This window comes from Alligator mississippiensis, chromosome 2 (genome assembly GCF_030867095.1).
Source record: "Alligator mississippiensis isolate rAllMis1 chromosome 2, rAllMis1, whole genome shotgun sequence".
NCBI lineage: Eukaryota > Metazoa > Chordata > Crocodylia > Alligatoridae > Alligator > Alligator mississippiensis.
The window spans coordinates 51,143,944-51,288,122 of record NC_081825.1 but is presented as its reverse complement, the minus strand read 5'-3'; the positions used below and the strand labels follow the sequence as shown (position 1 = coordinate 51,288,122).

Genomic DNA, 144,179 nt, shown 5'->3' with positions numbered 1-144,179 from the left:
ATAGATAGCAGGTTAATGTTTAGCAAGAGTAAAACTTATGACTCAACTTGTTAGTCTGTCCAAAATGTCATATGCCTAAAGCAGTAATTCTAAATCAGGACACCACAGCAAGTGTGAGGAAATAAGTAGATAAAGGCAGGCTCAAGCTCTCCCTGCACAACTGTTTCCCTACTCTCGCTGCTCAGCCCCCCTGCAAAAAGGCAAGCACTGCAATACGTGCATTTCTGAAATGGGGTGCTGCTCAATATGCAAGTTATGTTGGGGTGCCTTGAGTCTAAAAATGTTGACCGCCACTGCTTAAAAAAAAAAAGTCAGTCCCCTCCGGCACAGGAACTGCTTGCAAAAAAATAAATTCTTAAATCACTGGATCCAGTTACATGCAGCCAAACATTCCTTTCAAGACTACATCTTGTCGTTGTCATTTCCACGCATGCAGGGTGGCATGTAGGGTAAGTCCCAGGTGGACACCAGAAAAACAGCTTAAGCAGCGCAAAGGCTAAAACTGACCGCACCCAGCGACTAAACCCAGGAAACTCCGGGCCAACCCATTCTCTAGAAAGGGAGTGTTATATACAACCCACTAGCTCATGCAAGCTTAGGTCCCAGAACAAAAGCCAACTGACCAATAGGACAACAGTGCCGTTTAGTATACTAAATCACAACAACCCTTAAGTTGCAGGGTTTTGAAGCCCACCTGCAGGTAGAGCTACAGGCTGGAAGAGGGAGGGGGTCTGGGAACTATCTGAGGGACCAGAGCCTGCAGGCAAGGCCAACCCCGGAGGTCAAGTCTGGGGCTGGCTGTCAGAGCCTTAAACTTTTAAGCCCATTTTAAACTTCGGGAATGAAAGAAAGTACCGAGTTCCTTCCGTAAAGGGCGCCTGCCTCATCGGCAGAGAAGCAGGGCTGGGCCCTGGCGAGGGCAGCCCGTCCAGACCCTGCCTGCGGCGGCTCAGCCCTATCCCAACCACCCCGTACAAAGCCGGGCTGCAGACACACCGCAAGGCTGCCCCGGCCTCCCGCCCCTTCCCCAGGGACGCCGGGGGGCGACACGCGAGGCCGGACCTGACTCCTCCCGCCCGCCCCGCTCTAGCGGGGCCCGCACTCACCGACAGCAGCCGACGACGCGGCGGCGTCTCCGGCCCCAGGCCCAACCGGGCCGCCCTCGCTCGAGGCGCCGGGCCCGTCCGAGCCGCTCCCGCCGGGCTCTGCCCGGGCCCGGCCGCCCTCGGCCGCTCCCCGCCCGGCCAGCACGGCGCGGAGCCAGCCCATGCCGGGCTCCCGGGACAGCAGCCTCAGCAGCTCCCAGAAGGGCGCTCCGGGGCCGGGGCCGGGGCCGAGCTCGGACTCGGGCCGGGTCTGAGTCGCGACGCTCCTGCAGCGCGACATGGCGGCCAAGATAGCGACACGTACCACGTTCCTGATGCGAGGAAGCAAGCAACCTGCACCAATAGGCATCCGGCCGCCGCTTCCGCCCCTTTTTATAGCCCGCCAAGCCGGAAGGAACCAATCAGGGCGAGCTATCTCATCCCGCGCTTTCTACTGGTGGGATCGTCTCATCCAGCCCCCAGGGCATTGCTATTGGGTGGTCTGTTAAGGCTGAGCCAATCACCTGGCAGCTCCCGCCCCTCCCCCTTCCCCCCTCCCCGTGCGGGGTCTCTGCCCCGCTGAAAGCTGGGGCTGGCTGGGGCCTGGAGACAGCATCCTGGGAAGTAATAGAGCAGATGCTGTTAACGTGGTGCACGCGGTGGCTGGTAGTGCCAATGATCCCGTGAGCTATGCTGATGGGAGTGCAAAGCCTCAGAACCAGGCAGCCCGAAGAGCAGTAACCAGGTGGAAGATGGTCCACTGATCTGCCAGGCTCGCAGCGGGCCCCAAGCCTGGCCTCGACAGCACAAGTTGGAGATGCAACAAGGGAGGCATCTTGGTAGAGCCTTCTTCCTGCCCCCAGTGCTGCCTGCGGGCGTTGGAAGGATTCAGACTGCAGCAGGCACCTAGGGCTGGACTGTTGGGGTTTGCCAGCCAGACCTACAGCCATATGTTCCCATCTGAACCAATGAACTTTGTTTCTGTAATTGAGCTTAGCAACAGCTATGCACGAGCTTTGGTTGTAAGCAGGACTAATACCGGGGGTGCAACCTCATGCTGTGACTTGTCACCAGTTCTGTTCTCCTGCAGTGAATTTGCCAAGATCTTATCATTTGAGAGAGGAACAAAATCAATATGGAAGTACACTAGCAGTGCACGGTGACTTCTGGAAAAAATACAATACACAAACATTTCTTCAGCGTTTAATTGTTTGCCATGTTCGTGGCAACAAAGGACAGTTAAGTAGTTTTAGTTTAAATCTACTTACCAAATGCACACTAGCACTTTCTAACTATTCTACAGATGGGAGTTTAGCACTGAGCCTTTCTCTATGCAGCTTGAGGGCATGTTTTTGGCAGGTGTTTCCGGTGGAGAAAGAAAACATATCTCTGTGGTTAAGCTGCTGAGTTTACTGTACTTCAACGTATTCACCAATCAGCTTGGAGTGCATGAAGCTTAACCACGTTATTTGGGGCCTATGTGAAAAACCCCAGAGCATGTAAAATATAGTAACGCTGAGCTATAATTCTTTTATACAAACACAGAATTTTTTTAAGTTACTTAAGATAGTAGTAGATTTAAAATGCAAATCACTCTCAGTTTTCCTACTATAATACACGCAGATTTGAGGCAAATGAAAATGTGTTAGCACCGCTCCAGTGAACCTAACAAACACCAGAAAAACAACAAATTTACTTTGCCCTTTTGTGGTGCCCTCCAGTTAAACTCATCACCATACAGAATGGGTGTCAACACCCAGTCAGGCAGGCAGGTATTGCTGCCCCCATTTTAAGCTGAGAAAATTGAGGCACATTGAAAATAAGTGATTTGCTAAATGCCGCACAGGAATTCTGCAATTGAGACATGACTAGAATGTGGTTCTGATCCTGGTCTCAGTTATGCCAGTTTTCTTTCAGTGTAGCTCTACTGGCCTCCATTGGCTAGAAAAGTTATGTCTAATATATTCCAAATTAAATTAACTAGTCTAAACTAACTAACTAGATTCCAATTAGATTAACTAAGGGATTTATTTTAAAGACCCCTGCTCACCTTTCTTGTCTCATCCTGCTATTTCCTAGCTTAGTAAAATTCTGAGTGAAACATAATGGTGGCCTTTGCCAAAGGGAATATGACACATTTTTCCCAGTAACATGGGGGTGTCGATCTGATGTGAACACACCTTGCTCTCCCATATCTGACTCCAGAAAAGAACAAGTAGAGGATGGGAACATGTTCTGTCCACAGGTGGTCTCAGACCAGCCATTGGGTCCCTGACTCTGTTGTTCCTGATGTCCCTGCTCCCAATATCATTGTAGTCCTTATATCACCTGCCTCAGGAGGTGATATCAAAATGAAGGGACAGAGATTGGAAATCAGAAAAAATCTTTTAAAAATAAACAAGCATTATTATTAAAAATAACCTCAAAGAGATGGAGGCAACTTTGAGTACCACTAAAATGCTTAAATATATCGAAAGTGTTGTATTGACACTTTAGTCAATCCCACACATCCCATGTACCCCACACATTAAAATGAACTAAAACAGTGGTGGCCAACCTTTTTTGCCCCCTCAGCCAGATGGGCAGTACCAGGTCCAGCTGCGGCCCAAATCTGGATGGTGGGCTTGATCAAGCTGGCATGTGAGGCTAGCAGAGGAGCCTCATCCTGCCATGGGTAAGTACACAGCCCAACCCTGATCCATCTGCTGGGGAGGGGCACAGGGGCAGGGAGCAGCCCAATCTCTATCTGGATGCATGTGGGAGTGGAGGAATGACAGGGTGCTGCAGCCCAGATCTGGACCCTTAGGGGAGTCAGGGTAGTGGGCCAGAGTGGCCTCAATCCAGATGTACCAGGGTGTGAAGTGAGGGGAGTAACCCAGCCCTGATCCAAATGCTGGGGGGTGGATAGGGTGGAGTGGCCCCTATCCACATGCATGGCAGGAGTGGAGAGCAGTCTGGCCTAATCTGGACAAGCAGGGGGCCAGGCCAGACTTGATGCCATTGCGGCAATGGTCCAGGCAAAGCTAGACAGTGCCGCACAGAGCTTCCCCACTCCCCTAGTGCCAGTTTTTTCTGACCTGTGGGGATCCCTGTGGGCTGGATGTCATGGCTCCGTAGGCTATATTTGGCCTTCAGGCTGGAGGTTGAGCACTCTTGCTCTTAAATGATTATGTACTAATGCTGAAGTAAAAATCCAATGAATGCCCTTGGTCTCTAGCTATAGGGAAAGTACAGTCTGATATAAGATGTCCAAAGTATCCCATGGGTATGTTTTTTATTTGTGCCAGTGCTACAGACTTGGGGACAAAAATGACTTCAATATACTTTTATTGAAGTATAGTTTGAAAAATGGCTTCAAACTATACCAAATCAATGGTACTTGTTTTCCACAAAGACCAACGTTCGTTTATAATCTCTGAACAGAGGGCAGGGAAGTACAGTAATAACTGTAGTTTTATCTTCCTCTTCCCCCTCAGTGGAAGCAAATAGTAGCTTGTTTATCTTCCTATTTTTCTTGTTTAAGGATGAGGGGCTAAGTCCAAAAGAGGAATGTAGGTCCTTAAAGTATGAACTTAGGTGCCCATATTCAAAACCGCAGTCCTGAAAAACTGCACTCAGCTGCTACCCAAACCCGAAGGAGTCTCAGACTCATAGGTTTGTGACCTTAAAGTTCCAAGGCATTTGTGATTTCTGTTTCTGCATGGGCACAGAAACACTTCAGCAGCTCAGCATGTAGCTCATGCCTCAGTCTTGGTCAGGATCTGAAACCAGGTGTTCCCCTGCCTTGGTTCTCTGATGGGCATTATGCAGGGGTATTTTCAGAACACCCTTAACAAACACTAAGACAAATGGCACCTTGAAATGTGCTATTGATTCTCCTGCCCCCCATATGTTAAAATATGAGGAGAGAAGGAGTCAGCAACACCTACCTTCTTCTATATAATAACCTAATCAATGTAGCATTTGCCTAGGGAGCAAGGGAGGGCAGGGTTCAGGTTTTTCATCTACTTGGGTGAATTCAAACCCATATCATCCACCTCTTTGGAGGGTGCCCTAACCACAAGAACAATGCCCTAACTGTTCTGAATTGGGAATGAGGCACTCCATTCATCCTGTTGAAATTAGGCAGAAAATAATTCAAGGTTCATTGAGTTAAAGAGAAATAGAGAAAGGGACATGACTCTGTAGACCAGTAATTAGTGCACTTCTTTTCCAGGGAGAGTTTTCAGCTTTGAGCCCTGCTGTCAAGGTATATTACTGTTTTGTTTTGTTTTGTTTTGTGTTGTGTTGTTTGGTTTTGCTTTGTTTGGGGGCGGGGGTGTAAATTATGACGGTCTAATATGAATGTGCAAACAGTCCTGGGAACAGTCCCACATCTTCCCTTTCAGATGAGTACTCTAACCTCTAGGCTGCAGTCACACTCTCCTAGTCTTATGAATCATGAATTCTGCCCACACAATGTTACAGCAATCTGGAGGGATGAATAGTGCGTTCTACCCCGGAACGTGGTGGTTATAAAACTCACCAAGGAAGTGGGAGATGTAGTTTGAATCCCATCCATCTGAGGAGGATATTGAACTTAGGTCTCCTGCTTCCCGAGTTTTTTAATCACTAGACAATTGTATAAAAGGGCAGAAGCAACCTCTCCTGAAAAAGGAGCTACACCTGTTTAGTATTTTGAAGAAAAAGTATACGCAAGTACCTGTGGTACAGGTTCAGGGCTACAAAGGTGCCTTTCTGCAGCCCTGAGTAAGGTACCGGAAGCAAAAAAAAAAAAAGGATTTAAGGTTCTTGAAGTTTATCTGTTACCTAGTTCTAAGAAGTTGCACAGTGTGCACTTTTGAAGTCTCCCTGCTCAATGTGATACCTGTGCTGAATTGTCTTCTGAGGTACTTGCCTCTCCCCATATATCACATAAAGAGTATAAGCACTGAAGTCAGGGCTCTAGGTTTTATCCCAGGGTCCAGATGCCTAAAAGTTAGGCATTGTAATATTTAACTCTTAGTTACCCAAGTCCTTTACTGCATCTGGCTTTAAGTGGACCTGGATGTCGTGGAGTGTAAGGACCTTTAGCCCTGCCCCTTACCCTCTATTTGCTGCAGCATACCACAATACTGATCAGCACTCGGGGCCTAATTCTGCTCCCACTTCATTTTGAACTGGTGTAATTACTCCAGAGAGCTGGAAAGATGTCTGTCTTCCCTGGAAATTGCTCTTAATTTATATGAGTGTGAGTAGAAGAGAACTCAGGCTCATCAACTGGATGAATAGTCTGTTAAAATAATCCTAGTTCAGGCTAGGATTTTCAAAGAGGTCTAAAATAGTGACTCACCTGAATCCCATTGAAAAGCAAGGGCAGTTGGACACTTCACCTCCTTGAAAAAGAGGTGCCATAATTTGAGATGAATGGAGCAATCCACACGTAATTTATGGCCCTACTCAGTGCCTATTCAAGTCAACAAAACTCTTTGTATTCACTTCATTGAGTATTGGCTCAAGGTTTTAAGGTGTTTTTAATTTGAAGATTTCAGGATTCAGTCCTACTTGAAGCAAAGCTCTCACTGCTGGTGCTCGACAGCCGTATTTTCAGCACCATCTCTGAAAGGGTTTCGTCTTTCCAATGGGAGATAGAAACTTACTGTTCAGTTCAGAAATTTAATGTGTTTCAGGGGTTGGATCAAAATGTCAAGCAAATCACATCTCACCTTCAGGTCAGAAGATTTATACTTATGTTTGGTTAGAGATCCCTATTCATTAAAAAGTGAAGTAATTGATGCAAAGTTGCAGAGTTTAGGAATATCTGAATTTTCTTTCTTCACTGCCAAAAAAATATTTTCTTCAAAGCAAACAAAACAATTTGGGTTAGATCTTTTTCTCTAAAATCATAGTGGAGACAGGAGATAGAATCCTTCTACCCTTGCCTCTGTAACATGGTCATTAATTGTGCCACATAATTAATACCCTCTATTTGGCAACATAGAACCCCTACAACAATAACCATGGGGGTCTGTTTTTTCTGAAATTCTCTTCCCTAGAAATTCTAAATCCTAGGAAAAACTACAAACATGTAATCTGAACTATTCAGCAAAGACTCTGAAACTATCAACTGTCTCATGCTGGCTGACAACAAATTTACTATTTTTAATTTAATACTACTTTGGATGTTTATGTTTTCCAGCTTGTGTGCTATCTTCAATCAGGCCTTTATTTCTGGGTACATATGATGCAAACCATGACATACTGGGGGAAAGTGGAAGGAAAGAAGACATTTCTAACTTCAAAACCTCCTGCTCCATTTGTGTAAAAGTTTCCACAGACCTTTTACCTTGGCCCCAAAGTAATCCAACCTTTTTGGCCTTTATTTGTACATCCTAGGAGTGACAAACATTGGGAATTGGATTGCAATTTTAACCATAAAGGTCTGTTGTCATTCCCTAATAAACAGTGCAATACCCTTGGGATAAAGACAGGGGGATGATGATTGATTGATTGATTGATTGATTATGTTACATCTTTATGTCCTTATTCCAGGAACATTCAAACCCATGCAAGAAGTTAATGAGAGTTTTCTTTGAGTAAGCACTGAATGATCCCATAATAAGCTCTAATGCTTGTAGAAAAGAAAAAGCTATAGTTTACTTACGTTTAAATGAGGATTGCATCGTTGATGGCCCTGGAGATTACTTCCCTGCAAGAAGTCATTGGTCATGGCATATTTAAAAACATTGTTCTGCAGAGGAGTTCAGTGGCTGTTAGTATTCATTTCCTGGATGATTCTGTTAGTATTCAGCTCCTGGATGATGAACCATTATCCTAATGAGAATGCCAATTAATGCTGTTGGTGGAGCTAAGTAGTAAGTATATTGACAATTGTGCCCTAGAAACTGGACTGAGGCCACTAATGCTCATTATTTTACAAGCATTTTTGTAGCATCCATCTCCTAAAATTTATATGCAAAAGGACTACAAGATTCCGTGGGACTTCTCTGAGCTCTCTAATCTTTCTTGGATGTGTCTCAAAGCATAAATCCTTCATACATTTTCCTTCTCTCCTAGGTGACAAGCAGACGGAGGACTTTGTTTCTTTCTTGTTTGTGTTAAGGATTATATTCTTTCTTGAACTGTGTCTATAAAACACAGCTTGGCATGTTGGCCTCTCCCCACCACCATATACCAAAGAAAAATTACAGAGTTTTGCCAAATGGAAGGAATTTCATTTCATCATAATAATTTAATCAGCCTAAACTTCTGTAATGAAACCACATCAAAAAGTGAAACTGCAGTCTCATGAGGCTGTTTGCACAGTAGATGAGTCAGAACACTTCTCTATTTCCATGTCACAGCCCATTAGGTCTGTGCATAGTTTAATAATTTCCATTCTGTATAGGAGAGAGTGCCATATTTACTTTAGAGGATTAAATATATAGTCTCCAGTGGCAAACCTACATAAAAGATTTTGAGTTCTTAACCCATTATGAACTGAAATTTCTTAAATTAAATTGTTTAAATTCACAAGTTTAGCACTTGTATACAGAAGGATTGAAAGAACTGGGTACGTATAGTTTGGGGGGCCAGGGAAAGAGATTAAGGTATATGGGGAGGGAGAGGACATGAGAGCAGTTTTCAAATATTTGATAGGCTGCTGCCATAAAGGAGATGGAGAACAACCATTCTCCCTTGCAGCAGAGGTTAAAACACAAAGCAGTGGGTTTAAAGTGCAGCAAATATTTAGATTAAATCTCAGAAAAAAAACATCTTTACTGTCAGAACAGTAGGACAGTGGAACAAGCTGCCCAGGAAAGTTATAAAATCTCCTTCCTTGGAAATTTTCAAGAAGAATTTAGATAGGCATTTGTCTGGGATAGCACAGGATAGTGCATCCTTCCTTTGAACTAGATGACCTTTGAGATCCCTTCCTACCTTGTGATCTTATGTCTCCACTAGAAACATGATATATTTCATGTTAACTGGGGCTAGGTACAGACATTGCACCTATTGCACTTTAAGCATACAGAGAGTGCTTTAAAGCCATAATTGAACAGATGTTCATGGCTCATAGAGCACTTAAAAATGTTAACCCACAACAGACGTGGTACTAGACTAAAGCACTTTCTCTTAGAGTGCTTTTTAAAATGTCTGTGCCTCATCCATCACAAATTAAGCTAGCTCACGTTCTGCCACCATCACAGGTGGCATAGCAGAGTGCTATAATCTAGCCTCAGGGAGAGCTGTTTTGCTCTGCCTGAGTTCTGGGCTGGCTCCAACCCCTTGGCTGTCACTGACCTGAGTCAATGACCACCTCTGATCCCAGCCCCGCCTCCTCCCTCAGGCCAGCTGTAAGCCTCACCCTAGTCGGGTTGGGTGGGGGAGAGGGGAGACTGCTCTCCCTATAACCATCTCAGCCCTACAGTGTGCAGCACCCCATCCAGAAGGGGTCCAGGGTCTCTCTCCCTGCAGCAGCCCTGGTCCTGCAGCATGCTGCTGCCTGGCTGGGGGACTGCAGGGGAAGGAAGTCCAGTGTCTCTACCCTGCAGCTACTGATGATAGTTGCCACTGGAAGTGGGGGGAACGGGGCTGGGGAGAGAGGTCACTGTGGCAGCCTCCTGGGAGTGCCCCCAGTGAACAATGCAGGCAGCCTCTGAGCCCCACCTCCTCCAGTGAACAGCGAGCATCTGTTCAGTTTGCTTGCATTCTGACTTACAGCAGTTTAAGTAAAGTGCAACAGAGCACTTCCTCCAGGGGCTTTTTGAATATCTGTACATAGCCTAGCATGTTAAAGTCTCAGTTTCTACATTTGTCTGCTGGTCAATGTGAAGTCTAGGCTTCCCTTAGATTTAACTCAATCAGATGTCACAAGTTTTCACAACATTAATTCATTATAGCTTATTTGTAGGAACAGTGTATAGACAGCATTTCAGCTGATGATTTATAGAAGGGGTATCCTTTGATGGATCTTCAATGGTCGTCAAATGCCTGAAATCCTGAAAAGGCCTAAATCCTACTTTATATGCATTTAATCCAGGGACTGGCAACATTTTCGGGCAGAGTGCCAAAAACACCCATAAACTTGACTTGTAGGTTGTTGGGATGCAAGTGGCGAATGGCAGGGGAGCCACAAGGGGCCTGATCCTTGTTGTGGCAGCACAGCCCTGGCCCCTTTCCCTCCGTCCACCCCAAGGCTCACATGCCAAGCAAAATGCACGTGCCACTCTGGCAGCCATGCTAGGGGTTGCCTACCCTGATTTAATCTTAATGATAGATTTAAATTAACTATGGTTTTAAATTACTTTAAACTTTATTTGAGCCTACATCAAGTGTAAACTGCTCTGTCTCAGTGGGCATGTCTACACATGCATTTATGCCAGCTTAAATTTACTGCGCAGTAAGCAGAAGTAGGCCAGCATCTACATGTGCAGGGGCATTAAAGCGCATGAATGCTGTGTGTGGACTGATTTGGTACTAAAGTTAGTCCTAACTAACTTTAGTACCAAATCAGTCCACACACACAGTGTTACTGTGCAGTAAGGTATCTACATGTGCGTTACTGCGCAGTAGCTAATCGGGTGTAAATTTGATACTGGCATGATGCAGGCATCAAATTTACACTTATAAGTCAGTGTAAGCCACCATATTTACTGGGAATGAACCATACTGTGGCCACCATATTTACTGGAAATGAACATGTAGACATGTATCTGTACAACAGAGTAGTTTTGGTTACTCCGTAGTAAATGCTCATGTGAGGACATGCCCAGTGATTCACAGGCATTTCTCCCGTGGCAGGTTACAATTAGTTAACAGTGTAATTAGGTTTGGGAAGACTGAAACAATAGCTCTGACAAGTGTGAACCTCCAGTCATCTCAATGAGGATTTAATTTGAAAGATTTACAAGGAAACTTTAAATTTTAGTTTTGTTATTTCCTTGCTTCCAGAGCAACCAGCTCTTTTGCTTATCTAGTTGGATGCACTATTCATCTGAAAAGATGAGCCCTTGGAATACGATGAGCAGGTGAATAAGATTATTTACTTACTTGCAGTCTCTAGCACTACTTTTTAATTTCAGGAATTAGCTAAAAGTATTGTGATGGAGAAGGACTCAGAGCAACATTGAGAAACATATAGTCAAGGTCCCAGCTCTTGAATTAAAATATTTGAGTGCACCCTTTCATTAAAAACCACAGAGTTTAGCTTAAAAAAAACAGAAACAATAAGCTCAGTCAAAGCTTTTTTTTGGTCAGACTGTCTCTCTTCTCTCCATTTTCTTTGAATCTCAGTAACCTTTTTCACTTGTTTCAGCTTCAACCATTTCCTTTTGCTCTTGCTACATTAGAAGTGCCCTTTACTACCTTGTCATGTGCATTTACCCCACCTTTCTCCCTCCCCCCATGTCCTTCTATAGAACAAACCACATCCGTATGTTTTAGTTCGTTGTAAGAGCCACTGGCACTATTGTAGACTGTCCTGCTTCTTGGTCTAGTGGTCTAGCATTGTTCTGAATGCTCACAGTATTTCAGCTTACAGTTAATATCTGTAGATGCTTAGATTATGGGTTGTTAGTTGCAATGCACCTTAAAAAGAGTATCCATATTGATTTAAAAAAAGTTTGTGCTGCTATAGAAAAAGCATGTTTCATGTTTGAGCCAAGCAATATATGTTGGTTCTCTATCCTAAGCTAATTCCTCGATACAAAAAAGTTTAGTGTATTACATGTATTAGTGTATTCCTAGATACAGAACAGTTTAGTGTATTAGATCCTGCCAACAATTATTTCTACACATATCTTTATTCATCACACCGTTGAAGCTGGCACACGGTTTCAGTGAAGTTAATAAGTCTTCACTCAGCATAAAACACATGCACCAGTCACTCCTACTAGGTCTTGTCCTGATCTCAGCAGCAAAGCTCTTCAAACCCATAGCAATATATAATTTTCTCATGATACATACCTCAGTGTCTTCAGCTCTCCCCTTAAACCTAACAATAGTTTTATGTTTCTATGTTTTGTGACATTTGCTCAAGGAAAACTTGTGTAATTATGTTGTTTAATACTGAGTATGATAGATCTTTACAGATACACAGAACATTTGACAATCCTAATAGCAGCTTTGTAATGTTACATGTATCTTTGTGACCATTAAACCAATTTATAAGAGTTGTATATATCTGTATGAACAATGACATTTATTCTAGCTCTATGGGGAATTACAAACATTTCCTGCAGGGGCTAAAACCTCTGGCATAAGGGTAATTAATGCAAACCCAGAGAAAAGCGTGAAGAAGCCTCACATCCTGGGGGAGGAACAGTATATTCTAGCTTGAAGTAATTGAAAAATCTCTTCAATCTATATTATTCAGTATTAATTCACAGCCAAGAAGTCTGACAAATGTCTGCTTCATTTAGTATCTGAGTTCTCACTAAGGGCTATTGATAACTGTACGAGTTCTCTGCAGGATAAAATAAATGTTTCCAGCTGGTATTTGCAAGAGGCTCTTAAAGGTATAATCCACCATATTATTCTTAAATCAAATGTAGCAATAGCAGCAATTAATAATCAATAGTAACATAATACAAAATTTCCAACACTTAAAAGCAACATACCATATATTTCTGAGGCACTCTGTGTTTTTGTGTGTGACTATGTTCCCTGAAATTTAAGTACCACAGTTATCTTCAGTTCTGGTTATGTCATGTTCTGGTGCTCTGATGATACAGTAGAATGAGATGCCTGAGATACAGTCAAATAGAATTGCACTGTCAGGAACTTAGGCTAGGAACAGATGGTGCATTTGTCCCTGGATAAATTATGCTTGTGTTTATCCTGAAACAAAAAAACCCAGAGATTAGCATGTACATATGTTGCCCTTCTGATTAGGGTTAGTGAGCTGCTAAATGCAGCAACACTTTTCTGCCATTGATTCAATGATGCAATCTCGGGATAACTGTACAGATATGCTTTGCAATATACTGGAATAAACTGTTACTATTTCTTACTTGCGAAGCTCTTTTAGGATTTATGCTGAGACAACAGCCATGGCTATCTGTACGACTGCACTTTGCCCTGGGATTGCACTTTGTCCTGGTTTATCCTGGGATAAATATAAAATCCTTATGCAGCCAAAAAGTGGTAACAATCCTGGGTGCAATAGTCACATGTTATTTATACAGATCACCCTGGAGCAGAGCTGATAAAACTCTTCTACCACCCCACATCATCATGTGTTCTGTATCGGCCCTTAGTTTTTTTAATTCTTCATGGCAGGGTTCCTGCCTTATTTTTCTTTCAGAAAGGGCCCAGTACATCTCTGGGTACCCATAATAATAAGAGAGTTCGCCTGTTCCTTATTTGCCATGTCTCTCTTGAACATATCCTTCCCTTCCCAAAATATAAAAATTAAACTAGAGTGTTAAAATTAATTAGAATAGACTAAAAACTGATGATATACAAGAATGTCAAGAAGGCCTCCCCATGCTCACCATTCAGTTTTTAGGATTCTGCTCTTTACCTATGTGTGTCTCCTTTTTTTCTTTAAGAAAGAGCATAAATAAGAAGTTGATCTAACTTGTGAATGGCTATGTTAAAATTCATAGCTATTACACTGCAGCCCCTTAAGGCCCAGATCTGTGCAAGTCTCTCCTAGTCTGTGCAGAAATGAGTGACTCAGCCTGTTCATTTAAGCCATCTACGGCACAGGTAAGAAACATGAAGGTAAGAAATAAGGAGTTCCTTGGGACTCGGAGCGGGGGGGCAGCAAAGGCACCTGTCACAGGGCTCAAGTGCCTATATACTTATGCTAGGAGCATGGGGAACAAGCAGGATGAACTAGCGCTCCTGCTTGCACAAAACACCTACGACTTAGTAGGGCTAACGGAAACCTGGTGGGATTCGTCCCACGACTGGGCAGTACATATTGAGGGTTATAGATTGTACAAAAAGGACAGGGTGGGGAAAAAAGGAGGAGGGGTTGCGCTCTATGTCAATGAGCAATATGCGTCAACCCTCATCAAGACGGAATCCAAGGATGAGGAAGTAGAAGGATTGTGGGTTAGGCTACATGGGGGGCAAGGAGAAAGGGATTTGGTGGTAGGGGTCTGCTACAGACCCCCACACCAAGGGGAAGAAATAGATGCGAGGCTCCTGAGGCAACTCTCGGAGACCATAAAAGCTAAAGAGGCGGTAGTCATGGAGGACCTAAACTACCCAGACATCTGCTGGGAGACACAGACGGCAGACACAGGAGGTACATGGTCCCACTAGGGGGAATGCCATACTGGATCTGGTATTGGCAATGGGGGATGACATAGTAGGGGACCTACAGATTGGTAGCCATCTGGGGGACAGTGATCACCTAATAATAGAATTCACCATAAGACATCGAGTGGATAAGGTAACTAGCAGGGTGAAAGTACTAGACTTTAGGAAAGCTGATTTCAATGAACTCAGGTAATTAGTCAAAGATGCACTGCAGAGTAGGAGTTTTGAAATGATGGGAGCCCAAGAAGGGTGGCTGTACCTTAAGGAAACGATCCTTCAGGCACAAAGCGAGACAATCCCCGTGCAGGGTAAAAGAGGGAAAGGGGCCAGGAGGCTTCCCTGGCTGACCGCAGAAATCCAGGGCAGCCTAAGGGCCAAAAGGGGAGCACACAAAAAGTGGAAACAAGGAGAGATCACCAAAGACGAATATACCTCCTCTGCTCGTGCTTGTAGGGAGGCAGTTAGATGGGCCAAAGCTACCATGGAGCTGAGGATGGCATCCCAAGTAAAGGACAACAAGAAATTGTTTTTTAGATATATAGGGAGTAAAAGGAAGGCCCAGGGAGGAATAGGACCCCTGCTAAATGGGCAGAAACAATTGGTGACGGGCAGGGGGGACAAGGCTGAACTCCTCAACGAGTTCTTTGCCTCAGTTTTCCTAAGTGAGGGGCAGGACAAGGCTCTCACTGGGATTGTAGAGAGGCAGCAGCAAGACGCCAGACTTCCATGCGTAGACCCTGAGATGGTGCAGAGTCACTTGGAAGAACTGGATGCCTTTAAGTCGGCAGGCCCGGATGAGCTCCATCTGAGGGTACTGAAGGCACTGGCCGACATCATTGCAGAGCCACTGGCGGGAATATTCGAACGCTCGTGGTGCACGGGCCAAGTCCCAGAGGACTGGAAAAGGGCCAATGTGGTTCCCATTTTCAAGACGGGGAGGAAGGAGGTCCCGGGCAACTATAGGCCAGTCAGTCTCACCTCCATCCTTGGCAAAGTCTTTGAAAAAATTATCAAGGCTCACATATGCAAGAGCCCGGCAGGACAAATTATGCTGAGGGGAAACCAGCACGGGTTCGTGGCAGGCAGATCGTGCCTGACCAATCTAGTCTCTTTTTATGACCAGGTTACAAAATGCCTGGACACAGGAGGAGGGGTGGATGTCGTATACTTAGACTTCAGGAAGGCGTTCGATACGGTATCCCACCCCATACTGGTGGACAAGTTAAGAGGGTGTGACTTGGATGACTACACAGTCCGGTGGGTGGCAAATTGGCTGGAGGGTCGCACCCAGAGAGTCGTGGTGGATGGGTCGGCTTCAACCTGGAAGGGTGGGGGCAGTGGGGTCCCGCAGGGCTCGGTCCTTGGACCGATACTCTTTAATGTCTTCATCAGCAACTTGGACGAGGGAGTGAAATGTACTCTGTCCAAGTTTGCAGATGACACAATGCTATGGGGAAAAGTGGACACGCCGGAGGGCAGGGAACAGCTGCAAGCAGACCTGGACAGGTTAGACAAGTGGACAGAAAACAACAGAATGCAATTCAACAAGGAGAAATGCAAAGTGCTGCACCTAGGGAGGAAAAATGTCCAGCACACCTACAGCCTAGGGAATGACCTAGGGTGGCACGGAAGTAGAAAGGGATCTTGGAGTCCTAGTGGACTCTAAGATGAACATGAGTCGGCAGTGTGACAAAGCCATCAGAAAAGCCAAAGGCACTTTATCGTGCATCAGCAGATGCATGACGAATAGGTCCAAGGAGGTGATGCTTCCCCTCTATCGGGCGCTGGTCAGACCGCAGTTGGAATACTGCGTGCAATTCTGGGCGCTGCACTTCAAGAAGGATGCGGATAACCTGGAGAGGGTCCACAGAAGGGCCACTCGTATGGTTAAGGGCTTGCAGGCCAAGCCCTACGAGGAGAGACTAGAGAAACTGGACCTTTTCAGCCTCCGCAAGAGAAGGTTGAGTGGCGACCTTGTGGCTGCCTATAAGTTCATCATGGGGGCACAGAAGGGAATTGGTGAGGATTTATTCACCAAGGCGCCCCCCAGGGGTTACAAGAAATAATGGCCACAAGCTAGCAGAGAGCAGATTTAGATTGGACATTAGGAGGAACTTCTTCACAATTCGAGTGGCCAAGGTCTGGAACGGGCTCCCAAGGGAGGTGGTGCTCTCCCCTACCCTGGGGGTCTTCAAGAGGAGGTTAGATAACCATCTAGCTGGGGTCATCTAGACCCAGCACTCTTTCCTGCCTATGCAGGGGGTCGGACTTGATGATCGATGATTCATCTATGAATCTATGAATCTATTGAGGTCCCTTCCGACCCTAACATCTATGAATCTATGAATCTATGAAAGTCATGTCCCTCAGCACCATTTTTGTTGCCCTTCACTGGACTGTCTCCAATTGGTCCACATCCTTTCTGTAGTGGGGTGTCCAAAACTGAACACAGTACTCCAGATGTGGCCTCACCAGGGCTAACTAGAGGGGAATAATTACTTTTCTTGACCTACTGACAACACACCTACCAATGCAGCCCAGTATGCCGTTAGCCTGCTTGGCAACAAGGGCACACTGTTGGCTCATATTCAGCTTATTGTCCATTGTAACCCCCAGCTCCTTTTCTTCAGAGTTGCTGCCCAGCGAGTCAGTCCCCAGCCTGTACCAGTACATGGGATTGTTCCGTCCTAAGTGCAGGACTTCATAGTTTCATAGTAGCTAGGGTCAGGAGGAACCTGAACAGATCATCTAGCCTGACCCCTTGCCACCGGCAGGAATGAATGGTGGGTTCACAACACCCCAGACAGGTGATCATCCAATCTCCTCGTGAATTTGCCCAAGGTAGGGGCAAGAACCACTTCCCTGGGAAGTCGGTTCCAGATTTTGGCCACCCTAACTGTAAAATATTGATCTCTAACCTAAACCTATTCTCCATCAGCTTATTACCAATGTTCCTTGTCACCCCAGGTGGTGCTGGGGAGAAAAGGGCTCTGCCTATTTGCTGTTGATCTCCCCTGATGAGCTTGTAGGCAGCCAAAAGGTCCCCCCTCAGCCTCCTCTTGCTGAGGCTGAACAGGTTCAGGTCCTTCAGTCTCTCCTCGTAGGGCCTGTCCTGCTGCCCTCTCACCAAGCGGGTGGCCCTCCTCTGAACCCTCTCCAGGCTGGCCACATCCCTTTTGAAGTGCGGTGCTCAGTACTGGATGCAGTACTCCAACTGCGGCCTGACCAAAGTCACATAGAGGGGGCGTATCACTTTTCTGGACTGGCTTGAGATGCACCTTTGGATGCATGACAAGGTATGGCTGGCCTTGCTGGCTACGGTCTGGCATTGGCGGCTCATGTTCATGTTGGAGTCACTAATGACTCCAAGATCCCTTTCCGCCTCTGTGCTTTCAAGAAGGGAACTCCCCAGCCTGTATGTATGCTGTGGATTCCTTCTCCCAAGATACAGCACCCTGCATTTGTCTCTGTTGAACCCCATCCTATTCTCATCTGCCCATTTTTGTAGTCTGTCTAAATCTAGTTGCAGCCTCTCTCTCCTTTCAAGTGTGTCCACCTCGCCCCACATCTTAGTGTCATCAGTAAATTTGGACAGCATGCTTTCCACCCCCTCGTCCAAGTCGCTGATGAAGATGTTAAACAGTGCGGGCCCGAGGACCAAGCCCTGGGGTACCCCACTGCTCACATCTCGCCAGGTTGGGTACTTTGCACTTTACCTTGTTGAACCTCCTTTTGGCCCAATCCTCCAATTTGTCTAGGTCACTCTGAATCCTAGCCCTACCCTCCAGCGCAGTATCTACTACTCCTTCCAGGTTGGTGTCATCTGCAAATTTGCTGAGGATACATTCTATGCCATCCTACAGGTTGTTGATGAAGACATGAACAAAACCGGCCCCAGGACCAACCCCTGGGGCACTCGGACTGACCCCTGGGGCACTGAGGCCAACCCCTGGGGGTTGAACCATATAAGCCCAGTGCCTGAGTTGTTCAGGAAGTTTAGCCCTGAGAGCCAAAGGAAGAGGAGTTTCTGGCAGCAGGACTGTATTAGGGCCCCTGGGATAACATTGGAGCTGGGGTAAGCAACTCTGTGAGACATAGGTGTAGTGTAAAGGGAAGTCGGAGACATATAATTAGCCCTCAAGGCAGGGTTCAAATTACACTCCTAGTCTAGGAAGGGTCTGTGGCAGTGGCAGCCGGAAGGAGCTACCACCACCACTGCCTGAGCTGCTTAGAAAGGTGCAGGGCTAGCCAGGGGCTCTCATCTCTTATGGGGGGCGATTATGGGGGCTCTCGTTTCTTATGGGGGGGCTCAGCCCCCCACCTCCCCATATTTCAAACCCTGGTCAAGGCAATGACCACGGATGCCTGTGGTCATGAGAGTAAGATTATGCTTGGGAAGCCCTGGGACAGCCTCCCTTTCCATAAAAGTTAATAACATCAAGGTGTAGCAGGTGAGTGAAGAGGAAAGTACCCAAAGGGAGCCACATTGGCAAGTGCTGAGTGGCCACCAGGGAGCACTGCAATCACCCCTGGGATGAAAACTTGTTACAGCCATGACAATCCACACAAGAGCTCATTGCTGAACAGATGACATGAACTTTTCTTCGGGCTGGCTCAGGTCTCCCCATTTCCCAAACTACTGCTTGCTGCCTTAGGCCGGCTAAGGTCCATTCTGAAGGAAACAGGTATAAGGCCTCCTCCTACTTACAAGGCCTGCGTGTACTGACGCTATTCCAGCAGAGCCTCATGGGGTTGCAGTAATGAGAGCCTCCCATCTCTTCAGGGACTCCTCTGCTCTCATGGAGTTTGTGGCTTTTGCAGTTAACCTCTTAAGATACATGAACAATATTATCATAAAGCTATTGTTTCAGGCTATCTGCCCACTCCAGTAGATATCCGTACATTGGTTGGAAGTCTGAGGATCTCCTTCCTAGTCATAGATTTTAAAAAATTGAAAGCTATCATTTTGATATAATTACCTGGCTCCAGGAGAGCCCATGCCTTAAACTAGCTTTAGAAGGAGGAAGAGAAAGAGGAGAGGAAGTTATTGCAAAGCTGATGGAAAGTACATTCTTTTCCCAAAATGTCTCAAGGAACCAAAAGCTGGGGGAGTTATAGAAGTAAGAATATAGATTTCCCTGGCAGTGATCTAGTAGGGGGTTGTGAAATACCTGTCACAGAAGCTTAGAGATTTTCCTCTGCCTCTCAGAGATCCTTGAGATGAATTTAGATCTCAGAAGATCTGTGGAATTTGAAAACCAAATTCCCTGGTTTGTTTTTTTCCCCCAGAGGCACAAACCTTTGTGATGCCAATGGAACAAACTGGGAAAAAATTATATAAGGCAAACTTAACAATCTTTCTTTCCTGGTTTTAACAACAGAAAAGTGAACTCTTAACAATTTTACACCAATAATTTCCATCAAGGATGCATCTTTAATGGGTCCTAAGCAAGGAAATGCCATATTCCTTCTAATTGTAACTATTCTTTAGTCTGGTAGAACCTAGTTTTCTTAAGACACGTTAAACCCCATCTATTTCCTCTGGCTTTTGGATGGCTTGGAGAAGACTGGAGATGGGGGGAGTAGCAGATACTCTGGAGAAGAGGGCTAAAATTCAGAGTGACCTAGAAAAATTGGAGGATTGGCCCAAAATAAATCGCATGTGTTTCAACAAGGTAAAGTGCAAAGTCCTGCATTTAGGACAAAACAATCCCATGCACCGGTACAGGCTCGGGACCAATTGGCTAAGCAGCAGCTGTGCAGAAAAGGACCCAGAAGCTACAGTGGACAATAAGCTGAATATGAGTCAACAGTGTTGCGAAGAAGGCTAACAGTGTACCGGGCTGTATTGGTAGGAGTGTTGTCAGCAGATTGAGCGAAGTAATTATTCTCCTCTATATTCTGCACTGGTAAGGCTACATCTGGAGTACTGTGTCTAGTTTCAGGCCACCCGCTATAGAAAGGAAGTGGACAAATTGGAGAGAGTCCAGTGGAAGACAACAAAAATGGTGAGGGGTCTGAGGAATATGACTTCTGAGGAGAAGCTCAGGGAACTGGTCTTATTTAGTCCGCAGAACAGAAGACTTAGCGGGGATTTTATAGCATCTTTAACTATCTGAAAGGTGGTTCCAAAGAGATTGGAGTTAAATTATTTTCAGTGGTGGCAGATGACAGAACAAGGAATAATGGTCTCAAGTTGCAGCAACAGAAGTTTGGGTTGGATATTAGGAAAAACTCTCACTAGGAGGGTGGTGAAGCACTGGAACAGGTAACCTAGAGATGATAGAATCTCCATCCTTGGAGGCTTTTAAGACCCAGCTTGACAAAGCCCTGGCTAGAATGCTGTAGTTGGGGATGGTCCCTTTTTGAGCATAGGGTTGAATTAAATGACCTCCTGAGGTCTCTTCCAACCCTAATTTCTATGATTTATGATTTTCAAGTGTGCAAATCATAAAATCTGTCCCACTGTGGCACTTCTGGTTTCACCGCCGCGAGCCAAGTCCCCACTTCTTCCTCATGGACAATGGCTCAAGGCCCCTCCTCCCTGTCCCCCAGCACACTGACGCCAGGGAGTGAAAGCCCTGGCTCACTGGACATGGTGGGAGGGGCGGCAGCCTGAACCAGCAAAGACATCTCCAACCTGCTGGGCTGGAGATAAGTATAACTCTCAGGTAACTGGCTTATTTGATTAACCAGCACCTCCCATTCCCCATGGATGCTGGATAGCAGAGCTTTTACTATAATATAATTTCCATATATATATATGGAAATTATCATGAATATAATTAAACTTTTAAATTCAGTTTTAGGTCCAGATATCGACTCATTTTTGCTTAACATAAAGTATATTGCACATGTGTGGACAGATGCAGGACAAAAATGTATTAACAGAATAAAAATAAATAAATACATCTCTTTCCTCTGCTTCAGTTGGCTCTTCTTCAAGTGTTTTTGAACCTGCTTTCCTTACTGAATCACTGAAATATGGGAGAACAGATATTTCTGTAGTCAGTTATAGAAGCTATCCTTCAAAAGCAAATACAATGAGCCAATACCAGTAATAATCTCTGAAAGCCAGAAGAGTTAACTAAAGATATTAGCTGGACCCATTTTAGTTACATGATCACATAATTATTTTGCCTCGTTCCTTATAGTTCTACAGCATACATCCTTATTTTAAATGTAAATATCCAGATAAATAAAATGCCCAGCCTTCTCTAGCATTTTCCATTAGCAGATCTCAAAGTACTTTTCAAAGGAAGTTAGTAGCATTAGTCCAATAGTATAGATGTGGAAACTGACGCAATGTCCCCCAATACCTTAATGACATAGAGGGAAACAACTTAGGTCACTATGCAGCTTTGCATCTTCAAAACATCCTGCAACCATTTGTCAGTGAATCATGGAACTCCTATAAAACAAGTATCCAAGTACTATTCATTCTATTTTGCAAGGAGAGAAAAATAATTTATTTGGGCCGAATTCATCCCTAATGTAACCCTACTGACTTCAGTGGAATTATGCCAACCATTGATTTGGTGTCTGTAAGTGACTTCCTCAGCATTACTGAAGGCGTGACCCAACACCCACTAAAGTCAATAGATTTCAATGAACATACATCAGACCCACAGCTAGTCAAGGGTAGAGGTAAGGTTAGGTTTAAGGAGTTCCTAGTCTGCCTATGTTATTTCATCATGGGTTATTACTTTATTAACTGTCTAATGATTCAGATGGCCAGGGTTCAAATTACACTTTGACTCTTGGGGGGTCTGCAAAAAACATTGCACCGCCCATCATGATGCCCTAATAAAATTGGAAATCCCCCCAGATTATGATTTTCAAATCTTACAGGGGGGCTCTCATCTCTTATGGGGGGGGCTCAGCCCCCCAAACTCCTCTGTAATTTGAAACCTCCAGATAGCAGTACAAAAATCCAGGTACTATAAAATAATTTAAAAAATAGAAAATAGAAACTTTAATGGCACCTAGGAAGTTTCCACTTGAAAGCAAGAACTCAATTTCCTACCAAACCTAATCGGTGTTGGAAAATACCAGGCCTGTATGCCCTGACTCAAAAGCATACTTTCTTTATCAATGTGTCATTCACCGTGGGATGGGCTAAGATGCTGGGATATAAGAATGCAATCTTGTTTCGTGTTGTTAGAAGAACTAATGTGGTTATGTGAAATACTAAACTAAAATTCACTTATACTTTATACATAAAAAGAAACCAGGATTTCTAAGAATGAGGAAAAAAAGAAGGTTTTGCAGTTAAAGCATGTCTCTTAAAAATTATTTCCATTTAACTCATCTGACTGATCAGAAATCTGTAAACAATGGGCCTAAGTTTCCTTCACTACATCAGTTTTATATCAGTCTGATCCCACTGAAATCAGTGGGTTACCCTAGTGTAAATAATGTCAGGATCAAGCCAAATATACGCATACAAAAACACATTAATTTACAGTCTGTGAAATCCTTTGTTGTCTAGGACTAAATTATAACCCCAGGCAAGCAACTTGTGTGTTATGATGAACATCCGTGATGTTCACATTCTACTCTCAAACAGTAGAGCACCAACAGATATGTTCCACTCCCGTTACTCCAGCAACATGACTCAAGCAATTCCCTCAGCACTTGTCTACCTTCCATGGAGATAAATAGCTGGTGGACACAAATTTACAGGTACATAGAACCTACTGTTGTGCCAAAGTTTTCAAAAGAGCTCACTTCCCATTTGGACAACTAATTAAGGGCCATATATTTTAAAATGTCCATTACCCAAAGGGTGCTTTTGAAAATCTCATCATATACCCAGATGTCTGAATGTAAGCAAGATTCTTATGAGAGCCATCCAGATTGGGCACAGCTACACGAGACACTAAGACACTAACTATGCAGTAGCCAAATAATATTCTGCAGCAGTGCATATTATTAGGATACTGTGCAGTAGTGTCACTAAAAAGACGTTCACCTGTGCTACTTTACAGTAACTCTGGCTACTACGCATTTATTTAGTACTTGGTTTTACAAGTACTAAATCAATGTGCAGTAACCATTGCGCAGTAGCGTCTTGTATAGTCACTTCCACTGTGGATGAAAAGATTGGTCTGCAGAGTCACAGATCCATTATGCCCACCCACAAAAATCATCCTTCATAGACTCGCAGAGGGAGCTCACACATATACACATGAAGCTGTGTTTCACCATGCTCAGGATTTTCAAACCCACTGCTGATCAAAAGCCATCAGTAACATTCTGGTCAGGGCCTTCTGAAGCTGTGGGAAAGAGGGCAGGATTCACCTGTTGGTCCTGCTACTTTAGGGTATATGAAAGGCTTCTTGGAAATGCTGCATACCACAGCACACAAACACCTCAGTGCAGCCTCTCTTAGTGCAAAGACATTCATCCCCATTTCCTTCCTCTTTTCCAGAGTTAGAAGCAATGTATATACCTGACCCTGCCATCCTATGAATCACACTGACCTCTGCCTGAAGTGAGAAAACTAAAAAAAATCCCTACTCCCTACAGAACTAAGTAGGTCATTTGTGAAAGAGCCATAGATCTCACTCACCAAACTTTTCCTTACTCCAGGTTAGGTAAATAAGCAGCAACACTTAATAGCTGATAAACCTGACATTTTTTTAAATGACTCAAACCGAGCCAATAAATATGAGACAAGAAGCGAATTTCATTGCATGCAGAAGAGTTGTGCAGAATGTTACCGCAGTAGTTTGTGAAACAAGTAGAAAGGTGATAAATGGAACATATTAATGTCAACCTCCAACAAAACCAAAAGTACAGGTGTCTTTCAGAGAAATCATGCTTGATTAATGAATATGTCAAGTACTACATGAGGTATCTGTTTCATTTTCTATATATCATTCCTACAAGGAATTATATGTAACATTTTTAAAGAGAATGACTTAACATAGGTGTGGAAGGGCTAGTTTACCCTAGAATTATAAGTAGAATTATAGCAGTACAATCCTTCAGCGGGGTACCCTGCTTCTGGTATAAACACGCCTTTTTCAGTTTATATTAGGCCCCTTCTTACATAACAAGACGTACTGAAACAGGCCATTGTACCAGAATTAGAACATGGGCACATGAAGAAGTTACTGGGCAGCAAAGGTGGCAAGGGTTTTACATTGCACCAGCTGCTCCTCATTATTAATGCTTTTGTATATGTTTGCAGTAGATGAAAGTTAAACCACAGTATCTCAGCCCTCAGTGAAAGAGGTTACTATAGAGGCACTTATTATGTTGTGAATTTAAACCACTGTAGTTATGTCAATGTAATCCCCACTATCTACATTCTCATTCCAGTATAAAAGAGTATTACAGGATTAGTCTATATTGTTTGGGAAGGGATACTAGCTAAACTGGCAAAATACATTCTTATTCAAGATGAAATGTGTCCAGGGAGTTATACTAATATGACTATAGTGCTATAATTATACCATTATAATTAGACTGATAAATTTGCCTGTGTAAATAAACCCTTAGTCCTGTAATGGAAGAGAATAAATTATACCAGCATAAATGCATCTATAATAAGGTTATACTGGTATAACTGTTTACAGAAAATCAGGTCCTTAAACAAACTAGCACCAAAGGATAAGTAGCCTCTGACCAAGAAAATCTGTCCAATATGACAGCGTTGGTTGGTGGGATATTGGTGGTGTCCTAATTGGTGGGATTTTTGGCAAAGTTTCTGCACCAGAAAACACACTGTCACAGATGCAGTTCTACATGTCAGCATGTGCTTAGGAAACTATCTTGAATCAGAGACTGTATTTGCACATGTAACTATGATTAATTTAAAAGGTCTCATATTGTGTGGGTTTTTTCCTCCATTTCCTTCAAACCAAATGACTGCCTCCTTCAGGGTTCTAACACCTTCCTCTCAACAAAATGACTGACTGACATACTTGACTATGAAATAAAAAAAATTCAAAATGCTTGCCATTGTGTTAATATTACAAATTCAACAAGAAAACAACCAATTGTGACAAAGTACACAAAATGAGAAAAAACAGGTAGTTAAAAAGTAATGCAATTAATTTAAAAGTATTAGATAAAATTAACAGATGAAACAATGTAAGTAACACGTATCAGGCCTATTCATTTCTGATTTACTTACAAATACTTATTTAGATAAAAAAATTATTTATTGTCTATTTTTACAAAGCAACTTAGATTAATGTATATTATTGTTATAGTAAGCAAAAAAAAGCTGTTTGTATCTCTATATAAAATTTTCCTATGTGTTATGATAATATGCATGGCACAGAAAGGGAAAAATTAAATGTTCTACTTTAATAAAAGGGCATATTAAGATTTTCAGTTAAAACTGGGCAAATAATTTATTTTTTGGTTTGCTTGCTGAACTAAATAATTAGCTAGGGAAATTGTTTTGAGTTGAAAAATTGTTTTTGAAATTAAATTGAGGACCATTTAGTAGCAAAACATCATTTCAAAATGAACCATCAAAATGTTTGCTCTGAAAATACAAAAATTAAAACTTGACCTTCACTTTTTTTTCAGGTTGTTGCTTTTTGGCATTTTATTTTTGCTCAGCTGAAACTATTCAACACATTTTAACATGAATTTGAAAAATTCTATTGCCAATTCAAAAATGCATTTTTGAAAAGAAACTAAAAACTAAAATAATTGTCCAGCTGTAGTTTTAACGTAATGCAATCAAAGGGAAGGAGCGTAGATCAGGACCTGTGATCCCAGCAGTCTTTTCCTGCCCAAGTGCAGGGGGACTGGACCAGATGATCTATAATGTCCCTTCCAGCCCCCAACCACTGTGCAACTATGAAACTATAGGAAATAAGAAACCTCAGAAAGAATCCCACCACATTCAAGACTGTTAGATACGAGCTACACATGTGATAAGTGTGAAAGGGATTGCCATTCAAGAATAGGTCTCTACAGCCACACTAGCAGATGTGCAATTAAATGATGCTTCACTCACTCAGCACAAATCTACTGTGTCACATGACAGACAGGCACAGTTTTAAGTAACTGGAATATTAAAGCCAGCTACTTTTAAAGGGGATTATACTTGCAGAACTCCTTATCCAAATAATTGCAGTAAAGCAACACACAAGAAAATGACACGATTACAAATTCAAAACTTTTAAAAGGAAACACTTTTCACACAACAGCATAGTTAGATACAGGAAGTGGTTAAGCCTAAAAACTTAGCAAGATTCAAGAAAAGGATTAGATGTTTATATGATTAAAAGAATATCCAGCATCCTCCCAATTGCCCATAACAACATTTTTGCAAGCCACATGAAACCTTTTGCTTTAGGGCCTATGAAAATCCTTATGAGAAATCAGGATAACCCTACTGCTAAGGCAGATTACCTCACATCTTGTACCTTCCTTTTAAGTGTCAGGTGGTGACCACTGGAAAGTGTGGCTCTGGATCAGATGGATCTTGAGCAGATCCAGCGTAACAATTGCTCTGTTCTTGTGTTTAAGCATGTGTGAAATCCTGGCCCCACAGAAATCAGTGGGAGATTTGTTTACCAATTTCAACAAAACCATAATATTACCCTCTGTAGTTGGGATCTTACACTTCCATATCACTGTTTCAGCCCCAGGCTGAGAGAAGGCTATGGAACTGAAAACCAAAAAGTGAATAGGTTGCAAAATTTGTTCATGGGGACTAATGCTACTGAGCTTTGAGAACTTCTGAACCATTGGGCTGAGAAAAATGCAATCTGTTTTCCTTCATTCTGTCATAGTTCTTCACCCAAATTGATTTTTAAAATCAATATTCTATTCATCAGTTAGCTCATTTTCATGATGAACTGGGATGGGATCAGAGGGGACGATTAATGCATATTTATGCATATGTGTAGACACACACATACATACACATATACAACTGCAAAGCCTGAATCTTCCCTGGGTACACAGATCAGGCTCCATTCCGTGTGTCTGTGGAGGCCACAGGTTCGGAGAGAGTCAATTTTCTCCCCTCCAAGATAGTAAGACATACACTGCTTTACAGAGGCTTTGGGACCCATTAATCTCCACTGTCACTGAAATCCCCTTTAACTTTCATGTACTATAGCCAGATCCAGGATGTGATTTCTTTTGAATCCTACCTGCTGCTTAGCTGAATTGCATGCAAACCATTTCATGGCCTTTACTTCATTGTAATGCAGCACGCTATAGAAGCCTTTTGGGGGACATAGATAGACAAATAGTATATCCATCTAATGGTGTCTTGCAGAAGCACATTTTCATTTGACTTTGTCCAATAAAAATAATGACTTAGGACAATTTTGTCATAAGAATCATGGCATCACACAGTTGATAATGACAACATGAGATCTTGGCATAACATTTATTATTTAACAACCCAGAAAAGCTGCACTGTGTGGTACTGTTAACAAAAGTGAGCCCATGGAGGAAAGATAATTTGTTAGAGCCTGTCAAAAAGTCATGCCTGATTGCTTTCTATGATGAGATGACTGGCTCTGTGGATGTGAGGAGAGCAGTGGATGTGATATACCTTGACTTTAGCAAGACTTTTAATATGCTATCTCACAACATTCTTGCAAGCAAGCTAAGGGAGTCCTAGTTGGATGAATGGACTGTAAGGTGGTTACAAAACTGGCTGGATATTCAGGCTCTAAGGGTAGTCATCGATGGCTTGATGTCTAGCTCATGAGCAACGCGTGTCCCTGGGGGCTGGGGGGGCACAGCGACAACCTGCAGGAGGCAGCAACTGTGGTGGTGGCGATGGCAAGTGGGGAGCTCCTGCAGACGACTGCAGCAGTGTCGGCAGCGAGGGAGGCGGTGGCGAGCACCGACTGGTGACCACCCATAGATGCTGCTGGCTGCATTGGCAATGGCCACTGGCGATCAGCGATCGCCTGCAGATGCTGTCGGCAGTTGCGGGGGATGGCGAGCAGTGACCACCCACAGGCACCACCAGCAGAGTCAGCAGTGCTTTTCTCAGGGGGTGCAACGCCAACTTCAGGGGGTACATGTGCATGGGCAACTGGTGTCTCTTGACTCGGGGGGGGGGCACCAGATCGCTGATGGGGGTGGGGGTCCCCCAGCTGCTGATCGCCAGGGGTGCATATGTACCCCCTACGTCTCACCATTGTGCACGTGCACGCACGTGCACCCCCTATGCATTGCCAATGGTCTAGCTGGTAGTCAATAACAAGTGGAGTGCCCCAGAGGTAGTTTTGGGCCAGTTTTTTTTCAATAACTTTATCAACAACCTGGAAGATGGGAATGCACCCTCAGCAAGTTTGCAGATGACACCAAGCTTGGGGGGAATAGCAAATGCTGTGTTAACTGGCACCTTACAAGCCAGCATGCTCTGTTAACCGGCATGCTGGCTTGTAAGGGAAAAGTAAAACTGGAAGTGCCCACTGTGGCACTTCCGGTTTCACAGAGCCCCCATGGCCCAGGGGAAAGCAGCCTGTGCTGCCAAGCCCCCACAGCCCAGGGCCATAGCAGGCTGTGTGGGTCCCCACTCCTGTCCCTCAGGGCCCGCAGGAGGAGCAGCGATGTGGCAGGAGGGGCGGCAACACCCCAGACACGGCAGGACAGGCAGCAGCTTGAACAGGCAAAGGTAACTGTTCAGGCTGCTCTGTTACCTGGCATATTTTGTTATCCGGCACCCTCCATTCCCCATGGGTGCCGGATAACAAAGCTTTTACTGTAGATACACTGGAGGGCAGGGCTAGGATTCAGAGAGACCTAGGTGGTTTGGAGCTAGACTGATCTCAGTGGTGGCAGATGATGAAACAAAAAGCAATGGTCTGAAGTTGCAGCAACTTCATATTTAGGTTAGATATTAGAAGAAGCTTTCTCACTAGGAGGGCGGTAAAGCACTGGAGCAGAGTACACAGAAAGTTTGTTGAATCTCTATCCTTAGAGGTTTTTAGGACCCAGCTAGCCAGGATGGTCCTGCTTTGAGCAGAGGGATGGACCTCTGCTTTGAGCAAAGGATGGTCCTCCTGAGGTCTCTTTCAACCCTGATTTTTGATAATTCTATGATTTCCAGAAAATGATTATGGTGACAAATCAGTTACTATGGAGATAACCCCAGAGAAATGTCTGAAATTAAAACAAGAGTCCAAAGATTTACTGCATGACTCTTCATACCTGTCTTTTAATGTTTGTAACACTAACAGTAGCTTATCTTTAGCTAGGGTTACAGAAAACACAATGTTAATAATGAAGGACTGTAAGATTTGGAATACAGAAAAAAATCATGATTATTTCCCAAGGGATTTTAAGTCAGGGCCATATACTGCAAACATTTGTGACCTTGAGGTAAGCTTACTCCTTTGAAATCCTACTGAGTTTAAATCCATTTCTGAGCATTCTAGTCTTTAGCATTTCTGTTGGCAAAGGGCTTGCATGCATTGCCTTATGTCTGACAAAAATTCAAGGGCATTACCGAGGGAGGAATATCAAAAGGCTGAGGAATGATTGGCATTCATTTGCTGTGGCCCTAGCTACAGGAGTCTGCAAGATTTTAAAGCCAGTATGAAAATTTCTAATGGGAATGATGCATTGTTTTCATAATGAAAGGTCTCCAATTGGAAAAAGGTCAATACTGGTAACTTTTTTAGCCTGGGAATTGTGCTTTTGCACAGTTGCTAGAGATCCTACCAGGTTATGAATACCTTTATTCATGGGAACACTCCTGCTGAACTCAGGTTAGGTCTACATTACAAAAAAATGCCAGTACAACTGTGTCAGGAGTGGCACAAAAAACCCCCTTAATAACAGAGCTACATCAACAGTCTTTTGGGGAGGTGGTTTAAACATCCTGACAAAAGAAGTCCTTCTGCTGATATAAGTGGTGTTTCCACCAGAAGACTTTGCTAATATAGCTGCACTGTAAAGCAACTGTAGCACAGATCCCAAGTCAAACATAGTGTTTTTACTCTACCCATTCTTCCTGCTAAGTTCCCAGTCCAAGACAGAAGTATGACAGAAGGAACTGGTATGTACCAAAATTAAATTACCTTGGGTCTTATTATTGTCCTCCTTCAGCTTCAGTTCTACTCTTCTGTATGCTGCTCTTACTCACTGTCATGACTATATGATCTGTGAGGCTTCTCATATCCTTTCGATCACCATACAAATAATGATCATCATCCTTTTGTTACAAACTAATTCATTTCTTGAATTCAGAGGGAGAGAATAGTTTAATTTTCCAGGTTATCTTTGCTTACCAACAATTGGAATGGTACTTTGAGAGCAGTTCACTTCCCAGGTAAAAACCAAAGCTAGAAGTTAAGTAGGATTTACCTGTGATGATAAAGAGCCCTTCTCAATATTGGAGGGGTCTGAAAATGCAAAACTTGAGGTCCATACTCAATTTTGAAGTAGACAACATTTATTACACACATTTCCATTCAAAAACTAGCAGGAGTTTGCCTGAGTAAGGGCCCTATGAAAGCAGGATTAAAGCATACCCTGATACAGAGAGGATCGCTCCCTTCCCTGTGTAGAAGGTAGAAGTACCACCTTCCATGGTGCTATGCCTTTGGGCCCCACAGAGTGCACTGCTGCACAATAGAATGGATGAAAGCAAAGGTTGAAAGAAAAGGGCCAGGGACCCCTGATGTGTGATTTAGCCAGCTCCCCCCAGTAAAGCCACCCTACACAACAGGAACAAATCCTACTACACAAATCCTGTGGGGAGGGACAGAAAGAGGAGACGGATTGCTATGGGCAGGGAAAGCCTTGAAGTCTTCAAGAGGAGCATTGAGATGGCACGTGGCCTCTGCATAGGTAGCCCTGAACACAATGAGGGAGATCTCAGGGGATGCACAAAATATCTGGGTTACCCCACTGTAATTAAGAGGGTTAAAACCCACCTTCAGCCCTCTGTAAACCTAATGGAGTTTCCCAGCCCAGAAGAGGGTTTTCTATGCAGTTAAAAAATCTGGTAAGAAGCTCAGGATTTGACCAGTACCATAGCAAGAGCAGCAGCAGCAGTGCACTGGCACTGGTCCCCTTTGCACATGGGTGTCAAATCAAATGGAAGTAATGTTACATAATAGCTGGGGGAAGGGGCGGCTCTGCACATGACCTGTACTGGGTACCAAAATGTCTGGCTATGGCTCTGGTTTTCACCCCAACTATTGCTAGTTCCCTCCTGTAGGTAATGGGTATTTAATTAATCATTCAAAAGCATACAAAATGATGTTTGGCATACAAGCTCCAAAGATAATTTCTTAATTATTGAAATGATATAAATCCAACAACATATATTTAATTATTTTTATTAAAGTAAATTACTGTTTTTAGCAAAAATACTTTTGAGAAAAAATATCTATTTAAAAAATTGTGCGCGAGAATTTTAGTGCTCATAAAAATAGCTCATCTCTGAAGACCAAAATCTTCTGCCAACAGAACAAGGGCAGTACATGTAAAGACAGTATGAATGTCCTTATACCAGGCCTGAAACCAGTGCCCTTTTGGGGATGAGAGAGCAGGTCAGTTTCCTCAGGCCCATCTAGTCCTTGTCCTTCTTGTTGAAACAGTTGCTAGTCTTCTGGGAGTTAGACTGAGACCACAAAATAAATTTGACATAAGACAGCTATCAAATGCCAATAGCTTTTGGTCACTCCTGGGCTGGGCAGGCTAGATTTGAACTAGCAAAGGTGAAAGGTTCTGTTCCATTAATGATCCCCTGAGCATTCCAGTTCCCAGCTATTACTATATCCCAGTTTTGCCTGAGTGACAACTGTAGAGTTTGGCCCTAGAACATTATTTTACAGATATGCCCAGTTGTATTTGTGGCTAGCTAGAAGAAGAAAATATGCCAACACTCTGTATTAGAAAGGTTTAAAACAAAATGTACAAGTCTTTTTAAATAAACTATACAATGGTTAGACTTTATATACAACATTTTTAGAATCAAAGACTCCATATGGAAAATCTGTCAGCAGGATTTTCAGTCCAAACAAAAAGTCTTCTATTGTTAAATAAATGGGGACAAATAAACCAACAACTACAATTAAAAAAATAAAGATGATGGACGTGATCCCAGCTTCTCCATTTCAGGCTCATTCCAGTACTTTTTGACCAAACAGCCTATGGTAACAAGAGTTCTGTTGCAGTTTGGTGCAGAAAGGAAATTTAGCTGCACTTTTCAGTTTTGAAGGTATCATCCATGGAAAGGGATGATAAAAAAGTAGGTCAGATTGAAAGTATAAGTGGCTCATCAAAAACACCAGCATTGTGGTTCTCTCTCAGAGGCCATCTCACCTTCCATTTTCTGAGCTGGTATACCTCTGTGTAAGGAAAGAAGTGATGTGGCCAAAAGGCAACTGAAAGTACTTAAAAGATCTTGCACTCATTAATAGAAAAGAGCTTCCTCCTATTCTGTTTCTTGGCTTGATTCACTGCAGTCCGGACTGCATGCTCAAATACCTGCTGCACTCCTCTGTTGCTGAGGGCAGAGCATTCCAAGTAGCCTTTGGCTTTGACCTCCCGGGCCAGCCGCTTCCCATCTAGTGGGCTGATGCAGGATGAACGATAGGGTCCTGTTTCTCGCTGGTCAGTCTGAGTGGCCACCACTAAAACAGGGATTCGGGGCAAATGGTTCCTGATCTCGGACATCCACTTACTCCTCAGGTTTAAAAAGGAATTGTGGTTCGCCACTGAATAGCACATTAGTACTACATCAGCTTGTTGATAGGAGAGGGGACGGATACCTTTGAAGGCTTCACTGCCTGATGTATCCCAAAGGCCAAGACTAATTTGCACACCATCCATGAAGACATCCACCCCTGTGTTTTCATACACTGTGGGCCGGTAAGCATCTGGAAAAGTCTCAGAGGTGAAACGTACCAAGAGTGATGTTTTCCCCACTGCAGAGTCTCCAACCAGGACACACTTGATTGAATCCAACATTTTCTCAGAGTCCGCCTCAAATTGTCCTGTTTCAACGCACCAAGAGTAGACCTTCAGAAATAATTTCTATTCAGCAAGAAGTCATCCAGATTTCTTAGCATTTCAAAACTTGGGTGTTTCATTGGAGTATAAAATCCCCTTCTCTCCCACACAAGTGTATGATCCTGTCAACTGTTCAATGAGTCAAATGACCTTCCTGAAAGAGGAAAATTAAAATTTAACATTTACAACCCAATGAAAACATAAACCAGTAATTCATCATCAAAATAAGCCTCTCAGGGCATCTTTTTTGGTGGTTGCAAGTTATGTTCTTGAAGCAGGGATTAAAGGCCCCATTATTCCACCTCGTAGCATAAAAAAATCACTCTAGAGTAAAAATTCAATAATATTGTTTCTTTATTATAACCATTTATATTACACACAAGTCAGCTCTCTCTAAGCAAATGGGGTAAGTTTTCAAAAGCATGCAAGTCATTAGGAGGTCAAGTCCCTCCAGGTTTCACTGAGCATTAGGCTCCAAATCCCATAGTTCACTAGTGAAAATGTAATCTAGGCTCCTCAGGCACTTCTGAAAATGTATCCAAGCTTCCAGGTGTAATACATAAAAACACTGCACACTAACTAATTTGATTATTTAAGCAGTTCTGTAATTCAAGATAACATGGAACTTCTGTGATGACAACAAAGAAAAAACTGACTTTAGATATAGATCTCATATGACAGGAATCTTTTTTGGTCTTAGAAGTGATGCGGTATCTACTGCAATAAAAAATATGTTTAACATGTCTTTGTTACCTGTCTTTCAACAAAGAATTAAGACTATAAGTCAAAGGAATAGACCCTCCACCCCAACTGTTAGACTGATGAGGATACAATGATTTTGAAACTTAGTTTTAACAAGTTAATTAAAAGTAACTTCATAGTGCTCCTCTGGACCCTACAAAGACTTAATCACATTTTCCAATAGTTGGAAATATTTTTCTCTTCTCCAATAGCTATATGCAATATTCATATACGCATGAGAGAGACTTGATGACCGATTGTGCAAGAGAAATGAAAACTAAAAAAATCCCACAATTGAATTTCTAAATTGAATGTCCCTCTAATGAGCATTACTGCATGAAATCATTACTATGTTTCCTTCACATGTTAAGAGTAGAGACAATTCTGGAGTTTATTTGTACAAAAAGGAATGATCACCTCACAGTGACGTGTAGACAAATGAACTGCAATAACCTACTTCAGTTTACAGCCCTAATATTTGGCTTTTCTAGCTATAAATTTATAGTACATTAAATGCTTAAGCTGATTTCCCAGAGGATAAAAAACAAAACATGAGGTAGACTTACATTGTTTTCAGTTGGCAGCCATGGTACAATTTATTCTGCTTCTATTTTATATTCAAGCATTGTCCTACCTCCTCTGGCATCTCCAACTGCATGGACAATCAAAACAGAGAATCTCACAAGCAACTGCCTTGTAGTCAAGTGAACGTTTATTTTATAAACTGCTTCAAGTCCTGCCTGGTAGTTCGCATGCTAACTTCTGGTTATGGGTATTTAAAACAGTTATTGCAACAGAGGGTATTTCCTGGTTTGCAAGCTCAATACGCGTCTCTTCACTGTTAAATTTGATTCTGAGAATACTGATAAGGTCCAATCACATCTATGTACCAGGAAATGAACAGTCCCATGAAGGGACACTTGATGCTGGAAAGGGTTTAGTGTATAAGTTATTTTAAAACTGCCAATTTAAAATCTATAACCATTTTTTCTCCTGAGAATCAAGCATCTTCTGCAAGCAAAACTGTAAATAGAAATATAGAAGACTTGACAAATATACAAAGAATACACAGTCTGATTATTTGTACATGATAGTATATTTATTGTATTACTGCTATAGTTTAGAAGTGTTATTGTTACTGTTTTAACACTTAATATTCCAGTGGTTTATACCTCAGACATTACCATTCTCTCCCAGATGAAATTTGACATACAAAGTCTCTTCTTTAAAGCACAAATTTCTTTAAATTCTTTTCAGTCATTCTGGTTCTTTTGTAACATATTAGAATGAGAATAATAGAAATTACTAATTCAAATTACTTCTTTCTCATTTTAAAATGTCTAAAATGCAAAGGCAGATAGATGTATAGTTGTAGCAAACAATGTGCCCATAAAATGATTTTATTGCTTGGATATTTTAAAATTTAAATTTAAACGTGATTAAGAGTGAAAAAGATATTAATGGACTGATTTTATTACACATAAGTCTTGACATGTACTGACATGTACTGAAAAGTGAAGACATGTCCCATCACAAGAATGTCTGCCTATTTTCAAACTAAAGTATATCAAACTACAGTTCACAGATTTAGGAAATTGAAAAACAGACGATAGGGGCTGTTCCCTGATCTAGATCTGCTATAAGTCTGCTATCAGCTGCAGTGCCCAGTTTATCATATATGTTCTACACAAGCACATATTTGCTTTGAGATTGTATTTACACCAAAGACTGACATTTTAGAGGTAAAACTCCCTTATCAACTTTAACACACCCTGTATAATAAGTGAAGTCTTCTCTGACACGATTGTACAGCACATGCAGTAACACGAAAGACGTGCTACCCATGATAATTTATAAAGAAAGACACAATATAAGCAGAAAACAAGTTTTTACAGTCTTATTATAGGAGGACTAAAATTCAACTTGTACGCATTACAGAAAACACTGCAGAAGCTCATTTAAAGATGAAAAAAATATTTAGCTAAAACAGAAATGGACAATATGTGCATGATGTCCTATAAAAATCCTGGTGGAGGGCAGTAATAAATATGAGCTTAAAAACATAGTAGCAATACAGCACTTTGTATAAACACCCACAGGGCTAGAAAAAAACAAAGTTATAGTTCCTTTCCACTGCAATATGTGGCAGAATTTGACACATTGCATATCACATTGCCCAACTGTGTGTGATCACCTAAAAAGACTGCTTTAGAAACTGCTAGTCATGGAGACGTGAATTTAGGTTGCAAAGGGAATCTTAACTAAATTTCTTAATACCTGTACAATCAAATGTAATGCTGACTTAAGAGATGTATGCGTATAATGTTATAGAAAAAGACAAAAAGCAAGTAAACATTTAAAATATTGTGAGAGATTTTCAAAGGCACAACTAGTAGGGAGTTGCCGCACTTGTATTTCAGCCCAAATTAACTTTATGATTTTGAAAGTCTCCTCCAAAAAGGGTGAAAAAAGGGGAAAAAACTATGAATGAAAGAAATGTTAAAAACAAGAATGCAGAGCATGGATTGCAGCAGGATATAATGGAAATCTACAGTCAAATCCTGGTCCCATTAAAGTCAGTGATAAAATCCCCATTGATTTAAACAGAACTAGTTTTCAATTCCATCACAGCTGTAGTACTGATTCCACAACTGAATCATAAAATCTACAGAGTGAAGGACCAACTATGTCCAGCACCTACATGTGTGCATAAGGGAAAAAAAGGGCACAAGTAGCCTCCTCACTCTTTGCATTTCCTGTGCACAGATTAATCACGTGAGAATCATGAAGCTCGGGGATTACCAGGATTGTACAACCAGTACACTTGGCAGTAGTAGCTTCTCCAAAGGAGGGCAGACTGCTGCCTCACTCCTTCCCACTGAGCAGTGGTGCTAGCCAGTCCATGAGAGGAGTTGATACCACTTGCTACCTAGAGCAGTGGCCCTCAAGCATCAGAAGGCTGCTTGCTTTAGGCACAATACCTTTCAAGAGTTCTCATCAGACCCCTGTGCTCCCAAAATGCTCAATATGAGACTGAGGCCACTGCCACAGCACAGCTCTTACTATCTCTGTGCAGCAACAGCACAGAGCCCAACCTGCAAACATGCATTTAAGTACCTTTGTTCACAGAACCAATCCAATTGTTGGTCCACTCAATGCAATAAAGGCACAATACTTGTTTGTGTAAGCATTTGCAGGACTGGGCTCACTAATTATACTATCTACTCAACAGTTTAATGTTACATTATAAAGAAGCATAAAGTGTTAGTGACCAACTGACTTCTGGGGAACTATTTTAAAACTGCAAAACCCAACATGGCTTTCCTGCCATACAGAAAAGTAACCAGGGTCCTAGTCCTCAGCAAGAAAACCTGGGAACAACAGCACAGCAACACAAAGCTCATTACCAGGCCTGGATTAATGCATAGGCAAACTAGTTACATACCTAGGGTCCTGAGCTGTGGGGGGCCTGAGTGCTTCTCTCCGCAGCGGTGGTACAAATGGCCCTGTCCACCTCCTTCCCTTCCCCTCCAGCGGCTTCACTGCTGCAGCAGCTGCTTCCTAGCCACAACTTTGAGACCCACTGCCTGCGGGCAGTGGCGCCAAGGTGGGGAGGGGCGTTTCGAGCAGCCCAAGGCCCAGGAGTTTGTTTGCCTAGGGCCCACTAAAGGGGTAATCCAGCCCTGCTCATTACAGAATAAGGGCCCAATTAAATATTTAGCCAAAAGAATGTGTATTGTTTGTGGCCGACAATTCCAGCAGTTAATTGACTCAGGAACATGAAGATCAGGAATTATGTAGGTATGAACTGCAGAACTAAATGAGACTATATTTTTCAATTTTAGCACTAAGAATAAAGGCTTCTTTAAGGCCTAGTGTATGGTCTGTTGTGGTCAGATATCCAGAGAAAAGAGACAGGATCCCATTATCTGAACCAGCTACATTCTAATCCTACATTTGATATAGATTCAGGCTTTTTCTAGAGTAAGAATTAAAAGGAGTTAGGTAATATGTGATAGAAGAGTGTAAGCAAGGCACTCCACCTTTTACATATGTAAAACTTTACTGAATATTAAAGTAAGGTACATTCTAGTTTCATCATTGGCCTACCCCTACTGCAACTGCATCTGATTGTAATTCTTGTAACTATCAGTATTCAAGTTATGAGAAGCAAGGTCTTTTATTCAGTCAGTTATATAAGATCCATAGTATCCAAGTCAGTTATATCATGAGATTTAATGTTGCATGGACGTGATATTGAAAAGTGGAACCTCACTCCCATCAGAGGTTCCAAATCTTTAAAAGATTTAAATTTGCTGTATAATACTCAGATACATGCACTGCCTTTTACCAGGCATGGAGCTCCCCTTCATCACAAACTGGGAGGAGGGTACCTTACAGTATGGTCGGTAGGCCTTTATCCATGACATCCTCTTTTCTGCATTCTTTATAATCATTATACTTTCAAATTGTAATAATTAAATGTTGCCCCTTTTGTTTTCTGTAAATATAGGGTTCTTAAGAGGGCTAGGGAAGACAGGTGGGTGGAAAAGCCTTCAGTTTGTTGAGTAGCCAATAACTTTATACAGCATCTTCATTTCGGCTAATATAATCTAAAACGTGGACTACAGTGCTCAGTGTCTGGGGAGATTGATTTGTGACTAAAAGCTAACTAGTGGAGTCCCAGACCTGACACCACAGAGCTGATGCTGAATGGTTGAGAAAAAGCAACTGAAAGATAAGGCAAGAATAAAATTGGCCCTTTTGGCCAATAATATTGGCCCCGAGGCTTTGAGCCTAACAGCTGTGGATTGAGTTTACAGCTGGGGGAGCAGTTAGAAGGTCAGGTAGCACCTGCAGGGTTAAATATCTTTTATATTTAGGTACTATTGAGGTAATAGTTTTAGGGGGTAATTGCCAGACTCTTTTTATGATTAACTGTATTTTTAAGAACTTGTCCAAAAGGCACTCTTTATATAGTTTTTATGCATTCAAATAAAAAGGAAGGGGGAAGTCTCCTACATTACAGTAATGTTAGGATAACAATTCATACATGTTAAACATTTTTTACCATTTTTGCCTCAAAACCAACTTTTTTTAACAACAAGATAAAATGAAAGGTTCTGATCATAACAACCCTGAAGGAAAAAAAAAGTATTTGTTTTCAATTTTCTGAATCAGAAAATGCAAGTTAAGACTTATCTTACTTTTTACTGTTCTTTAAAAACAGACATTTATTTATTAAATCTGCAGTTCAAAATGGCCAAACTTTTGTGTTTAAATATTGTAAAATATCAATTTTGGGGCCGACATGAGCAGAGTCTAAAAACCCATGAAAATTTTAACCCCCAAATTTTTTTCTTCAGAAGGTTAAATGTTTGAAATTGAAAATAAGTGACAAATAGTCAGACATTTTGTGTATGTTGTTATTAGTAAATTATGTTGTCCTATCAATGTTGAAGCATAAAGCTTCTTTACTTTGAACAGAGTTTTTGCTTTAGACTGATGGCATAATATAGCCCAATATTATTTAGAAATTAAAATATTGCATGAAGTTCAGATTATTCATATAATGGAATAAGAAACGGTACTCATACTCATGTATATACAAATATGCACATGTCCCTATGTATGTGTTTTTAAGTATATATATAATATACACTGAGCTATTTCTACTACTGATGGCCTTTGGTGGCTAAGTAGGTAATAAAAACATGCATTTAAATACAGACAAAAATGGGTCATAATATTACTAAAGATCTGTCCAGATCTGTCATAGACTTCAAGGAGAGACTGATTTGTCTATAATACTAAATTATTAATAAAAATATAAAATCAAGGAAATGTTAAATTTCCCCAAACTTTTATTTTTATATTTGGATTTGAATATGTTGTTAATGCAGCCACACACAAATTAAACATGTGCCTATTAATTAGAACAACATGAAAAAGGAAAAAGAAAAAGTCTGAGCAGTCTAATGGGCTGATTTTTAGATCTCTGAAGCTATTCGAGTCAATGAGAAATATGGACTAGGGTTGCCAACCTTCCCAAATTAGCTGGGAGTCTACCGGAATTGGCTTCGATCTCCCGGTGACTATTCAAAATAATCTGGGAGACTGATATTGTGAACAGGTTTAACAATATGATTAATGACATTACGTCATGCTGGAAAAAAAATCTCCCGGAATAGCTTCAGTCAGAGTTGGCAACCCTAATATGGGCATATCTACACCAGACACTTGCCACACCAGAGTGCCATGTTGAAACACAGTGCACTATTCTGCCTGCACTGCCTTCTAACCTGGAAGCTATGTAGCCCTCTTCATGTGATACAGCATTTGGACTAATTAGCTAATTCCTCTGGGTGAACTTCACCCCTTGCCAGAGTTCTCTGAACAGGCCTGAACCAATCCAATGCCCATGGAAATCAAAAGAAATCAAAGCACCACTGCTTCACGCCTCAAAAGAATGATGTATTTCATGCACTGTGGGTGTGTCTACATGTATATATTAATGTGAAGCAATAAACCTTGGAGGTGGTTCTGGATACTGTGCTTACATGTGCGCCCAGGACCACAGCATGTTGGGCTGGGTCAGAGAAGCCTCCGCTGGCAGGAGACCCAGGGGGTCAACCTGTCAACCCAGGGCTGCTCCAACCTGGCTCAATGTGCTGCGGAAGGGCTGCCTAGGTCATGAGGGCACTTCAGTGCAGGGCTAGCCAGCAGGCAGCCCCAACACTGAGGCACCCTCATGCCCCAGCCAACAAGGTCAGCATCTACATGTGCATTCCTGTGAAAAAACTCCATAGCAGGATATTACTTGTATTTACAAGTGCTAACCTACTGCAGAGTTTATTAGTTTCCTGCAGCCTAATAAGGCCACACCTATAGATGCCAAGATGTTTACAGCAAAACTAATTAGGCACCTCCACAGTAAATGTCTCATGTAGACGTACCCTGGGTCTATCTAAAATTGTTCTTACATGATCTATCAGCCTTTGTTTGAAAACAGCTTTAGTTTTTCATCCTCAACTTTAACACCTTTATTTCTGTGTTCTTAACTGTTTCTTGAATTGAATCTAAGCTATAACTGCATTTTAGTGATGGATACACATATCCACAAGGCCAGATTCTATTCCACCTAGTAGGCATCTAGGTCAACTTAGGCACTTAAGTGTAATTCTACTCCATCCTGTTCAAGTCCTTGTAAATCCATAATACATCTACTTCTGTACCACACTGTCTGCCCCGTAAGAGTTGGACACAAAAATCAGAAAAGACCCATTTACTGTTTGACTTAACAGTTTTTCAGGGATTCAGATAGAGTAAAACAGTAGCCTAATGAAGGCAGGACATGCCAGACACCAGGCCTGGGTGTCAATTTTGAGAGGGTGCCAGCAGTGTCCCAAAGCACTCTGAACCCCTGCTGTCCAATGGTTGGGACCCTTCTACCCACTTTAGAACGCGCAGCAGCATCTACACTCAGGGTACCAAAATTGCTTAGATGTGCCCCAGGGGTGGAATAGAACTGCACTCAGGCACCTAAGTCCATTTAAACCCCCAAGAGGTGGAGCAGAATCTGGCCCCATAGTGTGTATGTGTATTAAGCAACCTTCATATATATCCATCTAAGGTATATGGTCTTCATTACTCATGTGCAGGGACCTATCTAAATTGCACCGGAAGTACGCTATGCAGTGGCTTCTTTAATCTTGCTCTTTTTGCCGTGAGCCCTCCAACCCCTACTGCGGATTAGTGGAGGGGCCCTGTCAGCCACACCACTTGCTACGTGCTGCTGATCACCTGAAAGGCAAAAACCACAGATTTAAATATGTTACAGTTTTGGCCTCCTGGCTGGTCAGCTTCAACTGGCAGGGCCACCAGGGCCCTTCCACCAATCAGCAGTAGGGTGGGTGCACAGTGAAAAGAGCAAGATTAAAGGAGCCACTGCCCAGTGCACTTCCACCGTGATTTAGGTAGGTCCTTAGTCATATGTGCATTGCTACTGAAATACAGCTACTTTTCGATCAAGACAGGCACACATTCAGACATAAGCATTCACATACACACTTTATCACTATTATTTTTACACATTACACATCTTTTCATAGTTAAAACTGAAGATGTGTTGAATCTGTACCTGTTCTGCGTAGCAAATAATATATTTCATTACATAGTAAAATATTTAGCAAAATATATTAATGCTATATTATGTTGAATATTAGCACAAATTTGAGAGACAGTGTTCTCATATTTAATTTTTGCAGTTACTTCAGGTGTGTTACTTTTCTAAGTTTTCAGAGAGCAAATCCAAAATTGAGCGAGCAGTAGAATCTTGTTCGGAGTGCTAGCGACTGATAAGTTTTTTCATGACAACAAGGAACTCACTGAATATCTTTAATGCTGTAGTCCCAAAAGTCCTAATTCTCACAGCTTTTTTTCCTGTTTGTTCAGTAGGAAGCTTTGAAAATCTTTGGTTCAATATAAGCCATAGTAACTGTTATCATCCTTCAGAAGACAACTATTTGTCAGAGATAGCTTTAGTGTGGAAATATAGCTATAGCTTGTTTGTTAATCATTTTGTAAAGCACATTGCAGGTGGAAACTGTACTATAAAATATACTATTTTTCCAGCATTTGATGCTTTAAGCTTTTTAACTTTTTAATTGTTGTTTACATTGCATACAAGGTAATTTATATGTGACTTACTTGCAAGGTCTAATTCACAATCCAGCCTAAAAATACTTTACATCATGTGGCTGTAAAGACAATGTAAATGTGTACCTTACAGGTCACTCAGCTAAAGCTTTTTCTCATGTATGCAATTCCCTTAGGGATCCTTTTTTTTTTAAACAAAATTAATTAATTATAAAATATAAACGTATCCACAACTTTAAAGCCCCTTACCCTAAAAAAAGGAATCTGACTTTCACATATTTTAGAACCCACAGTTGTAAAATCAGCGTAAATGAGTATTTACAGGATATGTAGGTAAAGCTCCTGTCACCCATTTATAGTCTCCCTAGTATTTTTTGTTTTAGCACAGTTTCATTAAATACAAAAAAATGTGCAGAGATAGCACTAAAACCCAATACCCTGTCCATATGGAATCCGATTGAAGTGAAAGGGTTTCTACTTGAGTAAAAGCCCAAGTGAGCAAATCCTATTTTGAAATCAAGGCTGTTACTATTATAAAAGTGACTGCGCTGTTGTCTTGGGGGGGGGAGGGGTTACCTTGCTTTGTTTTGTTTTCTTTTTTGATCTTTTTTGGTTTTAAAGTGACACAAATTATACACAGAGGTTCAGAGCTAACACTAATGTGTCCCCCACACCATCCCTACACAAGTCAGTATGGAATTTGGCCTGGGGTGTCTACTTTACTTCAGCTTGGATGCCATGTAACCTTCACATCTTGTCACTTTTATATAAATTGTGTAAAATGGCAGGTGGCTTTGGGCCGTGTGGGAGATTTTAAGAGGAAAAAATATATCAAAGAGTGGATTTTCAGATTCCTTCCACTACCAGAAACAAATCATTTATACAGAGACCTTCCATGGTACAATTTTTCAAGAAGCCATTTTAGTTTCTTATAGCTGGCCTACATTTGCCTTTCATTTAATGAATGGAAAGTGCATGTTATAATGTTGGGCTAAATTTTAGCACTGTGTTTTTGTGCGGAAAGGGTAGACAGGAATATTTTTTAAATGCTCTTGTTTTATAAGGTAGCCTTAGTACATTTTGCAGGAAATGGGCATTTACATGACAAAAGTAAACATTTTGAGAGAGGGGCCTGAATGACACATTTTGAAGCTGTACATGAAAAATTCCAATGTTAGATTGAATTGATGAAAGATTAAATTGTTTCAAATTCAGTGGAAATTCATGTGCAATTAAAACGTGAATTTTAAAAGTGAATTTTGGATGTATAACAATAAAATGTTCCATATTTTATAGCCCTCATTTATTTTATTGTATAACTTGACTTCGTATTGAGGAAATCAAAAGTAAAAAGATAATTAAAGGAAGAAAGTACAGATTATTCAATATGTAATTGGTTTGATACAATGACTAAAGTTTAAAAATCTGTAAAAAGCTGAAAGTTAAAAAATATCTTATATACTCTATATATGATCAATACTCCTCGCAAACAGACTTTCATCAAAATAAACAAAAATAACATTTGGCTTTCTTGTTACAATGAAAGATTTAAGGTGGTCTTTCAAAGACCATGAAAATGGAGGACAATAAAATAGCCTTAACTGAATAGGACTCTAGGTCTCCCAGATTTGCATTTTGAGAATCAACCTTTTCTATAACTTTTAAGTACAAGAGCAGCCTTTAAAATCAGATCCATATCACCTGCGAGGAATACAGAAATCAGCAGGTGTTACAATCAGGTTAGTTGAGTGAATGTGGCCTATTTAGATAAATATACTATGCTGCAAACATATGCATACTGAAAACAATAATGTATGGTACATTACACAATATTCATTCTGGCAGATCCATTCTTGTTCCTTGGCTGTCTGTTCTCTCATATCCCTCCTCCTGATCTTCAACATAAACAGATTACCCTAAGACTACAGAAAAAACGGCTTACATTCAATTCATTACCAATTTTTAAGGAACTTAATGGCCCCCCTAAGCCAAGAGGTAAATCAAGAAGGCCATTTTGGAGTGAGGCAAAAGAGCTAAATGACAAAAACATTGACATCAAGGCAAAATGGATCCAGCAGCAATGGAACACAATTGACATCATTAATACTTTTCTTATCATGGACCCTACAACTAAACCTAACGGCTTTGTTTTACCAAGGTGGAGCTGAACAACGTTGAACAGGGTTCCTACTGGACAAGGTGGATGTAACTACCTACTACATAAATGGAATTTTATTAAAGATCCTAAATGTGAGGGTGGAGAAATCCAAACTATAGCACACATCATGGAGGAATGTCCTGTTTATCATTTCAATGGTTGTATGGAAGACTTGTACCAGACTACAGATGATGCCTTGCAATGAATATCAAATCTAAAACTGTCATGCTAGCCTTATCTCTCAGTGCTGTTGTTCACAGGTTGTTTATAGTTTGTTCTATCATTCAGTTGTTGTATCCCATATGAACAAATAAAATAATAAATAAAATGGTCATTCTCGCCTCTGCTGGAAGGAAAAGTGTTCTTTCCCTTCCTATGTATGTTGGGCCTTTTCCATCTTGTATGTCATCAATTGCATCCCTTTGGGGAAACCCCCTGGTTTTTTAAGTTTTGAAGTTTGAACTGAACATTTTACTTGCCCACCTGAATGGAAAAAAAAACCCTTTAAGTTCAATTCCATCCTGATAAGGTATGAATTTTCAATTCCAGTAACTTCTCTGGGGGCTGTGGGGGTATATCTGAATACACTCTACGTAAATTGTCTTCCAATATCCAAACACAATTAGGAAAACCAGGCAAGGTAGCTTAATCTGTGATAAACCCAGAATTAGTAACAAACACGTATTTTCAAGCCACTTTTTCTTTAGGACCAATAAACAGATGTGTCTGATCAAATGTTCTTCAATCAATCAAAGTGCACTGATATAACCAACAGCACAATTCAAGCTACTGTGTCTATCAGCTCTTCCATACTTTGGACAGTTAAGCCTCATTATGCAAATGTTTTGTACAAAGAGCTCCCATTGCTCAGACTCATCAGATGCATAACCTATTTTTTGGCTCCAAATTGCTATCTTTTCAGCACAGATAAGATTGTGCGGGGGGAGGAGGGGTATAAGGAAAGTTTTCAGTTTGTCAATTAGCATTAGAAATTAAGCACAACTAAATTTTGCTAAATAAGTAGGAAATTGTGCTTGGCTTTAGGGAAAAGGGCTGAGGACAAATTATGGCCTTCAAATTTTGTTGCTATTATTGCTTTGTTATGTGCAGCCAGATCTCTAAGGTGCTGGTACAATATTTTAAAACACTCATTTTCAACTCTGGTGCGATGAGGTCACCCTTTCTTTATTACTTTATTGTTATCTTAATGTTGTAAATTAGGGGCATGTTATGAGGCCTCATCATGAAAAAGTTTGAAACTGACCATTAGATCCATACAGAGCTAGTCAAATAATGAGAATCTATTTTTGTGAAATACTTTGAAATGTCAAAGTTATTTTCAATCTAAAAAAAATTCATTCTAAGGAGCATTTTTCATGGTCTAGGAATTGTTTGTGATCTAGTCATTTCTTTTGCAATTTTTAAATTAAAATATTGAAATGGTTATCACAACATTTAATTTAATTGAAAATAAAAATTGCAACTGTCTTTTAGATAATGTCTTTAATAATATTCCAATATAGTTAATAAAAATGGCAGTACCAAAATTTTAGGAATAAAGTCATAATTTAATTTTAAGGAATAATATCCCATTTTTTAAATGAAAAACTATCGCCTACCCTTCTGAAAAATTACAACCAACTAGATGATTATGAGGAGACTGAGATGACAGATAGGCTATCTAAGAGCCTGGTGTTAATGACCTCCAGATTGGTCCCAAATGACACACTACACAGAAAGGCTGCTTGAAAACTTCTACTATAAGATCAAACTATAGGAAGTTTGCTACATTACTAATTCTATTGGTTTCCAGTTAGCTTCTGAGTATGGTGCATTGGGGGTACATTTAGAGCCTTAAACCCCTATATGGTGCGCGTATCTACATGAGACACTTGCTGCGGAACTGACTAATTAGCTCCACAGTAAAGGACACTGTCTACACCTGTGGCGCTATTAGGATGGAGTAAAATAATTAACTCTGCCATAAGACGTACTTCCCAACACAAGTACTAGCCTACAGCGGAGTCATTTACTCTACTGCAACACACATGTAGATGTTGATGGGCCTGGCTGGAGCACAAGGGTGCTTCAGTGTGGGTGGGGGCTGCCTGCTGGCTAGTCCCACAATGAAGCACCTTCATGCCCCAGTCAGCTCCTCTGCAGCAGGTTGAGCCAGGTCAGAGTAACCTCAGGCTGAATAAGCCCAGGACCAAAAAATTCCTGCAGAAACTGCACTGGAGTTTATTCATCCACATTCATTGCACATGTAGACGTGCCCAGTGTGGTTCAACACATGTGAAAGTTTGCCTCTCTGCTGTCCACTGCAAAATCAGCTAATACTTTTTGTTAATAGCTCAGAAATTTGCACAGCTGGAGGCTGCAAAGAGGGCTAAGGATAGAGTTTTAGTTTATGCTCTTACTGTAGCAGAAATAAATGTGAAAAGCTTCTTCTGATGCTGCTAAATCTTGTAGTAGTGTTGTAACACTGTTGTCACCATAAAAGTGCAGCGAATATGTGAGAACCAAAATTTATTCAGTAATAACTTAAACATTTGAGGCCAGATTCTCATTTACATTAAGGCCATTTTATATTGTTTTCCTCTGGCACTGCTTTTGGCCTTATTTTAATAGTGACACAGGCCCACTGATTATATTTTAAATGTTAATTTACTCAGGGGCTTAGACAACAAGTACAAGTTATTTATAAACACGTAGATGACTAAATTTCCTATCATGGTGCATCTACTCTAGTGAGAGTAAAATTTCTAAGTAAATTTCCAAAGGTGCTTCTCTGTACCCAAAATCAACACACACAAGTCTGTCCTAAAACTTCAGCTGTGCCCTATACCCAAATAGGATGTTAATGTCAGGGTCACATCTCTCCTCCTTTAAAAACCGGATGCATTCACACAATATATATTTGAATCCATCTTTATAAATGCCATTAAAACAAAATTTATAATTACTTACATATTTATGGTTGTTTGTAACTGCTTTTTAAAAATAAGTTATTCTAAATGGTATTATTTATAAGTATAAAATACAATGCCATGTGATGCTATGTTTTGTCTGATCTGCAGCAGCAGCACACAAGCATCACCAGAAACAGAAAAACTAAAGCCATTAAGGACTGACCTTATCTCTTTTTTCATACCTCTAAAAATGTCATCCTCAGGACAAATCTATGTTAAAGATGGCCTTTTCCAGATATCACAACCTTGCGCCTGCCCCATGCACTAATGGAAACAGAGCTGAAAGAGGAGGAGAGAAAAATCTTAGACTCACAATCATATTTGTTTTTAGGGGATCTGAGAGGATCCCAGAACATGGCTGACAATATTACATGATCTTCCATGATCCAGTCTCTTTAAACCTCTTTCTTCATTCATTTCTTATATGAACTAATTCTTCATTTGCAAAGTAATAAGGCCATTTTAATAACAGTTCTGACATTTGAAGGACTAGCCTCACAAAACACAACCTTGGAATGTGTATCTGGGTGGATATACACCCAGCTACATATGTGACCAGATCACGTCATGAAAATAATGCGTCTGTTTTACAGCAGAGAGGAGGTGAAGAAGTACATATGAAATGGAAGAGGAGAGTTGTGTCCAAGGCCTTTTGGTTGGGAAGAGTGCAAGCATGAAAGACCCCTAGTTGCACCAGGGTACAGGTAAAAGTAGGAATGGAGATGAAAACAGCTAATTAAAAACTTTTTAATATTAATTTTACTTTATAAAAACATCAAGCATTCTACCTTTCTGACAAATATCACTAAAACAATCTAAATTTATGCTAGAATATAACTTTTAAAAATAAAATAATATTATTTTCTCTCAAGGACAGAAGGGACAATATTTCCCCTTTAATTATGCCGGGTTACATGGCATACGTACATATGTAGAACTCTACTGACTTCACTGGAGTTATTCATGGTTTACACCACAGTAAATCAGGTCAGATACAGACCCATGGTCTTTAGCTTAATTGATTTACTTTCTTTTTCTTACATCAAAAAAATTATGTTAGTGGTTCATTTAATAGTACATATTCCTTCTTTGAGAACAGGTCATTTTAAGCTGAAGTAAAAAAGTCTTTAAAGCAAACAAAACATGCATAGTAAGAAGCCTGCCAAGGACTAGATTATATTTAAAATACAATGTCACAAATACAAATATATAATATGAAGTATTTGTTGTGAAACCTATAGCATTTTATATCAATTTTTATTAGAGGAGACAACAGTGACAGTGACAAACACTAACCTTGATTTAAATTATATATTTATATAATGGCATTTAGGAAAAAAATTCTTAAAGACTCACCAGACACAGGAAGTTGAACAAGGCTCTCAAAAATAAATGTTATAGAAGGCAGAACATTCTAAGTGCAGGTGGGAGATAAAGAAGAAAATGTCAGCTCTAAGTTTTTTCTTCAGTTGAATTTTCCTTACCAGGTTCTCAGTATTTTACTTAAGAAAGATAAAAAAAAAAGCCCAGGAGACTGGGTTTAGTTCATCTGCTGGCAGGGGCAGCAAAGCAAGATGTAATGTAACAAGAAATATGCGAGTGGTTTAGTATAAGTCAGCTTCCTGGAGAGGGTTCTCAGCTCTGCCTGTGTGGGTTTTGTTGTGGGTTTGCCTGTGAGTGTGTGTCTTCTTCTCTCTGATGACTATATATGAATGCATGTAAAACCTACCCACAGAGCCAGATGGGGGGAGGGGAACAAGGCAAGTCCATACTGCACAACGGTGTCTCTCTGCAGCTTGCTGTTACACCCTTTGCCACCTCCTCTCTGTTGTTCTTACATGGGAACAGCACAGCCCACTCACTTCTAAGCAAAGCAGCCCAGCTGCCCACAGTATTATCTATAATTCAATCTTCCACCAGCTTAAAGGGGGCTCTGGTGCATAGACACCTGCCCTAAAATGATTAAATTAATTTAGTGGACCTTCTACAAAGCCTAGTGTGGATGTTCCTTAACTGATATAAGCCTAGTTCATCGGAATGTAGCTTAATTAAATGAAGAAATTAATTAAGATGAATGGAATTAAGTATTTCCACACTGGATTCAGCATTAATTTCAGCTAAATTAATTAATTTTAAAGTCACACCTTTCATTAAACCAATGAAACTCTCAATCAAGGCCTTGGTCCTAACTCATAAAAAATGAAGAAAGAGAGAGTGATTTAGGTCATTGATGGCATAGCAAATACCCTGTCTTGACAGTTAAAAGCGTGAGCTTTTCAATCATGTTAGTTCAAATCAGTTTGTGCAGGATAACTGAAAAGCCCTGGTAAGACTCAGGCCTTGCTTACCTTTGAATTTTTTTCTGGTATATCCTCCTGAAAATTTAAACCATGTCACTGTACCAGTATAACTTCAATGTGTAAACAAGTAATTCTCAACCAGGGTGCCACGGCACCTTCTGGTGCACCGAGATCCTTTTAAGGGTGATGCACGATATTAGCACTATTATGTGTGCACACTTACACACAATTCACAAGATAAAGCCAAAAATTTCAAATAGGAATCCATAGTGTCAAAACCATTCTGACTTGTTGTGATCCTTCTGAGTTCTTTGCAACAGAAGAATCATTCTATTATTTCTCTGTAGTAAAAAAAAACAAGTGGAAGTTAAGAGATGGCATTTTCCAAATGGTGCTTCAAGTTCAGTGAGGAGTGCCTTGAGTCTAAAAAGGTTAAGAACCACTGGCATAGACACTGGGATAGGGTTTAAGATGAATCACTCTTTACCAGAACCAGTTATGTCCACAAAGGAGGGACTGCACTTGTATAAACATGAGAATGAGCACACAAGCAACTTACCATTAAGTAAAGTAGGGTTTAAATTTCCAGTGGCCGTGTCTACATGAGTGGCAGACTGCGCAGTTGTTACTGTGCAGTCATTTAGTATTTGGATGAGCTCATGCACGTACTAAATGACTGCACAATAACCAGCGTTACTATGTAGTACCATCACCACATGGGTTTTTTCAGAGGCTACTGTGCAGTCACAATGAGCTACTGCACAGTAGTTCGTTACTACTGCGCAATATTGTTGCCACATGTTTAGTGCCCGCTAACACTACCGTGCAGTCACAACAAGCTGCTGCACAGTAGCACCTCATATAGGTGCGCCCAGTGTGTCAGCTACTTTGCAATAAATGCTTATGTGTACAGTCTCACTCCATAGAAAATGAGAGGAAGCTGACTCTTCAGTGAAAAGCAGGTATGTTATTTTGTATTTACCACAGGGGAAGAGTATACACACAGGCAATTTCCAGAGAGCAACTGATATGGTGTAACTGTAGTTTCTGGGAAGGATGGGCTTGAGTACACCCCTCCCACCTAGCTCTGTTGATACAGTCCAGAGGTGGAACTTCACTAGCAAGGTGGCTCTAGAGTCATCCCCAGACAGTGTTCTTGAGTCCTCAGTCTCTGGCTGGTCTGAGAATGGGCTTTAGGGATGAATCTGGAGCAGCCGCATAAGTGATCTGATCTTCCAGTTCTGGAGTGCAGACTAGGATGGGAAGAACAGCAAAGTCCCACCGCTCATGCAGGTTTCTAACCCGTGTACAGGACCTCCACCTGACACAGGAGGTACACGGTCCCACTAGGGGGAATGCCATACTGGATCTGGTATTGGCAACGAGAGATGACATGGTAGGGGACCTACAGATCAGTAGCCATCTGGGAGACAGTGATCACCTAATAATAGAATTCACCATAAGACGTCAAGTGGGTAAGGTAATTAGTAGGGTGAGAGTGCTAGACTTTAGGAAAGCTGATCTCAATGCACTCAGGCGATTAGTCAAGGATGCACTGCAGAGTAGGAGTTTTGAAGTGATGAGAGCCCAAGGGTGGCTGTGCCTTAAGGAAACGATCCTTCGGGCACAAAGCAAGACGATCCCTGTGCGAGGTAAAAGAGGGAACGGGGCCAGGAGGCTTCCCTGGCTGACCAGAGAAATCCAGGGCAGCCTAAGGGCCAAAAGGGGAGCACATAAAAAGTGGAAACAGGGAGAGATCACCAAAGACGAATATACCTCCTCTGCTCGTGCTTGTAGGGAGGCAGTTAGATGGGCCAAAGCTACCATGGAGCTGAGGATGGCATCCCAAGTAAAAGACAACAAAAAATTGTTTTTTAGATATATAGGGAGTAAAAGGAAGGCCCAGGGAGGAACAGGACCCCTGCTAAATGGGCAGAAACAATTGGTGACGGGCAGGGGGGACAAGGCTGAACTCTTCAACGAGTTCTTTGCCTCAGTGTTCCTAAGTGAGGGGCACGACAAGTCTCTCACTGGGGTTGTAGAGAGGCAGCAGCAAGGTGCCAGACTTCCTTGCGTAGACCCTGAGATGGTGCAGAGTCACTTGGAAGAACTGGATGCCTTTAAGTCAGCAGGCCCGGATGAACTCCATCCGAGGGTGCTGAAGGCACTGGCCGACATCATTGCAGAGCCACTGGCGGGAATATTCGAACGCTCGTGGCGCACAGGCCAAGTCCTGGAGGACTGGAAAAGGGCCAATGTGGTCCCCATTTTCAAGAAGGGGAGGAAGGAGGTCCCGGGCAACTATAGGCCAGTCAGTCTCACCTCCATCCTTGGCGAAGTCTTTGAAAAAATTATCAAGGCTTACATTTGTGAGAGCCCAGCAGGACAAATTATGCTGAGGGGAAACCAGCATGGGTTCGTGGCAGGCAGATCGTGCCTGACCAATCTAGTCTCTTTTTATGACCAGGTTACGAAACGCCTGGACACAGGAGGAGGGGTGGATGTCATATACTTAGACTTCAGGAAGGCCTTCGATACGGTATCCCACCCCATACTGGTGAACAAGTTAAGAGGCTGTGACTTGGATGACTACACAGTCTGGTGGGTGGTGAATTGGCTGGAGGGTCGCACCCAGAGAGTCGTGGTAGATGGGTCGGTTTCGACCTGGAAGGGTGTGGGCAGTGGGGTCCCGCAGGGCTCGGTCCTTGGACTGATACTCTTTAATGTCTTCATCAGTGACTTGGACGAGGGAGTGAAATGTACTCTGTCCAAGTTTGCAGATGACACAAAGCTATGGGGGGAAGTGGACATGCCGGAGGGCAGGGAACATCTACAAGCAGACCTGGACAGGTTAGACAAGTGGGCAGAAAACAACAGAATGCAATTCAACAAGGAGAAATGCAAAGTGCTGCACCTAGGGAGGAAAAATGTCAAGCACACCTACTGCCTAGGGAATGACCTGCTGGGTGGCACGGAAGTAGAAAGGGATCTTGGAGTCCTAGTGGACTCCAAGATGAACATGAGTCGGCAGTGTGACAAAGCCATCAGAAAAGCCAATGGCACTTTATCGTGCATCAGCAGATGCATGACGAATAGGTCCAAGGAGGTGATACTTCCCCTCTATCGGGCACTGGTCAGACCGCAGTTGGAGTACTGCGTGCAATTCTGGGCGCCACACTTCAAGAAGGATGCGGATAACCTGGAGAGGGTCCAGAGAAGGGCAACTCATATGGTCAAGGGCCTACAGACCAAGCCCTACGAGGAGAGACTAGAGAAACTGGACCTTTTCAGCCTCCGCAAGAGAAGGTTGAGAGGCGACCTTGTGGCTGCCTATAAGTTCATCACGGGGGCACAGAAGGGAATTGGTGAGGATTTATTCACCAAGGCGCCCCCGGGGGTTACAAGAAATAATGGCCACAAGCTAGCAGAGAGCAGATTTAGATTGGACATTAGGAAGAACTTCTTCACAGTTCGAGTGGCCAAGGTCTGGAATGGGCTCCCAAGGGAGGTGGTGCTCTCCCCTACCCTGGGGGTCTTCAAGAGGAGGTTAGATGAGTATCTAGCTGGGGTCATCTAGACCCAGCACTCTTTCCTGCTTATGCAGGGGGTCGGACTCGATGATCTATTGAGGTCCCTTCCAACCCTAGCATCTATGAATCTATGAATCTATGAACATCCTCAGTCCCATTCTCCCCAAGGACCTGCACTGATGTGGTACAGACAATGCTAGTAAGTCCACACCTTAGTGCACCTCATGCTAACTTGCTCAGCTGTCTATACTCTATATTAGATAGATAACTGATAAAACTCTCCCAGGTAGACAAGGTCTCAGATTTGAAACCAGTTAACTGACTATATTGTACCATAAGTACAAGTTGGTCAGTCAGAATCATTTCCAACGTTAGCTTGTGTCTTTGGCTTGGTATACACAAGAGCTGTGATTTAATCCTTTCGGACCAGCCAATTTCCTAACTAAACAATTACAGTTGTTTATTTCCTTATGTGAAAGGAAAATCCCCTATTTTGGCAAAAAGGATCCCAGCTTAAACCGGAGTTCATACTGAGGATGATGGGACTTCCTTGTCGGATCCTCCCACCCCCAGACAAACAACCCCCCAGTGAACCAACCCCCTGATCCTGCCCCTCCCCCCATCCCAACTTACTTCAATTGGCTCCCAGGACTAGCAAATGCCAGTAAAACACACTGGGAGCAGCTTGTGGGATTGGGGAGTTTGATGGGCTCAGGGCAGCTGGCTGGTCAATGGAGGGGAGAGACTGTCTGAGTGGGGATAGAGGGAGGGACAGAGGGCTAAAAATAGTCCAGTGGCAGGGGCAGGGGGTGGAGTAGGAAAAGGGGGCTGTGCTCAGAATATGTACAGAAGTTCAGTTAGATCAGTCTAACTGTGCCCAATCTAACTTAGTGCACCTCCGAGGTACAGTTAAATTAGATTGGGTTGGCCATTTTTTGACTGATCTAACATTCCTGGAACTTCTGCACAGCTCACACTTAGATTGACCTAATTAGGGATCTCAGTGTAAGGTCTGCATGTGGGTGAACTAAGTTAGATCAGGTGGCCATTATTAATGTGGTCTAACCCCACCAAATGTCTGTACCCGCCCTGTGAGTCACACACAGATTCTACTTGCATTTTTGTCAGTAACTGGCATAAACTGCTCTTACTACAGCTTCTCCCATATAATGCACTCTGAAATCTCCAGAAGCTGCTTTTTGGGAAACTAACATGTGCTACATGCAAGAAAATGTGGTCTATTATGTTAATATGAGCTAACATGAGTGGAAAACATGCCCTTTTTGCCCATCAAGACAGTGTTTTAGATTATAGGTACATGATCTAAATACTTTGAGGTCAAAGAGAGTAGGGTTTTATTATGCATCAGTTCCACAATTACTGCCCATGTGCACCCACTTCCTCCATAGTAAATGTAAGATAAGCCTCAGTAGCACCTCAGTGAAAGAGGTATAAGTTTATTGCTGGTTAGCTTTAATTTACCATAACGTAAGAGTGTGTGCACCTAGGATAGTAAGCAGCATCTCATGTGTGGTAACTTGGTCATGTGCCTCCATCCTTAGGCCTTGTATCCACAGAAAAGATTTTCAGCAGAACATTTTTTTCCTGCTATAATTATACAGGTATATATTTAACCTAAAAGAGTACTGAAACCATTCAAATGCATGCTGATTTGTTTTAAATAGCATAAACTAATATCTTTGTGAATCGCATTGTCACTGGCACATGAATGCCACTTCTAGGCCTACTTCTGGGACAGGAGAGAGCAGCAGTAAAATCGGGAATGACTGGCAGTTGCTGCAGAACATTAGATGTGGAAGACCACTTCCTGGAAATCTCCATGAAGTTCATTATAGAGGAGTGCCAGGGCCCAGACATGGAAGTCCCATCATCCTCAGTATGAACTCCAGTTTAAGCTGGGATCCTCTTTGCTTCCAGACTCCCTACAGCACAACTAAAAGCTTAGCCCCAGCGAGAGCTAGGGATCTTAACGGGTTTTTTTTACTCCTGGCTCCATGGCAGGGAGGTGGACTCCAAAAGTGTTGGTCCCAGATCCGTGGCAATCCAAATTGCTCCCTGCACCTGATTTGGAGACCATGAATTCCCGAGTTCCTCATCAATCTGCCAGTAAATCAGACCAATTCCTTTCAGAACTCTGCCTGTGTTCTGACAAAAGCTTGTTGAAACCAAGATGTTTTTCATATAACTTTTAAATTTTGACAAATTAGTTCCTGACTCGCACTAGCCAAGTTGCCCCTGGAGCAATGGAAAGCAAACAGATACCACACTGGACAAATCAGATGTGAAGCAATGCACTGTGTGATAGATGTGGAATGACTCTCTGAAGTGAAAGAGTTAGTTCAGAATGAAGATATGTCCACAGGAACCTTGTGTCTGTATAATTCTTTCAAAAATAGATAGTGATTCCAAAAAAGGACTGATTATAGTGAAATAAGATGCAACAAAAAAAAAGATGCAAGGCAGCTGGTGCCAAAAAGTCTAAACATATACTGGAAAAAAAATCTCTCCCATGTAGAAAAGACTAAAGCTGCCGAGATAAGCTCCACAAAACAGGAATATATGTGAAGGACAATCCACTCCAGTAACCAGGAAGAAGGAAGCAATACTAAGTGGCAAAGGCTCTGTTCTTAAAAACTGCACTACGGGCACTTACACAAGTTACATTTTTCACACGATGAGGCCTTTGAAAGTGCTCTACAGCCATGATATAACACACATTCACAGCAGCAAAGTGCTTTTAAAATATCTCATTGTGCAAAAAATTAACCCTCATTAAATCAGCTATTAGTTGAAGGCGCTGTAGAACAGAGTGCCTTAGGGAACTTCTGTTCAGGTTCCTTGTGAGGATTAAGTGAGGACAATTCTGCCCACATCCCATGTGCCTTTGTGGAGCTGTCACAGAGAAGACACAGCCTCCTCCCTATGCAGAGTGGGGAGGGATAGGGAAAGAGGGGTGGGGGAAGGTACCCCTGCTGGGGTCTTGGGGGAAGCCAGCCCAGGGCAATGAGGCAAGGGGGCTCCGTTCCCTCCTCCTCTGCTCCCCCCCTGCCCCCCCTCTGCTCCCGCAACTCTGGCTGCTGCAAAGCCAAGCTGGCAGCTATGTATTGCAGCTGTCAAATTGGCTTGGGTGGGGCACTGGGGGAACAGAGCCCCTTGCCTTGTGGGCCCAACCTGGCTCCCCCCAATACCCCAGCCAGGGTACCTGGGGGGCACCTACGAGGTGGTGGGGACTCCCTTCCCCCATGCCCCTGCCGAAGCCTCTTGACAGTAGCAGCACGCAGCTACTAGCTTGGCTTTGCCACAGCTGACCTGGGGAGAGGCGGCAGGGTTGAACAGAGCCCCCTTGCCTCATGGCACCCCCCCCCCCCCCAGCTGGGGCACTGAGGGGAGCTGGGCCGGGCTCATGTGGCAAGTGGGCTCTCTTCCAACACCTCCCTGCTCCCCCTGCTCTAGACATAGCAAAGCTGAGCTGGCAGCTCCAAACCAGCAGCTGTGCACTGCTGCTGTCAAAAGGCTTGAGACAGGGGTGGAGAAAGGGAGCAAGGCCTGACCCGGGATGGCTGGGGAGGGTCTGCAAAGCCAGTGGGGCTCCTTTCCCCTAGCCCCCACCCAAGCCTCTTAACAGGGGCAGCACACAGCTGCCGGCTCAGCTTTGCTGTAGCTGGAACTGGGCTAGGGGACATGGGGCTGGGGAGAGGGGCGGTTCGACAGCCTCCTGAGAGGCTACTGGAGTGTCCTTGCCTGCAGGCCAGGGCTAGTGTAGGCAAGCTTGAGCCCTCCAACTGAATGCCTATTGGGTTCAATGGCACTCTAACTCATGGTACTTTGTATATAGTGCCATGAGATAGAGCACCTCCCTGACAGGCTGCCTAAATGTCAGTAGGCACCCTTAGTCAACAGACAGCAGTTTAGTATAACATATTGTTGTACAGTGGGAAAAAGGTGGGGAGGACAAGAACTCTGTGATGGGCTCAGAGGTTATCCTTTCCAGGTCACTTTAGAGCATATTATACATTTCCCTCCCTCTGGAAGGGATGATTTAACAGGATCTAGAAGGGAAATGACTCCAGAAGGGACATCAGCCCAACCTTGCTTTCACTGTGGTGACAGATGGTTGATTAGTGGCTCTTATGAACCCACTCCAACATGTTGTTGCATTAGCTTAGAGCTTTTGTGTGATTTAAGTTAAAAACAAAAACTGCTATTTTTCATAGCTACTAAGCCAGGCTGATTCTTCCCAAGAGCAGTGTATGCCATTCCAGGCTGCAAGATTTGTAAAGATTATTAGTACTTTATAAGGGGGAAGGCAGACTCTTTCAATTACAACACACTAAAAAATCTTACATTTCCCCCAGAACTCAATGGCATGTCAGAAATGGAGATAATAAGTACTGTACTCAGCTTCCACTGATTTCAAGTTCTGAGGTACTTTCCATCATTTTTAGAACAGTTGCTTAGAAATTCAGCTATTTTTCTTGCTTTGTACTATAGGCTAATCCAGATGTGAAGACCATCTGGTATACAGTTTGCATATTGGAAGAAACAGCACATCCATCTGCAAAATATTTCATAAACAACTTTCAAATCAACTGAGCTGTCTGAAAAAAACAATGCTTGGAATTAAATAACTACTTAATATATTTTTATTCCTATCCCCTACCTCCCACTAGTTTGCTGTGCTTCCTAAAACAGTCTCAGCCTAGAAGGATTTGGAGATTATTCTTCTTCTTCCTGTCTCATTTTTGGATGGAACATTGAGAAGTCTCTTAGGGTCTGCAAGCTGCATACAACATTCAGCCCATGAGTTGCTTTATTTCTGTCCTATCACCTCCCAAATAGAACCCCAGCCGCAGAGAGGGACATCTATAAGCTTCAGAGTAATAGGAAAACCATGCAGCATAATTCTTGTCTCTCTCCCTTAATTCTGCCTTCTTTCTTGGGGTCTGTTGCTATTGTTTTCCTCCCTCTTCATGTTGTGCAGTGGAGAGGAACATGTGGCTGTGAGAAAATGCTGTTAACATGAACACGAATCAAAAATACATTGCTTCTCCTTTTTTTCAAATTCACTATGAGTCATAATATATGGGGTTGCCAGAAACCAGGTCTTTGTTGTGGAAAATATTGATGGGTCTGAAGAGGAGAACTGTATTTTGCATTGAAAATGAATTGACCAAAAACAAAAAAAAGAAGATAAAAATAAAGACTTTAATGAGAGTAACTCACGGTTTATGTTGAGTTACAAAATATAAGATTACCCAAATTTTTTGGTCACTGATGTAAGATGTCACCTGACTTACACACAAGTTTTCATTTTTCTTTTAACAGTTTCCTTAATAAAAGCATTGGGCTTGATCTTGCAATCCTGAAGGAGTTGCCTGTTTATTACTACAACACAGAGAAGAACCATATAGTTTCTTGCATACGGCTACTGACATCATAAAAGCTGTGAGATCAGACTGAGAATTTTCTTCCCATAACCACTGTCTGAGATCTTTCCATTCTCAGCTCCTTTTACCTCTAACTTTACTGAGAGAAAATGATTCTGTTTCCCCCCCCCCGTGCTCAGAAAGTAAAATTAGCTACTTTGAAATTACCTGGGGGAATCATGCAAGAAGCAAGGATTTCTTAGGGTGATATCTTTAATTGGACAAGCTGTGTAGTTTGGAAAGAGTTAGATGAACTTTTGAATGCATCTTCTTCAGGTCTGAGCAGAACACGCCAAACATAGCATAGTAAAAAACAGCTGCAGAAGAGGGTAAGAGAACTTGCCAGAGGTAGCAGAAACACAATGATTGGGGAATCGTTCATTCATTTGCCTCCTAATATTAATATCTATAAGCCTACTGCAGACCTTCCATTATCTTTATACTGCACACAATTTTATTTTCAATTTCTTTATATTATATTCAGTGTTAGCTACCCCTGACCATTACACAAAAGGTATAGCAACAGCTACACTAAAGATGCACCCTGTCCTATATACACTGTTTTGCACTATGCACAATGTGACATTGGGAAAATTACTTATGGCCAGATCCTGATCAACATTGTACCTGCCAACAAAGGACTAGGGCAGAATTCAAAATGTCTTAAGTCACAAAAAGCATTCCAAATCAATACCACTCAGCAGTTGAACAGGTTTGGGGTACCTAGATTCACTAGGTATCTCTAATTTGGCCTAAAAAGATTCCTTGGCAGCTGGATTTGGGCTGCTGTGTATGCTCTCAAGTGGCACAAAGCCACCAAGGTATCTAATTTCTGCCTAAACCCGTTATGATCCAGATAAGTTCTGGGAAACAACTGAACTTCACCTAAAACTCCAGTCTCACAGGTGCAGAAAGGTTTGCCACAGAACATGCATGTAAGTCAGGAGAACAAAGAGAAGGAGTGTATACAACTTCTGTATAATAGAATAATTATAAGAGCACTAGCCCAAGAAATGGGACACCTGGATTATAAACCCTTCTTAGCCTGAAGAAGAGTCAAATATACTCTTCTACTTCTCTGGAGTAGAACATCTACCTGGCCATAGAACAGGCTGGATGGGAGCAATCTTCATCCCTCCTGCAGAAACTGGGCCATTGAGCCAACAAGAATGGAAGCCATGGGGACTGAAAGAGAACAAATAAATAGGACCCCATGTCTGTAGCCTGGGGTTTGAGGCCCTCAGCTCTGAATGGGAAAACCTAGGTTCTGTTCCCAAGTTTATTTATGTTTTTAACTAAATAATGTAAACTAGTTAAGCAAACTCAGAAACAGGAGATGTCTTCCCTTTTCAGGGGTGTGCTCTAACAGATGGGTGACACAGCCAGGGTCCTTCTTGCTTGTTCTCTTTCTGGCTCCACACCTCTTGAATTATTTTCTGCTCGGTGGCCCAGCTGCAAAAGGAGTAAAAAGTGACTTCACCCAAAGTTTTCTATAGCCTGCATGGTCAGGGCACTCTCCTGGTGAGTGCGCAATGTGCATTTGAATCCTCTCAGGCTCAGATGGTCCTGGAACCCAGGTCTCCTGCATTAGTATTATTACTGCTAGGCTATTGCTTTTTCAGCTTTTTAAGCTGAACTCAATGCTTGGTGTGAGTTAGGCATGCTCTGAGCATACCTAATATATTGGGTCCTTCTGGGGTCTTAACAACACTGCATTCTGGATAGCAAAGGAACTGAGGTGGGAGACTGATCTCTAGGCAATCAAACTGGAACACTTTTTAGAATGCTCACAGGTCCAATTGTAGGTGTGTAGGGAATTTTACAGCCCAAAATGGAGGCACCACCTGAACTTAGGCACCTACTGGGTTTTGTGGTACAGGGCCAGTCTGAATCACTTTTTGGAATTTAGGGACCTACGTTCCACCTTAGTCCTGTCAAGGCATTTACATGACCAAACAGGATCTAGTTGCTGCTGTCTCTATGTCTTACATATGTAAAATGGAGACCACAGCCCTATCCCACTGCACAGAGTACATTAGATTGCAAGACAGACAAATACTTTAGTAATGGTCACCATATAATTACCCAAGATAGACAGAACAGATACAATGACTGTAATGATATTACTCATAGTAAAAGGACTGCATCTGGGTATACCAGTTAGTACTATGCCTAGCTGTATTGGTATTTTAGTTCTAAAGGGTATGTCTAAACATTGCTGCACAGTGATGTTGCTATGGTGCTGTGCTTTAGTACTTCCCTTTGGCACAGTACAGATGGTCACTGCACTGTGCACATGGTGCGCAAGTAAATTTTGCCGCTATGTTGCCGTGATGGTGTGTTATACCCAGGGAGTGCACCGCTAACGTACCAGTAACATAGCTGGTGATCACGTGTAGACACACATGATTGTTATGTTGCCATAGGACGATGTGTAAACATGCCCTAAGTGATCTAAATTACACAACCATTCTGTAAACTAAAGTGGTTCATGTTGCACATTAGTGATTTTAGCCTTGTTCACACTAAAGTTCTGCCAGCCTAGCTGACATAAGGGTTGAAAAGATCATTTCAGAGCTCAGGGATGTCAAACTCACCCTGTACCCTGTGCCAGATCCACAAGACCAGCAGCAGCTACAGTGGGTCCAGTGCTGGCAGTGGGGGGCCCTGTGGCCCAGTGACAGGACCAAGCTGCATTAGAAGAGGTCTAAAGGTATCTGCATGGCCCTTGCTCACCTCCATACTGCCAGCTGTCGTGTCCATCAGGGCCCAGGGGCCCTGAATTTTGTGGCAGATCCCACTACTACCCACACCCCCAAACTTCTGAGCTGGCTGGATAGAATGGCTCTGCAGGCCATACGTTTGACACTCTTGCCATAGCTAATATAGCTATGCTGGCAAAGCCCTGGTGTAGATGCATAACATCTGCCAACTGTAGGAGTTGATATGTCTCTGGCACCAGAAAAAAACTCCTGCTAAAAGAGCTGCATCTACATCAGGGCAGTTGGCCACCACAGCAGTGCCACCACAGATGAAGCGGCAATGACACCATTAATTCAGATTGAGCCATAGATAACTGTAGTTAGCTCCCCCTCCAGGGATGGCTGCAGCACCCTCTAGTGGCCACCCTATAGCTGTTCTCCTACTCCGGCTTCCCCCCATCTGGCTGCCTCCTCCTCTCTCACCTGCCACTTCTTGATGTCAAAAGTTAACAGATTTGGGCGGCTGCCTTCAGATATCCAGAGTTTGGCTTTCAGTGCTTTGCTCATCATTAGGCTGCTAGTCAGTCCAAACTCACACCCTAACTGGAACAAGGCTCTTTCACTCTTGTTTGGGCTCCCTTGGCCCAATTTCACGTTCATCTGGGCCCACTGGACCTTCTGGGCTTTGGCCCTTTCTCCCTAGCTTTAACACCTAGCTGCCCACTGGGTCCTGGACACTGGCAGGTCTCTGTCTGGGCCTTAGCCCCTCACAATATAGAGCAACTCCAAGGCACTTCCCTTGTGAACCCCTCCTGATTCTGGTTACTTTGTTCAGGCATCAGCACCTCTGCCTCAGCCCCACCTGTGCCTCTTTTTGGAGCACTAACACCTCAAGCCCTCCTCCTTTTGCTAGTCTCAGACCTGCTGCTTTTTAGGGGGCCCTCCAGGCCCTTGGTTTCCTCTGGGACTAGTCCTTATCCCAGAGCACTGCACACATCCTGCACTAGTCCCTATCCCAGAGCTCTGCCACATCCTGCACAGGCTGCATATACCCAGTTACAAGCCCACACACAACTCAAGAGGATAGCATGCATCTCTGGCCTCCGGCGCTCTGTCTTTCTCCCTATGCTGTGTCCCTGGCCCACCTCACTGCACCCATGCCAAGGCCTTAGCCCACTCAGCCTAAGCCTGCCTTGATCCCCCAGCCCCTTTTAGACCTTGAAACCCAGAGTGCTCCCAGGCACCCTGCTGTGTGACCTCCAATTCTCCCCTACAGCCACAACCCAGTCTTCTGGTGTAACACAAACACCAAACAGCAATAGAAACAAACCACAAAATTATTTGCCCACATAGCATGCCTGCATATCACCTTCTATTGTGAGAATCTGGGCCAGTCTGAGCCTTGGGCCCCAGGCTGAGGCTTATATGTTCCTTTCGTCTCCCCCTTCCAGTCAGCTAACCTGGTTTGCTGTTAATAAGGCCCAGGTGCTGTTCACCCTTTGTTCAGCAGCCCAGTATCCTACAGCCCACTTAGTGCCACATATACCTGCTACCCTTTATAGTTAGTCACTTTGCAGGCTGCATTTATTTTGCAACCCTGATCTTACTTCCTCCAAGTAAAAAGAGGGAAAATGTCCCCTGTTACAGTAACCTAGACATGTGGCGTTTCCCCATATTTCTGAGCCCTCCATAATGTGCTTCCTAATAGAAAATGAAACTTAAGGGGTAATTATTTCAAGGATACCTTGAAATAATTTTCCCTATTTAGTTACCACCAACAGATCAATATCTTTTGGGATCAGAGGGTGCCTATACACATGCTCTGATGCATCCTGATTAGAATGCTCCAGCGTGCTGCAGCATATCATGTATTCAGCATCCCACATTTCAAAATGGTGGCAGAGGCACTTTAAAGCTTGTTGAACGGGACTTAGTTAAAGCACCCCCACTGCCATTTTGAAATGCAGGATGCTGAATACATGAGACCTTGTGGTGTTTTAATTAGATAATATTTCCTCCTAACTGTCCCAGGAGCCACTCTAATTAAAACACCCCCTCTCCCCCACCGGAGCATGTGTATAGGCAGTGGCACCCAAAAACTTTAAAGAGGTGTGTCATCTGTGCTGCAATTCTAGTCCAATACTTGAACATGCAGTGAGCGGAAGAAGCATGATAACTTTTCACCAAAATTCCTACAGTGATAAGACTGGGGAAGTAGTGGCCCATGCCATCTGAAGGAAGCCCTTTTCCTCTGCAGTATGATGAATCTCTACTTCCCTTTTCTTTTAAATGAATTTTGTTCAGTTATTGCATCTCATGTTACTTAATTTCCCCTTCCCCATTTAAATAGTATTTCCACTGATTTTCTATTATGAAAACATACTGTGTGAAAACAAGTTAAATTATCCTCAAAAATAAAAATACATAAGCATATCCTAATTCCCAAAACATGCATGCTACAGCTATTGTATGCATGTGTATGTGTGTGTGTGAGAGAGAGAGACTTGATCTTGATGACTCACTGACTGTGAAATGGCAATAGCATTTCCTTTCTCTGACCCTCTCACTGGTGATAACCTTTCCTTTATCCATCCTTTTCTGTTCTTCCTTTGTAGGGCTGTTTACAGCCCCAAGCAGCTTGTTCCAGCAGTATGGAACCACCAAAATGCAAAGGGTTCCCACAGCCATGAAGGTATTAACTTTGAACAGCCTTTTAGCTAAAGACAGTAACTATGGAATGGAATGCCATACTATGCCAAGCAGTTATGCTCAGATTCCATTGTTTTCTATTGGGGACTTTAGTACATTTCTATTTCCTATTTACTAGCATCATTTTCTACTGCTGCTGCCCCTCTATGCCAATGTATGTAAATTACTCCCAAATATGAATCCAATTCAGTGGATGAAGAGACTACGGTAGATAAAATAGATTGTTTTTTAGTAGTTTTGCAAATAAACTTGTTCCAAATACTCAGTTGGTCTAATAAAAGATACCACATCTTGCCTGCCTATGTCCTTAGACCAACGCAGCAACAACAAACAACCCTGCCACATGGACAAGACACTTTGTCAGATGAAACACTGAATCATACCGATAAATAGTAATGAGATGAATGAGGGGAGAGACAGGTCTAACGGTCAACTCAAGGATCATTATATAGTTCCATATTATTTATGTCCAAAGAAGGAACAAACACAACAATAGTTACATTCACTAAGCGGTTCTGCCCAGAAGAGGAGCAAGTGGAAGGCTGAGACCAGTGGGCTTGTACAGAGGAAGATCCCCAGAGAGGCACAAGGGATCAACCAGACTCCTTCCTTTCCCTTTCCACATCCTTGTTTAGCAGAATTTGCAGATTTGTTGGAATCTGACAGGCCATGCCTTGAGCGTTTCTGTTACAGCCTTGAGTTGCAGCCTCTGGGCTGTCAACCATGCACCTTAGCACCTACACCACCCCCAGTTTTAAAGCACAGGAATGAGGCCTCAAGGGTCATTGAATCCAGTCCCTTGCCATGATAGGCAACCACGTCATATAATCTCTTTCATAAACAAGACAAAACAAGGCTGCCTAAAGGCAGGGGAGGATCTGGTTCTACATATTGTCCAGTTTTTTATTTCAATGTCAAAGTCACTGGGACTGTGGGCAACCCCTACATTTTCCTTTTTTTACCAGTTTGAACTGATCTTGAAATAACCACTGCACCCAGGGTCAAAGTAGGGTAGACTTTCTAAGTGCTGTTCTCTTTGATAGCCACATCTGTTGTGAAACTATTCTACAGTACCAATGAAAAGTCAGCTTCTAACATTTCTTCACCTGGGAATTGTGGCAAAGGCAGTTGTATAGTATTTCCACTGCTCAGTGCTAAGGTAAAAAAATCCTGAACAAAAAAAGAAATACTGAGGAAAAGTTGATCTCTACATTATTTTATGTGTACGCATGAGCATGTCTACCACAACTTTGAGATTTGTTTGCTGGTGGGGTTTTGTTGTCAGGGAAAAACAATACTTGTCTTTTTTGGAAGAGATTGTTATGAGACCAGGAAAAGCTCACCAGCCCTATGCCCCCAGCACAGACTACGACTGAGAAATATAACTCATAAAATTAACTCTTAAGAAATCTAAGAAATTTAACTATAGTTACATGTCCTTCACCAGCAACTTAATGTTTTTGCCATCTGAGTCAACCCTCAGAGTTGGGGGTAACTGAAAAGAAGTACTGGCACTTGCTCTTCAGGCTTTCTCTCCTTTTCAAGCTCCCATCATCAGAACACCTACTCGAACAAGCCCTTGACCATAGCACCCATTGGCCTTGACCTCTAGAACAGCTTCTTTTTCTGTTGTCTCAAGTGACAATAGGAAGGCAGAAACTGCACTACTGAATCCACAAAAACCACAATGCTTTCAAAAGGGGCAGCTCAGCTCCTGTCTCTCCTATACACTGATAAGCAGCAGCATGCAAGAAATGAGATTGCAGCAGGACAGTAATCTAACATCAATTAGATATTAGTCCCTGCACACAGGGTTTAATAGCAATAGAGCAGCTGTTCCCAAACTGTGGGTCACATCCCCAAATGGGGTTGCAACATCAGTGGGTGGGGGCAAGGCATGGCGCTCTCTCCTGTGCCAGGTGCTGCCCCTGGGCTGCAGAGGCCTGGGGGAAGAGCAGCAGGGCAGGGAGTCTCAAGCTCACAGTGGGCAGTCCACATCTTTCTCCCTCCCCCCACCATGGCTCTGGCCATGCCACCCGTGGGGGAGGATACAGGGGCAGAGGGCAGGGAGCTGGGCTCCGTGCTCTGGCCTTCCTGCAGGCAGCAGCCAGGGCTCAGGAGCTGCTGGAGTGGAGGGGGGGGCGCAGGGGGCTGAGGGCCCTGGCCCTGGGGCACATAGGGAAAGTGGGGGGCTGTGGATTGGGAGGGGCACCAGCAGAGCCAGGGGGCTGTGAGTCAGGAGTGAAGGGCACCTGGTGGGGGGTACAGGGCTGTGAGTTGGGAGTGAAGAGCCACGCTGAGGAAATGGGGTCGTAAATGGGATCATGCTGAGGAAAAGTTTGGGAAACACTGCAATAGAGTATAATTACTAAGGGACAAAAATGCAATGTACGTTTTGATGGTATTTTCCGCAAACACAACAGTGTTTTGAGCCTCTTGTTGAAGTGCTACAGAGAGTAAAAGCAGATGACTTTAAAAATCCTAGTAAAATACTAAGCTCATTTTTGCAAAACAGAGATATTATTTGTATGAAAAAGAAAACTCACCACAGAGTGCATCTCTGGCCCCAGAAATGTGCAAAATGATTGCAGCCCCAGATCTGAAAAAATCAAAAATGTAAACTGAGTACTGTACTTAGTACTCATTTTAGTGTCCTTTTTTCTATTCCTTTCCCTTGTGAAGAAAAAGCCTTGTCAACAAACTGGCTGGCAGTGGAGGAGAAACAAGTAGTTCAGCTACACCAGTCTGGTAGGAAGATCCAGGCCTTGATGACCAGAGAACCCAAAGATTCTCGCATTGCTGTGTACACACAGTTTTATATTAGTTATTATTATACACTAGTACCCTGACAAGAGTGAGTCACCACTATGAGAAGCTCCATACTACGTAGTAAAAGACTGTAAACTCTTGCATCAGAGAGAATATGAAAAGACAAGGTAGATGACAGTTAAGAGGAAATATTATCCTCATTTTAGAAATGAGGAACTGAGGCCCAGAGAGTGGCTTTCCCAAGACAAGGAGAGAACACACTTCCTTTACTTTGTTGACCCAAAAAACATGCTTTGGGGCCTTCTGCTTTAACTATACTGCGGCAGATTGGCCTATGCACCTTGAAACAGCCCAGGCTGGCAACAGTATCTAAAAGAATCATTTAGCTCGTATTTCCAAACTCTTTAGGCCAGTTCTGTACACACTTATACAACAACTACAACAGGAATTGAAGCACTTCAGGGAAACTAAAACTGGGGAGGCAACTGTTCCTTAAACATATATAAAGGATGTCTCTATTTACTTACAAGAATTTGTAAGACTACAACTTGTATCACTACCACCACACCCAATATTACCTTGAAACCTAAAAAATATATTAATCTCCTAATTTTAATGTGTTAGAGAAATATGCCAATGTGTTTAATATTTTATAGCCTTTACTTTTATTATACCAAATAAAAAATTATGTTGGGCATCTCACAATAGATATAAGAAAATATAGTTCCTGTCCCTAGATTTGATCATTTCAGACCTAACACAATGAAGGAGGCCACAAAACAACATAGAAAAGTTGGGACACGGAACAGGTTTACAAAGCAATATGGTGGACCTTATCCCCCTCCACCTCTTTTCTCTTTCTTTTCAAGTTGTAAATAAAACAAAGATAATTGTGAGAGGACATCTGAAGGGGCATCCCCTTGTGTTATATTCTTTATGACCTCTAGTGGTGGAAGAGACAAATTGCTGTTTTTGACAAATACTTTGTTAGAAGATTGTAAAACTGCTAGAGGAGCCATGCTTGCTCGGGGTGTGAAAAGACAGACTGTATTGTGTTGTATACACATAACAAGGGTAGCAAAACCCCTGAATGTGGGTCTGCCCTTCAGAAAGCTTCTGCTTTCAAGAGCTTCCATTACTCAAGGAAGTTGTTGTAACCCTGGCAGCAGAAAACTCTATTTACTGGCATAGGCTGTGCTGACACCAAGGGTTTCTGCTGCTATTATCATAACAGAAGCAGTACACCTCCCCCCCCCCCCCCCCCCCCGCCAGCACTGAAGTGGCTGGTTTATTCTGTGATTCCCAAGCCAGAGAATTTGCCTGAGATCTTATCCTCTGCAGACAACTGGATGCCAAAATCCCCAATTTTCCCTAAAAAAAGTGCCAACATTTCTAGTCTTGCTTCTTTTAATGTCTGAGATACAATTGTACTGTCAAGACAAACATGCAAATTCAAGACAAACAGACAATTCAAATAAGTTTCACAAAGAACACAATCATTTATACTAAACAGTACATGTATTATAATGAATTCAATAAATCCTCCATTTTCTGAGTTGCTTATCTAAGCCAGTTTGGGTCCTAAGACAGCTAGATCAAATGAGAAAAATTGGGCAATAACACATTTCCAATGTGGACAGAGTGAGAAGGGTTTTTATCTCTTCCCATTTTATATATAACATCATTGTATATCATCAGAGCTGTGGTAGTAAATATATCTCAGAAAACATTTTAAATAACTAGGTGAGGGCCCTGAGCTCAGTAGTTCCTCATCAGCATGCACTCTTGCCCATCATTGGTCATTTGAGCCAGGAGATCTTGATTTTAGTCCTATGATAGACACCACAGATTACCTTTGGATCTGATAGATTAATTTTCAGTGCAACAACCATAGACAGATTTGGAAAGGTCCAAACAATAAAGGTTTGTAATAGCTTAAAATAACAATGTATTCAATTACTTTAACAAAGCAGTTAAAAAAGACATGTTAGTTTCCAGGAGTAGCTATAGATCAGCTTCTACAGGACTTCAAGTGCTGAAAGGATGCACATTTCATCTGATAAATGTGTGTCATCCTTACACATAGTTGAAATGAAATAATGAAAAATTAAAAAGCCTTTTAAATGTTTATGTAAGTGAAAAAAATAGATTATAACATTAAATTTCCTGCAATGTTGATGTACAGTGGCAGATTTAAGCTCTAACTCTCCCTCCTGCCTCAAAACAGAATTAAAATATAGGGACAACTTGCCCCTCAGCAAGTCAGTCACCTCTCAGCAAGGAGTTTTGCTCATTTGCAGTCAATTGGAGTTCTGTCATAGCGTATGTAGATGAAACAGGGGCCCTAAATTGAAGCGGTGGGTTTTTAAAAACACCACTTCAATTTAGGGCCAATTAAACCCCCCATGTTGTGCACACACCCAACTTACCTGCCTCTCCAGTGGCAGGGAGGGGAGGGCGAACTGCTGGTGGGCAGAGTGGTCCCGGGGGGGGGCTGGTGCTTTCCTCCATGGCAGCTCAGGTGGCCCCGGGGGCACCGCAACCATAGAAGGAGGCACCAGGCCCCCGCGAAGCTCAGGCAGGCAGGCAGGCTCCGGGGGGGTAGGAGATCAGGCTCTCCGCATTTTTTTCTCCTCTCTTGGGCATAGCCTGCCTTCCCAGGCTGCTGCCAGGCTGCCTGCAGAGCTTCCTGAGCTGCACAGAGCCTAGCACTTCACTCTGCAGCTGGTAGGGCAGCAAACTAAAACTCCCCGGAAGAGTTTTAGTTTGCTGCGCCCCAAGTCATTTAAGGCGCATTATGCCACCAAATTTGCTACAGTGGCTGTAATTAATGCACAATACTCCACCAAGGCATGCAAACACCGATACCATTAAAGCAGTGCAAAAGCATTTAGCCCACTTTAAAGTGTTGTGCACACATGCCTCTCATTTCGTCTACACACAGCGTAGACATAAATGCAAGCAGGACAGGGCCCTAGAACATATATAGTCATGTTTTTAAAAAAATGCATATGACTGCATTGTTTACTTATATATTTGTCCTTCATTATTGGGTAGTTGTCTGTGTGCTGGTTTGAGACTATGGAACAGACTCCCTCAGCAATTAAGGACCTCACAAACATGTATCTTCCATATTCCAAGTGCAAAACCCACTTCTTTGATTTTTTTTCAACACTTGGTTATATAAACACATTAAAAGCAAGCCCCCACCTCCTGAGAAAAAGACTCCCAAAACCATAAAACTGAATACAATGTTCTTCCTTTTGGGAGAGGAGGGTGGCGAACATATGAGGCATCAAGAAACTAAAGTGCTAAAAGTAATGTGAAAACTTGTAATACCTGGTGTTATTTCTTAGTAATCTATTAAAAGGTTTCCCCACAAATTTCATTGCAAGACGCTGTTTGCAGTTGCTTACTACTTTGCAAAACTTTAACCATGTGGTCTAAAGGTTTCTACGGTAGTGTCTGCTTTTAGCTGATTTTCAGCCAAAAACATTCAGCTATTTCTGCAAATCATGTTAGGAGACAAATTGGGTTTGACCTGGATTAAAGTTTTCTAGTGACTGTTTCTATGAAAAGGGTAGTGTGTCCATAAGCTTTGGAGCTGGGGCTTGAAATCTGACAGAAATACAGACTTTGCATCAGGGACTGTCTTTTGTCAAGTTATAAATATTTGAAAAATTGTAGTTCATACATGCTCAATACACTTCTTCAATTTAGAAGCTAAGTCCCTCGTGCATTCTGTCCTGGAGCATGCCTAGTGTGGATGAAGAGGACTTTCCATGCAATCACAGCTCTAGGCTCCTTCTTCTCTCAATTACCACTTTTATGCTGGGTCCATTGTTTGGAAGGTGAAGCTACCACAGTCAGACACGAAGGCCCAAGAACCAAGGGGGGTCAGGGAACCGGGGGGGGGGGGGGCGCGCGCGGGGGCTGCAGTGGAGAGAAATTGAGCCTGGAACTTGGGAGGATGGGAGGAAAGATGGATAGCTAAATGAAGAGCCATAGTACAGAGGGAGGAGTGGACAGAAACTGGAAGAAGATAGGAAAGGTGGAGGGATCAAGTTACAGACTGAAGGAGAAGCCCAAGGAACAAGGTTGGGGATGGGGGACACTGGAGGAAGGTGTGGGCATCTTGAGGCCAGGTGCAGGGACAGAGTAGATGACAATATGGGAGAGTGGGTGAAACTGGGATTGGTTCAAGAAAGAGATTAGGATTTCATGGGAAAATTAGGACTGGGGTGAAGAGTCTGGAGTATAAAACAAGGACCTGCTTGACAAGGAGACTGACATGATTGGTGCTGACTAGGTAAGAAAAATGGGGCAGGGATGAAGAACTGCAAGGGCAGGAAGAAAAAGGACTGGAAGAGAGAAAAGGATTGGGGGACAAAACAGGATTCAAGGTTGCAAGGGGAAATATGCAGAAGAGTCTGCAACCACTAGAAACAGCTCCCTCAAGAGCCTGGAATGGAACCCCAGATCCCCAAGTTTCACCAATCCTCTGCCGTCAGCAAAGAACTGTGAAACCCGGTGGCAAAGTGTAGGTTGCCTTGTAGTTCTGGTTTACTTCTTTCAATTCCTTTTTCAGATCAGATGGCAGAAGTCTGATTCCTGCATCTCTAAGTCCCAGTCCTGCTAAAGCCCCATGTGGGACACATCATGGGATTCATTTCTCTAGTTTGATGATCCAAGGAACTAAGCCATTGGAGGCCAAAACAAATATGTTCCATTTGAGACAGACTCAGAGAGGAAGCTATTCTCAAACAGCCCTGAAGACCTTATCTCAGGGCTCCAGTCAGCGGAGTCAGTTCTTTCCTGTCACCTAGCACTGAAAAGAATTACAGTTGCCTGCAGTAGGTCATTCAGCTTAAAACCCACTCTCCTCACCTAGCTTCCTCCTTCTGTTTCTATAACCAATCTATAGGGCAGGGCAGAGAGAGCCTCTTTGATTATACCAGTGTTGTTGTGGCTGTTTGATCAAGACTGCACTCTATCACACCTAGGAAATCACACACACACAAGCATGCCTTTGGTTTGCTAAGTGTTTGTTTGGTAGGCTGTGTGTTTGGGGTGTGTGCTCTGAGAAGCTGAGAGTGATTGCTGACTACTGAGTGATCGCTGCCTGGGCCTGACAGAAGCCCTAACAAGGGGGCACAGCCAGTCCGGGCCCAGCAGGGTATAGAAAATCACAAAATCATAGAAAATTAGGGTTGGAAGGGACCTCAGAGGGTTAACTAGTCCAACCCCCTGCTCAAAGCAGGACCACCCTGACTTTATCATCCCATCCAAAACTTTGCCTACCCAGGTCTTAAAAGCCTCTAAAGATGGAGATTCCACCTCTCTGGGTAGCCTGTTTCAATGCTTTCCTACCCTCCTAGCGAGAGTTTTTCCTAACATCCAACCTCAACTCCCCTTGCTGCAACTTGAAACCATTGCTCCTTGTTCTGTCATCTGTCACCACAGAGCAGTCTAGCTCCATCCTCTTTGGTATAAAAGGAGACTTCCAAGGTGACCAGGGAGCCAGCGAACAGGGGCTGCAAGCAGCGTAAGCAGTTTGCAGGCAGCTCACAGGCCAGTTCCTAGGACAGTTAGTGGGCACTCCCGCACCCCCCCTTTTGAGGGGCAAGGCTTTCAGCTTGGCATGAGGAAGCAGGAAAAAAAGGAATCCTTTGGGGCCAATGAACAATAAAGGGGCCAGCTTCCAGGCAAGTTCACTAGGGAAGGTCTGCTTGGAAGAAGAGCAGTAAGGGAAAGAAGGCAGATTAAGAGACACAGGGAAATGGCTGGAGGGCATCACAGTGCCAGAGCCACTCCCACTGCCTCTGCTTGCACCTGTGAGGTTTCTGTCCAGACAGGACTGATCACCATTGATGCTTCCACCCAGGTCCAGGTTTGGCACTGTGGGAACTGCAGATTGCAGGTTCTTTCCAGTGATGGCCAGGTCAGGAAGTGCCTGTGATGTGAGCTGTGCCTCCTAGTGGTGTCTCAGGGAACAGGCAAGAAAGCTACAGGAGAAGGTGGTGAGGCTCCAAAGCATCTTCTGCCATGAAGAATTCATCAATTCAATGCTGAAGACCTCCAGGACTGTGGAGGAAGAAATGCCAAACACAGCACTAGAGAAGAGAGAGAACATGGACACCCAAAGGGTGGAAGCTGGAGGCTTGTGACTTCCAGCAGCAAGCAGAGATCTTCACCTCCATCTGCAGTGATTTGTCTGGAGAACACATATGCAGCCCTAGCAGCAGAGAGGGAGGAGCATGTTCCATTGGTGGAGGAAGATGGGCCAGGCCTCACCAAGGTGGGAAGGACTGAGATAACCACCACCAAGAAGAAGTGGCAGGTGGTGGTGGTTGGAGACTCCCTTCTGCTGGGGACAGAAGGAGCCATCTGCCGACCTGACTTGTTGTCTTGGGACGTCTGCTGCTTGCCCAGTGCCTGGATCTGAGATGTCTACTGAGATTCATCTGGCCCTCTGACTACTACCCCCTGCTGCTCAACCATGTGGGCACCAATGATACTATCAGGGGAGACCCTAAGCATACCAAAAGCAACTACAGGACTCTGGGTACAAGAGTGAGGAGGTCTGGGGCTCAGGTTGTATTCTTGTCAATCTTTCTGGTCAAGGGAAAGGGCCTGGGCAGGAGTGGGTGCATCCTGCTGATCAACACCTGGCTATGTAGGTGGTGTCACCAGCAGGGCTTTGGCTTCTTTGACCATAAAATGTTCTGCCAAGAAGAAGGATTGCTGGGAAGAGATGGGATCCACCTGATGAAGAGAAGGAAGAGCATCTTTGCAGGCAGGCTCACTAACCTACTGAGGAGGGCTTTAAACTAAGTTTGCCAGGGGATGGAGACCAAAGCCCTGAGGTAAGTGGGGAAGTGGGAGACCTGGAGGAAGAGCAAGCAGGAGGGGACAACACGGGTGGTGCTCTCATACTTCCCGAGAAACCAGGGCAATCAACTAGTTACCTCAGGTGCCTGTACACAAATTCATGAAGTCTGAGAAATAAGCAGAAAGAACCAGAAGTCCTCGCACAGTCACTGAACCATGACATGATTGGAGTAAGAGAGACTTGGTGGGAGAGCTCACATGACTGGAGCACTGTCATGGATGGGTACAAAATGTGCAGGAAAGACCAGAAGAGGAGAAGAGGAGGAGTTGCATTTTATATAAAAGAGCCATATGATTGCTCAGAGCACCAGTATGAAGCTGGAGATAGGCCTGTTGAGGGTCTCTAAATTAGGGTCAGAAGGGAAAAGCAATAAGGGTGATGTCGTGGTGGGGGTCTGCTATAGACCACCAGACCAGAAGGAAGTGGCTGTCTTCAAACAGCTAGTGGAAGTTTCCAGATCACAAGCCCTGGTTCTCATGGTTCCCCATGACATCTGGTGGAAGGGGAATACAGCAGTGCACAGGTAATCCAGGAAGTTTTTGGAAAGTATTGGGACAACTTCCTGGTGCAAGTAGTGGAATGGCCAACTAGGGACCATGCTCTTCTTGACCTACTGCTCACAAACAGGGAAGAATTGGTGGGGAATTTAGCAGAAAATGACAACTTGGGCAGCAGTGAACTATGAGATGATTGACTTCAGGATCCTGCGGAAAGGAAGGATGGAGAGCAGCAGAGTAAGGACCCTGGACTTCTAGAAAAGCAGACTTCAACTCACTCAGGAAACTGATGGGCAGGATCCCCTGGGAAGCCAAACTGATGGGGAGAGGAGTCCAGAAGAGCTGGTTGTACTTTAAAGAAGTCTTACTGAGAGTGCAGGAACAAACCATTCCAATAAGCAGGAAGACTAGCAAGTATAGCAGAAGACCAGCTTGGTTTAGCAGGGGACTATTTAGTAAACTAAATCACTAAAAGAAAGTTTATAAGAAGTGAAACTTTGGACAAATAACTGGAGAAAAATATAAGAGCATTGCTTGGGCATGCAGGGATGAAGTCAGGAAGGCCAAAGTACAGCTGGAGTTGCAGCTAGCAAGGGATGTGAAAGGTAACAAGAAGGGTTTCTACAAGGATCAGGGAAATTGTGGGTCCCTTACTGAATGGGGGAGGCAACCTTGTGACAGAAGATGCAGAAAAGGCTGAAGTACTTAATGCCTTCTTCACCTCAGTCTTCACAAGCAAGATCAGCTCCCAGACTACTGCATGGAGTCTAGTTTGGGGAGGAGGTGAAAGAACAGGTTAGGCACTACTTAGAAAAGCTGGACATGTACAAATCCATGGGGTGGGATGGGATGAACTTAAGGGTACTGAGGGAGTTGGCTGATGTGATTGCAGAACAATTGGCCATCATCTTTGAAAACTCACAACGATCAGGAGAGGTCCTGGATGATTGGAAAAGGGCAAACATGGTGCCCATATTTAAGAAAGGGAAAAAGGAGGATCCAGGGAACTACAGACCAGTCAGCTTCACCTCAGGCCCTAGAAAAATCATGGAGTAAATCCTCAAGGAATCCATTTCTAAGCACTTGGAGGAGAAGAAGTTGATTAAGAACAGTCAGCATGGATTCACCAGGGGCAAGTCATGCCTGACCAATCCTATTGCCTTCTATGACAAGGTGATTGGCTCTGTGGATGTGGGGAGACAAGTGGATGTGGTGTGCCTTGATTTTAGTAGGGCTTTTGATACGGTCTCCCACAAAATTCTTGCAGGTCTGCTAAGGAAGTAAGGGCGGGATAAATGGACAGTAAGTTGGAGAGAAAACTGACTGGAGCATCAGGCTTAGAGACCAGTAACCAATGAATCAATAACTCTAGTTGGCTGCCGGTATCAAGTGAAGTGCCTCAAGGTGTGGTCCTGGGGCTGGTTTTGTTCAATGTCTTCATCAATGACCCAGAAGATGGCACAGAGTGCACCCTCAGCAAGTCTACAGATGAAACCAAGCTGGAGGGAGTAGTAGATACGTTGAAGGGTAAGGCTAGGATTCAGAGTGACCTAGACCTTAACATGGTCCCTCTGTGCATATGCATTATGAAGTTTTCTTTAATTAAATATTTTTATCCACAGGACCTATCTCATTGAATTCAGAAGAAAAGTTTGCTTGAGGGATATGTCAGATTGCATAGTGAGATAGACCTCTGCCACCAGTGCTGTAGAAAATAGGAGGGCAGTGAATGATATATGTTAAGGGGCTGCAGCCAGAGAAAGTCTAATACCTAACTCTTACAAAATATTTTAGTGTTACCTTAACACCTAAGAGCCCTAGTCATGAGCCAAGACATCCTTGGGCAGCTGTCTATACAAAGACAGAACAAGACAAAAGAACAATTTCAATATAAGACAAGAAACAACAGGTATACATTATAGACAGACTGATGAAGCACAAGAAAACAATGACACAGTGGGTGCATCTACATATGCAATTAATGCACCTGAATTTTCTGCACACAACATTCAGGCTCATTAAAGGGCTCCCAGCGCATTTCATCATGTGCACCCGCATTGGGAGCAAACTGAGCCCGACAGGAGCAGCCCAACCCAGGTCTGCTCCTGCCCTTCTTAGTCCCCCTTCAGAAGCTAGGGGGAGCTCTAGGCTCCCCTGGGTGCCAGCCCTGAGCTAGCGGGGGTGGGGGACATGGGAGCTCAACCCTTAGCTCCAGAGGGTGGGAAAGCTGTCCCAGCTCATCAGGCAACTGCATCCCAACCAGGGGGAGATCAGGCTGGCCCTGAGCTCTAGTGGGGGAGAGGGAGGGAGCTGTTTTGGCTGGGCGGGCAGCTCCATTCCAGCCAGGGTAGCCAGGAGAGCTGTACCAGCCAGGTAGAGATCAGGACAGGTCCCAAACTCCACATGGCTGGCAAGCAATATCCTGCAAGCCGGGACAGCTCTCCCCGCCTCCTATGGCCTCCTGCTGCCTAGGCTGACCAGGAGCAAATTGCTTAACAATTTTTTCAGTCTCTTGATGGTAAATGAAAGACAGTAGGTACAGTGAAGATAGATTATGAAAGATCTTCAAATTGAAGACGAGCAATTTATATTTGATAGTCACAAAAGGGGAGCCACTGAAAGAATCTTGATAGAGAAATGACTGGTCAAAGCTATCAGCTAGGAATATCATCTTTGCAGCAGCCTCCTGATTAGCTTTGAATGGACTAAGCATATTTGCAAAGGCAGTAATTAAGGTACTTCATGAGTGTTTTAACCTGTTTGGATGGATATGAAATGCTGTTATCTTACAGCAATAATGCAGTCTGCAAGATCTAGACATACCCTGGATGTGAAGGCCTACAGCAGGGGTTGGCAATATTTTTGGGCCAAGTGCTAAAAACCCCCTGCAACCTCTACTTGGAAGATATTGGCATTCCAGGGGTGGACGGCGGGGGAGCTGCAAGGGCCCGATCCTTGTTGTGGCAGTGCAGCCCTGGCCCCTTCCCTGTTGCGCTCCCTGAGGTGTGTGTGCAGCCAGTGGTGACACGTAGGGTGCATGTGCACCCCAAGAGCACTGGTGCACCCTCTATTAGGCCGTGCTCCCTGTTTGGGCAATGGGCAGGTGGGCTGGCAGGGGAGCAGGGCCACCAGCAAAAGTGGCCACACTGCTTCCAGAAGTGGCCGCAGGACTTCCAGAAGTGGTGTGGCCGCGCTTTGGTGAGTGAGATCAGCCACGGGGGGACCCCCACCCCTGGTCAGTTATACTGGCCATGAGGGAACACTTCCCCACCCCCGGTCAACGTGATCGACTGCAAGGGACACCCCTCTCTGCCCCCTGGTGATTGGTGTCGGGGGGGCAAGATTCAAGAGGCACCAGTCACCCATGTGTGCAGCTGCTGCCAGCAACAAGCTGGGCTGGGGCTCTGGACCCCAGTGCAGCTGCTTGCAGCCTCACCACTGTTTATGCAAGCAGCCCAGGCTCTGGGCAGGCCCCTGCTGCTCACCATAGAGCCTGGGCCATTCTCAGCAGGCAGCCACATGCCTGCAAGTGACTGCACCGGATTCTGGAGCCCCAGCCCAAATTGTTGCCTGCAAGGGCTGCATGCACAACTCAGGACACATGGCAGGAAAGAGGATGGGGCAGCTGAGACCTTAAATGCGGGAGGCTGCAACTGACAGAGGAACAGCCACCTAAAAAAGCATAGTCCTACCCAGTTCCCTCTCCCTTTCAGCATCTGCTCTGCCACTGTGACACAAAAGACTGGGCAGGAAGAACCAATGATCTAACCCAGTAAATGGCAGTTCCTCTGTTTTTATGTAATGCCTTGCATGAGAAAGCTTGACAAACTCCATCCCAACCATGCAATGGATCCCATAAGAGAGGTCAGCCTGAGGAAACCCTGGCCTCTCTCCTGGCTTCTTTGGGCTTTTCAGAAGTTTTGAGGGCCTCTGGAGGCAACCTGCAAGGGTGAGAGACACTGGGAGGGGAAGTGGCAAGCACAGCCCTAAGGAGAAAGAAAGAGGTACTTGCTCCTTGCCACACTGTTGATTTAAAACAGCCAGGAGGGAACTTGTCGTGCCCATGGTGGCACTTTAGCAGCTGCCAGGGCAGCCTAGGTGACTGGAGGTGCCTTCCCTGGGATACGCCCAGCTTGGTGGGGTAATGGCACTGTGATGATAGCAGCGCCTACTCCTTATGGGGCGTGAGTCCCTGGGTGCCTACTGCCTCCAGGGTGCTCTCAGGCAGGGGGCTGGTCCCCACCAGGCACTCACGATGGACCGGGCCTGGTGGAAGGTGGCTGCTGCCTGCATCCCTCCCCACAGCCGCTTCTAAATTGCATCCCACTTTCCCAGCAGTTTCTGGTTTCGCTCTGAGGGTGTCAAGAAAACCCTGGGATGGGCAGCCAAAATAAAAAAGGCATAGGTGGGAGTGGTGGCAGCAATGATGTGGGGATGCTGTGGCCAAGTAAGGAATGAAAAGGGGCATGGCCGGTGGACCCAAGTGGGCAGTGGTAAGTGTAGCAGCTTGTGGCCTGGACTGCATGCACGTGTGAAGGGCGGGTAGTCTCAGCAGCACTTATGGGCACGGTCCGCAGGGGCACGCATGGGGACTGCTGCGCACAGCCTCCCACTCATGCTGGCATCCATTGCCAACCCATGGCTCCCTCCTGCAGGACAGGCAGGCTGTGCGTCACTGCAGTAGTGAAGTAGGGGTGGGTGAGCGCTTCAATGGCTGCTTGCGGCAAGTCTCATCCTCGGGGGTGCCGAGCCACAGCCTGACTCAGCAGTGCCTGGCCCTTCCCATGGGGCTCCTGGTCATCTGTGCTGCTGGCTTTTGCTTTTCAGCACGGGGCAGCTCCACAGCCTGGCCTTTGGCCCCGGAGCTGGCATGTGCGGAAGGAGCCAGCCCCATGGCATCTGCAGCCGAGAGTCCTCAACCCAACCCAGCCCAGCCTGGCCCTGGGCCACTTCCCCCACACCCACATCCTGCCTCTGGTGCTACCAGCAAGGGCTGCTGGTGTGGTGTTTCCCTGTCTCTGCTAAATGTGGGGGAGGAGGTAGATACCTCCACACAGCATGTGGTGAACAGGCTGCAACCACAACACCACGGTCCAAAAGCCCTTGCCTGGCTCCGTGGCAACAGCAGCTGCACACATGCCTCCAGACAGACGGTAGGGGAGAGACCAGGGTTGCACTGCCCCAAGCCTCTTTCCCACCCTGCGTCTTGAGGCATGCATGCAGTTGCTGCCACGGGTTAGGCTGGGTGTCTGGACCCTGGTTGCAGCCTGCCTGCCACAGAGCACAGGCTGCTCACAACAGGGTTTGCAGCTTCCCGGTCACTGGCTGCAAGCAGGCTGGGTTCTGTAGCTGGCGGCAGCTGCCCAGAGCCCAGGCTGGCTGTGGTGTGCCAAGCAAAATGGCCTCGTGTGCCATGATCTGGCATGTGTGCAGGGGTTGCTGACCCCTGACCTAGAGACTTTTGAATCAAAGTGGACTCTCAGATCTCCTAGCATGCAGGCCTATGTGACAGGCAATATGGTGACATTGTTTACAGTGACTGAGAATAAAGATTGGGGTGGAGATTACATCTACTAGAAGTCCAAGAGAAAGGCGTTATTAAGGCAATTAAATGCCACCCTGAAAATCTGAATGCTAGCCTTTCCTTTGAAACAGAGCTTCCACCTGATACTAGACAAGTCACTTAATACAAACTTTCTGCAGGCGGCCATTAATTGTGCATTTTTCACATTCTGGGTGTTTGGCTTGAGACCCTGGGGTCTGACTTGCAGCAGTGTTACGTGCCAGCAGCTGCTATTCTATAACTTGGTAGTTAGGGCCTTCTTCAAAGAAGCAGAAAATGTTGGTTTAAATCCTTCAGGGTGAGAAGAACCTACAACCCAGATCTACCGACAAAATATGGAAATAACTCTTACTACCCTTCCCCTCAGAGATAGGACTAGGAAACTGCCATTATACGTTATAATGTTCAGCCTGAGTCAAGCACTTAAGCTCCTCAGAAGGTAGGAGTTCAGTTACAACCTTGTGCTTAGTGTTTCCTATGTGCTAGCTGTAACTTTCTGAATCTAATTTTAAAAGAAACCTGCTCCTTTTCCCATTCTCTATATATAACAGCACCTATACCTGGGCAAACTGAATAGCTTCCTGAATGGCTTGAAGTACCTCAATTTTAGGCATACCTAGGCATCTCCAGAACTTAACTGGATCAAGCCCTAAGACCTGTCCTTAACTGATGGAGCTTAACAAGTGTAAGAGTAAAGTTACATCTGTCATATGGCTACATACTACAGCAATGGACAGAGGGCTCAGAGCACATCATGGGAACAATGCTCCACCTTAGCATGTACTTCACATTGTAGCATCAACATATATGTGCATCAGCCAGCTACAAACCCATCCTACTGGGATTTGTGGAGTGGGCAAGTACAGGCTCTCCTCCCACTGCTCTTTTGGCACTCTTCGGGAATGTATTTTGCTCTGCTGCTGCACAGGTACATTAGCAAAGGTTCTTTGTCTTGTCATCTCTTTAGTTTACTTGGGCAGTACAAAGGTCTTGTTTTGGCTTCTTAAATAGGTAAATAAATTATCAGATTACCTGATTTCTAAAATACTGAACACTACACTCTCATTCACATCACATAAAATCAGGTCTGAAATCTCTTACTTTCTATTTTTGCAGATGGTAACTATATTTCTACATGACAATTTGTTTCTTGAAGTCAAGACAAGTAACTCTCATAAAAGATTCCACATTCCAGTTTATTTCAAATGTCAACATTAGTACTCCAAAGAAAGACTGAAGATCATGTTTGTGATAAAATGTCTTTATTAAACTAGATTTCGTTTGTAAATTCATTTTTACATAAGAAATTCTAAATGCAAATTACAAAACTGTATTCCAGTAAAAAATTAGAATAATAGTTAACAGCAAAATTACAACTTTATACACATAAAAATCCATGTTCCATTTCAAATTTAAGATAGAAATTTATATCCTCCAATGTACTGGTCCGAATAGCTTTTGCAACCAATAGCTGCAATACTGTATTTTTAATATGTGAACTTTCATAGGTACCACAGTTGGGTACTCAACACAGCTGGCTAGGTGAAACAGCAAAAATCAATTATTCTTCATTCTCTTTTTAAAGAAAAAACAAACTGTGATGCAACAGACTTGAAGGAAGTCAACGTACTATTTGATTTTCAGTGCGTTGTACTCCATCCTCTCTTCAATTCAGTAAACAAAGGGAATTGACATTTTTGAAACATGAATTACAATTGAAGATATAAGCATCAGTAAAACGAATTCTATGCATTATACATCTCAGTACATTTACAATGATCCTTTATTAATAATACCAACACTGGGACTATTCTCTCTCCACCTGCCCATGTTTTACAAAGGAGATTAGGCATCAATGTAGTTACATTCCACCTCAGAGTAAAGTCTAGAATACAAGTTCTGTACAGCATGCGATGAACAACACTTTATAATGCATGCCAATTAGAGTAATCTCTTTACAAGTTACTGTGGGGAATTGGTAACATTGTCAGATTCTGGCCTCCTGAGTAACAAAGATTTCCAGTTTCTAAATATCACAAATGCACCACTATGACTGTGTTTAAAATGCCCTTAACCCAGCCTTGAAATATATTGTATGCTTGAGAGAAACTGAACCACAAACTATAAAAGAAAAAACAAAAAGTAGTATTCAAGGGGGGTTTTTTGAAGTTTTAAAAAAACCAGTTCTGCCCTAATATCTTTTTTATAGTTTCTGGAAATCTGAAACTGAACTTTAAAAAAAAAAAAAAAATGTGTGCGTGCTTTTTGCATTAAACAGAATCATGCTTTCTTTCATTGCATTGGTGGGTCTGTTACTGAAGGGTTGTTCATGAATGCTAGTCTGCTGGCATTAAGTTTCCTTTAGGAAAAAATAATTTGAAAGATTTTTTTATAATTTAAAAATTAAATGAACTTTAAAAATATTATATTTTTAAAAGAAAGGAATCACATTTTTGGCCTGCCAACCTCCAGAATGTTGTTAATTGAAAAAATAAAAAAAAATAAAAAAAATTAATACATACCTATTTTAACAGTCTTCTATTACTTCAGAATGCTCGTGATAATGCTTCTGAAAGTCTTTTTTGTGGTTGGTTTTTTTTGTTGTTTTTACAAGTACAGTTACAAAAATGCATGGCGTTTTCTTAGTAAAAATTATATAATCAGTTTCTTTTAAAAAGCCATCATAAAGGTTGGAGGCCCATAATTTAACGTATTTTAAAATACCATTTAAAATAGGCTTATTTAAAAACAGTTCCTCCCACTGTAAACTAAATATATTGGACAGTCTGAAACAAAGGCTACAAAATAATAACATTCCAGGGTTTCTTCTGGACAATATTGCAAATAATCCAAAATTTTGATTTTCTCTCTCATTATATAATTCTCTCTCTGTTCTGCTTTTCTACTCCATTTTAGGCCCCAAATGAGAAAACATTTAAGCATGCATCTAAAGTCTCATCGAATTTAATGAAATTAAGCACATATTTTAAAAGTTTTACTGAACAAGAGCCTTACACTTCACTTGTGCACTACTGAAGTCAATGGAAGTTTTGCCACTAACTCCAAAGGATAAAGGATATTTTTCTTATGGCTTTATATTACTACTAATTACCATTTTCAGAACCATAGTGTATACAGCAACATACAAAAGTATACAGGGAATTCTGCTCATAAGCACCTGAAGAACTGAGTTTTTATATTTCAGACACTGCCTTTAAAAACGGCACAAAGATAAAGTAAAGGGACTAAACTGCATGCATAAATGCCCACAAACCAAAGCACAGTTATTAATTACAAAGATCTATTTTCTTGACAGTGTCTTAAATGTATTTATATCATCACTCAGACGTTGCTTAGAATTACTAGAGAAACATAACTGTATCTGCCGAACTATGACAATTTCACTTCTATATTTATAGTACCCTTTAGTAACTGTGCGCATATGTATGCATTCATAGACTGTAGAGTTGGAAGGGACCACAATGGATCATCGTGCCCGACCCCCTGCCCCTGGCAGCATTACATTACATGAATATAAAAATATTCTGAAAACATAAAATCTTTCAGTTTAAATTAGTTACTTGTCATCATAAGGACAAATTATCAAAAGGACCTCTACATATATGAGCACATCTTTACTCAAACTAAATCCTTGCTTGCTTTTATTTGTGGAAACAAATGAAACTTGCACATGACCCATTAATATGCAACAGTGACATACATATGGTAGTATGTATGGATTCCAGTATTTGTGGGTACACAAAGGCACACTGCTTTGAAAAACCTGCCCATTAAATTTACCAAAATAGTAATTTAAAAACATTTAAAATATTTCACATCATTGTTTCTACTGTTTCTCTCAACTACTCTGAAAACAAGACTTCATATAAAAAATTTTAAAAGGTAAAGCATACTGCAAGATATCTTTGTGTTCTTTTTTTTCTTGAAATAAAATGCTCTGTTTATTGAAAAACATTTATTAAAGTACAGCGGGATTTTCTTATGTTATTTCTAAGTACATTTTCTGGATGATATGGCACTAATAATGCCAAAGGATTGATTTCTGTACTCCCAAGTTTTAAAATTAACCAACTGCCACTCTAATATTTGTTTTAATTTTGAAAATGTGTTTGAAATACCTGGTGGTATAACAGTGATGATGTAGTCATGTTGGTCCAGAAATTGTGTGGGAGGCAAGGATTTCTTACGGTGATCTCTTTTATTGGACCAATTGTGTAGTTGGGATAAAGTTAGACAAGCTTTTGAATGCAAGGCATATTTTGCTTTCAAAAGCTTGTCTAACTTTATCCGAATTACACTGTTGGTCCAATAAAAGATATCACCTTAAGAAATGCCTCTTGCATTTTGAAATGCCCTGCAGTTAAAAACATCATATTCTCTGCAGAGGAAGTGCCAATATATTTATTATATTGTATCTTGATTTATTTAAACACAAAGAATGGAAATACATCATCAATAAAACTTCATTAAAATGAAAAAGTACTCATATACTCAGTTTGAAAATTCATAAAAGACTAAACACTGCTCACTGTGTATATTGCTATTCAGCAAAATGGGTGATTTTCCTGTAAAATATTAATATAGTCACACAGGTAGAGTTGAGAATGAGGGTTCTTTTTCCACTCCATTAAGAACTAAGGTGAGTTTGCAAATTTTCCTTACTTAATTCATGCCCCATTCTGAGTCCTCACTCAGATGTAGCTTCTATTCCGAATTTTGTATGAATAAACACAGCAGAACTGGCTCATGTTCTTCAGAATCTACCACTGAAAAGACCAGAGCCAGAATTTTCAAATGAACTTTATGTGTACGCACCCATTTCCCACTGGTTATTACTTCTGTGGGTATTGGCTACATAGTTCCCTCACACTCTTTGAAACCCAAAATTCTAACTCAAAGTAAACTATTTTAAACAAGTTAAAATTGTACAAGTTACTGCATGTATTTTAAAAAGTACTGCATCCACAACCATTAAAATGTACAGGGTCAGAGATAATCTTAGGCCCCAGCTGCACTGAGAAGGATGAGGTGCTTGAAAATGGCACCTTGATTTCCCTTTAAAATCTCTTATGTACATTTATGTGTTCCAAGTCTGCATTTCTGATAAATGCTACTCTTTGGGATTACAAAAAAAAGATATATTTCACTATTAAAACTTTCTTGGAAACATGCTGTAAAAACCAACTGTTATAAAACAGCTACTAAAATACTATTCTTTGAAGAAAATTAAATTATATTTACTGTAGTTGTTTAAAGTTTCTAGCTGTGTTACGTATCCTCAGTTTTCACACTCTCCTTCATACCACCTTTTTACTTCAACATGACTTTCAGGCAGCCTGGTTTGATTTCAGTGAACCTGGGAAACAACAAGAGAACAAATTACCTTCCATATCTAAACCAAGTACAGCGTCACATTTCTTAGCCAAAAATCAAACAAAGTATCTCATCCCAAACTAGAAACACATATTTTCTGAAGTGAAAAAATAAAGACAATTTATCTTCTACGTTAGTGAAGAAGGGCTTCATATGGGATGCTTGTGGCATGGTCAGTGAGCAGTAAAATCAAAAGGTTCTTTAGAGCTGTTGTGGGGAAAAAAAAAAGTGTTGCCCAATCCTTCTCCTTTCTATTTGCTGAACTTTTGTGTGACCTCCTCTCCTCTTTTCCTCTTCTTGTTTCTCCAATATCTTCTCTCATACGTCAATCTTCCCCTCGGCTTTCTTTAACCTCACTCTCCCATCTCCCCCTCACTTCTTTTGCCACATTAACTGTAAGCCCTGTCTTCACACTTACTTCTAGGTTCTATCCCAGAAGGAACTGAGCGGAACCACTGATGCCCTGTAGTGTTAAGATCAGGGTTTGTGCCCTAGTTCCAGGGGTGGGGAGCAGGAGTCTTACCCAACACAGACCAAGGCTGCTGCTGCTTTTGCTACCATCACTGTGTGTTCTGCCTATCCCAGCTCTTGCTCTGAAAGAAGAAGCAGTGCGGTGTCTATGCATCGAATGCTGCTGCAAGAGCAATCCTGCGTGACTGCTCTTACTGCTGGACCTCAGGCTCTGCAGGAATGAGGGATGATTTTGGTGCCCCTCCAAACTCGCCACTTGGGGCTCATGCTGCCCCTAGCTAAGCTGAGACCAATCCAGCCTTCAACATATGTTGGCAGTGCAGCTGAGATGCATGTAGTGTCTCTTATTGAGGCAATACCAGTTTCCAACTCCACCAACATGTGGAAGCTTCATGTAGGACAGGTGCCAGCACTCTGCAGACCAGTGGTGATGCATAGGGGTACACCAGGGTGCACATGCACCCCCTGACTGGTTGCACTCGCTACTTAGGCAATGGGCAGGGGGTGCAGGCGGGAGTTCCGGTGTGATTGTCCACAGGGGGACCCCCCACCCAGTCAGCAAAATTGGCTGCAGAGGGATCCTCCCTCGGTCACTGACTGGTCGTTGGGGGGGCACATGCCCCCCCTGACTAAGGCAGCACCAGTTGCCCATGCTACAGACCTTATATAAGTTGAGAAGGGGATAGCCTCATGGGGCACATCCCAATGACTGCACACATGCAGGGACGCAAGTTTCCCATGGGACAAATAGCAGCGGCACATAATTGTGGCACTGCTATTTGTTCCCAGGCACACCCCTGCATGCACACTGACATGCAACTAATTGACCCAGGTTGGGTAGGGGAGACTGGGGCCAGCACAGGTGCTGGCCCCAGTAGCCTTACCTGGGGTCCTGGGGGCCTCTTGGAGCAACAGCAGCGCCAAGCCAGTAACTCAGAGCTTGGCTAGCAACTAGAGTATGGCGCTGGCTGGACAGGCTCCATTTCTGGCAGTACACACAGTTTTTTTGGCACCAGGATCTCCCAGTGTCAAAAAAACCCACCGTGTTGCTAATTTACAGTGTGGTTTGCAGCACCTCACCTGGGTTTAAGGTGGCACAAACCACACGTGCACACTTGTTGGGACGTGCCCGTAGCACTCATCCAGTCTATATTTAGTTTCAACAACTCAGCTGTCCACTGGTTCATTAAGATAGCTAAGCCAATAAGTTTTACCAAGAGTCAGGGCAAAACACTATTCATTTGTTGAACAGAAAGGAATAGATCCAGGAAAAGTTGATACATTCACAGTTTTTGACCAGGATCACAACCTAATATACAAAGCACTTGCAGAAGCTTATACATTGTCCTCATTTTGCTACCTCTGCCAAGCAAAGTGGTGTCAATACCCAACACCCTCCTCAGAATAGCTGCTATGCATGCCTCCACTGCCTTACAACATGGAATATCTGTTTGGAACCACCAGAGAAGACTCTGTAATCATTAAGGGGAAACATTTTGGACCACTAGATGAAGCAGTCAGGGAAGCTTCTTTGCTATAGGGAAGAAGGTAAATTGCCAGAAAACGAACAAAAAAACCCCACACTGCATGAGGGAAACCTGCAGCTCAAAACAAGGTGTGCAGGACTATCGGGGGAGCGAACAGCTCTTACTAGTGTCCTAAATGACATCTGTTGGACAACAGCTGAATTGATGATGTATGAGCTTCACCACTTGGACTGAGGAAACAGGAATAGCAACAAAGTATGCAAATATGATTTTACAAGATGTCATATAAATCTAGCTTTTACAAGGATATTTTGTTTTAACAAAGAACCATTAAGAATTCTATCTGGAAACAAATGGATTAAGAAATGCACTTTATGGCAATTCAACCTTACAAATACCAGCATAGAATCATAGTAAACATTCATTTGAATATACAATCTTGATTTAACAACATAAATTAAAATACTGATTGAAGGATAATGCCTCATTTTGAAAATGAAACAGAATAGATAGTACCATTAACTTTAAATAATCAGAAATGTCACAGATCCAGAATGGAAATAATTCCAAATGAATCTAGTTAATTTTTATTTTACAATAACATGCTGACTATCATTCATTAATCTGCTGAACATAAAGCTGGTTACATATCTAAATGAAAAATATTAATCATGTGCTAATAATGCCTTTTAAACATTGTCTATGGAAGCTGCTTCCAATGCAACTCAAACAATTCAGGAATATGGTAAAACACTTTCACAGTGGTGGTGTTATCTGTATTAGAATGAGCAGGATCACCAGCCCCCAGATCCCATTGTGTTAGGTTCTCTACAAGCTCACAGTATGTCAGCCCCCTTTCCCAGAAAGTCTACATACAGTTCAATGATAAGACAGAGGGGGGTACAAACAGTGTGATGGGTAGTTCAAGGAAATAAAAAGAAAATATTGGTCAACATGATAATAGGTAAGCGCATCAGAATCTTATTGTTAAGTTTTCCGCAGACATTATGATAAAGGAGAGAGTTTTACTGAGGCACTTTCAAGATCTGAAGAAGGATAAAGTAGCTTTGTGGTTGCTTATGGGTAGCAACTCCAAAAGGATGCAGAGCAACACAAAAGAATGCACGAAGGTGCTTGTGTGAAAATCTACAAATGAGCAACAGACTTTGGCATCAGATCAGAGGTTAGGGGCTTGACCTCTTGATATATGAAAGAAGATGAGGGGAAATAGGCTGTGAAGAGCTCTGAAACTGAAGACAAGTAGCTTATGTTTGATGTAACAGAGATGATAGATTAGATAAGTATCTTAAGGTTTGATGTGACAGAGATATTGCTTCTACTAACTAACTACAATGCTGAAAGAGAAAAAGAAACAAACAATGGTCAATATGGCTTCACAAGAGACTGCTCAAAGATATGAGGTTAAAAATAATCTGCATGGAGAATACAAAAAGGGGGAAGCATCCAGCAAAGTCAGAATTAGTTATTACCATAAGGGGAGGGTGGGGGGGAGGATTAGCATTAGCCACTGTGGTAAAGGAAAATAAGCAGGGTTTCTATCATGTTATCATCAGAAAAAGAAAGACTATTAAAAAAAAAAAAGAACAAATTATTGTCAGATGCTGAATTCCTTTCTGAAATCTGGCTTCATCACATAAGTCAATTATGAATTAGAATGTTAAAAAGATTTTGTAAAGTAACTTTTGATAAAGAGTAGATAAGGAAATACATTGAAAATTTGATCATATACAAATGAGCTAAACCTGGTAAATCTCACTGGGAATAAACTCATGAACTACATATTACTGAACCACTGACAATAAAAGGAGTGACAGAGATGTGACAATATCAAAGAGCTGAAAGAACAAATATGGCATAGATCTTCAGAAAGAGAATATATGATACTGGTAACTACCATCCTGTAAAATGAACTTAAAAATACTAATGCAACAGAAATAAAAAAGGAGGGAGGGAATCGCAAAATATCAATGAAAGGACTTTTCCAAAATGCTCAGAATTAGCCAAACTCTGGTTCCTTGATGCCAATGAGAGCAAAGTTAGGCCAACACCAAAATATTTCTGAAAATCCAAGCACCTGTGATAATATAGTCACAAGTAAGTGACAACATGAGTTTTTAGAGTGAAAATCTTGACAAATTTAGATAAATGACAACGTGTTAGGTTGGCAAAAGAGGTGTCTAGAACGGCACCACAGAGACACTGGTGTGATAACATTCATTTTCAATGTCATCAGATAAGAAAACAGGCCAATACAATATTTGAAAAGATACAAAGGTATCACATCACATAGGTGGTAATGGTCATTCATCTAGCTATGATCTGACTTTAACCTGTAATGAACTATCCATAAAAGTGAAATTTTCAAGTAACATAATGGCATAATGGATGGAGTTTAGAGATTTGGAGAAATTGATTTATGAAGAAAGATTAAAAGGAAAATATATATAGCTTAGCTAACTGACAGGATGTAGTCATGGTAACAATCTACACATGAAGGTACAAACAGAAGCAAAAACTATTAACAGTACAATAGAATAAACAAACAAGGGGGAACGGGGTGAAATTAAGAAAGAAAATTGTAATCTGAAAATCAAGAACATCAGCTAACAGTGAGATATATTAGACTGAGCAATTATCAAATATGGTGTATATGCTTAATTGTGTGGACATTCACAATTAAGTCTTGTCTACATCCAGCTCTCTCAGAGGCTTCAAATGATGGCCTAGGACTGGTGTTGTTTGACACCAGATGCTACCTATAATTGCAGCTCAGGTATGTACCAGGCACAGGGCGAGGTTTAACCACTCTGTACAGATAATATGTTTAAAACAGATAACAGAGTCAATAATAATAAACTCAAAAGGCAAAGTGGTAAAAATGCTGGAACCCAGCCTATGCTAGTTACCTCAGTGTGGTCACTGAGGTAATTAATACTGATAACGGGACAAGACACTAAAACATTTGCAATCAGCAAAACCACTGTGTTGGAAACCCGGGTAAGTATTTTTGTATCGTATTTCCACAATGATTCAAGATAATCCTAGAAAAAATATTATAAATTTGAAAAGTAAGCTAAGTGTGTAAAGTATCTGATGCATCTATGTAGATTTTCTATTTTTCTTAGCCACATAGCACAACTCAACTTGTGTTCGAAGTATTTCTTTCTTTTCTCAGTCTGGTAATACTAAATGGAAATGGATAGACAAACTACGCTTAAAAGAACAGAATTCTGTTTGCCTGTCAAAGGACAAAATGACAGAACAAAACTGTATTAAAACTTCGCTCATGGGATGTTTTTGGTGCGATTTATTAAATCATTTTAATAATGGTATCATATTTTAAAACAAACTTCAGTGTTTAACTAGTTAAATGTAGGTTCAAAATATCAGCAACAGAAATCTAAGCTCACCTGAAGTTGTGGCTTGTGAGGTATTTAATGGCTGCTGGTTTGATACGAGCAACTCCTCCCTGGCTATGGCTTCCTCTTCCCGTGATCACACAGAGATAGGGTTTACCACCAGTCTGCTTGTACTCTGTTACAGCAGGAATTGTTAACGGTTAAAATGTTCTCTTTGCACAGACTTGGTGTTCAAAAGAACTTTTTCATCCATACATCTGAAAACTTTTACCGCAGTGATTTAGACCTTTTTTTGTTTTAGTACGCTGGCTATAGATGTTATATTTACAACACTGCCTTAGTGTTTTTTCTCCGCCAGCATAAAAAGTAAATTAAATGCATCATTATTGTTTAAGAACTTATATTGAAATTGTTCAAATGTACAATCTATATGTGCTCTGTCACACAGAGTTAATGATTTTATTGCAAGTTCAACTACCATTTACAATATCAGACCATTGCTTGAAATTAACATATGGTTAGAAGATAAAACAGTTAAAAGAGCACAATATAACAAGGACCATATTTGACTGACTTAATTACCAATTACAGAACACAGAACAAAACTCTTAAATCTAAACAAATTCTATCAATTTTGCACCAAAATTTTTTTTTAACCAAGTTCATCTTCATTTAACAAACAAGGATAGGAGGAAAAAGACAAACATTGAACTAGTATGTTATTTTTTTAAACTGGAGATCGAAGGTACACTAGCTGGAGAGTAATTTTTTCAACATTGGAGCAAGTTCTTGGAAACAACCTAAGTATCAATATGCAGTTTCAATACATGAGTGTAGGCTTTCAGAGGCTATTTGGGTAAGCCTAAGTAAATCAACAAAATTCTACCTCCTGAGAAGACTGAAATAGCTTACTATCTATGGCTAAATCCTTTGGATGCAGACTAGCAAAAGAGAGTAAGCAAAGAGTTAAATTAATCTGGATTCTATAATTAAACAAACTGATGTAGTGTATACTTAAAAAAAAAAAAAGATGAATAAATATTTAGGGATTATCACTTTGTGTGAAGTCTATAACAACCTCTCTCTCCTTTATCTACCTATTTTTCATTCTGTTATCTTTACCAACTGTCAGACAATCCAGTGCCTGCGACTGGTCTCCTTTCATGTATTCAGACTGAAATAAATAAATATATTTTCTAGAGTAGAGAAGACTCCAGCAATGATCCAAAGCACCCGATGACAAATGCTGAGCTTCTGGAAAATAGAACTCTATACCATGCATTAACAAACAGTATTAAGTTACAGCTTAAAGTACAGGAGCATCATCTCAGGAGCAGAGAGTTATAGATTGGCTCAAGTACATTAGCTCTTGCCCATACTCCAAATGAGAAAAGAGCTCTTAGGACTCATGTTTCTGCTCTGTTAGGAAATTATTTTTTTAAAGACAGCCTGTATAGTTGTAACTTATAGACCAAGTATTTCTTGTAAAGAATGTCAACTGTACTTCACTTATTATATTTTCTGCATGTATTTTGTTTACATAATATTTCCCTTAGGAAACAACATTTCTGCAATACTTAAATATGCCACTGGAAGAAAACTCTCCAAGAACTACTTCCCCAAATGACGTGTCTGAAAATGGTAGTACTTCTGAACTTGAAAGAAAATGTGTACTGGTGACAATTATATGGAAAGGCCCTGAAAGAGGAATTAAACTTTTGTATAACAGCAGTGTTAGGACATTATCCTCATAACTGCAGGCATGCCAGCATGTTTTTTTTATTATTATTATTTCTAAGATTAAGAAAAAAAACACAATAGCAAAGAAACAAGTGAAAAAATTAAAGTAAAAGGAAGGTAATGAAGGCAAGTGTGATCAACTCTGATGTCAGGGGTAAAGATCAGTAAGTGACAGATCTTCTTGAAGAAGGAGAAAAAGAAGAAAAGATTTGAGAATAAAGCATAAAGAAAAAAGGAAGAAATTGATAGAGAAACGCAGGTGGGAAAGGAAAAAGAGGAAAGAACATTTTATTCATGTTTCCATGGCAAAGAAGAACACCTTTCAGAGGGGTCTTTAAAGATTACAAGAAAAACAGGTTGTTTGCAGGTGTTACTACTGAAGGTAAGTTAGCAATACTCAGACCCCCTATATTTTCCTGCATATGTAATGTATTCCTTCTACTCTGGCCCTGCTGAGTAGTGTGTCAAAAAATAATTGTGTGGGGAGAACTGATTATTAGGTTATTCCTACCTTCACTTTTCTCCTGTAGTACTCTGGACAAGTGATTCATGGCTTCATCTACATGGAGACCATGCAGATCCAAAACATTCATGGGCAGCAGGGAGGCATTTACCTTCTCAAAGATTTGCACAGCAGCAGCATGGTTTGCTTCTTTCATCTTCTGCTCATGAAGGCGGCCCTTTATTCATAAACACATCAACCGTTAAATTCTGAGACAATCTGAACTCCATACTGGTTATGGGGATTCAAAATGACAGCACAAGCAGGGTGCTTTTAAGATTTCATGGCCTCAAACTGTGAGCTGTAATCACAATTCAACTTCTGGAAATGGCTCAGTAAGATCTATTCAGAAAGAGTCATGTGCTGATTTAATGAAAACCGTTTGCAAGACACTAGTCAAAGCTGTCACAGAAGAGATCAGAATAAAAACCCTGTAAGAAAAGGGAAGGAAACCCAGAAAGACAACTTAACCTTATAAGAACCCTGTATGAATAAAACATAAATTCTACTTAGTCTCAAATTTTAAATTGATAGTAATTTTTCCAACAATTATATTTTCTTTTTTGAAAATATTTAGCTGTACAAGCTTTATTTCAGAATACTCAAAAATTGTCCCATAGTCCAGAACAAACCTCTCACGTCTATTTTAAATCTAGGTTGAGACTACAAAAAGTGTGCATTAAGATCAGCCTAGTTGGGCTTTGCAAATACTTCTTCCACAGCCACCAAGCCCTCCAATAAAGTCTTTGACAAATCATCCAAAACAGAAACAGCACTTCTATCAAGAGAATAGCCTAGCCTACTAAGGAGTTATGGAAGAGACAAAACCTGAATAATGGAACTGTCAGCGTGGCAGAATAGATGCACTGAATTTTTTTGTAATGTTATAAATGTTTCAACTAAAAAAGGGTTTCCAGAGAAGATATTACATAGCAGATCAAAGTAATCCCACTAACATGCACCACTTGCTTTACGCTCCCTGCAATGAGGAGTCTAAATTATGAGAACTTTTAAATTGATTATGAACCTGTAACAACTCCAAATCAACAACTCCATCCCACACACACTTACTACTTATTAATAATACTTGCTTATAAATGTTTATAGAACTGGGCTTTTATTTTGGAGTTACTCTATTCTCCTGGGCCATGGTTAATTCAATTATTTCCTGCAACTAATAACTGTACTTTGTTTTGTTACTGCAGTCATGTCACAAACTTTCAGATATCATCACTGTAAAGACTGCAGCAGCAAATCATTTCCTTGAAGACCTGTGGATACGGCTTGAGAAATGGAAATTGCTTAAGAATTTAGGGTATTCATAAATAGAGAAAAGGAATAAGTAACACTTCATCCTGAAGTTTCCTTTAAAAGATAATCTTGTAAGTACTAGTGGCAGACTCAAAGATACCAAGCCTAAAACTTACATTTGTAAGAGGCCACAAGTGCAGGCCACGGCCTCAAACTTAGGCTCACAAATAAAAACTTGTCCTTGTAACTTGCCTCAAACTGAAAACACAAAAAGCAGATAAAGTTTTTCTGGAGGAAAGGTAGTAGTTTGTATTCCCTTACCAACCATACAATAAATTCTTTATAATTTTACTTGTTTTTGTATCCAAGAAGAGGAGGCAGGACAGAGACTGAAACTGTATAGCTGCCCAAATATCACGGAGACATTATTATTTAGAATCTCTTTGAACAAGATGCAATACCATTTAAAGTGGGAATGTAACAAAGTCACTCCTAAAAGAATCAGATCCTCAGTATTTCAATAAAATTCTCAGACCACCAATATGAGCACAGATAATAAAATATCACCCAATTTATATGCAATATTACACTATCCATTAGAAAAATCAATCCAAAGTCACATTACAATATGTTGTGCATTTCACAGTTTTAAAACTTTGGATCTTGCAACAGAAAGTTGCCTTATCACAGTATTAGTTCTACATATGCTACCAGATCACTGTGAAACTACAATCTACTTTAGAAATATTAACGCATATGTGTTAGTCAGATGATTTCCCAAGATTTCCATATGGGAGGAGTGATTGAGCATATCCAGATAACTGAGAGAATTCATATTCATATCAAATCTAATTGGGTAGTGAGCACATTCCTAAACCAAGACAAAACACATTTTTTAAAACTTTTTTTTTTTTTTTTTTTTTTTTTTACCTGTTGTGCATAGAATGCTGCCACAGGCTTCATACCCATGCAATATGCCTCCCCTGCCTTTTTCAGACACTCCTGTCTCTTGTGCTGATGTAAGACAGCTTCTGCTCTAAAATCATCATATCCAGGGTACTCAATGTCTTGAAACGTCATCTTACTCATAACATCTTCATCTTCCTTGAACTTCTTTGCCTGTAACAGGTAACATTTACTGGAAAGGCCGAGTCCAAATTAAGCCCTTTACAAGGCTTCTACTGATCTCACTGGAGCAGTAATTGCCTGGAACATTCAGCTATGTGCTGCTTATTCATTCCAGTGGGGCAAACACTAAGTACATCACAGGAAAACAAGCATGAGAGAAGACATCAATATATCAAAAGACCAGACCAGTAACAAGTGAAAATACGTTCCCTTTGGTACTTATGTGTAAAATGTAAATTCATGTCCAGTTTAGCTGTTTATTATTGAAGTATTTTACAAGCAGCTGTAAGCCACCTCTAAGAGGATGGTATTGATAATGACCCTAACTGAATAAATAAGTTGCTGTGGTCAGTTAAACTGAAAACTACTGAAGTTTCTTAGAACAATGTACTATTTTAATATAGAAGGAAAAAAATTATTTTTATATTTCATCTTCCCATTTTTACAGCATGAGCTATTTGGTCCTTGCAACAGGGGGGTTTTAAAACTTCAGATGGTTTTAAGTTTGACTAAACAAAAATGTGCTCCCCCTTTTAGCTAGTTGAGACTACTCCACATAGAGGCAGTTTTGCCTAGTGGATAAGATACCGCACTAAGATTTGGAGGACCTAGTTTTTAGTCGCAGCTCTCCCACAGGCCTGTTGCTATTAGCAACTCACTTCCTTTTTCAGTACCTCAGTTTACCCGTCTATAAAATGCATATAACAACACTGATCTCCTTATATTAAGTGCTTTGTGATCTATTCATGAGAAGTGTTACATGAGTGTAAGGTATTACATTAATCATAGGCAACATATATATTCAGACTTCTCAGGGAAAACATCCTTGTCTACACTACTCAATGCAAGGTCACTGAAACTAACCAATTTTATACACGCTGTGGCCATCATAGATTCCACCAAATTGCAATTGCAATTATGATCTAATTCTAAAAGTATTCAAAAAAGTATTTAAAATATTCTCTATACATCCCTAAAATGGAAAACACTATAAAAAGAGAGCCAACCAGATAAAGGCATTCTAACTGTAGGCTACAACATTTTGAGGTCCATTCCAGCCCTGGAATTCTATAAATCTGTTCTATCCTGAATATTTTTCCGATTAGTTGGAACTTCCTTGCCCTTTCCTCTTCTCTGCCTAATCTCAGCGGGCTTCTTTCCTTCATGAAGGACATGCATGTGTGACCAGTGAATATAGGTTAGCACTGGCCACCTAAAAAAATCTCTGTACTTCAAATTCTACGAACCCATGAATGTGAAATATTCGTGCGTACCATAACAAAGACAATTTGTGTATGCTGAAATAAAACATACATATTATGGCTTCAGTGACAGGATTTAAGTATACAGATTAGTAATAATTCAAAAAAACCTTTTTATCTCGGTTCTTCACTGTACTGCAGGAAGGGAGGGTTTCACTTTGCTGAACAGCCCCTTGAGCAACAACTGTTCTTACAGGATCTGCCTCCAGGACACAGTTCAAAAATTGCTCAGTCTGTTCTAAAGAATAACTGTAGAAAATAATTAATATAAAATACAATTAATGGGACATTGTTATCATACATGCCACTTTACTAAAAAGCTTTTCCTGTTACTTCTTAAACATTAAGGCAACAGCATAATACTTAGCCAAATATGAAAATCAGTCTAAGAGTAAATTTACACTGCAATTGCATCTTGGCAGGTCAAATTAGCCATGATGTCACAGCTAGATGACCACCACTATGCAAGCTAGAGAGTTAGAAAGAAAAGTCATACCACTAGTCTAAAGCTAGTTTGGGTACTTCTGCACTATATTGTGTCCACTTCTCTAGTTAGAGTGGAAACACACAGCTACTTTCAGTCAGCCTTTTATGGAACAAGTGACCCCTGAGCCTGCTACTGAAACTCTGGCAGTATTCTGTCTGACTCAGTTTCATCAATAATGTGAAACAATGTCTCCTCAAAAGGCAGGAAACAACAGGAAGAAAGACTTACAAATTAAATACATTTTTGTGAAAAGGCTCAAAAACAACGCAGAGAATTTAGAAGGGGAAGAGCTTGGGAGGAAAGGAAGAAACAAATACAAAGATGCAGGCATAAGTGGAGTTGTGTTTGGCTTGACAGGGAAGCCAGAAATCTTCTACTTGACAAAAAAATGAAAGAACACCATTGAATAGATTCATAGAAGGCTTGAGCAGCAGTCAGTTCAGACAGATTAAACAAAGGTTACAGAGGTGGTTTCAGTAGTCATGGAGGGACAAGTGTTTGACCTCTAGAGAAAATAGAAAGAATGACCAAGCTGAGATTCTGTAGAGAAAGGACCTAAAGGATCTGATGTCAGCCTGAATGTGTAGGAGAATCCCAGAGGGTGCAAACCCGTATGAAAAGAAATATAACAAGGGTTGTCAAGCAAAATGCCAACAGAAGAAGGAAGAATGTTTTAGGGGAAAAAATGAAACTCAGTTTTCTCTATTTTGAGTTCAAAGTAGTAAATGAACATCTAGGAAGATGCTGAAAGATAATCAGAAGCAAGAACAAGTGGAAGGAGAAATAACTCTGCCTCTATTACAGACTTCTTCAGAGTTGCTATAGAAAACAATGGAGTATTAGCTACTGCTGTCAAGTGAGATGTGTTTTCTTCCACTGCACTGTTCCCATTTCCTGCCAATTTGACCAATATGCTCCTCCGGATGGCTGTTGCTGGAATTAGCAAAGCCACCGGTCGGGAGGGGCCAGCAATTATGCCAGATATCAATAACATCTAACAAATACAGGGGAAGGGAAGGGAAGTGAAGTGAACAAAGTCAGGGAGTAGTTTTGTCCTCAAACCAATAAGGGGAAAATAAGCAAAAACTTTATGTATGAATTTCAGGGACGGGAGTAGGAGGGAAACTTTCACTCTTAAGTGCCCCTCATTGGCAGGCATCAGTCTCAGGAAACCACAAAGACTGCGCTTTTGGTGGGTTACCAGGTACCACCACAGCTTCGTGTGTCTGAGGAGTCTGACACGTGACAAGCAGACTGTGGCAAGTTGCACATACAAACCTGGTTGAGCTTGCACCAGCATGCCAAGTACCATCTTGTCTTGCCTGCCTCTGTCACCTCCTCTCTATCTCATCACTGACCCCTTCCATCTCAAAGCAACATAGGCCCTGCTTCATGGCGGCTTTCCACTTGCAGTGGTCCAAAGTGATTGATTCCCAGTGTTGGCCATCAATGCGCAGTTCACAAAGGTTTTTCTTGCAGACATCAACAAAACAGAGTTTAGGCCATCCAAGCTGATGTTTGCCAGTGGCCAGCTCACCACAGAGTATGTCCTTGGGGATTTAGCCATCGCTCAAACAATTTGCATGTCCGTACCAATGAAGGCAACTCCATCACAAGAGCAGATTGATTTACAAATTCTTCCGAACATGACCCATCAAACTGCACTGTTGCATACATACTTATGTGGAAGGACTTGATGCTCAGGAGCTTAGGAAGGCAGCCAATCATCTTCAGGATTCAGAAAAAATCACCTCTGCTGACCAAACCAAAAGCTCCGTTAAGATCGACAAATGCCATATATGTACAGAGATTTCCTTTGTTCACGGCATTTTTCCTGTAGCTGTTTCAAGGAAAATATCATATTCATCATGGATATACCAGATCTGAAACCACATTGATACTGAGGGTAGACTCTGTCTGCAAGAGTCTGAAGTCTTAAAAGGACAAGTTTGGCAGTTTCCCAATGATGCGAAGCAAGGAAATTTCGCGATAGTTACTGCAATCAGTCATTTGTTTTTGCGTAACTATGCTTGCATCCTGCACATCTTGAGGAACTTCGCCTTCTCTCCAACACATACATCTTAATTCATGCAGATGGAGGAGAAGGATGGATTTCCTGCACTTAATAACTTTAGCCGTTATACAATCTTCGCCTGGGGCTTTACCAGAAGCAAGCTGATCAATGGCTTTTTCTACTTCGATGACAGTAGGTTCATTGTCAAGTACTGTCAGGGTTGAGAGGTCTTCAAGTGCATCTAGAGCGGAGTCACAGACCACATTTTCTCTGCGAGAGTAGAATTCTAAGTAACGTTCAACCCATTGATCCATATGCTTATTGTGGTCATTTAAAGAGAGAATCTTCCCCAAAACAAGCCCAAGAGCTTTCCTGATGCCCCCATACTTTGCTTGCATGTTGCCTCAGTCAGCAGCTTTCTGGATACTTCTGCATAGTTGTAGCCAATAAATGTTTGCACACCATCTTGCTGTACATTTGACCTTTTGCTAGATCTCTCTAAGTGCCTGCAAGCTGAAATGGCTAATGTCACACTTATATTTAAGGAGAGTTGACCATTTCTTTTCTGCAGCTGAGTTCTCATTGAATCAACTGTTTGAGGTGTGATGCAAGGTACCACAAGTGTCCAAGACAAGTTGATAGTTGGCTCCTTTGAGCTGAACCCATTTCTCCTCATCAGTATTATACAGCTTAAAAGATGATGGAGCCCCAGAAAGAGTTTTGAATTGAGATGTGATTGATTGAGACAATTTTGATGAATTGAGATGATATGGTCATATTGAATGAAATAGTTTGAATGTTTGTAAAGGTTGCCCATTAGCCAGTTTCAGGAAGAAGATAAGATTTATCTCCTTATCTAAGTCATTGTTTTTGGACTATGTGCAAAAGGTCCTGACTTCGCTTAAAGTCTTAATTTAAATTTTATCTTTAGAAGTCTTTTACAAAAAGAGCAAATATCCTGAGTTCCGAGAGATCAAACCCTAGGGCCTTTTGGAAAGATTGGTAAGAAAAGGGCATTTGCAGTGATATGGAAGTTTCCCAAGAGTAATTAAAATGATTAACAAAGAAAACTAATTACTAAGCAAAAGAATCTGTTGAGTAAGATCCGAGCCCAAATTTGGGAGTAGTGACAGGCTTGAGTAGGAGTGGCCCATTGACGGCAGCTCACTCAATAAAAACTGTAACTTACTGTCCCAATTTGGAGGTGACTTCACTTGCAGAACAACAAAGGAAGAATCACAAGCGTAGGCCAGATCAGACTGATCACCTGAACCAACCTCTCCGTGAACACGAATCTTAGTTCACGCTGAAGCTGCAGAGCGCCCAAAAGGGATTGAAGGAAGGGGACTTAGTCCTATCACTGCTGAGCCCAGCTCATTGAATCGTATTGCTGAGGCCAGCCTATTGAATTGTATTGCTGAGGCGAGCCCATTGAACCGTACTACTGAGGCCAACCCATTAAATTGTACTACTGAGGAATGAAACCATTTTTTGGTATTTGGCTTCTCGGAATTCTAGGATTGTAAGTATATTATGAAAATAATAGTAATGATTCAAATTTAACTCTTAGTTGTAATTGTAGTTGTTTTTGTAACACTAATTCTTATAGCATTGTTTGGGAAGGAAGTGCATTCGGAGCTAATATATGTAGTTATTGTGTTCTTAATGTTTGTGGTATTTCTTAAAGCTAAGCAGTGTTATATACGTAGCAAAGAATTTTAAAATAAAATTGTGTTGTATGAATTAAGTGTGTAATCATTGTGAAATCGTGCAATCAGCTAACTACTCCCCCAGCCAGTGCATCAAAACGAATCAGTAAATTGTGTGGGATTTTCTCTATTCCATAACCCACTAGAGACAGATATGATATTTAATCATAGCTAAATATAATATTTGTTATTTTGCTATTCTTTTGAAAATATCCTTTTCTTGCACTTAATCATGACAGAATAACCATGTACGTAAAAAAGTATTATGCAACATTTCACAAAGGAACACAGGAAACATGTAAAGATCTCTCACTTGTTATCCTTGAAGATGTCCCTTAAAAAGTTTTGATTAATGGTTGGAAACATCTCAAAGAGTTGCTTCTCCTTCAATTTGGCAGCACAATCTTTTCTAGCCATGCAAGCGGCACGTTTCTAATCCAGAAAGTAAAACAAAATAACGCCCCCACATTATCATTAGAGGAATCTATATCAGTAACAGAACTGATTCAGTAATGTGTTTCATTTGTCACGACTACACAGAAAAAAACCTAACCAATCTATACACCCATGATAAAAAAGAAAATAATTGTATTTCAGTAGCAGCCATGCATTTGCACTGATGAACAGAAAGGATATCATGCTGCCACAGTCCCAATCATTTAGGGTGACTGAGCTACAGCTCCTTTAATTTGTTAAAAGGCAGATGGTAGAGCATTTCTTGAAAGGAGCTTTTAGTTTAGGCATCTGCTGTTCAAGCTAAATCCAGATTTCTTAAGGTTCCAGGAATGTTGGAACACCCTTCTTTAGTTAAAAGCTGAAATAAAACTGATATTTCCAGCACCCACATTTTTTTAGTCTGAGTGACCAAAGCAAAACCAAATCCCATTAATCCAAGCTGAAAACTATTTATGGACACCATAGTTATAACTGTACATGCAGCTCATGGAAAAGAACCCACAACTCTGATTATAAACCTTTATTTTTAAATGTTTGATCTATGTAAGCAGAAATGGGATTTCCTTTTAGAACAGGTGCTTAAAGGCAACAGGGAGACTTATAAAGTAATACAGTTACACTGGTCTTGCACTGGCTCCAGCAGAAGGCAGTGGCATACACACTCACTCTTGTTACATAACTATCAGCTCCACATTAAAGACAGGAAAAAAATGGATACTAGAAAAATGAAAAAGAACAAAACTGTATGGAAGAATTAAAAAACCTTTTCTAAAAAGGCAGTATGAAACAACAGAAAAAAGTGAAATCTTAACTCATTTTCATTAGTAACGATGTGGGTTCTTTGTAAAAAGTATTAAAACCAGGCAAATCCATTTTTAAATGAGCATCGTATAGTGCTAATTAACAATTTTGGCAAAGGTTTCTCACAAAAAAATGCATAAAAATCAATTTAATAAACTTTTTTTAATGTGAAAACCAAAAATGCAGCTCAACCAAATGCTAACCTGTTCACTGAAATCCAGCATGATCTGTGTGTGAAACAAGACATTAAACTTTTAAATAACAGATTTATTTTAGTAGGAAAAAACCTGTCTTTTATCTAGGATCCTAAATACACTGTTGCTATTACAGAATCACTTATAAAACTAGCTATCCATCAGTCTCAGAAGGTCAGCATTAGTCAGGCAACATGAAAACAGGCAACCATAGATGCAAAATATGCCTTCCAAATTTACCAGATTAAAAAAAATAACAGGCATCATAAAATGTAAAAATATTCATACCAGGTCCTGTTTCTCTTGTAAAGCAATTTCTTCACATATTATTTCTCTGAGTGATACTTTCTGTGTTTGTGCATTCCAGTGATCCATAAAAGGGAAAACTTCTGGTGCTGCTGAATTTTTAATCTGTGTGGTGTTAGATGAAGATGAGGCCCAAGTCATTTTCTTCTTCTGCAGTCTACTGTCTGTGCTCTGAGATAAGAATGTGCCCGAGTCATCTAAATCTAACTGCTCAATCAGCGTGGGACCTTCCAAAAAGCAAAAACCCAAAGGTGACAGAACGAAACACTCAACAATATATTTAATCAAAGCATAGCCATAAATAACTGCATGCATTTTACACATTTTTTTTGTAATTTACTTATAATTCATTAATATCTACTTTATCTAAGCATTTTCTAGCAAAAATATTACCTTACTTTAATCATCTCTCTGCCTTCCCTTCCCTCTTATCCCTTTGCCTCTTTCTTCAAAAGTCTAATCAGGCTTCATTTTAATTCTAGAAAGTAAATATCTGACATTTAAGCACTGAAAACTTACAACTAAAGACAATGAAAAATTCAAACACTGACAACTAACCCTCAATCACAAATGAGTAACTAGATGAAAATGGGCAGTTTTGGGGGGTTTTTTGTTGTGGGGGGGGGTGTTGATTCAGTTACTTCCATGCATTCACCTTTTTCAACACCTTATTATTCAACAAGTTGATCCTATGTTTCTATGGCTGATATTAATGGCACAGCTTAGTCAGTAAACCAACAGCATTTTTAAGAATCTGCTTATGATGTGAATTGTGGGCTATTGTCAGAACCAAGGTTTAGGGTAAAGGAAAGGGGATGCCCTAGCAAATGATTCTTTTTGGGAAACTGAGGGCTCAATAATGGATTAGCCAATTCATCACCCTTTGAAACAGAGCGACATGCATTTGCCCCAAATTAAATCAATCCTCCTAATCAGAATGGATGGAAGGGATGAATGCCAAGGTTCCCTTGCAGAAGGCTAACTCCACAAATGGCAGTTGCCTGATATACAGTGCACCCTATATCAGCTGAGACTGTGCCTTTCCAACATTCATGCACACCCAGCTGTAGTTTGGCCTGAAGTACTTTGATCTTAGAAATATGCAAAAGTCAGTCACCACAGCACTTCAGTGCTGCTATTATAATTAACAGTTTTAGCTAATTTGTTTACAATGCCACTGCTTCCACTGAGAGAATGGTAGGCACCTTAGCTTAATAAAAGAAGCACTCAGTTCTCATGAATTAATCTTACTGTCATTTTAATTTTAAGAACAGGGCATTTCTATAAGAGTGTAAGGCAGTAGTTTGCAAACTTTTTAAAGGCTCAGAACTTTTGCATATCACTTCTGCCACAGAACCCTTCTGTCCCTGGCTCTACTGCTACACATGTCAGCTCACACTGTTCAGGCAACCTGGTCCTGCAGTGGCAGTGCACTGCCTCGGGGGTAACGCCTACTCTCTGCCATTACCCCCAAATAACTTTATGGAAGCCCTGATGACCTATGAAAACCCCCCGGGTTCCATGGAAGTTTGAAAACCACTGCTGTAATGAAAGTGTGTACTGTACCTTCCACAAGCAGTTTATATGATCCATCTTCTTTCCTTCGCCGCTTCTAAATACAATTATTGAAAAAAATAACTGAGAGTTAATGAAACACAGATATAGATTCCCCACCAATGAAACACAAGAAATATTATCTTCCAGGTAAACTCTTTTCACATTAATTTATAATAGCTTTAAATATATATATTTTACATTTCATGCATGTATCAACAGATAAGAATAGATTAAGAGGTAAAATTTTGAAAATAAAATTACTTTTCAAATAGAGCAGAGAAAAATAATTTATGCTAAGATATTGAATCAGATTTCATAATTATTAGATAAATTATTCTATGTTGCATCTCCAACTACCCTTCCAATTTTGCAGTTTGAGGCATTATTTCAATTAGGAATATAAACATCTTGTAAAAAAAATTCTGGCAAATACCTAAAGAGAAACAAATAGACTGACAAAGCACAAGTGTACATTTTCATAAGAAAGAACTCAACAGACCATAATAGATTCTTTCCATTTCTCATGAATCACTTTTGCCAGATTCAGATCTATATGAACCACACAATCCTCAAGCGTTAATGATCCTTTTGAAAGAAAGAAAATATACTCATTACAACACTGTATAAAGGTTAGTTTAACCAAATATAGGACTGCAATTTGCATTTACAGGTCATACCTGAAAGAAGTGCAACTGCTAAGTTAAACAAAGACATTCTCCCCACAGAATTCATAAACCAGCACTCAAATTGTGAAGGTCAACTTATTAAGAACTGCATCTTCCATAATCTTAAGTACTAAATGAAGCTCTTTTATAGTTTTTGGGGGTATTGTTAAGCATAATTTCTTATATATTCATCACTGCTTTTCTTTTTTTGTTTTTTTTGCAGCCAATTTTTAACCTTGTGACCAATTGCAAAACTGCATTTCCCTTCATTTAATTCCTGCCTGCAGATAGTCCTAATTAACACAATACAATAATGTGAGCACAACTGCCCTAATGTGGGCACAACTGCCCAGGCACCCCCTCCATGGATCATTCCCAAATTAGAGAAATATTTTTCCAGGAAAAGAAAAACATAAGGTGCCACTTTCTACTCCAATGAGGACCAACCTTTTGGCAGGCATGCCACAAATTAGCCCCTCACCCCCCCTGAGTGCTACTCCAATCCACTTCCCCTATCCTGATCCCCAGCAGGTATCAATTTCCCCTATCCTGCTGTTACCAGCCCTGTGATCCCCGGCTGATCTACTACTCCGCTCCCTGCTTCCTTCCTTGTGCTCGGTGCCCAACCTGCTCCTTTGCTTTCTTCTCCCAGCTCCCCCACCACATCCCACCCACGCTGCACATTAGCCACTCCTGTTCTAATCAAATAAGCAGAAGTGATCATGGCAACTGTGTGATAAAGCTTTTCCTACAAACACCTGTTATACCCAACAACCTCTAAAAAAGAAAAAGACACTGATATACAACACACAAAAAAACAGAACAGGCCCGAGACTTAATAGTACCCACACTCCTTTAAATGTGATAGAACATGTCCAGATCCACTGATAAACTGTAAATTCACATTCTATAACAAATATACTTTAGGAAAAGCAAAAAGGTTACTATATCTCATGGTGTCTTCCTTATTCCCCCTTTTCCTTGGATTTCCATTTTGTATCTTGAGGCATCTTCAGTTGTTTTCTCAGGTATTTTTTTAGAATTTTTCCACTCAGACTAGTACAACATCTTTTAAGAAAAAGTTTGCTCTAACACTTTCTTCAGCTTCCTCCTTCCTCATTTACTTCTACTTTTAAGATTTTCTGTCCCTTTTTTCTCCAGCCAACCACCACCTTTTTCCATCATCATCTCCCCAGCCTTAGCAGTCTGAAACTAGATTCTCCTGAACTGCAAGGCAAGCTCAAATATTCTCTTACGATATTACTTCAAATATGAATATGGGTAGAGCCGAAGAATTAAAAAGGGAAAATAGCTATACTTACTGCTATATTTTATTATGTTCCATCTGCAATTATATTATGAAGTAACAATAGATTTTGAATAGTGCCATTGTATCAAAGGCATTTCCCAAAGAAATCAGCATGGTAAAATATAAGATTAAATTTAAAAACACAAATAGACATATATTGCAAATATATGTTTATGAAGTAGTATGTCATTACCAGAGTCGATGCCAACTGGCCCAAATATTTCTTTCAGCTGAAGTGCCAGTTCGGCAGGTAATGTTAATTCTAGGCAATCTATATTCAAAGACTGAGAAGAAATTGATATCTTGGTTTTGTCTTCATTGCTATCTGAGATTTTACTTTCTTCTTTAACATTCCCAACAGATATCATAGGGTTCCCCTGAGTTTCTTTATCAGTCCTAAACTCTTGCTTGTCACTGGCAGGGTTCATCAAAGGTGCTTGATCCATTTGCAAGAAATTAATAATCGTTTTATCTACTTTGGGATTCTCTGGATCTCTTTCTGAAGGTTCACTGTCTCTATCCTTATTTAACTGAGGTTCCAAAATAGCAGAAGGAGAGCTAAAAACATTAGGAAAAGGCATAGATTCATATAAACCCACATCAGGCTGCAAGACTGGTAGCTTGTTTTCCACTTCATAAACCAGGCTTGTATCATTTAAGTTTACTTCCTGTGCCTCTGAAATGGATTGCTCCATTTCTGTTCCTGTAGTTTCTACATCAGTTTGAGAAGCAATGTCACTGGTATTTCTGGGTTCTACCAAAGAATTTAGTGAAAGGCTCATTAATGAATCGGATACTTCAGCATCTGTTTCAAGTATATCTGTAGTTTTACTCTCTGTATCAAAAATGGATAAATTATTGTCTTCTGCAAGTAGAACACCATCAGTCATAATTATTTCATTGATTTGTTCAGAATTATTCAGATTATCTCCACAGTTTGTATTTGCCTTGGAGTGAAGGTTGATGACCAGTGGTTCTGTTCCTTTTTCCTGTAAGCATTCAGTATCTTTGTCCTTATACAACTTTTCATCAGAATCCAGCAGCAGGCCAGTGGCCCAGACAATATCTTTATTGCATCTTTCATACAAGTCTTTCAGTGCTTCAAATGAAACGGAGCCAAAGAGTTTACAAAGAATATTAAGATTTTCAGATTCATCAATACTGGTAAGTTCACTTTCTTCTACATATGTGCTTTTATCATATGTAACTCTATACGGTATTTTTTCCAGAGAATCTGAAGCAGAATCCATATCTTTAGGTCTGAATCCATCTAGTCTACTATTTAATACTTTAGGACACTCAGAAATGATAATTTTCTTCTCTATTCTCCACAAGAGAGCAAAATCCTGTGGCTCGGTTTGCGTATAGCTGCTCAGTTGTTTATATGCATGTCTTTCCAGGTTTTCTTCCAGTGAATTAGGAGTAGACAACTGTTCCTCTGGCTTGGAAAGGGCCAAATCATGGTTGGTAAACGTTACGGCTAATTTATGGTGTTTCCGAGTTCTCTTATTTTGTTGTGGCTTTCTCTCACTGACAATTTCACTAGTTACTGTTTCCAATTTGTGAAAATTTGACTTCTCTGCATCCTGTAGCTTTTCAATGCCCAAAGATGTTCCATGAAGCACATTCACTGTGCTGAGAGTGTTTTTGTGTATATCACATTTACTATTTCCAGCGTCATCAGGCTGGCTTTGACTTGTTTTTCGTGTTCTCCTTGATCTGTGCTGCCTCTGCTCTAAAGAGTTTGAAGCAGGCCAATCTCCCACCATCTCCAATTCTGCTGCTTTTGTTTCTGTACCACTAACAGAAGGAGTATCACAATGTAAAATTTCTTCCTGGTTTTTTTCACCAGGCTGAATATCAGCCAGGCCCACTTGTACCTCACATGATTCCAGAGGAGGCTGGCTGGTGGCTTTATTATCTTCATCACTAAACACAGATGATTTTTCTATTCTCCTAGTCCTTCTGGTTCTCTGCCCCATTGTCTGTTCCACAGGCCAATCACCTACAAAGTTTAATAACTCTGGCTTCACCGATGTAATTAAAAATGAATCATTTTGTTTCATAATGTCTTTTATTTGTATTAATTCTGGTTCTAATGGAATTTCAGTATACTGATCTACTTCACTTTGATCTTCAAGGATCTTGTTATCACTGTATTCTTGAACTGCTTCACAAGAGCATATATGCAAGCTTGTTGTCTCCTCAGATATGCCTATGTCAGTTTCACTTGCTTCTGTTTCAATAATTCTATGCATTTCTTCTGTTTTTTCATCTTTTTTCAACAGCACTTTTTCATCATGCTCTGACAAGTATATATCCATATTATCTGAAATAACACAACTATTTTCTAGTACTGAAGGTGTAGCAGATACAGATTTATCTTCAGCTAACTCAAGAGATGTCAAAAGAGAAGCCAAAGGTCTTTCTTCTTTCACATAACTATGAGTCTCTTTCTTTCTGTAAGACAAACATTACAATGAAAGATAACTGTATTGAAAACCAATTTTTAAAAAGAGACAATTTACCTCCCACTTGGGAACCTTTCTACTCCTGTTTGGCTACTAAATAAATTTACATTTAAATTCAAAAGTCATAAACATTTTGAAGGTGAGAACTATCTTCTTGTCTAGAATACTGTGTAATCACCAGGCTGAGATGCATTTCTAATTTTCACTCTGACATCCTAGTATCTAGCGAGAAGAAAACAGATTAAAAACCACTAGTTCAGACCTCAACTCCCCACTTAAAAAACAAGATTTTATTTGATGAATACCCCTTCTCGACTCCAAACTGAGGTTAAAAGTTTATCTTCCTAATAGTCTCTCTCTTTCCGTGTCCTGTATGCAACTTCCCAAAGGACCACTAACCTTTTGGATCAACACATCCAGTTACTGTGCTCAAATTTCATGAATGTCACCAAAGTCAGATGTTCAATAATTCTAGAAATTAAAAGGTAACGGTTCCAGCAAGGTCCTTACTATCATGTGATCTTTCACTCTATTAATTCTCATTCCTGCTCTCCTTTAACTGTACCGCCTTGTAACAAGGAGCCAGAGGCTCCTGTTACTTCAAAGGAAAAAATGCAGCAGGCAGTGTAGCAGTGGAGGCAGGCAGCTGGGCAGGAACTAGCTGCACTGAAACAAGCAGCTGTGGGACAGATTCCAAGCAGCGTGAACATAAAGGCTGCAAGCAGCTAGGCTAAGCTGCAGCAGAGAGACAGGCTGACTATTAAGCTCAAGAGGAAACCCCTGTGCTTAGAGAGTCACCTAAAGGGGCAGTTCTCCAGAGCACACAAGCCCAGAACTAGAAGCAAGGCAAGCAGTCTGTTGTGCTCTACATGGGACCAAGTCCTGCCCAGTACCACCTGGGTCAGCACATACTATGCTCCCAGCATCCCTTTCCCCCTACCCGAGGGCACCAGCCCTGGCCAGCAGGCAAAGCTTCCAGGCAGGGCTGCTGCTGCCCAGGGAACTGCTGGACTCCCCTGGCCTCCAGCAACTCCTCCTCCTGTCCCTGCTGAGGTGCTCCAGGCAGCACATAGGGACAGGAAGGTGCAGTGCTGAGGGGAGCGGGGTGGGCTCTGCCTGCAGCTTGCTTTGGTACTGCTCTTGAATGGCTGGATGGGGGTGTGTGTGTGGATGGAGAGGGGGACATAAAGGAGTTTGGCTGTTCATAAAGCCCTGCCAGGCAGGCACGGGACAGAAAGGTGAGGTGGGAGCAGGAGCCAGCTTGGGCTTGATTCAGCCCTGCTGGGCAGGCACAGGACAGGCAGGTGGGGCAGGAGCAGCAGCAGGAGCCAGCACGAGCTTAGTGCAGCCCCAGCAGGCAGACACGTGGAGTGGAAGCAGCAGCAGGAGACAGCACAAGGTCCACCGCAGCCCCATCCAGCAGGTGTAGGACACAAACCAAGAGAGCCAGTGGTGCCAGGCTCGGCTCCCAGTCATCCCTCACCCGCCCAGGGGTTTCTCTTGCTGCCCACCCACCGGCAGCAGCTGCTTTCCCACACTTTGCAGCACAGTGAGAGCCAGGCAAGTGTTGCTCTCCTCCCCCTTCCCCTACCTGCGGTGGGGCTGGGCTCAGCCACATCACTAAGAGTGTGCAGGGGGGAACTCATCACACACGCACACCCAACCCACCCCCACCCAACACACGCACCCATGCCCCCTCACACCCCACCTCCCATCATACCCGCACACACACCCAATGCTGTCTACCTCACATCCCAACCACACCATATTCTCACACAACATCTACAGCCCCCCCATACATCCCACACACACCCTCACCCACACACAACCCTTACCCCCACCATACTCCCTACACCTCAACCACAACCCCCCACACACATCCCCACACCCATACCTTCCCACACACACACACACACACACACACACACACACCCTACCATGCCCCCACACCCCCCCACCATACCCACACACACATCCAACACTCCCACACACCCATGCCAACCACACATCTCACACCCCTACATATATCCACTCATACATCACACGCACACCCCACCTGCACCATACCCACACCCCACACACATACCCAGCACCCCCCATCCCCCACATGCGCACACACACACACACACACACACACACACACACACACACACACAGACACACATCCAGCAGTCCCACACACCCCACACCTCAACCACAGCCACCCCACACACACCTCACCTCCTTACACACAATATATAAGCAACACCCCCCTCCCTCCCAAAAGAAGTACTTTCTGGGCATGGGGACAAATTTCTGGTGTCAAAGGTCAGGGAGCAGAACTGCCGGTCACAAGATCGTGACCAGGGGGCGGGGCAACCTTGTGGCCCTCGACACCTCACCAAATCTCGTTAAGAGTCCCTCCAGCTGAAATTATTGCCCACCCCTGAACTACACTGCAATACAGTCCTATTAAAGGAGTCCATTTTCCATACGCTATAAAAAACACATAATACATCATTTACTCAGAGACTTTCAACATTAATTGCTACAAAACATAATAAATATAATTTACATATGCCCCTTTAAACCTACACAACCATATATTGAATATAATTTAAAATATCAAACAGATTGCTCATTGCAGTTACACACACACGTCAGCTTGTGCTCCAGTATCCCACACAATAAGAAGATGCAGAACTCATAGGTACATTACATATAGGTGGAACTAAATTTTCAAAAAAAGTTATTAGGCACTTCATAAACAGCATACAAAATCTAAAGCATACATCCAACAGCATATTTCCAGGGCAGAAGAAAGCAAAAAGGACAAAATTAAGCTTGTAGGACACTGGCAATCAACTGGACTGATAGATTTCCATCCTGTGGTGGCTGACTCCTTTAACAGTTCATTTCTAAAATTCTTAAACTTTTAAAGAATAAAAAAGTCAATCTTACCCACAGTTTTCATCCTGAGTAGGTTCTTCATTCCAGATAGTAATCTCCAATTTGTCTGGGACTGGAGAATTCAAGATTGAATTAACACTAAGGCAACGTTCATACCGTTCCAACATTCTCTTGATCTTTTCTTTGGATACACCATGAATGTTACGCCTGGAGATTAAAATGAGATTAAAAAGGCAACAGTTTTTATTTTAATACTCAAAGAAAACAGCTAGAAGATGGAATGGTTTTTGTTTGTATTGTATGTTTTGCTTAATTTTCAATGCAATATTTACACTAAAGGCACTTATCTTTTTTACTACTGTCTGGAATGTGGCAAACCAGTACAGTTGCTCTTGGTTCACTTTCTGTCAGTGATGCATGGATTTAAAATGCATAGAGGAGATTTTGTTCAGTCCACCTTCTCTGGGCTACCTTCTGGTACTGTTCAGTTGAGCAGAAGCTGCCATGAAGGAAACAAACAAATCTGCCTCTTGTTATAGCTACATGCCAACATATGCCAACAACTTTGGATAGGATTTTACACTGCCTTTATTATATCACAGAAAACAAGTTGCTTGATCTAGCACAAGTAAAACCTAGCTAAAGCTGCAAACTGCACGAAACTGGAAGAAGACCTGAGTTAAGTTCCAGCAGCAGGAGAAACTGTTTCTGTATCCACCAACCCAGGACTGCTTCAGAAGGATCCCTATAAGCACCTGGGATCTGTAAGTATCATCAGTTAAGCACTTAAGATGGCACAGGAAGAGTGTAACCAAGCATCTACTGGTGGCTCAGAAGAGTTGGTTCACAGGGGCTTCTCTCTCTCATATCAAGTAGTGCTGACTGCTCCAATCTAAAAGTTATGAGGGACATTCTGGGTCAGGGAAGGCTAACTATGGAGCAGAACAGCCAGAGAGATGCAAGAAGAGACTCAGAATGATGGGACACAGCCTCGCAAATTGTTAAGGGTGGGTCCCACTGGTTCATTGTGCTTCAGTTCCCGAGGGATGTTTTAAGGCTGTGTTAGCATTTTCACAATTCTGCAAAGTATTATTTATATGCTACTGTTTTAAAGCTACTAAATCTCTTTGGAACCTGGATGTAAAATTAAAACAACATAAAAAAAAAATCAAAGGAATTCCTCAAACACTTAAACAAAACCTCATGCAAAAACAATAGCATTGTAAGCAATTGTAAACAATAATAGGTTTCTGAGCTGTTAAAATAAAAATAAATAATCATATAGGTGCTTATTTCATCATTAACAAGAGGCTCAGTGGCACAGGAAAACCCAATAGCCATTGTCAAGGTAACAAACTATTTTAAACAAGATAAATGGAAGGTGAAAGAGCTTTTTTCGAATCTTCTATATTACTTTTACCTTTCGAGTTCTTTTGGTTTAAACTTCCACCAAGTATCTGGCTCTCGGAACATGACTTTGTATTTGTACTGCTGAGCCTGAATAAACATACAATATAGAAGGCAAAACATATCAGGGATTCCTTATTTCCATGAAAGAGCACACTGCATACAAAACATACATAAATAATAAATCAGGTGCTCAATATACAAAACAAATTGAACACTCCAGAAATATACTGACCCTGGGCTATGCTTTATTTGTTATGAAGATGGAGTTCCATAGTAATCTATGTGATTTAGATGCATAACTCCCATAAAAAATAATTAAATGTGTTTCGTTTTTATCAAATTGTTTCTTCATACCCGATCTAATCTAGTTTGTTCAGCTAGTGTTTTGAAAACTCAAAATTTTATACCATACACAATCTCTTTTTTTTTATTTCAGTTCATTCAATTATTTCTGCTTGCGTTTTCACTGATTATACATAAGATGGAATAAAATTCAGCCTGCTCTTTAAAAACCACATTTGCTCCATAGTACAAACACCTACATTTCTCAGTAAAGTAGATACAATACTAGGACATATGTACCAAGTAACACAATGCTAATTTTAAACACTTTTCTGCTTGTGGGAGCAATTCTCCCCTGTTGAAATCAAACAGAGACTGGAGAGAGGCCTAAGACCTTATTTGAAAATATGTTCTCAGCTTAGTTATCAATCTTTTTTTATAACACTCAAATTATTATACTAACCAGAGCAATATAAGGCTTCATTTCCCATGCTTGTATATTTGTGTTGTCTATTATTATAGGAGATACTCCCTTTTCAAATGCTTTTTTTGCTGAAAGACATGTGTGCGCAAAAGAATAAGGTATGGTTACATTTTTTTTATAATAAACTTGATATCCAGTCTTATTTTTAAAAATAAGCCATATATTTGACAGTCATCCAAAGAGCTGATATTTTAGTTTGCATTCTTTGCTTCCAAATTCATTTTCATTTAAGCTCCCTATCACCAACGTAAAACATGCTGTATTATACAATGAACATGTGTGAATAATAAAGGAATGAAAATACAGAGGTAGACTCATAAATATGACCAATCAGTAAATTATACTAAAAAACTAGATCATTTGAAAGTGGACCTTTTTGTTGTACACACAATTTTTGGTTTTATAACATTCTTAAAATAAGAGACACTGCATAAACTGTATAAGTATGAAAAATCAAAAGTTTTTTTTATAGGTTTTATACACAGTAACTAGACATTTATACCCACTGGCTTAAAAAAAAAAGTACGCTGTTCCAAAATAGTTGCCTTCACCAATTAGTCACTGTTGAATCAGTACTTTTTACTATAAATCCATTTTTTTAAGCAGAAACCAAATTCTAAAAATGTAATTGTGGTTAAGATTTAATATAGAAAAACCTGAGAATATGGTTCTGTGGAGAGTTCAGTGAAGGAAAAAACAAAACAAAACTGACTGTAACAACACTGTTTACTGGTTTCTTTTGTCCTTGTGTTTTCATTGTAATTTTCTCAATAATTCACTGCCTAAGAAAGAAAGTTCAAAAGCAAGGAAAGTTTTATTTAAGCACTGCATGTATAACACTCCCAACTGCCTTGATATCTGAATGCAAATAATAATTACTGATCTTAGTATTTATAGAAATATTTCTAGGAGACAGCACAGCCTACCATTTTAAGACTGGGACACAAAGCAGAATATATACCAAAATATAATCCAAGAAGAAAATAATACTGCATTTACCCAAATCTAAGATGACTTCCCCCCCAATAAATTTGTTATAATTTGCCATGTATAGAATCTAATTAGTGGTCATTTTCAGTATGTCCCCTGCAACTGCTGTAGTGGGGAAAGCAACGGCAGAGAATGAAGGTCCAGATCCCTTCCCCATTGCTCCCCTGCCCCTTGTCCCTACCCAGGTCCGCCTCCGCCACCCACTGCTATGCAATGCCCCTCTGTGCCTATGCCTGACCCTGTTCTTCACCCTCCGTGCTTGTGCCTGTCCCCACCGTGTAGCTTGCCTTCCCACCTCCTACCCCCACCATTACCCACCCTCCAACTCCCCCAACTCTCCCACCCCCCAACTCCCCCACCTCCTGCCCCCCACCTCCCCTTTACCTTTTGCTGCAGCCCTACTCCTCCATGGCAATCAGCAGCAGCACACCCCTGGCCTGGCCCGGCCTCAACCCATGGAGAAGCAGGAAGGCTCCAGGTTTCCCCACCACGGTCTCCTTCAAGCCCCCCCCCAGCTGCATATCCCTCCCCTGCGAAAAAAGTCATTTTGGTGCAAGACAGGCAATGGCTCAGCTCTAGCTTCAGCCCCAAGCCCAGAGCCATAGCTGGAGCTGAGCTGTGCCTGCCCCAGGCTGGTACTCAAATCCAAGACAATGCTTTTTTCCTCCATGCTGATTTTGGGGGGGGGGGGGGGGGGGGGGGGGGGGGGGAACTCATCTTGGATTTGCATAGATCACAGAATCATAGAAAATGAGGGTTGAAAGGGACCTCAGGAAGTCATCTAGTCCAACCCCCTGCTCAAGGCAGGATCAACCCCAACTAGATCATCCCAGCTAGAGCTTTGTCAAGCCGGGTCTTAAAAGCCTCCAAGGATAGAAATTCCAAAACCCCTCTGGGTAACCTCTTCCAGTGTTTTACAACCTTCCTAGTAAGTAAGTTTTTCCCTAATATCTAATCTAAACTTTCCTTGCTGCAACATGAATATGGTATAGCTGTATAGAAGTAGATATTGCTTAGTAAAGCACACAAATTGGAGATATTTATTATACATAACTTTAAATATGCACCTCTAAAATGGGATTTAGCACTCAACCTCTAGCACAATAATTGTATTTACTCATTTATGTTAATCCAAAGTCAGGCAGAAGGCAGGTATATTTTGTGACTTAAAGACTAATTATATTTTACTTTTATAATTATTACAGACAAGAATTATAGAACAGACTACTTTTTATTAGCTTTCAACAGCATGTAACCAAATAAACAGTTTGTATTTAGTTCTTACCTTGTATGTTATTCCACTCATGTGCTTCTCCTAAGCAATTTGCATCATACTGGTATTGTTCATTTTTATAAAAGTAATCATCAGTACTGAGAATAATTCCACTTGGGTTATCCTCTAGCAAATTCCTATGAAAGATAACATTAAAGCAGCATTTTTTTCTTCAATGTTTGCCTCTACCCATTAAATACATATGCAGAGTCCTGCACACATATATATGGTTTGGTGTGGACCCAGAAACACAGCCTCTGAGGGAAGCTTCAATCTCAGGGAAATACAGAGTCAATGACACAATTGTCACTCTCTAGTCAGGCTATAGTCATCCATGGAAAGTAACTGAAGGAAAATAACCTTGCAATGTGACTCCTTCAAATTCTGGTGCCAAATAGTCAAGAAGGAAAGAGAGCCCAAGGAAAAAATAGTATCTGTATCTAGTGAGGTACTTCTGCATCAGTCCCACACAAATTTATATTTGCTTACCTGGCATTATTAAATATCTACATAAGTCTGAAATGGACTATAACATAACATATGTACAAAAGATCTACCTCTCAAAAGCCTTTGAACTGAATGAAAACTAAAAACTGGATTCTTCAATCTAGCAAGTTAAGTTTGCCCCCATTTAAATGGTGCAAATGAGCTGGAATTTAAATAGTTCGGAAATTTCCCCCCCCTGTGAAAGTGGGATTTTGATCTATCCAAAACTGCCAGAGCTGGCCATGTTCAACTCTACCTGCAGTTATGTCACAAGAAAGTGTAAGGAATGTCCCAGATGGACAGGAAGAGCTGACTGAACTGAACTCTAGCATAGCTGATCCTCTGGTGGCATAAACTCCAATATGAACTTTGAACCACTCGTAAAGCTCAGAGCAGGCCCCCTCCCACATCCAGAAGAGATATCCAGCAAAGACAGACCACTAAGAATTAGTGGCTCAGCTTCCTGCAGCTACAATTACCCACATACAATTTAGACAAAATAGTGAATCAGGGCATATGCACAACTTTCTACAAATACCAGAAAACTCTTCCTGGTTTTTCTCTCTTATTAAATCCTATAATCTGACTGTTAAGCATTTTTTTTAATAAGCATACAATATAAAATGTTCTACCTTGCCAAAAAAGATTTTCCTGATCCTGGAACCCCTCTGAGAAGAACAAGTACTTGACCTACAAGATGTGTTTTTTTTCTCATTGTGTGACAAACAGATGGCTGGTGTACTTGAGAGAGGTTCATTTTTTGGTTTCCATCTTGATGTCCCCATATCTTCAGAGAAGCATTGCTATCTTGGACATTTGAAACAACTGAAGAGGAAAAAGGCACTCCTTTTCCAAAAGTCCTAAAATCAGAAGCAGGTCTCCACTGTCCAGGACTGATAGCAACTGGAGTTACGAAGCTGTGACTGCCACTTAACGGATATAACTCAGAAGCTATTGGATTCCAAGGAGGCTGATGAAGTTGCTGTGGTGATGTAGAAAAATTAAAGTTACAACTATGCTCAAACTGCTGAAAATCTGAGAGATTTAATGGTTTGAAACTGGATCCTTCAAAAGATGTAAATGCATCAGGGATAAAAATGTTTCTATGGCCACTGCATGCAGCCATATCCTCTTCCTGTTGTTCATAGCATTTTGAACTGGAATTTCCAAAAACAGCTGTTCCAGATTCTAGAAGTTCATGGGAGGACTGACCAAAAGTACAGTTCAAACTTTCATCATTGGAAACAACATTTTGCATTTGATCGGGATTTTTATGACCCATTTCCCAGTTTGTTAGTTCAATGATTTCTGGAGCTGCACCATTGTCAGCATGTATATCTGGCAGCCTACAGTCTTTTAATACCCGTGTAAAATTGTCCATGTCAGCTGATGATCTCTCTTTCATTTGGAGGCTTGATTGACGTACTCCTGGCTGAGGAGATTTGTTACATGTAGTGCAAAGTGTCAAGGAGAAGTTTTCTAACTTTGCATTGTTTATCTCAGATTGAAAAAGCATGGCATTACAGCCTAATGTGGATTTTTTCCATTCAGGAGATTCAGTAATGGCAATAGAACTACTGTATTCAGTAGCTTGCAATTTGTCCTCCAGTGTGTATTTCTCAAAAGCATTTTGTATCAAAGAATCCAGTTCTTCAGTCAACTGAATATCAGGCGATAGGACCTTTTCTGTTTCTTTTTTAAAATTTACAGGATCTTTTTTTGCAGAACTTTCTATCATTGCTTCATTTGCAAGAGACCTTTGCTGCTGAACAAGAGCTAGAGATGATGCTACTGAATCAAACCCTGAGACTTCTGAAGATGCTACACCGTTAGCAGCTGTAGACAGTTCTAGCAGCCAATCCATTGCACGTTCAACTGTTAAAGAAAATAAAATGTGATCAAGAGAAACAACAGATGCTAATTTTGATTTCATTTAAGTAAAGTTTTACAGTCTATATTACAGGAAATATTAATTTGTTATAACAGCATTGAATAAAATGAATAGAAAACAGAATTTACTATACTTTCTCCTAAATCTCAATAAAACCTAATGCTCACTAGAATTAAAGACTCAACTGAATTTGCACAGACTGCAAAATAATAACACAATATGACTGAAAGGTAGTTAAACTGAGAAGCTAAATTTAACCTTGGTGAGGAAGGAAAAGATTACATTGGATAATTAAACAGACACTTGAATTTAATCTACCTTTCACAGAAAAAATAGAAAGAAATGGACAGAAATAATCACTAAGAGAGAATTATATACACAGAAAAAAACATAAGCATAGAAACTGTGTTGTTGCATCCAAGAGCATTTAAAAATGGCATAGCTTAGGGCTGTCCAACTTCTCAGTGGCCAAGGGCCACACTCCACATATTCCACACCAATCAGGGCTGCACATCTTGGAGGCCACACTAGTGAGAGCCACAGACCCCTGGGTTGCATACCCCTACCCCACACTGTGCAAATGGTCAGCCTCTGCCACATACACTACTGCATGACACTGCAATCATGCCCTACTCTCTTAGGCAGAAGCAGGAAGCCAAAGCTGATGGAAGAATGGGAGCCTAGAGACCCCAGTTGCAGAAGCAGCTAGAGAGGTACAGGGAACAGCAAACCAGGTAGGAACCCAAATGCTGCACATTAATCTGTCACAGACTGTGCATGGGCCCCAGGCCACCAGTTAGACAGCCCTGGTATGAAAATCCAGTTAACTGCACCATTTTTATAAAGCTAAAAAACTAAGTTTATAGTGTTAGCAGTTGTTATGAACTTGAAAAGCAACAAAACTGCAAATCAAAATTTAAAGCAATGATTCTCAACCAGGGTGCCATGAGATCCTTTGAAGAGTGGTTCAGGATGCCACACAACCTTAGCACTCTTAGGTGTGCAAATGATTCACAAGATAAACCCAGAGATGTCAAACAAAAATCCATAGTGTCAAAAACCATTCTGACCTGTTATGATCTTTCTGTGCTCTTTGCAAAGAAAGAATTACTGTATTATTTTTCTGCTTTAAGGACTTGGGAGAAGAGCTTAACATTACTAAAATAAGCTGGAACTTAACTGTTTATTCCAAAGGGATATGTAGTTGTTGTTATCTATGTAGAAAAACCCTATTTTAAATTCAGATCCTTTGGCAGGGCTGGGTACATGATCCCTTTAATCAAGAGAAAATACAGGTTTCCCTCGCTTTATGCAGGTTCTATATGTGCAAATTTGCTCTTATGCAATGACCCATTTTATACCAAAAATTTGTTATATGCAAGGTAATTTCACACCTATGCGATCTGTGTGGTGGAAACCCAGAGTCAACTGCTTTGTGTGGTACATTGTGGGAGTGATAAGCACCAAAATATAGTCTCCTGTGCGGATCTGTGCTCCTTGCACGTTGTCTACGACATGTGTTTCTGTAGTTGCTAGCCCCATTATGATAGTGCCCTGTGCTTATGTGTACTGTCTGCTGTTGGAGAGTACCAAAATTGTCTTGTAAAAGAGGTAGAAATGGGTCTGGGGGCAGTACAGTCGAGGTCTTGGAACATATGCCTATTTGCTACATTGTAAAGTGGGTTCCCTTTATGTGAATTCAAGTTATGTGCCATTTTCCAGGAACGCATGTACAGCATAAAGCGAGGGAAACCCGTATTTAGCTTTTCCTCAGTCTATTACGTCAACTACTCAAAACAATAGTTTATGGGCTGATGTACTGATGTAGTGAAAATTCTAATATTATAAAAGACTTAGTCTGTCTGTCAGTAACGCTTTACTTGCACTCTGACTGGTTGCTTCGGCAGCCAAGAGTGCTCTGGACAAAAAGAGGCACATGGCAGAGCACCACCATAACAGCGGGGACTGAGGGGCCAGAGCAGGGGGGGCAAGGCCAGCAGAGATGGCCTGGCCCCCAGTGCCCTGCTCTTTGGAGGCAGAGGGGGACGATGGGGACCGGAGTGCCGCCACGATGGAGGGAATGGAGTGGGAAGGCAAGGCCAGTCCCCCTCCCCCACCACCCTGCTCACTGAAGTCAGAGGCCAGAGTGCCCACCACCCCCACAACAGCCGGTGGGGGGGGAGGCAGTGGGGGAGAGGGGGGGGGTGGGTTTACCGGTGGCTGAGCCCCCCGCAGCCACCACTGTGGTCACAGGCCCCAGCCCCAAGAGGCAAGCAGGGGAGCAGCCACAGCCTTATCGGAAAGCGACAGGGGGACGGAAATTACTCCGGCCCCAGCCCAAAGCAGCAATGGGGAGGCGGGTAGCGGTTGCGGCCCTGGCCCAAGGTGAGGAGGCCAGATGCAGGCCTCTGTCCCCACCCGCCTCCCCCCCAGCATCATTCTTGATGGGCAATTTGCTAGTATCAACACAAAATTAAAATGTTAACTTCCCTTTTTGAATCTGTTCATAGGAGGAAAATAAGAAAACCAAGCCAAAGACTATGACTATATGACGAAGATTGCAGAATGAAACTGCTAAAGAGAAACAAACACTTTTCTTATGAATGATTTTCTGTTCCTCTCTCATGTTACATGTTCCCTCAGAGTACTTAGCTAGGCCAATATGAAAAACGCATTAGGTGTATCTACGCGTCACTGTATGGCGACATTGCTACAGCACCATGCTTTAGTATTTCCTTTTGGCACAGTAACAGCACTCTTACAGAATGCAATATGGGCTCTTACTACACCATGCACATGGCACATAGGTAAATTTTGCACCTACATCACTGTAGTGGCATGCTATACTGGAAGAGTGTGTTGCTACAATGAGGTAGCTGGTGATCACGTGTAGATCTACGTCATCATAGGGCAACATGTACCCATTCAGTTAAAATGTATAGAGAAGTATAACAAAAAAGAAATTATATTTAAAAACAGGAAAGATTGGGGATTTGTTATCTTTCAGATGGCAAAATTTTCTTATGGAATGCAGCCACTTATACAACAAACAGCATTTAATTTACCTTTAAAATCACATTCAGAAAGAACCATATAAACCACAGTAGGTTCCAGGTCAGAAAACATTTCTGACATACTGTTGAAGAGCTCTTCTTTATTGACACTGTACATTTCCTGTGACATGGTCATATCTCTTGATGATGGCTCCAGTCCCTCAACAGTATTAACAGTTCTATCAAAGTTCACAATCTTCCTAGAGGGACTTACACCAGGATTTTTTCGTTTCTTTGGCATTCTGTTTTCCAAAACCAGCTGCCTTTTTATTTTACTTTGCCCACGAGGTTGATTATCTCAAGTTCAGAGAAAACAAGACGATGCACTTTTTATATCACCAATGCCCATATTAGCAGTAGCAGACCTAGAGGGAAAACAGTAGAGAAATATGCAAATGAATTTGTATGAATTTCCTTTTAAATATATGCAAAGAAGATCTGAAAAGTTTTTTTTTTCCTGAGAGTTGTTTTTCCTTCTTTCAAAGGGCCACAAAAAGCGCATATACTTCTTTCTTTATAAATTAGATATTCAAGTCTTGTCTGAACAAACAAGCGATCATAATGATGTTACAGAAGGAGGGCAAATGAAAAAGGAAGGAATATCAGGCAAAGAATTTAAAACGGGGCAAAAATTTTTTTGGGCAGTGCAAAAAACACCTGCAACCTCGATTTGTTAAATGTTGGCATGGTGAGGCAGATGGCAGGGGAGCCACTAGGGGCCCAATCCTTGTTGTGAAGGACCAGCCCCTCCCCTGCAATCTAACCCAAGGCACATGTGCTAAGCAAAGTGCCTTCACACGCCATGCTCTGTCACCTGTGCAGGGGGAGGAGGTTACCTACCCTTGGTTTAAAATACTTTTTGTCAATACATGATTAATTTTGATGACTAGTTAAATGTTTTGGGGAAATGCAATCTTTCTTGAAGATTGAGGACCTACAGCCCTTTAATGAAGGTGTTAAAGATCATAGTAAACACATCCAACATCTCCCAAAAGTCTTCTATCAAGACAAAAAAAGAAATAGCACGTCTAAAGTATTAAATGAGCAGAAGTTTGATAAAAAAAACTTTCAGAACTATATTTATCATAAAAAATTAGAAAAAGGGGGGCCATCCCCTTTTTCTAAGATCCTTCAAATGCCACTTTTACAGAATAAAATGTAATAGCACATTAAAATTATTGTAATCACTGCATTAACTAACATCTGACTCTTCATAATGAAAAAACTTCAGTTTGTGGTTTTCTCTTCAAGTTGACAGTAGCTGGTAACACTACAAACTTAGTACAAAGAACCGAGTAGTAACCAGGATCCTGAAATGGCTGGCTACAAATCTAAGAACCTTGGATTAACTACAGCGAACCATCACTAATCCATGATCATATGATCAGTGATTTTAAAATATGTTTTTTTCCTACTTAAAAAGAACTGTCCCAGTGATGGCCATCTTGACTGGTCCACCAACAATCTAGCAAACGCACTTAATAATTTACTAGTACACTTGACTCTTCTCTCCCTGGGTCATCATCAGGGCATGTATGAGGACAGCATCATCTTTAGTACTACAGGATGGTAACAATCCCTATTATTCTTCAGTGATCTCTTCTGGTCAGATGAAAACACACACAATTTTAAAAGTTCCAGAGGAACTGGTGGTTGGCCCACTTGGGTTGTATTAAGTTAGATACAAATACGGGATCATCAAGAATCTCAGAAAAAAATCCTGCCTCCCTAAAGTGGAGCTCAGAGAGATTTAAAAAAGGAGTCTGAAACAAAGAGGATGTCAAGAAAGAGTGAAGCAAGTCATGAGATGAAAGAATGCACAAAATCAGAAAGAGATACTTCACTTCCAAAAGTAAAGGAAGAATGGTAATGAATGAGAAACTGAAGAAAGCAAAAGAAGAATCAGAGAAAGAAGTAAAATAGTATAATAGATAACTCTTTGGGTCACATAGTTCTCTGTTATGCTTTTTCTGAAACTGGGTGTTTAATTTCTCATAAGCATGTTTTAAATTTTACTCATTGGATAATATTAACTTTGAAGAAGAAAAAAATATTATTTTTCTCCTTACAGTTTCCTATTTTCTTGGACTTGATGGCAGAGCTTAGCTACAGCTAAATAATGCCACATGAATATTAAAAAGAAAATCACTCCTGCTTCACAAGAAGAGAGCTTAGCCCTCAAATCCATATTACTAAACCTGAGATGAGGTAAGAAAAACATTTTTGTAAAGTTATTTCAGAATGCTAAGTAATTAGTCTTTATTCTCTTGCAGTTATGTCAGACCAGAATTGATCTGTTTCCAAATGTACAGACCCAACTTCCACACACATTCCTTATATATTTGTTAATCTGATTTCAAAGTAGAAGTTGCTCTCTCTCTTTTTAGAAGGCCAGCATTAAAATTAAAATTGCCGTTAGTATCTTGCACAAGCTGAAGTGCCTTTGTCAACTACGTGGAGAATATTATAGATTGTTTTCATTATCTTTCTTTTAGTTTTGAAGGATATTGATCTAAATTTGAAAGACTCCAGAATCTCTAGGTAGTAATTCATTTATATAATATGAAGTAGAATAAAAACGTTGGTCAAGGGCTTAGTAAATCATGCTACACATAAAGGGGCTAAATCAGAAGGCAAGACTGATCTCACTTCACATTTTTTACAATATTAGAACTACAGAATATACAATTAAATTATTAGGTAACAGGTATAATAAGATGAGCAGAAGTTCTTTTATAGGCATTGTATAATTAATTTATGAATCTCATTGCTGCAAGATGTTGTAGGGGCTGGTAGTTCAACCATGTTTATAACGGCCAGATAAGTTTATGCAGGATAGGCCCATCAGTGGATATTAAACATGATAGCTCGGATATATCCTCCACATTAGGATTTCCTAGGCTCCTGAATGCTGGAAGCTGTAAAGGAAGACGTGAAGAGACGGATCAATCTTGATAGGCCCTATATTCATACACCTCCTTCCCTCAGCATGTTACTGTCACTGTCATATATGGGATACTGGACTCGACAGACATGTGATGTGACCCAGTATAGCATATCATCTTCTTGAGCTCCTTATCCTCCAATTTCTCAAATTCCATATACTATTCAGCCCCTGAAAAAGTTAGCGAAACTAATGTTAGTTATAAAATGTGGAAAAAATTCAGGTATCTACAACTATCATACAAGGTTTTTTGGGTAAATGTGATATCTTTAATTAGACCAACTAAACAGATGGAAGAAATTGTTCTTTGCAAACTTCCAGGCACAAACATCCTTCTTCAGGCATAGAGAGAATCTGCTGGTGGCTCCAGATTACAGATAACCCTTCTTCTAAAACATTTCTTATTGGCTGGCATTAGACTGCCACTCATCATACTGACTGTTGTGAATCTCAGTCCTAGATGCCTAAATCTCTCCTTTTAAAATGCAAGGAACTTCAGCATTTAACTGCAAACTCCACTCCTGGAACCAGATACCTAACTTTAAGGCATGGGAATGCTCAGAGCCCATACACCTAAGTCCCTCTTTTAAACCTGACCTAGAGTATATAGGGGCCTGTCTAGAACCCTAATAAACATTCACCATATATCTAGCTTTTCAGTAATTAAAACTTCTTTTTGTTAGAATTAGCCAATTCAGAAAAAATTAAATAAATTTCCAACAACCCTGGTATACAGTGCCTGCACTTCAGTAATCAGAACTGCAGGTCAACCTTGGACAAGCACCTAGCTGGGATCATCTGACCCCAGCACTCCTTCCTGCCCAGGGCAGGTTGTCAGACTTGATGACCTATTGAGGTCCCTTCCGACCCTAACATCTATGAATCTATGAACCTCATCTATACATTCTGGGAAATACAGTATAAATCACCCTGTATTTAGCTTTCTGTATTGAGCTCTGGATAGGAGTGCTTTCCTAGATTAAAATGGGACAGTAATATCATGGTGATTTAGATGTAGTGATGGATAGGGCTATACTGAACCCATATAGAAATGGAATTCCAGATAATTAGCCAGGGACTGTTATCTGCTCTGTAGTTCATGATTCAATACTAGGTACCTCTGTTGTACATGTATCCAATTAAAGTAAACCGCTGTTTCACTTCAGCATTGATGAAAGGCAATGTTCCTTTGTGGCACAGGTTTCAACTTTACTTTTTTTCCTTCTTCAAATGAGCTTTTCAAGGACATGCATCTCTTAGCATTAAAAATGCTCCCACGAGATCACTCAGCTATATAAGAGAGCACATGTGCAGAAGTCTACTTTTATGAAAATTACCTTTCAATGAGCTGATGAATTAAAGTTATTGAGAAAAATGGATTTTCATGGCTGAAAAGATTAGCTAGTACTCTGAGCATCTCAGATGTTTTAAGGGCTGCAAATTTACTGACTGGCTAGTATTGGATTATTGGATCCGTGCGCGGGGCGAGGGCAGGCTGCCGCTGCGGGCTTTGCCCTGGGTGCCAAACTTTGTTGTTATAGCACTGATTCAGTCAGCCATGAACATAAAAGACACTTCCAATTTTGGAGGCTGGTGCTTGAAACTTGTTTTATTTTGGTACTTGGAGATTTAACTTGTGTGGCGGCAACGTGCCTCAACAAGCATGAGAGGAGGTGAGAGAGGTCTGCGGGGTGCACAAAACCCCAAGGCAGAACCCCGGGGGGAAAGAATTACCTCCGGAAAACACGGCGGTGCAGGAGCCGGATCCACGGCTACAGCCGTACAAGCTGCCATTACGGCAGTTTTTGAAACAGCTGTTCCTGGGGAGGGAAGCAGCTGGGCCAATCGGCCGCTGCGGGAAGGTTTAAAAATGCCAGCAGCACCTGCGGGGGGGGGAGCAGGAGAAAGACAGTGAGCAAGCAGGCAGCATGCTGGCCGTTCTGATGCTCCTGCCGGGGAGAGGCACAAGTCAGGCTGTGCCGTCTCGGCGCGGGAGGCAGGGCTCACCTCCAGTCCTCTGCCAGGGATCAGCAAGAGGAAAGTCCTGAGCTCCCAGCTAAGGGGGAGCAGGGAGAGACCTGTACTCCCCTGTGGAGACAGGGATCTAGGAGAGGTAGAGCAAGGGAGAGGGGCAGAAGCCCCTAGAAGGCATTGGGAAGGGGAAGGCAGCTCCACGAGCCTCCCTGTCCCAGAAGAACTCTACTTCTAAAAAGGAAAAGTGGGGCGGCAGGGCAAGCCGACGAGGAAGTGAGGACTACCATCCTACCAGCCCAGGACCGGTTGGCGAGTGGACGGGGTGTAGGGGTGGCGGAGCCCCGTGGAACAACGCACTCTGTAACCATGAGTACACCTGTGTTGGGAGGGACCCCTCCGAGCAGATCTCCGCTAGGACCCTCCCCATAAGAGTGTATCAGCAAAGTCATGGCAGGCGAGACGAGGGGGAGGGGACACCGTACCGGCAGGTGACTACATACAGACAACCACCGTCATCACAACTTGGAACAGTGAATATGGCAAAAGTTTTCTTGGGTCTCTCTGGTTTGCTTCTGCCATTACTGTCATTCTCACTACATAAGTGAATCATGGTCTTGCCAAAGGATCCAAAATAGTGGCAGCATTTGGGCTACCCTGGAGCAGACTTCTTAACTTGATCAGGACAAATTATTTCATCCAGATTTTCTTACTCAAAAACTCTGTTCAAAAGTTGAACCTCAGTCTTTGCTTCTTAAAAACTACAATGTTGCAGTTCAATATTTACATATAGATATAGGTGCTTCATTTCATAGTAAGAAAAGGAACCATGAGAGGGGCAAGAAGAAGCAGCTTTAGTTCCACCCTACAGTGCACAGTGGCTATTGAAGCAACACCAAAGGAGGGTATGCTCAAAGCAGAGGAGTGAGAGGGCAAGTTGGGACCAGGAGTCAGGGCCATTTTCCTCAATCTGCTACCCAGTCTATGTCAGGATAGCACAACATGCTGCCACTTATTTGGCTCTTACTACTCACTGCTACATGAGACCCCCCAGAAAATGTATGCCACCTTAACTAGTCATGAAATACTTTTTCATATTGATGTGCACAAAACACAGATGGTTTCCTCCATTAAACATGGCAAGATTCTATTCATCTGCAAAGAGATGCTGTCATAAACCTAAATGATCTGCATGCAAATACATTGTTGATATACTCAACGTACAAAGAAGTTTGCTCATTCTCTTTCCTTTCATTTCAATAACTGCTGTTTCTTTCTGGCAAATGTATATAAATGTAAAGTTAAAACAGTTAAAAGCCACACTGATACAACTTAAAAGAATAAAATGAAAGGAGAATGAGCCAGTGAACTCCTTTCTTCTTCACACCCCACATTAATGATATTTATAACTAATATGCATTTTGAAAATGTAGAGGAAAACCAATGAAGCATTTAAGAAAACTGGCTTGCTCCATTACCAAACACATTCCCATCCTGCCCTCTGAAACATCAGATTGTACCTCAGAAACATTTATGCAGCCTCATTTTACAAGCATTGCATATACACTACTTATTTACCAAGACACCATCTTAACATCTTTTCATCGTTGATGCAATGATAATGATTCTTCAGAAGCGAAGGGAGCTAAAGGAAACACATTGCACCTGGAAACAAACTTGCTGGAATGGCTCTAGGACCACACGTCCCTGGTGGTCACCTACCATCCCAAGCTAGAACAGATCAGAAGAATCACCAAATAACTACAGCCTATGCTCAACAAAGATTAGATCTTGAGAGAAATATTCCCAGCCTCTCCACTCCTGGCTTTCAAACAGCCCCCAAACCTTGCCCAAAAGACATCAAGTGGAACACAACCTGGCCTTGGCAAGTAATGCTTAACCTGTCAGCACATCTCCACTGCCACTATTATCAATATCCCCCCCCCATAAAAAACCCCATCAGAATCCATGGTTCCTACACAATCCTTCCTAAAATGTGATATACCTGATCCAATGCACCAAGTGCCCTCATGGCAACTATGTGGGTAAAATTAAACAGCAACTAGGCGCCAGAAAACTGCAAAAACAGCAGCCAACCAAAACCAGCAACTCTTACAGAAAAAATAAAGGACTGTCCCAGGGGGGATGAAGGAAAAGGGGCAGGAGACCCCTCCCGTGGTGTGGTTTAAGGTGGGGACAGCCTGCCATAACAACAAGCAGAAAAGCCCGGAGAAGAGGGTAAACTTACCCCTTGTAGAAACAGCCAAGCCAAACAAGCCGTAGAGGGAAGGAATGCCCACATGGTTCGTCAGCTGCTTTTAACTGCGGCTGAGACTGGCACGGCAAGATGATGTCATTGAAGAATGCCACCCAGCAAAGATAAAAGCCAGTGGTGGAGAAACAGCTGGGGGAACGCCGCAGAGAACAAGCTGTGGGGCTGTTCCCCAGAATGGACAAGGACCTCCCAGCAAAGGGAAGGAGAAGCTGAAGAGAGACCCAACAGAGGGGTCCAAAATTTAATTAAAGGAGATGCCACACCGAACAACGAGGGAGCTGGGCCAAGGGGAAGGTGTCGAGGAATGGCGAGGTTGAATGCAGGACACGTGAGTGGGGGTAGGCCCATCCCCGGAATTTCAGTTATTTTACTTTTGATTCGTTCAAAGCCTAGGGCAAGGGAGGAGGGCCACAAGTGACGTTCGAAGGACGAAAGGAGCTGGGACCACTGCAGAGACCCCAGTTTTAAAACCCCTTATGGAGGCACAATTTGATAAAATCAAATCAACTATAAAAGAAATTGGGGGCAGGGTCACAGATCTGGAGATAAAGGTAGAGAGAAACCTACAATCAGCAGTAAAGTTTCAAAATAAAATTAAGATGATTGAAAAAAAGAAAAGGAACTTGCAGAGAAAACTGAGATTATAGAAAATCGTGAGCGAAGAAATAACATAAGAATAAGAGGACTCCCAAGGTGAAGGGAGATCCAGTCAAATATTCACAACAGGTATTCCACTCTTTCCTACAGCTGAAAACAAAGACAACTGTCCTTGGAGAGGGAGCACACAGAGCTCTCCAACACTACCCCCACCAATTCAAACAAACAGAGAAATGATACTACATTTGCTCTTTTTTAAACAAAAGCAGTAGATTCAGAAGAAAGTTAGAGAGACTTCTGATCCTAGTCTGAAAGGATATAAAACACAAGTGTTTCAGACTTGTCACAGGCAACATTAAGAAAAAGGAAGGAATGGAGTGAAATTATAGCTTCAGAGAAGCAACCAAAATACAGATAGGGTTTTCCTTTTAAATTGATTTCCATACATCAAAAACAGCACTACATTATAACACAGAAAAAGGGTCTTAAAATCCTTCAGAAACTAAACTTCATGCAGAGTGCCTTGGACTCTCAGCCTCAAAGTGACATAGAGAAGCAACATCATAATACTAAAACTGTTTGGTTCAGGAGAAAAAAGATACCAAAGCATAAAGGACAAGTAGACTACAAAAAGTCACAAAACTAGGGCTATTCAAGAGAATTTTAGTGGGACTGAATAGTATGAGGGAGAAGAGACAAAATGGATAAAGGAATATCACAAGGGTTTGAGGTGGGAGAGATTAAAGAGTAATGCTGGGAACCAAAATAATTAGGAAAATGGGGAAGTAAAGACATATTCTAAAGTTAAAAGCAAAAGGTAAGGGAGTTGGGGACAGGTATACATATAGTGTGACATGAGAAGAGATTGGGGAGAGGTCTGAAATATAGCTCTGCACTAATCCCTCCAGCAAACAGTACCTGACTAACAGTAATAAATTACCATGACTCCCCTAGTAGGAGTCAGGAACCTCCCAGGAAGGAAGGAGTTCACTGTTCATGTGGGAAAGAATTAAACATTCCTTTCCATCTGAGGGTTAGGGTGAATCCATATTTCAGGAAAGAGGTAAAGGGGATAAAAATAAGGATCATTTGAGGATCCAAGTGAGAAGGAAACTGGACTGGGCAGATAAGGGGGAGGAGCAGGTGCTTTAATAAATATTTTTAGGGCAAGAATGTATAAAACAATACACAGGGACCAAAGAGTATTTCAGACATATTAAAATAGACCAAACGTAATCTTGACATGCTTTATTTGTATTTTCTTATAATATACAGAGGTGAAGGCAGTTCTACCTAAAATATATTATTCACCAGCCAATACGCCAGTGTCCCTAGCCAAACTTTTGAATTTTAACATATATAAACATTACATTGATAGCACAGCTGGTAAGTTATAAACAACTGTTGCATTTTATTTCCTTTGTAAATATGTAATAACTCCAACCTCATGCAATTCCTGTGTATTACTCCAGTGCTAGAGTTTTGTTTTGCTTGAATAAAAAAAAGTCAATTTTTACCTTCCATTAATAAAAGTTCAAAGCACACAAAATAATGTACATCAAGGGGCTACAACTTAACTGCTAAAATTCAGTTAAAGGCACTAAACAATATGTGCCAAATAAACATAACACAAGTTTAAATACTTTTCTATTCCTCTTAACCATCTCAGTTTTTTTTAAATATAATTCTAAAATATTACACAAGACTAAGTGTTATAGCTTGGGCAGAGCCAGTGGGCTCTATTAGACAAGGAAGTGATTCTGGAATAAGACAGGTATACCTTTAAAACACAGCTGTCCAACTGGCAGCCTAAGAGGAGTTAATGTACAGCCCCTGAGTTCCCAGTTGGTCAACCCTTCTCATTCCAGCTGCTACAGCCGGGTCTCTAGACTTCCTGCCACTCCCATAGGAGGAGCTGAGGTGAGGGACACCCACACACATTGGGGGAGGGCAGGGGTGGAGCCCACACACACAGTACAATGCCCACCAGCATGGTACAGTGGTAGAGGGGGGGGACGCACCTGTTCATGTGATGTGTGCAACGGGGTGCATCCTGGCAGCTTCTCGCTCATATCAGTGTAACCCCCTGGGCACATGGCCCCTGCTGGCATGGTCTACACAGTGTACAGCCTCCAGCCTCTTAGACACCATGCAGCCCACATTTAAAACAGAGCAATTCAAGAAAATCCCTTGGTGTGGACACACATGTGCTGGAAAGACTGTTTATACAGGGAGTTCATCTGGAATAACTACAGTGAAACAGACAAAAAAACACTCTAATATGGTTTCAAACATGTTAGTCTAGATTTTAATAAGGGGTTTTGATCACGTTAATCTAACACAGTTAAGAAAATATTATACCTTTTCTGTCTGTCAAAGCAGGCCTACGTGAAAGGCAACAGCTTTAAGAAAACAATGAAAATTACCTTTACATTTCACCTTTTGTGTTGACTAGTATAGAAAGCAATCTATATGTTTATTTGGCACACAGTGTTTTTACCTTCCATTAATAATGTAATGTTTATATAGGTTAATATTCAAAAGTTTGGCTAGGGACACTGGCGTATTGGCTGGTGAATAATATATATTAGGTAGAACTGCCTCCACCTCTGTATATTATAAGGAAATACAAATAAAGGTAAAAAGGTAAAAATACAAAAAAAGGTAAAAAGGTAAAAATTAACTTTTTTTTATTCAAGCAAAACAAACTCTAGCACTGGAGTTATCTTGGTGTGCAGGAGGGCAAAGAAAGTGCAATTGCTGCTGCCTAGTCAGAGATTTGGAGAGACCAAGGCTGACTGTGCTAAGCTTCTGCAACTCTGTATACCCACACAGGAGCCAACCTTTAAAATTTCATAGTAATTTTAATTGAGGTATAACATCATATTACCAAATAAAAGATTTCAGATCTAATACTATGTGTAGTTTGATATCACACTAGAATGTCAAATTATCAGGGAGGAGATTTTGCTTTGGTTTTCACAAAAAAACCAAAAAGCAGGCTGCAATCAGCCAGCCAATAAGGGTTATTTGGATAATGAAGGGGACAAACTGAGTCATGAGATAACACAAACAGTCAGAAAGCTTTTGATGGGTTGGAATGAATTCAAGTCAGTGGGACATGATGAACTTTGTTCCAGGGTACTGAAGGAATTGTCAGAAGAGATCTCAGAGGACTTGTCAATAGCATTTATGAAGTCATGGGAAATGGGTAAGGTACCAAGGGACTTGAAAAGGTCTACATAGTGCCCTTTCTTACATAAAAAGGCAAGGAGAAGGACCTGGAGAATGTTGGGAGCTACAGACTGATTAGCCTCACCTCAAGATATCCAGGAAGTTACTGGAGCATATCATAAGGAAGTCCACCTGCAAGCATCTGGAGACGCAAAAGCTGAAAACAAGCAGCCAGCATGGATTTACTATGAACAAATCATGCCAAACAAACTCTACCTCCTTGTTCAACAAGATAACTAGTTGGTGGAAGAAGGAAATGCAGTAGATATAGTATATCTGGACTTCAGCAAGGTTTCTGACAAAGTCCCCCCTAGAGAAAGCTACAATTAGGTGGATAAGCAGCTGGCTCAAAAGCTGCAAACAAAGGTTAATTATAAATGGATCCATGTCAGAATGACCGCAGGTTACAAGTGGAGTCTGCCCTGGACCCAGTGATGTTCAACATGTTTATTAATGATCTGAATATTGGCATAAAGAGTTTCTTAAGCAAATTTGCAGATGACACAAAACAGGCAAGGACTGCAAACACACTGGAGGAAAGGAGTGCAATTAAAAAAGATGTTGCATTACAGAAAGCCTGGAAAGCTGGGCTGGAGCTAACAGGCTCAATTCAATGCTGACAAATGCAAGGTGCTGAATCTCAGGAAAAATAGTCAAAAACACAGGATGGGTGACAACTGGCTGCATGGCAGCACTACAGAGAATGCCCTAGAAGTCTTGGTGGATCACAGACTCAAGTTTGCAGCATGATGCAGCTGCACAAAAGGCAAATGCAGTTTGCCAATCCATCAGCAGAAGCACTAGCTGCAAGACATGGAAGTGAATAAGAGAGTCTCTTTATTCAGAACCAGTTATGCCTCATTTAGAGTAATGTGAGCAGTTCTGGGCTTCAGATATTAAAATACACGTGGATCCAAAGGCATGTGATAAAAATGATAAAGGGCTTGGCAAATCATGAGGACAGGTTGAAGGAAATAGATATGCTCAGCTTCTGGAAAAGACAATTGAGAGGGAACATAATAGCCATCTTCAATATCTGAAGGGGTCCCATAAAGGAGAGGGAGAACACTTTCTCTCTTGCTGCAGGGGGCAGAACACAAACCAATGGATTAAAGTTGCTGCCAAGTAGGTTTAGATTGGTATCAGGAAAAACTTCTTTACTGTTAGAACAGCGAGGAAGTGGAATAGACTGCCTAGGGAAGTTGTGGCATCTCCATCAAGAACAGGTTAAATAAACATTGGTCAGGGATGATCTAGGAGCTGCTATGCCTATGCTCTATTATATATTCCCCATGCCTTCTGGGCTTTGCTAATTGCCACCTGGGCCCAAGAAGGAATCGTTTTCCCCTCCTGTTGCTACATGTCCAGGTTTTTTTTTTTCACCTTCCTCCAGAACACTGGGTGTTGGCTGCAGTCAAGGCAAGGGATTTTGAATGGGCTGTGCCAATGCTTCTGCTAGGACCAAAACCCAGAAGTTCCTGGCTAGAGAGCCTTGGTCCTCACCCCAGGGTCAGACCAATCACCACATTTGGGTTCAGGAAGTAATTGTACCCAATGTCAGAATAGTACAGACTGTGGAGGTTTTCTCCTTCCTCTGTAGTTGGGGGAGCTCAAGACTCTATTAAGGCTGAATCTCCTATTGACAGAGGGGGGGCAAATTTTACCCTAATGTAGGCAAGATAAACTGAAGCGAAGCTACAATGTAACTAAACCCTAAACTCCTCTTCTTCATGGTAAGGGTGGCCAAAATTTGAAATGGGCTTTCAAGGGAGGTGGTACTCTCCCTTACCTTGGGGGTCGTTAAGATAAGGCTGGATAGGCATCTGGCTGGGGTCATCTGACCCCAGCACTCTTTCCTGCCTAGGCAGGGGGGTCAGACTCGATGATCTGTTGAGGTTCCTTACAACCCTAACGTCTATGAATCTATAAGAGCAGGGAAAACCCAACTTTTTTTCCTACTACAGATATGGCCAAAATGTTATAGCATATAAAGAAGCATTCCTACTACTTAAAAACTTTAAGAATCCTTCTCCCCACATGCACACTCCCAGAAACACAGGGTGTACACAGACATCTCATTTAATCCGGGACTGATTGTCCTAGGTTTTGACCCAGATCAAAACAGATGTTTATACCACTGGTGCCCAACCTTTTGACCCTGCAGACTGTATGAATGGTGCAGTTCAGTCCATAGGGTTAGCCCATGAGTCGGATCCCATGCTTCTCCAACCTGGATATGCTTTATTCCAATCAAGCCTTCGGCAGCCCACTGGATGTCTCCTCAATCCAGGCTCACTCTGCCACTGCCCCTATCATGGTATCTACTACCTGACTGCCAGATCCAGCCATGCATTGCCAGCCACTCCAACTCAACCCCACACAACCTGCTACCGTAATCTGGCCTAATGCCACCCAATCCAGTTGCATGCTGCCAACCTACAGATCTAGCTGCGAGCCAAAATGATCTACAAGGCCCTCCACTAGTCTGGAAATTTGGCAGTAGGGGAGTGGCATTTACCACTGCCACTGCTCCTCCACTGCTGCCAAATTTCTGGAACCTGGGGGAGCCACACACGCTGGAGGATATGGTTCCAGGGGCTGGATCTGGCCCGAGTGCCAGAGGTTAAGCACCCCTGCTCTTCTGCCATTAAATGGCCAGATAGAGCACACACCCTGACAGGCTTATCCCTGGAATGAATCACTATTAAATGACCCACAATTAGCTTACAGAAACACAGAACATTGTGGGGGAAGGAAGTGTTAAAATATTTTATCCTGCCTACTTCACAAGTACTTGAAGTAGAACAACGGGTGTGAACAGCTATAGGGATAAAAGACTTTCTCCTGGGAGAAATACAACTTTACAGCCATGCAGGCAACCATCGATCCTCTGGATCATGGTGTACATGTAAGAGGTCTGGTGAAGTGTCTGATGAATCCACTTGTGGCTGATGAGCCCAATTCAAGAGTGACACAATTTGTTACAAGTTTCACAGATCCATGTGTTGTCTGACCTGGAGTCCAAGTCACTTTCTTCTTTCTCACTTTGCTTCCATCCTCTGGATCAAAGCCACTTCTTGTTGAGCTGCACCCAGTACCAGATATTCCCTCCAGACTGGACAGGATTCTGCGCACTGCTCCCAACTTTTCATGCTGATGTTGAATTACTTCCTATTTTTGCACACATCATGGCACTGCCATAGAGGACAACCCTGCTTTCTAGAGCCATCTTGAATCTCACTGCAACAACTTTATAACCATACACAAAAGCTAAATTTTTGTTTTGAAAGAGTGAGGCTTTAAATGGAACCCCTAGAATAAGGATGTAAACAGACATCACATTTCTCCCAGAAAAAAGCCTTTGTCCTGAGATCCTGGGATTCTGCAGACGTACAAGTTCATCGTCCGACTTTAAGGAATTATGAAGTACCCAAGATAAAACGTGCTAACATTCCCCCCATCACCCCCACCAAGCTGTATACATTTGTGAACTCATGGCAGTTCATTAAGTTAATTGCCATGCAGGGACAGAGGTATCAGAGGGGCAGCAATGCAGCTTAGAATAGTGACATATGTACAGGGCTATGCTGCTTTTCATTTGTTCCAGGTCTTGACTTGTATCAATCAGGACCACCTCAAATGAGATGTCTGTTTAAAGCTAGAATGACAATTAACTTCATTTTGCAAGCAAGTTTCCTGTGTAAACCCAATGTATAAGTCTTCCAGGAGACATGATCTAGGCCACAACACATCTGCTAAAACTCAGTGTGAAGTGCTAAATTATGTTTATCCTAGGATTAAACTCAATGAAGCCAAATTAATTGGAACTAACATCATCTTCCTTAGTCTGGGAAAGGTCTACTTTTTTTTCTTAGCTTTCCAACAATGATAAAGGATTACTAGACATGATGCAGGTATTTTATTTTTCTGACATAGTAGGAAAAAGTCTACCATACACTGTTTACTTTTTGAAAAATAAATATAGGGTTATTCGATATAAACAAGACCTCACATATATATCATCATTCACAAGTATGCAGTTCACATTGGGGGGCGTGGGGGTTGCAACTATGCAGGATTCTTTAAAATGTATGCTAAAATTCATGAGCAGTTATCCAACAATCTATGAAGCTGCAATAATCACATTATCATAGGAAAAGAAAAAGAAAAGAAAAAAAAAAGAGATGAACCAAGGAGGGAAAGCCTAACAAAAGGGAAATGTAGTAAGCCACAGTTTTAACAAGTTTATGTAAAAAGCTGATAATAAATGCATAGTAAAGTCACACAAATCTTTCAGAACTTTACGTCAGAGGCTATTGCATTTCTTCTACTGTGAAAGAAATGTTAGTATAGTTATTTTTCTATAGTCAATAGTCACTGGACTGGTAGTGCCAGCTATATATTTTAGCAATGTGTTAGATTAAAAAGTATGCATAAATTAGGTATGCAGCACCAGAATTTATTAGTTTAATCTTGAACCATCAGTACTAAGCCACCCATACAATTTTGTTTGTATCATACAGGCCTGCAGTTCACCTATAGAACAAACTCTGACCCTGCCCAACTCTTAACTTACAATCTCAAGTGGTATGATTGCTATATAAATTTTAAATTACTCAGAGGAATTAAAAAGCCAATAATCAAGTAATTAAACAGATCTGACATTCAATTTTCCAAACCATATATACCCAAAACATATTTCAATGTTCCATTTAACTTTTTTATTCTTAACAAACCTACTGAGACCCTGGAGACCAAAAAGAATTATTGTTCGAATAAAGTAATAATTCTAAAGAACTTACATTTTGACCTTCACTGACTACTCCAGCTGTGCTGCCCAGCAATGGATTCCTTCTGATCTTTCTTTCATAAAGACTTTGTAGCTATAGAATATACTTTTCTCTTGCTGTCAGGAAACCATATTGTTGCACATACAAGTTAGGCATCTGTAGGTATGAATACATTTTCCTCATAGAAATTATAAAAATATAAAATAAAATATGCAATTTTCCAATAGACCATATAATACTTAGTAATTTTAAGGACTAAATAATATATATGGCTAGATATGCCTACTATTTTACTATGATTAACCTGGCATTCAAGCTTGAACTCAGTTAGATTTAAGTTGCTTTTCTACAGAAAAAACTTTTAACTCAACAAAAGGATTCTGTTTCCTAGTTTTAAACTCATGGAATTACATCAGTTACAGAAACAGCACCATGCATAAAAGTAAAAACAGAAGACAGAGCACACTACAAATAGTCTTACTTGATTTTAATGTCTTCAGCACAGTTCTTAACCATCCTGAAGGTGTCCTCACTTCAGTGCCAGTCAGGAAACGATTCAGCCAACCATGGTGGGGAGCTAGGCACGGATACCTAGAGCACAGAAATTAGAAAATATCCCTTAATGCACAACTAATCAAGCTGTTTTGTAGCTTCTTCTAGACAAGGAAAAAGAGTGGTTTTATGCAATCAAGTTAACTGAATAGCCCTGGACTAATATGTCCACACTGGAGAGGCGTTTTCAACAGCAGTACTCAGCACAACTGAAAACTCTTTTTAGCATGAATGTAGAGTCCTTTCACTCCTTTAAGACAACTTTCATTTTAATATTTTCAGCTTGACTCAGTAGGTAAGGTTGTAACTCTAGTTAATGTATGCATTAGAGATAAGTGGGGTTTTCAATCAAGTGAAGTTGATAGACAAAAGACTGAACCCTACGGTCCTAACATCCATTTTGAAAAAACAAATTATCTCCTAAAGCAAATGTTATGGTTGGTTGATTAAAAGGGAGGACTGATGCTCCCACTGTCTAAAGACATTTTTGTGGAGTTCTTTAGAAAACTGTCTCCACTTTTCAAGCAAAGTATATTGACATTGTTAAACACATGGGGTAGAGAGATCAAAACACTGCGTATTGTATATGCAATGGGATTTTACAAAGGCAGGCTACATTTACAAAAGGAATTGAAGACACAAAAATTTACAGATTGAAGACACTGCCATTAGAGCCTCCATGAAAATTTAAGTTCACCTAATTCACATAAAACAACAAAATCCCACAAGGACTTTTCTGAGAAGTCATCCAGAAGGCCTATGAAATATTTATTACCTTAGTAAGACTGATCCTAAATACACAGCATCTAGAATAGTAAGAACAAGTTGAAGTGTGGTTGATGGAACATAATCTTGAGTTATTTCCTTTTCTTCTAATATTTAAAATTGAAGATCCTTTTCTAACCCAAATCTGTACTTGTGAATCAGGCTGTGTCACAAGTGCATAACAACTTTAAAAAATTGCAGTAGCAAAATTGTGAAAGACACGTCTGAATTCAAAATTCTGTCCATTTTCAAAAGGTCCGTACTCTCACCCAGTTAGTTATGTGACAGTTCACCAACTTTTTAGATCTGTATACTCAAAATGATCCATTAAGCTAAGTGCTAAAATATAAAGTACATCGTTTTTAAAAAATATGCTAAAGAGAAGTACCTAACTGACTACAGACTTGATAATTATATTCTCAGGTTTTATTTACAAAGTTGCAAGGTTTTTTCCCTGTAGATAGCATGTGAACTTCTTTTCTCCAGATCCCCGAGTTGTTTTCCCTTAGTTTAAGAGAAAAAAAAAAGAACATAGGAAAACTGCTGAAAGAAATTAGCGGGAGACATTTTCATAAGATCAAGATCATCAAAGGAGCCAACTCAGTGTTCTCCCACCCATTTAATTTAAATGAACTACAAATTTCCAAACAGGCATTTAAATATATGTAATATTTGGTATGGTAATCCAAGAAATACAGACAAAGACAGGACACTTCCTAAGACTATTTAAAACAATTGTTAAAGAACCAGAAACAGAGCTGGAAAGGATTTTGAGAGGTCATCTTTCCTGTCTAAAGACCAAGTCAACTATACCAAAACCATTCCTGGTCTGGCAGATTTTTGTTTAACCTCTTATTTAAAGCTTCCAAAGTTACAGGTTTCAAAACCTACGTATGTGATACTTTCCTATATTTAATTACTCTTACAGTTAGCAAGTTTTCCTAAAGCCTAATTTAAATCTTCCTTACCATAATTTAAGCCAATTACTTATTGTCCTATCCCAGTGGATATGGATAAGTTTATAACCTTCCCCATTTCAGCAGTCATACATATTTGAGGAGTGTTATCAGCTCTCCCCATAGCCATCTCTTCTCTAGGCAAAATAGACTCCATTTTCTCAATCTTCCGCCACAGGGCATATTTTTTAGACCTCTGATCACTTTTCTTGCTCAACTGATCTAATCTCTTCTGCAGCATGGTACCCAAAAGTTGACACATTAGTCTAGCTAAGGCCTTACTACTGCTGAGTAGAGTGAAAAAAATTGTTTTACATTTAATACATATAGGAGTCCTCTTTATATATCTCAGTATGTTTGCTTTTTCCAAGATGATATACTCTTCTCCTTCTCCAAAATGAATTTTACTTTCCATAGCAGCTCTCTCTGGTAGCATTTTAAGTAGATTTAACTAAGGCTCATCTAAAGAAAATGTTCTCTCTCAAAATGTGAAATACTGAGTCAAAAGTTTTGATAACTATTCTGATGCATGTGAGTGGGATCCGTTTTGCATGTTTTATCTGCTTTGCTGTTTTTTTACCTTTTACCTTAAAAGTGATCTTGCTCAATTATTTCTAAATTCAACAGATTCTTGCATGAGGGTAGAAAATAAACCCTACTTTAAGTAGGAAAGAAAGTATGTAGAGTGCAAATAGAGATAGGGCAAGAAGTACCCAATAAAACAAAACAGTGCAAACAAGGTTGGCAGGGACAAGAAGGTAACTGTGACTTCTGGAAATGTTAGAAGAACTCTGTCAGTTGGGAAAGGGTTAACACCTTGGCAGTGTGCAGCCCTGATTGGGTTCCTGTCTTGCAAACAGTCCCTGGCTGTCAGGGTTGTCCTTTTGTAAGGACTTGTCTATCACACTCTCCTCAGAACATGCAGTCCCTTCCCTGCATCAGCCACAAAGTGCAGCTCCGTGCTGGAGATGCCTATCAAGATCTAGTCCAACTCCTTGCAGTATGACAAGACAGTTAACATCCTTCACAGCCTAAAAGACCCATTTTCAAATCCTTTACCTCAGAGCAGTAATATGCGGTGTTGCTGCAATTGCCCAAAGGCTGCCACTTCTTTGCCAATGGCCTTGTATGCCACCTGGTTGCAGTGGTTCTAAGGCTTTGTCCCAAAGTGCAAAGAAGTCTAGGATTTTGACATGGGGCCAACTTTAACAATGACAATAACTATTCAGAGGTTTGCAGTGTGCACAGAAGCATATGTAGATCACATTCAAGCATGAAGACTGCAGTTACATGCCAGTATTTACATGGAAAAGTTTAAACACCTGGTCACTGTACCCTTGAAGGTGCACAAGCCACATACACAGAGAGAGGTCAGGTCACCAAAGAGTTTAAAGCAGTGTGGGATCACATTTGGAGAGCCAATCAAGAGAGAGAGGTGTAAACACAAACAGCACATTAGGATGAAGACAGATCAAAATTTCTCAATTTACATCACTTCAAGGGGTTGTCACATAAATGCAACTTATTTTTATACTGGGCACAAAAAGAGTGTATGCAATGGTAACTTGTTCATGTAGACAAGTCCTTATATAACATTGTGCTGAGCAAAAGTTACTGAAGGCTCTTGTCTACACTAGAGTTTCTAACTTGGGTCATTCTTTCGACAACCTTTCCATTGTAAACAAGAACTTGGAGCTAGTAATCTAGCAACTTTTATAGCTAAATTCATATTTCAATAGACTTCAACACAGTAATCTGCTTCCATTATACCTGAAATGTAGTAAACTCTTTAAGAAAGGTCTGTTGTTTTATTCAACATGCTTTGATTTGGCAGAGGGCTGTATCAGCCGACAAAGAACGGCCAAAGGCAACAGGTCATAAAAATAAGTCCCAAATATACCAGTTACAGGACCCTGCTACAACACATTTTTATCTAGCAGTTTGATTAAAAGGGTTGTTCTATTTCGTCAGACAGCAGAGGTCACAGCAAACTTCCCACTGGGTGTATAGTACAAACCAGTGTTGCACTTTGGTTCCCTCAAACAATTTCAAATGTGGCACAGATAGTACCTAAAGCCTGACCTATACTAATCTTAATGTTTTCTCTGCTCCACATTTACAGCTGCAACAGCACCACTTCCAGCCTACATTACTGTCATATACATTCCATCAAGAAAGAGAAGGGGGGAAGGGTAATACCATAAAAAAAACCAAATCTAAAGAACACTTAAAGTATTTTCTTTACAAGTGCACTGAATTCTTAGTATGTCATGTTAAATAACAATTCATTTAAATGATCCATCCAGAAGTTAACACTTAGGTTTAACACCTAGGAAATAGGTGAAGAATGATTCAACTAACTCTCTCTCTCTTTCGTTTATCTGGAGTCATCACCAGAAAACGTGGGCTAGGATTTAAGCTGAAGATTATTTTATTTCTTGATCATTTGCTTTGATTTTTTTCCCCACTCATAACTTCAGCAAAAGTGGGGTACAAGTCTTAAAAGGAGCAAGTTGAAAATATGTTGAGAAGGGAGTATTGTAAACATTTAATAAGTAGCAATCAAATTGTTCTCATTGCTTAGCGAAGGAATGAGAGAAGGTCTCTAGGAAATGCAATGAAAACAAGCACATACTTTTAGGCAACATCTAACTCTACCAAAGTCAATTGTGTTGAGGCACCTGACCATGGCATGGGTTCTCCTTTAAAGTGTATCCACAGTGCAGATGGAAACCATGCTTTAAAGCAGTGGTTCTCAATCTTTTCAGAGACAAGGAACTTCTCAGAAAATCCCAGCTCTTAGCTTTCACTTGCTTTAATTATGGACAAAATAAGAGTGCAATTCTTCAGGTGTAGAAAGGCCATAACGGGTCAGAACGTTTCTGAAGCTCTGGACTCCTATTCAATGTCTCTGAGTTTATCTGGTGAATCAGGTATAAGTGTCAGCACAGCTAACCATTTAATATTGTGCAGCACCTGGCGCTCCTTTAAAGGAATGCAATTTCAAAAGCATGCTGTAAGCAAAACAGTGTCTCAGTGTTAGTCACAACTCAGGTGACTAGACACTGAACAAAATGAATGCGATTTCCTTCAAATATAATCTGTTCTGGCATCCAGTCAGTTCTCCTTGCAGCTTCAAAGGCCTGCCTTGGTCCAGCAGAAAAGGGCGGGCACTGCTGGCTTTTAACAACTAGCTGCTGGAAGCCGCAAAGAATCGCACTAGACCTGCCCACGGGTTTGATTTTTAGGGGCTCCTTGCAAACTTTTGTGTTGAGGGATGTCTGAGAGTCAAGAGCAACTGTGAGTCTGGCCCAGGCTCAGTGCTCCGGCAGGGCTGAGCTCTGTTCCCTGCTGAAGAGCCGAGGGACGCTAGGAAGTGCTGCAGCTCCACGTCCCTTTGGGCTGGGGGGAACAGATGAACAAAGCCGCCGAGAACCTGGCCAAGACGCTGCGGCAACGACGCCTGGAGAAAGGGGCGCGGACGCTCTCGGTCTCCCAGGCCGGCCCCAGCCCCAGCCCCCTTCCCCCACCCCAGGCGGAGCCGCGCGGGTTACTTCCTCCATGCAACCAGCCCAGGACCCCGCACGGCAACGTGCAGGGCACCCCGGGCCCGCGGCCTGGCCCAGCCGCCGCGCAGCCCAAAAGGAGAAGGAGAAGGAGAAGCAGCCGTAGCTCCGCGGCCCGGCCCAGCCTGGCCCGGCCCGGCAGCCTTTACCTCCAGTGGCTCCGGCCTGGCAGCGCCCGCGCCGCGGGTGGGGGTGGGGTGAGGGCCGGGGCCGGGGCCTGCGCCCGCCGCTGCTGCTGCTGCTGCCTCCGTGCTCCGGGGCGGGGGCGGCGACAGGAGCGGGGCAAGGGGGAGGCTCCGGCGGAGCGCGCGCCGCGGGGACACAGTGCCGCTCTCCGTCCGGCCGGGGAAGGACAGCGCAGGAGGAGACTCCGCCCGCCCCGGCAGCTGCGGGGCGCGCCTGGCCCACAGCCGGGGCCGGAGCGCGGGACCTGGCTGCTGCGGCGCCGCCTTCCGCTTGGCGCCAGAACTAGGAGCCGCAGGAGGCGGCTCTGCCCGGAGCTGCGGTGGCGGGGGGGTGATCAGCGCCCCCTCCGGAGGACGCGGGACACTCGGGCCTGTGTAAACAGGCTGGGGAGGAGGACTCGAGCTGCTGGGGGAAGTGCTGCCACCTCCCTCGCTGGACGTTTTCCAGAAGAGCTGGGGAGGTGTCATTAGGGTCATGGAGAAGCAGGGCTGCTCGGGCAGCATCAGCCCAATCCAGACCACCCCATCCAAGTGCTGTCCCCTGAGGTTAGCGCACCCCACCTCTGGGCTGAGGTTGGACTAGGTGACCCCTGCAGTCTTTTCCAGTCCAGGCATCTGTGTCGTTCTGGGTAATAAATACAGGATGAAAATAAAACCTGCTTTAAGTAGGAAAGAAAAGACAGAGAGAGTACAAAGGGAGATGGGGCAAGTACCCAATAAAACAAAACAGTGCAAGCTAAGCTGGCAGGGCAG

General features: G+C 41.8%; 3 protein-coding genes across 9 annotated transcripts in view; all 3 read right to left on the bottom strand.

Annotated features, from left to right (window-relative positions):
- LOC106738596 (uncharacterized) overlaps positions 1–1,549 on the bottom strand; it is a 4,773-nt gene extending 3,224 nt beyond the window's left edge. The window contains exon 1 of the mRNA XM_014595001.3: positions 1,107–1,549. Coding sequence (XP_014450487.2) covers positions 1,107–1,455 — 349 coding nt within the window. The 5' untranslated portion in view covers positions 1,456–1,549. The remainder of the gene's footprint in view (positions 1–1,106) is intronic.
- Positions 1,550–30,719: 29,170 nt separating this feature from the next.
- On the bottom strand, positions 30,720–67,205 carry RHOH (ras homolog family member H). Of its 6 annotated transcripts, none has more exons than XM_019480728.2 (3): positions 49,197–51,876; positions 48,004–48,119; positions 30,720–34,704 (listed from the first exon to the last, which is right to left on the bottom strand). In XM_019480728.2, exon 3 carries the CDS (start codon positions 33,267–33,269, stop codon positions 32,694–32,696), a length of 576 nt encoding a protein of 191 aa, XP_019336273.1. In that variant the 5' UTR covers positions 33,270–34,704; positions 48,004–48,119; positions 49,197–51,876; the 3' UTR covers positions 30,720–32,693. The 6 variants fall into 6 exon arrangements, with proteins under 6 accessions (XP_019336273.1, XP_019336278.1, XP_019336293.1 ...); XM_019480733.2 differs by having other exon boundaries at positions 48,023–48,119; XM_019480748.2 differs by having other exon boundaries at positions 30,720–33,465; positions 48,023–48,119.
- Positions 67,206–81,494: 14,289 nt separating this feature from the next.
- Positions 81,495–143,643, bottom strand: N4BP2 (NEDD4 binding protein 2). 2 transcript variants are annotated; one of them, XM_019480718.2, is made up of 19 exons: positions 143,391–143,643; positions 137,884–137,993; positions 137,415–137,558; positions 121,604–121,956; positions 117,280–118,522; positions 116,174–116,298; positions 113,878–113,966; positions 113,143–113,219; positions 111,774–111,929; positions 106,556–108,822; positions 104,888–104,973; positions 104,398–104,443; positions 102,814–103,058; positions 101,388–101,506; positions 96,975–97,113; positions 95,405–95,593; positions 93,233–93,401; positions 91,033–91,156; positions 81,495–85,626 (listed from the first exon to the last, which is right to left on the bottom strand). In XM_019480718.2, exons 4-19 carry the CDS (start codon positions 121,830–121,832, stop codon positions 85,581–85,583), a joined length of 5,349 nt encoding a protein of 1,782 aa, XP_019336263.1. In that variant the 5' UTR covers positions 121,833–121,956; positions 137,415–137,558; positions 137,884–137,993; positions 143,391–143,643; the 3' UTR covers positions 81,495–85,580. The 2 variants fall into 2 exon arrangements, with proteins under 2 accessions (XP_019336263.1, XP_019336269.1); XM_019480724.2 differs by having other exon boundaries at positions 121,806–121,956; positions 143,391–143,642.
- Positions 143,644–144,179: the final 536 nt, after the last annotated feature.

Bases quoted from the DNA above. Each gene is read 5' to 3' on its own strand.
- RHOH (XM_019480745.2), bottom strand. From the start codon at position 33,269: ATGTTGGATTCAATCAAGTGTGTCCTGGTTGGAGACTCTGCAGTGGGG.
- N4BP2 (XM_019480718.2), bottom strand. From the start codon at position 121,832: ATGCCAAAGAAACGAAAAAATCCTGGTGTAAGTCCCTCTAGGAAGATT. The intron at 116,299-117,279 runs GTAGAACATTTT...TATCTTTCATAG, and splicing joins GGAAAATCTTTTTTGGCAAG to GAATTTGCTAGAGGATAACC. The intron at 104,974-106,555 runs GTAATGACATAC...TTCTTTCAAAAG, and splicing joins GCCAGTTGGCATCGACTCTG to GATCATTAACGCTTGAGGAT.